Source organism: Peromyscus maniculatus, chromosome 5 (assembly GCF_049852395.1).
Source record: "Peromyscus maniculatus bairdii isolate BWxNUB_F1_BW_parent chromosome 5, HU_Pman_BW_mat_3.1, whole genome shotgun sequence".
In the NCBI taxonomy this organism is placed as follows: domain Eukaryota; kingdom Metazoa; phylum Chordata; class Mammalia; order Rodentia; family Cricetidae; genus Peromyscus; species Peromyscus maniculatus.
In genome coordinates this window covers 53,281,898-53,412,375 of record NC_134856.1, presented here as the reverse complement: position 1 = coordinate 53,412,375, position 130,478 = coordinate 53,281,898, and the positions used below count along the sequence as shown (strand labels likewise).

General features: G+C 47.5%; 2 protein-coding genes across 4 annotated transcripts in view; both read right to left on the bottom strand.

The window, feature by feature from the left end:
* Positions 1 to 28,163: 28,163 nt before the first annotated feature.
* Usp10 (ubiquitin specific peptidase 10) lies at positions 28,164 to 89,141 on the bottom strand. 2 transcript variants are annotated; one of them, XM_006990163.4, is made up of 14 exons: positions 88,767 to 89,141; positions 66,709 to 66,777; positions 60,241 to 60,298; positions 54,401 to 55,429; positions 44,029 to 44,120; positions 43,393 to 43,502; positions 42,687 to 42,742; positions 42,364 to 42,467; positions 39,820 to 39,919; positions 37,890 to 38,067; positions 34,577 to 34,742; positions 31,394 to 31,538; positions 29,448 to 29,513; positions 28,164 to 29,158 (listed from the first exon to the last, which is right to left on the bottom strand). In XM_006990163.4, the coding sequence occupies exons 1-14, from the start codon at positions 89,043 to 89,045 to the stop codon at positions 28,971 to 28,973; spliced, it is 2,640 nt and encodes an 879-aa protein (XP_006990225.1). In that variant the 5' UTR covers positions 89,046 to 89,141; the 3' UTR covers positions 28,164 to 28,970. The 2 variants fall into 2 exon arrangements, with proteins under 2 accessions (XP_006990225.1, XP_006990226.2); XM_006990164.4 differs by having other exon boundaries at positions 54,401 to 55,426.
* A 34,441-nt stretch (positions 89,142 to 123,582) lies between these two features.
* The window catches only part of Klhl36 (kelch like family member 36), a 21,782-nt gene continuing 14,886 nt past the window's right edge, over positions 123,583 to 130,478 (bottom strand). For both annotated transcript variants that reach the window (XM_042277777.2, XM_006990165.4), the window contains exons 4-5: positions 126,468 to 126,625; positions 123,583 to 124,282 (exon numbers count right to left, since the gene is read on the bottom strand). In XM_042277777.2, coding sequence (XP_042133711.1) covers positions 123,730 to 124,282; positions 126,468 to 126,625 — 711 coding nt within the window. In that variant the 3' untranslated portion in view covers positions 123,583 to 123,729. The remainder of the gene's footprint in view (positions 124,283 to 126,467; positions 126,626 to 130,478) is intronic.

The window sequence follows — 130,478 nt, the reverse complement described above, 5'->3', positions numbered from 1 at the left end:
GGTGAAGAGGAAGAGGAGGTCTTTCTTATCCAACATGACTAACCCGGATAAACTTGTAAAAGTGAGAGTAGGCCAGGGTGTGGCTCAGTCTGGAAAGTGTCTGTCTAGTGTACATGAAATTGGGTTTGGTCTTCAGCAGACCAGTGGTGCTGCCAAACTCCTGTAACCTCAGCAGCTGAGAGGCTGAGGCAGGAGGATCACCATGACTCTGAAACCAGCATAGACTCCACAGTGAGTTCAAGGACAGCCTGGGCAACAAAGTGAGACTCTCTTCAAAAAAAAAAAAAAAAAGTGATAACTGGGGCTGGAGAGATGGCTCAACAGTTAAGATCACTGCTGCTCTTGCAGAGGACCCAGGTTTGGTTCCCAGCACCAACTGGCAGCTCACAGTCACCTGTAACCCCAGATTCAGAGGACTTGACACCCTTTTCTGGCTTCTGCGGCACCCACACACCTGGCATACACTTACCCACGTACATGCATAATAACACACATACATAAAAACTCTAAGTGTGTGTGTGTGTGTGTGTGTGTGTGTGTGTGTGTGTGTGTGTGTGTGTGTGTACTGGTTTTTTGAGACAGGGTTTCTCTGTGTAGCCCTAATTGTCCTGGAACTCACTCTGTAGACCAGGTTGGACTTGAACTCAGAAATCCACCTGCTTCTGCCTCCCGAGTGTTGGAATTAAAGGTTTGCTCCACCACCTCCCACAATTTATACATAATTTAAAAAACAAAAAAACTGTCTTGTGTTTGAACAATGTCTTTCTTTTCCTGTTTCTGTGTTTTCTCTTTGACTCCTCGGTCTGTGTTTCTGTCCCCAGGGGAAAATCACAAAGAGGAAATCTGATTGTATCTCCACAGAGAAGGATGGTGACTTGGGAAATCCCAATCTCCCAGCTCATGCTGCCTCTGGCCATTCACCTAGCACAGCTTTAACCCCTACAACAGATGCGCTTGGACGCACATCTTCCTGCAAGCTCCCCACCCCCGGCTCTTGAACCCCAGCACCTGTCAGGCTGTGTTATAGGCACAGAGTCCACTGGAAGGCAGGTCTCTCTGGCCAGCCAGCATGGTGGTTGCCGCCCTGCCTGGGACCAGCAGGAGGCTGTACTGGGGGAGGGTTGGTGCCTTGAGTTGCACAAGGAATTCTAGAAGATTATAGACCTGAACCTGTAACACTGCAGCTCTGCCTTCAACCCTAGGCCTTCTGACTGATCAGCCAGAGCACTTCCCGCCCGGGCTTAGGGTGGGAAGGAAACACCTTCAAGCTGCCAGCCAGATCAGTTCCCAGGTCCCTTAAGGCCTGGAGCGAGTTTGGCCACTCCCAGGCTTAAGACAATGACCAAGCCTTGTGCTTCCTCCTGCCATCCCCCCACCCCCACCTAGAAAATGGACGGAGTGTTAGTATGTGCTTCCCAGAAGCCAGGCAAGGTATACACTTTTTTCTTTCTTCCTTTCTTTCTTTCTTTCTTTCTTTCTTCCTTTCTTTCTTTCTTTCTTTCTTTCTTTCTTTCTTTCTTTCTTTCTTTCTTTTTTTTATTTTTTTCTTTTTTCTTTTTCAAGACAAGTTTTCTCTATGGCTGTCTCAGAACTCACTCTGTAGCCCAGGCTGGTCTCAGAGATCCGCCTGCCTCTGCCTCCAAAATGCTGGGATTAAAGGTGTGTGCACCACCACCCTGCTGGTGGTGCCCACTTCTAATCTCAGCCCTCCAGAGGTGGAAGCAGGCAAAGCTCTGAGTTTGAGGCCAGTCTGGTTGAGGCCAGTCTCAAACAGTCTACAGAGCAAGTTCCAGGCTAGCCATGGCTACATGGTGAGACACTGTCTCAACAAAACAAACAAAGAGATGCACCTCCCAAAGCCAGTGTGCTATATGAGTTACCGCTGAGGATTCTTCGTCTCCTCCCTCTCTGACGGCTGAGTGGTCAAAGCTCCAATACTAACTTTCAAGCACTATTTCTTCTTCTTCTTCTTCTTCTTCTTCTTCTTCTTCTTCTTCTTCTTCTTCTTCTTCTTCTTCTTCTTCTTCTTCTTCTTCTTCTTCTTCTTTTGGTTTTTCGAGACAGGGTTTCTCTGTGTAGCTTTGCGCCTTTTCCTGGAACTCATTTGGTAGCCCAGGCTGGCCTTGAACTCACAGAGATCTGCCTGGCTCTGCCTCCGGAGTGCTGTGATTAAAGGCGTGCGCCACCACCGCCTGGCTTTCTTCTCTTTCTTCTCCTCCTCCTCCTTCTCCTTCTCCTTCTTCTTCTTTTGGAGACAGGGTTTCTCTTTGTAGTTTTGGTGCCTGTCCTGGCTCTGCCTCCCGAGTGCTGGGATTAAAAGCATGTGCCACCATGGACCGGCTTCCAAGCACTACTTCTTGGGAACCACCCTGAGCATCCCACTGCAGAGAAAGGTATGACAAGCACAGCCTGTGGTCTGAGACCACCCCAGCCAGCTGACCAGCATCCACACTGGAGGACACTCCCCAGACCCAAAAGGCAGCACACTCATGCTTCCTCCCAGTTCTGGGACCAGGGGTCTGCTCTCAAGTTGTGGGTGGGGTCATGAGTGGGGTCTTTAGTGGGGTCTTACTGAGAGGGCTCTAAGGGCACATCTATATGAGTTTGAGGCCAGTTTGGTCTACATAGCGAGTTCTTCGTCAATAGAGCTACATAGATCCAGTTTCAAAAGCAACAATAAGCCAGGCAGCTGTGGTGCACACCTTTAATCCCAGCACTGAGGAGGCAGAGAGCCAAGTGGATCTCTGTGAGTTCGAGGCCAGCCTGGGCTACAGAGCGAGATCCAGGACAGGCTCCAAAACTACACAGAGAATCCCTGTATCGAAAAACAAACAAACAAACAAAAAGGCAACAATAAACAAAAGAGGGGTTACAGGCAGTTATGTGACTGGCCCCATGTGTCAGAAAAGGAGGGACTTGCCGGGCGGTGGTGGTGCACGCCTTTAATCCCAGCACTCGGGAGGCAGAGGCAGGCGGATCTCTGTGAGTTCCAGGCCAGCCTGGGCTACCAAGTGAGTTCCAGGAAAGGCACAAAGCTACACAGAGAAACCCTGTCTCGAAAAACCAAAAAAAAAAAAAAAAAAAAAAAAAGAAAGAAAGAAAAAGAAAAAAGAAAAGGAGGGACTCTCAAGCCCCGGGATATATATTAGATAAGGCTTTGCATCCTGAACCAATAGGATGGGAAGTTGGGGGAGGGGAGATCTAGACACAGGGAAGATTGTACCTCCTGAACTAAAAGGAGGTGGAGACATGCAATTAGGGTTCCAGCTTTTTTTTTTTTTTGCCTGTTGCCCAGACTGACACCAGCTTCTGCAGAACCAAAAAGAAAGCTCTGTTTCACAACTTGAAGTCTCTTAAATTTGTTATTACACAGAACGAGAGTCTTGTTTCTCCTGTCACTTTGCAAGGACATCTGTCATCCCCCCCACCCCCAACCCCCATCAACTCTAACCCACACTCAGCCTGAATGCATTTACCTCACCCCTGTCCACCTGTGAAGATGGTGTCTGGACAAGGCCACACTCTGAACAGGGTACCAGAGGGCATGGTTATCGGGGGATGGATGGAGTAGTGCCTGTACCACCTAACAAGGGGCCTGGCAGAGGGGAGCTGTTGTGACTACAGTCTCAGGAGGGTTAACTGTCACAGATCCTAACCATCTGGAATAGGACGTGGGTGGCCTTCATGTTCCCCTGGCTTGGAACTCCATGGGGGGGGTGGTAAGAATTGAGCCCCAGGGCTGGGTTGCCTGGGCAGGAGGACAGAGTTCCTGCACCCACACCCGCAGGCAGCTCCTTCCAGCACAGAGGCAGAAGGGCTGACCCAGCAGGGATCCCACCAGGACAGGATGGAGCCCAGGGGCCGGGTAGTACAGTGGGGAGGGGACTCCCACTGCAGAAGCAGACGTGAGGAGAGTATCAGGGCCTCACACCCAGAGTCCAGGGCTCACACCGTCCTCAGCCTCCTTCCATTGTGTGGGAATATTCAGACAGTTTGGCTAGCTCACCTATGAAAGCCTTTGTTCTGGTTTTTAAAATGGCCAGAGGGACTAGGGAGATGGATCAGACATCTAGAGCACTAGCTGCTCTTGCAGAGGACTAGGGTTCGATTCCCAGCACCCACATGGTGGCTCACAACCTTCTGCAACTGCATGCAGTTCCAGGAGACCCAATGTCCTCTTCTGACCTCTGCAAGCATTGCACACACGTAATACACAGGCATGCAATGCATGCAGGTGAAGCACCTGTACACATAAAATGATAATTTTAAATTAAATAAAAAATGTCCACAGGATGTAAACTGGTACAGCCACTACAGAAATCAGTGTGGAGATTCCAAAAGAAAACAACTAAAAATAGAACCACCCCTGACCCAGCTACCAATGCTGGCGTGTACCCAAAGGGCCCAAGTCAACGCAACACAAGGTACCTTTTACCTCCTGCATGGTCCACTGCTGCTGTACGTAGGGTATTTGGGAAACAGAACCAGCCTAGACGGCTATCAACAGGTGACTTATTCAAGAAAAATCCTGTCATTTCCAGGGATATGGATGGAACCAGAAATCACCAAGTTAAGAAAGAGAAATAAGCCAGACTCGGAAGGGCAAATGCTCATTTCCTTTTGTAAGAAATGTTTGCAGAGCCAGGGAGATGGCTCACACAGCCGTGAATATTTACTGCCAACCCTGAGGACCTGAGTTCGATCCCCTAGAACAGTGGTTCTCAACCTTCCTAACGCTGAGACCCTTTAATACAGTGCCTTGTGTTGTGGCGACTCCAACTATAAAACTATTTTTCGTTGCTCCTTCGTAACTGTAATTTTGCTACTGGTGTGTATCGTAATGTAGACATCCAATATGCAAACCCCCGTGAAAGGGTCATTCTGCCCCAAAGGGGTTACAACCCACAGGCTGAGAACCACTGCCCTAGACCCACAGAATGGAAGGGGAGAACCAGTTTCCAGAGTTGTCCCCTGACCTTCACACAAGCTTCCCTCCTGTCTCAGCCAAAGCTAACTAACACAGTGCAGCTTTGGGGAAACAGAGTGATTAAATGACCTGCGGCCACCGGCCTGGCCATGGACAATATAGGATGACATCACCTGACGCATCCTGTGTTCACTACAGATTGTCACCATCAGTCATGTAGCCCACGGCTGGCTCTGTGTTCACTGTGCCTGGCGATGGCTCTCCCAGAGAGCAGTGATCACATGGTCCATCAGAGCGCTAGCCCTGGGTGATTCTGCCTTTACTCCCTTGATCCTTTGCTGTGACACCCCCCTCCCTGTGCCCACAAAGGCCGTGTGACTTTGGCCTACGGAATGCAATGGGACTAACCATGCGTCAGTTCCCAGCTTGAAGCAGGAGACTCGAGCCTTGGCTTTAGTTCCCAAGGGACCTCTGTGACCATCTAGCCAACCCAGAGCCTGAACTGACAGCCAGAGCCAACTCCTGGGTGCAGCAAGTCACCTTGGGCCCTCCCACCCCAGCTGAGACGTCAGCTAACTAGCAGCAGCATGAAGGAGCCCTGATGAGACCCACAGAGGGACCACCAGGTTGCCAGTCTCAGAGCATGAGGACTTGTTGAGGTTTCAGTATCTGCAATCTGGGAACTGAGACCATAGCATGTCACCACAAACCACACTGAGGACGGAATGCTCTCGGAGCTCCATGTCCCTTCTAACACAGCGAGTTCTGAATGTTAAAACTCTGTGAAACATTTTCAACTACACTGATCTTGTGACCCCATGATGTATACCTACCCCTTTGCCTTGCTAAACTCCTGTATCTGTGATATGATTACCCTTTTGCCTTATGAAGATTTGTCTTCATGACCCCCTTCCACACGATGGATTCTTGCACTTGTCTACCCTACAGACTGCAGCTTGGAGCCCTGAGTCCCCCGCTCTTTTGTCCAGGCGCTGACAGCCAACTATCCTGACAGCTGTTTTCTGTCAGCCCTAACCCTTCCCCATACAAGGGATCTCAAAAGCCAGTGAGGGGGCTGCTCTCGGAAACCCTGACTTTGGAGGCCAGTTCTAAATACAGTGTGCTTTAATCAGACATCCATCTCATAAGTATAGACTTTAGTCTCTAATAGTAAAACTATATGTGTGTGTGTATACACCGTGTATATATACGATATACCTGTATAACAATGAGTTGTTTTATTGTTTCAGTTTCTAATTTTATTAATTATCAGTGTGTGAAGGTGGGAGGGGGCTGTGCCACAGTCACAGGACAGCTCTGTGGAGCTGGTTCTCTGTCCTCTGTCTTCACGTGGGCTCCAAGAATTAGACCCAGGTGGCAGGGCTCACATGGCCAGTGCTCTCCCTGCTGAACCACCCTGCTGCCCCCTATAAAAACGTGTTTCAGAGAGGCTGGAGAGATGGCTCAGTGGTTAGAGCACTGGCTGCTCTTCCAGAGGACTCAGGTTCAGTTCCCAGTACCTACATGGCAGTTCACAACTGTTTCTAACTCCAGTGCCAGTGGTGTCTGATACCCTCACACAGACATACATGCAGGCAAAACACCAATGCACATGAAATAAAAAGATAATTTAAGAAACTGTTTCAAGTCTGCGTGTCCTGCATAATGGGCATTAACAGCTTAGAGGCAAGATTGTAAAACATCAGTAGTGAACTTCTGCCCTCCGGGGTTCTCCCATTGTGCTGTAAGCCTGTATTTAAGACCTCTTCCCTCCTTCAATAAACAGCATTCGGCATTAAAAAAAAAAAAAGAATTCAAAGAAAAAAAGAAAAGAAAAAAAGAAAAGAAAAGAAATTGTTTCAAAATGATTCTTTATGATCTTTCATCAGTATATTTTATTTGTAAGCCTATAATATATACATAGGTATGAAAGTTGAAGAAAATGTGTTAGGGCCGGTGAGATGATTCACCGAATAGAACTCCAGATGTAGACTTACAAGCCTCATGACCTGCGTTTGACCCTGGATCTCACACATCTGTAAACCCAGCAGTCCGATGGAAAGATGGGAGGTGGAGACGAGAGAGTCATCCAGAGGCTTGGAGTATGGCAACAGAAACAAGAGAGACACCCCACCACACCCCCGCCTCCATGCCAAGGTGTCCTTTGACCTCCACATGTGCACTGTGCTACAATAGCATGCGTGCACACACTCACAGAGGCACTCACACTTGTGTAGACACACACACAAAGTCTCTTCACTAAGGAGCCCTTTGCTGGCTGGATGCAGACAGCATTCAGTCACTGTGAACAGGCCTTTACAGATGTGATTCTGCTAAGGAGTGTAAGGACAGTGTCCTGAAGGACATGGTGGGCCAGACGAAGTCATATACATCACCTCTAAAAGGGGAGTGTGAGGGAAGAGTCAGGGGAGAAAGATGTGATGGCAGGAGCAGGGGCTTGAGGGAAACACTCTGAGGATGCAGAATGAGATATAGGTGGACTCCAGAAGCTGGGAAAGGAAGAGAAATGGACTAGTTCCTGAGTTTCCAGGAGCCAGCCTCGCTACACCTAGACCTTCCCCACTAAGACAGACCTGAGACTGGGACTAAGGCAGTACGTTTATATTGTTTAAAGCAACTCAGCTTGTGGTCATTTGTTATAGCAACCACAGGGAACTCATACAGACCGACAGCTAGCTGTGTCTGTGAAAGGGTGGCAGAGAGGCCGCAGACTGGGGCCTCGGGCTCCACAGGAAACCACCATAAATCAGCCCACGGCACTGCCAACAGTTTCTGGGCAGAGTCGCACAAGGGCAAGGTAGCCAGAGGCTCCCAGACCACACACCACTAGGCGTGGCCCCAGTCATCTGGCTCCAGAAGGGTACCTATTCAAGCCTCTTTACCAGAAATGCCCCACGATTACCCTACTTATTTTTCTAGACATCAATTAACACATCCCAGATGTATAAATTTCCTGGTGACCAGTCTCAGGCCGCCAGGTAGGGGCAGCCCACACAGGAGACTTGGGGATGATCAGAGGGGCTGCGGATGCCTGCAAAAGCCCCGTAGGACTGACAAGTGGCTTAGGCCACAGACAATAGGCACTTGGAGCCACTGAAGCTTCTGTTCTAAGTCCTTCGATCAGGAAGAACATTCATTCCAGCCCTAAAATAATCAACGCTTACTCTGCCAGCTTGTCGGAGGAGGCCGTCAGACTATGAAGTGTCCTTTCCTCGGCACCAGAGATGGGACCTAGGGCTCCCTCAGGCTACACAGCGCCTAAGACTAAGCCACAGCCATGGCATTTCTGTGTGTATACGTGGGTGTGGGTGGTGGTTGTAGGTGTGTGTGGAGAGTGTGCATACCCACAGATGTGCATCAAAGGAAGCCAGGACAGGAACTCAAACCAAGGCAGGAACCTGGAGGCAGGAGCTGATGCATAGGCCGTGGAGGGGTGCTGCCTCCTGGCTTGCTCCTCACGGCTTGCTCAGTGTCCTGACTAGTTTTGTCAGTTTGACACAAACTAGAGTTATCTCAAAGGAGAAAACTCCAATGAGAAAATGCCTCCATAAGAGCCGGCTGTAGGGCCTTTTCTTAATTAGTGGTTGAAGATGAACAATACTGCGGAAGTGTAAGCCAAATAAACCCTTTCCTCCCCAACTTGCTCTTTGGTCACAGTGTTTCATTGCAGCAATAGAAACTGTAACTAAGGCAAGTTGGTACCAGGATAGTGCCGCATTGTGACAGACCTGACCATGGAAGGGCTTTGGAACTTTGGATTAGAAGAGCCACTGAGTGTTGAGATCTCAGTGGTCTGTTCCGTGGGAACTTGGAAGATAAAAATGTTGAGGACAATGCAGAAGATGGAGGCCTGGCTTGTGACATTTCAGAGGGTAGTTTAAAGACTATTGGAGCCATTTGTTATTTTTGAATTAAGTTAGCTGGGGCTGAAGAACCAGCTACGGTTAACAAGATACCAGAACTACTAAAGTGAAACCTTTGCTTTGCTGGGATACATGATACTGGTCGCTGGAGCTGAGAAATTAGCAAAGAGACCAGCATTATAGAGGTGAAATCTCCTGGGAAGTATTTCCTGAGAGCACAGAGAAACTGTGTTCCAGAGGCAGCCAAGGTTGTACCTCGTGCTGGCAGCTGAACTTGGTAATATGTAAGAGCCTCCCCGCCAGGTGGTGGCGCACACCTGTAATCCCAGCACTCGGGAGGCAGAGGCAGGTGGATCTCTGTGAGTTCGAGGCCAGCCTGGTCTACAGAGCTAGTCCAGGATAGGCTCCAAAGCTACAGAGAGACCCTGTCTCGAAAAAGCAAAAAAAAAAAAAAAAAAAGAGTCTACCAGGTGGAACTGGTCTTGGAGGCATGAAGGGGTCATGGAGAGCAGCTGAGGCTTGGCACTGTGAGAGGCCAGGAGAAACCACTGGTGAAGATCAGCATAGTGGCAGCCCCAGGATTACAAGGGTCATGAGGAAAAGTTGAGGCTTGGCACCACGAAGAGAACGCATGAGAGGCGGCTGGTGAAAGTGCAGCCCAGCTGCAGCAGGAGACCCCAGTGTTTTGGCGATTCCAGCCATGGGATGACCACTAAAAACAGCAGCAGCTGTGGACTGGAACCAGCCCGGGCCTAGAAGCTTCACGTGCTGCGGAGCCAGGAAAGCGGCGCCAGCCCTTTGGAGGAGCCCAGAAAGTCGTAAGTGAATCCCAGATACTGGACATTGAGTTATTTACACTGTTGGAGTTTGGCTTTGCTTTGTTCAGATGTGACTGGCTCTCTCTTGAAGAAAGTACTCAGCTTAATTTTGATTTCTGCAGGAGCCCAGAGCTGAAAGACTTTGAACTTTTAAACAAGATGTTGGATGTTTAGAGACTGGAGTTTTAATGTGTTTGAATTTGTAAGGGCTGTGGGACTTGTAAAGTTATTTTGTGTTGTTAATGTGAGGCCCTGGGGGTGAATGAGAAAGGAAGGTGTGGCCTAATGTGTGTGTCTGTGTGTCAAGTTGACAAGGGGTCAAATGCGCTGAGTTGTTTTGTGTCAGCTTGACACAAGTCATCGGAGAGGAGGGAACCTCAGTTAGGGAAATGCCTCCAAAGACGGGGCTGGAGGCAGGCCTGTAGGGCATTTTCTTAATTAGTGATTGATGGGCTGGGGAGGGTGCAGCCCACTGTGGGTGGTGCCACCCCTGGGCTGGTGGTCCTGGGTTCTATAAGAAAACATGGAGGAGCAAGCCAGCAAGAAGCACCCCTCCATGGCCTCTGTATCAGCTCCTGCTTCCAGGTTCCTGCCCTGCTTGCGTTCCTGTCCTGGCTTCAGTGATGAACAGTGATGTGGAACTGTGAGTGAAATAAACCCTTTCCTCCCCAAGTTGCTTCGGTCACGGCATTGGACGAAGCAAAGAAATCCTAAGACACCACCCGTCAGTCCAGCCTGTCAAAGACCCCATGGGGTCTCTGGGGTCACCTCCCTCCTCGGACTCACTGCACCTGCTCTCGGGAGAACTCCTTCATCATGCAGATTCCTTCACTTACTGCTAACAGGCTGGCTTTTTCCTGCTATCTGTGGCAAGGTCACCCCAGAAGGCCTTGGGGGAAAAACCGCTCACCAATTGCAGAAAGTCCGCAATGACAGGCCTCCCTGAGATTGCTTAGGGGCCCAGACAGTTGTACTAATAGATAGACTGTGTTGGAATTCCAGCAACGGTCTTCAGGACACTGAACTTCCGTCTTGAGCCACAGAAGGGGCTGACAATGGCTGGTCTTGGGGACACCTGTTGGGAAGACTTGGAAATAAAGCAAGGCAAGGCTTCCTGCAGCCCACAGGTCAGCCCCCACTCTGAACAGCACACTAGATGGACCACACGGGCCAATCAAGTATGGCCTCAGGCCCCAGCAGCAGACCGGGAAGTGCTTGCTGGAGAGAGGCCAGGGAAGTTTGCAGTGTCAACACTCAGCTCCAGAGAGGGAACAGCAAGAGAGAGGGAAGGCTGGGCCCTGTGAGCCGGACTCCCCGCCTGGCTCCTCTCATGACTCAGAACAGGAAAAGACATTTGCCATCAGTCCAGCTTCCATTCTGTTGCCCTGTGATGCCCACAGGTCAATCCAGATGTTTGTCTGCATGACTGACAGCTTCAGGTTCACTGAGAGATGCTGTCTGTCTCCCCTGACACTGGGCTCAGATTTTAGGAGAAGCTTCTTTTCCATGTCTCTCTAGTGAAACTTCAGCCTTCAAGAAACTGGACAATTGCCGGGTGGTGGTGGCGCAAACCTTTAAACCTGGTGCCCAGGAGGCAGAGAGGCAGGTGGATCTCTGTGAGTTCAAGGCCAGCGTGGTCTACAGGACAGCTAGGACTACACTGAGAAAAACTCCATCTCCAAAACAGATAGATAGATAGATAGATAGATAGATAGATAGATAGATAGATAGATAGATAGATAGATAGATAGACAGGCAGACAGATAGACAGGTAGGTAAGTAGGTAGGAAGGTAGGTAGGTAGGTAGGTAGGTAGGTAGGTAGGTAGGTAGGTAGTGTTGGTTACGCTGTGGCGCTGCTCCTCATGGCTGGCTGCCGCCATGTGGGCGGAGGACAGTGCTGATTGGAAGAATCACAGCCATGATTACCTTTTTAGAGCTTTATTGGGAGAGGGGGGTGGAGAGAGAGGAAGAGAGGGAGCAGAAAGAGAAGAAGGGGGGAGAGAGAACAGATAGGAGCAGAAAGGAAAGAGAGAGGAGAACAGAGGGCCCACCCGCTTTTTAGGCTGGGACGCCGTCGAAGGCTGATGACGTAATTAAGGACTGAATCCTTACAGATAGATAGATAGAAAGGTAAGTAGATAGATAGATAGATAGATAGATAGATAGATAGATAGATAGATAGATAGATAGATAGACAGACAGAGCAAAAAAAGGAAAAAGAAAGAAAAGAAACTAGACAACGCTCTATGATGAGTTCAAGGCCAGCCTGATGAGTTCAAAGCCAGCCTGGCTGTTGGGTTAGGCATTAAGGTTAGGGTAAATGTTAGGGTTCCCTCCCCCAAAACCAACCCTAAATTTAAAAATTCTAGCTAGGCGTGGTAGTGCACACTTTTAGTCCCAGCACTCAGGAGGCAGAGGCAGATGGGTAACTGAGTTCAAGGCCAGCCTGGTCTACCTAGAGAGTGTTAGGACCACCAGGGCTACACAGAGAAACCCTATCTCGAAAAAAAAAAAAAAAAAACTTTTAAATCTAGGTAGGTTAAGTCAGACAAAGGAGACTTTGCCAGGTTTGGCAGTGAACACGGTGATACATCAGACTTCATCAGGCATGGTGGTGAACACCACGATACAGCAGACTCTCAGCCCTAAGGCCTGTCCTGGCCACACTGTAAGACTTGGTCCCAAAATAAACCCAGAAAGAGGGGTAGGTAGGGAGACAAGTTAGTCTGTACAGCACTTGCCACATAAACACGAGGGCCTGGGTTCGATCTCCAGAAGCCACGCAAAGAGCTGGGCCTGTGCAGACAGGCAGACTCGGGGGCTCCAGCCAGAGAGACCTTGCTTCAAAACAGGAGGTGCTTGAGGAATGACATGGGAGAGTCACACACACACACACACACACACACACACACACACACACACACACACACACACTAAGCCTCAGGGCCTGGAGACACACAGCGCAGTGGGTAAAGCCCTTCACCATAGTCTGGATCCCTAGAAGCCACATAAAAGCCGAGGTCTGCTGGTGACCTGTGACCCCGGTCCTCAGGGAAGAGACAGAAAATCCTTTGGGGCAGCTGGCTGACTAGACTACAAATGTATGACATGTATTCACTCAGACACGAGCCCCACACATATACCAAACAAAAATTAGACCTTAGTGTAAAATGGGAAACTACAAAAGGCTGAGTGTCATGGGGAATGCCTTTATTCCCAACACTCGGGAGGTGGGTGGGCGGTGTGGGGGAATGGGTTGCTTCTTGCCTACTTCTGTGGAGGGAGACCTTCCCAGAAGAGAGGACTGCTGGCCAAGGCTGTGCGAGTAGCTGACTCTCTGCTAGAAAATCCAAACAAACGGAAGAGAGTCCTCTTAGAGTCGGCTGTAAAACCCCAGCCCACCCAAGAAGAATCGGCTCCGTAGTTAACAGCACAGGCCGACACTGGGGTGGGGATCTACCTTATGTGGAACACTAAGGAATGCAGAGCATTAGCGTCTGGGCACCTGCTTCATCCAATGCTCATTCAACACCACTAGCTCTTACTAGGCTATGAGGATCTACAGGCGCCCACTGCGGTCCTAAGGCAACACCCACACGTGCTCCAGGGGCCCAAGAGAGACTTATTAAGCAGATTGAGCAAAATCAGGCTCCAACAGCATGGAATCACCAGTACAGTACCGAACACACAAGAAAAGCAGGGGCCCTACAAAGTCCGCAAGCCCAGAGGGCAAGGAGGCGACAGGTGGCCTGTTTTCCCCGCTCTGTCCGAACAGATGTCTTCATGAGCATATGAGAGACAGGAACAGGAAAGTGTGAAACTGGGGGGGGGGGCGTTAGAGGGAGAGTATGGAGTCCTGAAGTGTGTATGCGGCCAGAGGCTGAGTGTAGCCAGCAGCTTTCCCCGGCCCTGTCAGGCCCTGGACGGCTGCATGACAAACAGCAAGACGTGTGTGTGGTGCGGGACAGACAGTCCACACTGTGGCAGCCTGCTGTGTGCTCTTTAGGAATGCATGGCGTGGGGAGGTGCGGTGTCACCTGCCTGGGAGCTGTCAGCAGTGACCACGGTGGCTGACATCACTGCATGGCCTCTACAGGGAAGATGACGGCGACTGAGGTCTCTGCAGGGAGGACGGCTGTGACAGTCACTGCAGCTGAGGGGTCCCGTGACAAGCAACTGAAACTTACACCTCCTGCCAGTGCTGGGGAAGGGCTGTGAGTCAGGCCTGCTTCCTGCAGGCTGCAGAATTCCCACGGGCAGGAGGGAGCCAGAACCCTCGGAGCGGGGACAGCAGCTCAGAAGGAACTCGGGCTTCCCAGAACTCTTAACCAAACAGAATGCTCCAACACTGTGGATTCTGAGGGAAACCGCTCTCATTAGCATTTCCCACCAGCCAAACCCCCGTCACTGAGACCCCTGTGGCTCAGTGGCTCCCAGGCGGTCCTGGACCCACTGAAGCTGGCCTGGGTTTGAATCCTGCTGGGCACCCTGCTGTCTGCCCCTCCTCTTGGCCTCTGCTCTGTAAATGAAGACCGTCAATCCCCTGGCTGTGGGGCTGCTGTGGAGGGGATGTGCTAGGTGCCTGCAGCTGGTACTCAGGGCCCTTGTTCATCAACGGCAGCTTGTAATCTTTTAAAATACAGACTCCGGTGGTGTTCTGGAGACAGTTGTATCTCTCAGCCCTAACAGAGAGGATTCTATTTGCGGTAAATGGTGATTAACACAGATTAACTGGTCAAGGTGCAGAGAACAAGATACTGTGGGGCGCTCAGCCCTAACTGGGACATCTGTTTCACGGACAACACCCCCCATGAGCCTCAGGGGCCTTGGGGGGGGGGGCGGCAGGAAGAGTGTAAGAGCCACAGGCCACGGATGACAACAAAGAAATTGTCCTCCAGACACAACAGAGCAGCCGCACGTGGGAGCCCTCAGCAGCTGTGACAGCGTGCACAAGACACGCTCAGGCCACCGAGTCCTACCCTAAGCAGAAGAGCCTGCTGGCAATGGACAGCAGCTCAGAGGGGAAAGGCACTCAAGTCAGCCCACACCCCAGTGGATGCCACACATCCAAGAATATATGGGTGGCACAAACTGGACTTGATGGGTGGGGGTGGGTGGGGTGGACATGCAGTGGGGTGGGAAGCAAAGGGGAGTGGATCAGGAAAGTCGGGGGGAGGGGTGCAGATGATCAAAACATGTTATTACAAAATTCTCAGAGGACCATTAAAAATATTTACAGGTCCAAGGAAGTGATGAAAAGAAATGAAATAAAATAGAGGTTCCTGGCTGTGTGTGCCTGACCCACGCCATCCACGCACTAGATGAGCTCTGGTGACTGAGGTCTCCAACCTTCCTGTTGAGGGCCGGACTGATAACCAAGGCTTTCCCTGCGGCCCTGATGTATGGAGATGGAACACAGCTCCTCTAAACCCAAGAACATGCTTGGCCAAGCCAGTAACAGGCAGGGGCCGGGGCCTTGGGAGCTTTTCCCTGAGGTCCTGATGGATGGAGAGGGCACACAACTCCTTTTAACCTGGGAACGCACTTGGCCTAAGACACAGCATGTGCAAGACTCTCGACCCCAGACTTTATCTTTATGTCCTGGTTCTCTCAGACCCTGTCACTGAAGAACGCAACCTGCTGGTCCAGGTCACCCTCCCTCCATCATCCTGAGGTGGTGCTCTCAGTGCCGCCATAGTTAAAGGCACACACATCTTTGTGTCCGCTGGCTCTGTGTGTGCTGTGGCTTGTATGATTGACCCCTAAAAATCCACGTGTTGAAGACTCGGTCCCCAGCCTGTGGTGTTATGGATGGTGGTGGAGCCATGCCCTTGGGTGGGTACTGGGCCCTAGTACCTTCCGGTTCCTCACACCCCTTCTGCTTCCAAGCCACCGAGAAGTGAACAGACCTCATCAGGCCATGTTCCACACCACAGGCCCACATAAACCTTCCCTCTTTATAAGGCGTTTATCTTTGGCATTTTGTCACAGTAGCAGGAAGTTGATTGACAATCTGGTACACGATCAGATGTGGTACGCTCCCAATCTTCACGTTCCTACTGAGAAGACAGAATTCATTTAGCAAGCAAAATGCAGGATGAGGTGTCGCTAGAGTTTTCCGCCTTGCCCACAGTCAGGACAAATCTCTGTCACCCGCCAGTCCCACAGCCGCTCAGACCCAACCAAGTAAACACAGAGACTTATATTGCTTACAAACTGTATGGCCATGGCAGGCTTCTTGTTAACAGTTCTTATATCTTAAAGTAACGCATTTCTACAAATCTATACCTTGCCACATGGCTCGTGGCTTACTGGCATCTTCACATGCTGCTTGTCCTGGCAGTGGCTGGCAGCGTCTCCTTCTGCCTTCCTGTTCTTTTATTTCTCCTCTGTTAGTCCCGCCTATACTTCCTGCCTAGCCACGACCAATCAGGTTTTATTTATTGACCAATCAGAGCAACTTGACATACAGACCATCCCCCAGTACAGCCAAGTGCAGACCATCTCAGACACCTGCACTCAGGCCCATGGTCCTAATCATCCTCTATGCAAACCTGCTGGGTAACGCCACAAGGAACCCAAGAAGGGCTCCCACAGGACATACATTAACATCCCACAGCAATGAGGAACACAAGCAACTGGAAAAGCCGATGCCTCAGGTGAAACCCTTGGCTGCTGTAAGGAGGACAGCTGGGTCCTTTGCACATTATTGCTATGGAAAAAGTAAATGGTAGCTGGGTATAGTGGTCTATACCTGCAATCCTAGCATTCGGGAACAGAGGCAGTGAGCTCCTGGTCTGCCTGGGCTACAGAGTGAGACTCTGTCTCAAAACAAGAAAAACAAAAAACTCTGGAAATGCACAAAGAAGAAACACTCCTCAGATCTGGCAAAGGACATAAGTCGGCATCACACTCTGGGAAAAGTCAAATACCACCTCAAAGGTCCAGAAAAGGTGAATCTCACACCTGAACTCCCCAGTCTCCTTGTCATCAAGAGGCCTAGCCAGGGGAGGACAGAAGAAAAGGAAACCAGGCTGAAGACAGCTCAGTGGTTAGGTCACTGGCCGCTCTTGCCGGAAGACCAGGTTTCCATTCTCAGCACCACGTGGCAGCTCACAGCCCTCTGTGACTCTAGTTTCAGGGAATCTGCTGCCCTCCGCTGGTCTCCTCAGGCACTGCATGCCCACACTCCACTGGCTAATTTTATGTCAACTTGACACAAGCTTGAGTCATCTGAGGAGGGAACCTCAATTAAGAAAATGCCTCCATAACACTGGGCTGTAGGCAAACCTGTAGGGCATTTTCTTAGTTAGTGGCTGATGGGGGAGGGCCCAGACCATTGTGGGTGGGGCACACCTGGGTTGGTGGTCCTGAATTCTAAGAAAGCAAGGTGAGCAAGCCGGAAGAGCAAACCAGTAAACAGCGCCCCTCCATGGCCTCTGCATCGGCTCCTGCCTCCAGGTTCCTGCCCTGCTAGAGTTACTGACCTCAATGCTTTTGATGATGAACTGTTATTTGGAACTGTAACTGAAATAAACCCTTTCCTCTCCAAGTCGCTTTTAGTCATGGTGTTTATCACAGTAATAGACACCCTAACACACTAACACACACACACACACACACACACACTACAATAAATCTTTAAAAAAGGAAAGGAAACCAAAGGTATACAGATAGGACAGGGAGGAAGCCAACTCCCCAGGCCCATAAGCCACATATGGCCTCTACAAACTAAAATCCAAATGATAATGATCATAAAGAATTCACTGAGAGGTGGTTCAGTGGTTAGAGCAATGGCTGCTCTTCCAGAGAACCCGGGTTCCTTCCGTTCATAGCACCCACATGGCGGCTCACAACTATAACTCCAATTCCACAGGATCTGGCGCCCTCTTCTGGCCTCTGAGGGCACCAGGCACACACTTGGTGCACAGACATGTGTGCAGGCGAAACATCCATACACACAATGTAAAAATAATTAAAGGGGCCACTGACAATGCAGACTCCCCATGGAAACACGTCTGGCTTGTCCATGAGGAGTGTCTGGCCTGGGTTAACAGAAGGGGAAGACCCACCTTGCATGTGAGTGGCACTGTGGGTTAGGCTGCTGGACTAAGTAAAAAGGAGACCATGAGCTGAACACAGGCACTCATCTCTCTGCTTTCTGACTGGGGATGCCATGTGACCAGCTGCCCCCTGCTCCTGCCGCATGCCTCCCCGACCGTGAGCTGCATCCTCAGACTCTGTGCCAAAAGGAAACCTTTCTTCCTAAACCTGCTTCTGTCGGTTTGGTCACAACAATTAGGTAAGTAACTAAGACAGACACTGGTACCAAGAAGTGCGGTCACTGCTAGACAGACCTGACCAGGTGGCTCTGAGGCCTTGCAGGAGCGAGCAAGAGCTTGCAGCATGTGCCGGAGAAGCCCTGCAATGCTACAAGCAAAGTTCAGTGGGTCTTTCTGGTGGGAGCTTGAAAGGAAAGGTGACATTCCTCATAGTCCTCAGTCCCTGGGCCTCCCCGACCCCCTACCCACTGTGAGCTTTTCAAAATAGTAGCGCACAGTGGTGGCTCAGGCCATCATCCCAGCTATTTGGGAGGCTGAGGCAGGAGGATCAAGTTCAAGGTCACCACGGGATACAGGGTGAGTTCAAGGCATTCCTAGGCAACTTAATAAGACTGTGTCTAAAAGAAAGACACAGAGAAAGATCTCGAGACAGCTCGGTGACAGAGCACTTGCCTCACTTGCCAAGGCCCTGGGTTCAATCCCTCAGTGCTGGGGGAAACAAGAAAAGGAGAAAGGGGGGAGGGGAAGGGCAAAGAGGAGCATGGTGTAGTCAGAATTCTCACCTCCTGAGTTTCCTCACAACTACAAGCAAGGCAGAGAGCAACTCAGTCCGCGCTGGATGACTGAATAAAGGTGTCATTTGAAAATGAGCCACCACCTGATTCTAACATCAGATTTGGGGCAGCCATTTCTGAAAGCTCGAGTGTGTGCTGGAGCCTGCCAGATGGACCACAGGGGTCCTCAAGTCCACTCATCCCACCTTGAACTCTCAGGAAAGCCATCTCCTCAGCCAGTCAGTCATAATAATAATAGCACGATGAAGTCCCAGTAGCTATGGTTATTAAAAACCAACTAGGATTCGGGCTGGGACCACGGAGGGTTTAGAAATATGTTTTCAGATTCTTTTCCAAGTGTTTGATGAAATCCCAAGACAGCATTCCCAGGCAAACCTCCCCCTGAAGTTCAAAACCCACAAGTATTTAAGGGAGAACTTAATCCTCAGGGTTAGGATCTGTTTGTGCTTAGGTCACCCGAACGGAATGGCACTCGGCGCCCAAGAAGTCTCTATGCCCTGTGCTTTCCACGTGGAATTAGACCCTTGTGTCTTATGGGCCCAAGACTGCCATGCTAACTTTCAAACCTGAACTTAGTGCTTCCCTTCCCAGAGGGCACAGACTTGGTCAGTGGGCTTCCCAGTTAAGTCTCCTGGGTTTGTGGCACAGAGAAATCTCAGGCCTCGGAGAAGGGTGACTGATCTCCTGCAGGGAGGAGGGTGAGCAGGAGGGTACACCAGCTCCCCTGGGCATGGAAACCAGGGAGATGAGCTTTGCGGATCAAAAAGTGAAAAATGGCTGGGTGTGGTAGCACATGCCCAGAACTTGGAAAGCAGAAAAGCCAAGATCATCCTTAGCTTTATCCAAGTTCAAGGCCAGCCTGGGTTACTTGCAACCCTGTCTCAAAAAAGTAACAATAAGTGAGAAGTGCCCACCATGGAAAACCTGTTTCGTAGACAGAGTGAAACACAGTCACCCTGGCATGGCTCACACTGACACTCCACTTTTGTGGTTGGATTGTTCTTTGGGCCACCATCCAGCACCCAAATAAAGACGTGGAGACGTATTATTAATTATGAATGCTCAGCCTTAGCTTAGGCTTGTCCCACTAGCTCTTTTCATTTAATTTAACCTGTTTATATTTATCTACATTTTTCCTCGGGGCTTTTTACTTTTCTTTCATTCTGTATGCCCTGCTTTCCTGCTTCCTCTGTGTCCAGCTGGCTGGCCCCTGGCTCTCCTTGGCTTTTTTTCTTTCTCCCTTCTCCACCACCTTCAGCCTAAATTCCTCCTCCTACTTACTCTCCTTGTCCGGAAGTCCCACCTATACCTCCTCCCTCGCTATTGGCCATTCAGCTTTTTGTTAATCAGGTGCCTTAGGCAGGCAAGGCAAAACAGCATCACATCTTCACATAATTAAACAAATGCAACACATCTTTACACAGTTAAACAAATATTCCGCAACACAACATCTTCCTCTGCACCCTGAGAAGTGGCTCTGGAGCTGCCAGACATGAAGCTGACGGGAAAGTGGGTCTCTGGTGTGTCACCCACTGGTCCTCCTGGTAAAACTTACAGGGCACAGGGAGGGGCTGGGTGGCCCAAGCCAGAGGGGAGGCCCACAGGAACCAGCACCCACACGCCAACTGCACCTCTGCTCACAGACGCCCTCCTCCACAAACACACCTGAGGTCTCTGCTTTTCTTGCAGAGGTGGCAGTTCACCAGAGACAAATCGGGGAGGGCAGTGAGGGACAAGGGACAGTGACTTTGAAATCTACCGTTGCTGCAAGTGATGCCTGCCCCTATGCTGTGCAGGTTCAGATGCCCAGCCTGGCACCGGAGTGCTAGGTGACTGTCAGTGAGTGGCAGCCAGCAAGAAGGGACAATACAGTTCAGAACCAAGATACTGCCGCCAAACTGGCAGACTTGGGACCTGTCCAGTAGCTAGACCTGACAGTCAAACCGACCGTGTGTGGTACGTGATGGTGGTTTTTGTTTAGTTTTGCTGTGCTTTTGCCTCCAAGGAAAAGTCACGACACATGGCAAAATCCACTAACGAGTTTCATCAAGACAAAGAGAAAGGGATAGATGTGATCAGGCCTGTGGAAGGGCACGTGTGAGAAAGAGACTGGGGGAACATGGCACCATCTTATAAAGGCCAGGACCCACCTGCACACATAGGCCCACGTGGTCACGTCCTACCTTAGCTAGAAAATCCCTTCCCATTAGAGAGACAGGGCAGGTTGGCACCACTAAGAATGTGTGTGTGAGAGGGATGCCTCTGAAAATACAATTAAGTGGTGGGGTCTGGTGAGGTAGATAAGGCTCTCCTCCTACCCTGACAATAGGGAAATGAGAAGAAGTAGGCCCTCAAAACTCTCTCAGGACAGAATAGCTCTGGTGTCCAGAAGGAAGGAGATGGGGTGCCCAGCTATTATTATCACTACCCTGGGTTCCCTGTGTGAGATGGGAGTGGCCGGGGCAGGACCTGGGCAGGACCTGGGCAGCTTCAGTCATCACTGAAAGCCAAGCCTACAAAGTCAGCCGGACTGGTCTTCATCTGGTGTTCCTATGCCGCTGGGTGCATTAGGACAGGCAGCTGACCAGTGACCCTTTTGGCAACATTTTGGGCAAGGCCCTATGGGTGCCTCTCGTGGGGCGGTGGTGCAAGCCTGGGCCCAATGACAGTCTTTTCCGCATTTGAAACAGGGACCCGCCAGCTTTTGGGGAGCTGGTCGGACAGCATGTGCCAGCATCTGGCAGTTCCTTTTTTGGGCTCTCTCATCTCTCCCATGATAAACCTTGAATGCTAGCGATTCTGCCTGTGGGGTCAGAGGGCCATTCTCTAAGGGGCTAAGTCTTGCCCTTATGTCGGGGAAGCTCTGAGAGACAAAGTGGGTCATTAGGAGCTGCCTGCCCTCCAGGCTTTCAGGATCTAAGCTAGTGTACTGAAGGAGGGCCTTAGTGAACCGTTCTAAGAAGTGAGGCGGATTTTCGTTTTTAGGTTTCATAGTTTACTGGTTTTAGGGCAGCCTTACGGAGGCCTGTCAGGAGACAGGTAATAAACCTATCCCTGGCTAGAGACCATCCCTGGGTGTTATAATCCCAATGTGGGTCCTGATCAGGAACCACCTCATCCCCTGGAGGGTGTGCGGGGTTAGTTTGGTGAACCTCATCGGCATGCATCCCAGCCTGCTCCCAAACCTGCCTGTGCTCCTCAGGAAGTAAGTTATTAGCAAGTATCTTATGTACATCATGAAAAGTGAGACTATGAGATTGAGTTATATACTGAAATTGTTTAATAAAGGAAACAGAATCAGAGGTATAAGAACCCAGTTTCTCTTCTATCTGAGAGAGTTCTGTGAGAGAGAATGGGACATGGACCTTAATCAGTCCACTGACTCCGGCCACTTCTCGTAAAGGGAGAACGGTTGGCAGGTTTGAATGGCTGGAGTCAGGCCCTTTAGCAGTCCAAGAGCAGGTAGCAGGAGGAGTAAAGGTTGGAGCCTGAGCCGTGCCTTTGAAAATGGCTGCTGCTGCTGAAGAGGAGGGGGAAGCCAGAGGAGAAGGTACCGGCTCCCTGGGGGCAGGTTTGGGAGCGGAAAGCCGGATAGGTGGAGGTTCGTTTGCAGGATGTAGGGCCAGAGATTCCGGTGTCAGGGAACTGTCCGGTTCAGGCATAGCTAAGGGCATATGGGCAGGAGAGAAGGAATCCAGAAGAGATGGTTTAGCACTTAGAAGAAAGCTATGATATAGGGCAACTCTTTCCATTTGCCTGTTCGCTGGCAGAAGTTAGATCAAAATATCGGGATCTAAGGAACCACTCGGTGGCCATTTTCTGTTATTATCTAAGGCATATTTGGGCCATCGCTTAGTACAGTCGGACAAGCTTAGAAGTCTTTAATCAAGGCATTAAGGTGAGAGATTTTAAAGCTTCAAGAAGGCATCCTAGGGGAGAGGTGGGGCTGATGGGGTTGGAAGCCTTATTTCCCATGTCTGCAGCAGAGGCAAAAATAAAAAAAAATTAAAAAACAAATGTGATCCCAAACCAAGGCCCCCAGGAGTCCCTAAGGCCAAGGATGGATCTGTACCAGGCACAAGCTGCCAGATGACCCGTCAGCCATAAGGCAGGGGCCTAAGGCCTGTGAGGCAAGAACTCCCCGGAAGCCCATACAGCATTTACTGCTTTGTCAAGCCAGAAAAATGTATCGGCCTAACAGCCTGAGGATGCACCCGAAGACGGGGATCTGACTGGGATAAATATATCTCCAACTGCAGACGTGGGAGATGGCTAGGAATTTTAGCCTGCGATAGGGACCGACTGTAGCCAGTGAAGGCTGTGGTCGGGGTTCCCCCAGTTTCAAGAATACCAGGGGGATACCGTATGCTCAACTGTCATTCCCACGGATCCAGGAAACCGATGGCGCTGGCTGTGGGGGACTCATCAATTGAAGTTGCCGGTGTTGTGTGTAGGATCCTGCAGCCAGGCAAACGGACAGTGGGCTGTTGTGGACAGAGCAGACTCCCCGGTTTCCAGGTTTCCAGGTGCAAGGTGCCTGGGAGTGCCCATTGAGTCACAGCACCATATGATGGGGTTTGTTTTTTTGTGGCACTCTTGCCCCAAAGGAAAAGTCATGACAAACGCCAAAATCCACTAACGAGTTTTATCAAGACAAAGAGAAAGGGATAGAAGTGATCCGGCCTGTGGAAGGACATGTGGGAGAAAGGGGGGGGGGGACGGCAACTCGACGACATGGCACCACCTTGTAGAGGCCAGGATGCACCTATGCACACAGGCCCATGCACAGAGATCACGAGGTCACATCCATGCGACTACGTGACTGCTCATAATATGGGGCATGGGTCACGCAGGACGTAGGACCTGGAAATGACTAGGCGGAGATGACTAAGTGTCCCACCGGGCATGCACGACCATGGGGTGTGGTTGGAGGTCCTATCAGTTTGCCCTACCCTGCAGCCGGTTTCAATTCCTGACCAGAGTCCCCCATTGCAGATATAAGCTAGAAGAGGTAACCAAGCATCGTCGGCTCCTGCTGAGCTGCAAGCCCCAGGTGCTGCGGGTCCACTCCTGAGCATGCCTGATATGGTGGTATTGTGTTCCCCAAAATATTGTGCACCCTAATAAACTTATTTGGGGTCAGAGAACAGAACAGCCACTAGATATAGAGGCCAGAAAATAGTGGCACACACACCTTTAATCCTAGCATTCCAGAGGCAGAGATCCGCCTGGATCTCTGAGTTCAAGGCCACACTGGAAACAGCCAGGCATGGTGCTCACACGCCTTTAATCCCAGGAAGTGAGCTTTAATCCCAGGGAGTGATGGCAGAAAGCAGAAAGATACATAAGGCGTGAAGACCAGAAACTAGAAGCATTTGGCTGGTTAAGCATTTGGCTGGTTAAGCTTTTAGGCTTTTGAGCAACAGTTCAGATGAGACCCATTCGGAAGAGGACTCAGAGGCTTCCAGCTGAGGAAACAGAATCAGCTGAGGAATTGGCAAGGTGAGGTGGCTGTGGCTTGTTCTGCTTCTCTGATCTTCCAGCATTCACCCCAATACCTGGCTTCAGGTTTGATTTTATTAATAAGACCTTCTAAGATTCCTGCTACAGCCTGAAAACATGCTGTGTGCACCTTAAAGAACTCAAGAACATCAGGAGCAGCCATCACTGGAAGCAAGTCCATCACACACAGGAAACACAGGTGTGGGGACATTCCTCGGCAGCCAAAAGGAACGCTATGAATGTCTAAGGAATGGTAGGTGTGCTGGCTGTGGATGCTGCTGATGGAAGCTCAAATCCAACCCCACCAGTGGCTAAACTGCGAGAAAAAAGCCCTGGAGAAACATCTGTAATGGTTACCCTACAAGGTGTGGGGGATGGGTACACAGGAGAGTGATCCTAAAGCCAGCAGCACCTAGACTGAGCGCTCAGGGGTCAGGCAGCCAGGCCTGGACTTGGGCAAGGCTTCGGGGTCCTGCAGCCTGTTGAGTAGGACTGGACATCTGAGCCAACTTGTTGCATTTACTACATAAAATGGAGCTTCAGACTCTGGTTTTCCAAGGTAAACGGGAATATGAACATGTGGAGTCAGGGCAGTTGCTTTGGTCTTCAGTGTTTCCTAAATCACTTCCTTCCAGTCAGCAGGCACACACCACCACCCTGGCAACAAACCTTCCAGGGTTCGGCCTTTCCATAAAAAAGGTGCCACTCCCTCTCAGGAGTGTCAACAACTGCTTAACGATCAAAGACCACATAGGTCATCTGCTTAGTGCAGCTTATGCCCACCTTTGTAGCTCAGGGCAAAATGGGTGATGGGAGGCCCTGGTGAGACCTGGCAAGGAATTCCATGAAGAGCAAGCTTAGCTTTCTACCCAAGTAGGGAGAAGCATCTATCCACTGACTTTGTGGTTTCCAGTAGGGCCTGTTTCCTCCTTGGTTGGCATTAAAGATCATTACCATCAGAACCAAGATCAAGAGCCAGGTATGGTAGTAAGCACCTGAACTGGCACACGAGGCTGAGGCTGGAGGATCATGAGTTCAAGTTCAACCTGGGCTACACAAAGAGACCTTCAATTCAAAACAGGAGTGCTGTGCCCCTAGACATGAGAAGTCTCTAATGCACAGAGGCCTGAGTATTGAGGACCCGCTATGCTCACAATGATACCACAAGAGGTGGGAGGGAGGGTGCTGCTTCTGGCTGTTTAGATGAAACCAAGTAGTGCACCCAAGCTCACCAGGCGGGCTCCACACCCATCTTCAGTCCCCAGCCACTGCTGTATGTGGGACTGTCGCAGCTCTGGGAATTGTGGCCCACATCTTGTTTCTCTGCTACACCAGCTTCTGAACACCCTCTGAGTCGTAGCCCTGTCAGTGACTAGCTCCCTTAACAGTCTGAGGTCATAAAGGGTGTGAGTACCTGCCCTCAGCACTGCAGGGTGGCTGGCACAGGCAGGCTAGTGCCAAGTCTCAAGCAGATGCTACGTGTGCTAACGGCCTCAGGGCAGGACTGGTCCCAGGTCACAAGCCTCAAGCCTGCTTCAAGAACAAGCATCACAGAGCTTTTATGCCAGGCAGCAGCGGTGTCCTGGAGTGGGAGGGAGGCAGGAAAGCTGGAGGTACCTGTTAGACACATGCGGCAGGTGACCACAGGGGAGGCTAGCCGTTGTAGCGCTCTGACCCAGCTTGCCAGCATGGAGGCGGTGTCCCGGGACTGACCTGAGGATGGCAGCTGTCAGTGGGCTGCACCACCCCAGGGGGTCCCATTCAAGCGCATCACTGGCAGCACAGGGTCAGAAAACGCCACGGGAGAGCTGAGAGGTGGCATCCTCTCTCTGCAGAGCGCAGGAGCAGATGGCTACAGACCACACAGGAGAATGTGAGCCGAGGATGTGGAAGCCTTCCAGCCTCGCAGTAGCAGACAGGCTCAAGGAGCAAGAAATGCTCACCCACAGGAACAGCCGTGCGGTGCTGCCAAGTCCAGAGGTGCTGCCTGCCTCGGGCAAGAATCCAGGCACTCCGCTCCACTTCTCATGCAATTTATTTTAGCAGAAAAAGTTTATCTTAAATGTAAAAAATATCGAAATATTGGGGGGAAGCTATGAGTTGCTGCTTTATTTGACATATAGTTAGGGGGGAGCTGAAGGGCAGGCTCGGCTCCGTTAGGGAACTGGCTGCTCTTACAGGTTTGATTCCCAGAACCCATGTGGCAGTTTACAACCATCTGTAACTCCACTCCCAAGAGAGCTGATGCCCTCTTTTGGCCTCTGTAGGCACCAGGCATTCATGTGGTGCAGACATACATACAAGCAAAACACCCATACACATAAAAAGTGTTTCTTTAAAGCACGGGCTAGGAACCCAAGGTCAGATTTACAGAGACCCTGATGTAGAACTCCAGGGAGCATCCTAGAGAGCCCCTGCCATCTGGCCCACACACTCCTTTGGGGCTTTGGGGCTTCCAATCTTGAATGCCAGTCCCAGAGAGACTGGTATCACCTCAGCATTCACCTTGACTTAAAGACATCGACACACTGAGAACGAAGGAAAACGTCGACATCCAAAGTCCTGACAGCAAAGTGTGCAGGAAGTTCTGATATGACTGACCAGGAGCCAGGGAAGCCCACCGGGAAGCTAACAACTAACACTGAGGCAGGATTACAGACTACAGTAAACAGCATCGGAGTTCTCGACCCATGGACAAAACGCTGACCAGTCTTCATTCCCGGACCATACGGTATGCCTCATCTAGACAATAGAAAACTGGGGTGAAGTCAAAAACCCATCTGGGGTGGAGAGATGGCTCAGAAAAGAGCTTGCTGCTCCTGCAGAGGACCTGGGTTCGGTTCCCAGCACCCACATGGTGGCTCACAACCATCTCTAACTCCAGTTCCAGACTGATTCAGTCTTCTGAAGTACATCAAGTACCAGGTGTGGATTTGGTACACATAAACGCACACAGGCAATACATTAACATGCGTAAAATCTGAAAAGACTCTCGAGTTAAGCAATGCTTTGGTCCACCCCTACGTTCTCCTCTCCAAATGCTGACATGCCAGAACCTTAAACCCCGGAGGAACCATTAGGGGCTTGGTAAGAGAAAGCTGGAGTTCACACTGACTCGGGAGGATGACTGAAGTGTCTACAAGCCAGGAAGCGGGTCTTTAGACAACGAATCGGCCCCTCCGCCTTGGACTCGGCCTACGGCTGCTGTCTGAAAACACTCTATGGTATCTGTTACAGCAGCGCCATCAGGAGTGGGTTAAATTAAGCCCAGTGCCCTTCAAAGCCAGAGTTTTTCCTAACAAACAACACTGGCCACATAAAAGGGACACCACACAGGGACAGCCCCGAGAAGGGAGACCACCACATGCCCCTAGCTGGTCAAGATACCAAGTGCCCTACCCCGCTGGACTCACGCCATCTCTGCTCACTGCTCAAAGGTCTTCAGATGGAGTCCCAAAGTTCAGTCATTTCTAAACTTTTGTGCTAAAGAAAACATACACTACTAACTCGGACAACACAACACAACAGTGACGCTGAGGGGAAAATGTCTCCTGTACACACACAGGACATTTATACACTTGGAAGTCACCTAGGGCACCTATGACTGACTCCATGAGCCTCTTGCCGAGACAGAGCAAGCACCGGCTGGGGAACACATGTGCGCTGTGGCCAGATTTGTCAGGAGTACAGCAGAGGACACAATCCTCCCAGCCACACCACACAGAGAACAAGCTGCTTGCATCCCTCTGGCTGCTGACTGATTTCCAGAATGCCTAGGAGCCACAGTTCCACGTCCTGATGGGAAGCTGAGTAGGACCTGAGCGGGCAGCTAGTGGCTAATGAAAACCTTCACAAAAGGAGCTTGAGAAAACAGGTTTCATCCCACGGCGAGCCCTGCCCTGAAGAGCCCAGTGCACAGGGCCACAAGAACAGCAGACTTCCTACTGCCGGCGGCCTCTTCTCCATGTCTGGAGCTGGTGTAAGACTGCCCTTGACCTAAGCCACAGGATCAGAGGGAGCAAAAGGGAAAGCCAGGCCCTCTCACACTAATCAACACAGCATTAGCCCAGCACAGCCAGAGTCCCAGCTGAGTTCCCAGAGGCTGACGAGCAGGCTTGCAGGACTGGAGGCCTCTTCTAGAGAAGGTGTTTTCACACCAAGAACCACACATAGCTTTAAACCAACTCTGTGATCTTTATTGACGGGTGACACTTTATACTCCTAGGAATCACTACACTGTGTACAATTAGGGACACGGCGTCAGAGGCGCGACATGAGGTTACACAGCAGACATTGGGAAATGCCAATCTTCATTATTTCGCCCACTTTTCTTCATGTGTACACAGAGCATGAATGCGATTTGAAATTTTTTCATGGTAATCAAGTTACAATCACCCACCTCTGCAGCCTGATGTCTGCACTCCAAATGTCTGACCCGCAGTGTGTACGTCAGCAGTTTTCACCTCACAATTGTTAAAATGTGTTTCCTTCTAGGAACCAGCGACATGTTTTGTGTGTTTATTTCCTTTTGAAGTAAGAACTCTCTCATCTCTGATAACTGGCTCATTTTTATCGTTTATCAAAAACTAAAGGGCAAGGGAGGAAAGTGTGATGAATTAAAAAAATTATTTTTTAAGGAAAGATAAAATTCATTTTCACAAATTTACAAGAGCGGCTGGTGCGGGACTTACTCCACTATGCAATCAGACTGGACAGTGCAAGCCACCGCCTCCGCTCAGGAGCCAGCAGTTCTCAGAAGCCCCGCCCGCGTCTTGTTTTCCCTCAATCAAGCGACAGTCTCTGAAGTTAAGTCAACGTGAGCTGCACTAAGCACACCCTCCCCCACAAGACACCCCTTTCGTTCAAGCCCACTGTGCAGAGGGAGAGCTTCTCTCTAAAGAGCCACTAGAGAGGTGGGAGAGTGAGTGAGCTGGGGTTGTAGGAAGCAGCGTCAGGCACACACACAGGCACACGGACAGGGCTACAGCAGGTCCACACGGCGGTAATACAGGAGGTAGGCTGTGCGGTCAGCAGTCGGCTTCACCACCTGGTACTGGTTAATCACCTTGACCGTCTGGTCATCGATGCGCAGCCAGCCATTGAGGCCGATCTGGAAGACGTCCGTGGTGTAGTGGCCGCCCGTGGCGCTGTTGCCGTGATGGTAGACCACTGGAAGACAATGCCCAGCGGGCAACCATGAGGAAAGGCCCTCACCCCCACTGCCACAGAGTCCCACCTAATCCCTCCAAAGGGAGTGTCTCCACTGGAACCCACAGGCCACTGACTCGGGGACACCAATCCTTGAGAACCCTCCCTCACGTCAGACCCAATTGCTTTCTAGACGCTCCAGCTCTCCCAGGATCCACTTTCCACGAGAGTACTCCAGCTGAATTTTGCCTAGTACCATGCAGGCTCACTGCCCGCTGTGTTTAAGGGAGCAGTGGCCAAGTATTCTCACCTGCGAACAGCCTATAGGTCCTGTGGCATTTAAAATTCTTATTTTTGACTCCTGGAGAAAGTAGTTCTGAAAAACAAAACAGCAATACTTCAACAAGGTTTCTGCAGAACCGCTGCGCTGACTGGTGAGTTCTGCCTAACAACACCCACCTACTAAGAGGGTCAGGCAGGGATGGATGGGTCCTGGCCCAGAGCTGTGCCAGGACTGAACCTAAAGGTGCCATCACAGCCAAAGGGGGTTGGAGGTAACTGCACACCCAGCTCGTGGATCAGGACACAGGAGTCAGGTATGCAGTTCTGGGGACAGAGGACTAGACTAAGGAGGATCTCTTCAAGACGGGGATGGAGGACACCACTGTCTTTCTGCTCTCCACACCCATGTATTCTGTGGACCGCCTTGGCTCTCCACATTCCCAGTCACATTCTGGCAGTAAGATGCTTGTCACAACTATAAAGCCCTCAGGGGCAGTTGTTCTGTGCTGGTACCTGCCACCTAGAGTCCAGACTCCAGGACCCACATGGTGGACAGAGAGAACTGCCTCCTACAAGAGGTCTTCTCCCACATAATGCCAGGGCATGTGCACAGGGACACATAAATCCTTTAAATGCAGGGAGAGAACAATGGAGGGAGCAGTGAGGTAGCTGGCCCACCAGGTAGAGGTTCCTGCTCTGAAGACAGGTGACCCGAGTTCAATAGCACGATCCCAGAGAAAAGGTGAGATCTGACCTCCTGAGCCTGTCCTCTGACTGACTTACCTGTGCTCTGGCATGCATGCCTACCCACACGTACAAAAAGGTTAAAAGCAGGTGGTTTCCTGCAGATTTACAGTAGGGCACCTTTCTGTGGAGCTCTTTAAAACATGCTGTCAGAGCTAGATAGAGACAGCTCAGCGGTTAGAGCACTGGCTGCTCTTTCAGAGGACCTAGGATGGTTCCCAGCACCCACATGGTGGCTCACAACCATTGTAACTCCACTGCTGGGGGAACTGACAAGCTCTTCTAATCTGTGGGGGCACCAGGTTGCTGTGTGTTCCAAATACATACAGATAAAAACCCTAATACATATAAAATAAAATAAATCTACAATGAAACAAAACAATGTGCTGTCGTCATCTAGTCGCAAAGGCCTATGGGAAGCAATGGCCAATATATCGCTGCACAGACACCATGTCACTGTCTAGAGGCAGAGGGCAGAAACTTCCAGCACCACCTGGTCCTCACAGCTGCCCTTCTCCTACTTTTCTGATCTAGTTGAATTATGTTTTGCTTCAGTTTTGTCTCTATCTTTGAAAAAGCTACTCTAAACCAGGGGTGGGCACATATCTTTAATCCCAGCGCTCAGGAGGCTGAGGCAGGCAGATCTTTGTGAGAGTTCATGGACAGGCTGATCTATATAGTGAGCTCTAGGCCAGCCAGCACTATACAGTGAGACCCTGCCTTTAAAAAAGAAAAAGAGCGGGATGGTGGTGGCACACATCTTTAATCCCAGCACTCAGGAAACAGAGACAGGAGGATCTCTGTGAGTTCGAGGCCAGCCTGGTCTACAGAGTAGGTTTCAGGACAGGCTCCAAAGCTACACAGAGAAACCCTGTCTTGAAAAACCAAAGAAAGAAAGAAAAGGAAAAAGAAAAAGAGGTGGGCTGGAGAGAGGGCTCAGTGGTTAAGACTACTGGCTGTTTCAGAAAACCTGGGTTTGATTCCCAGCACCAATACGGCAGCTGACAGCCACTTGCAACTCCAACCCCAGGGGATCCAGGGCTCTCTTCTGGCCTCCACCAGCACCAGGCAAGTGCATGGTACACAATCATCCGTGCAGGCAAAACACTCGTAAATCAGATTTAAAAAATTAAAAAACTAATGAGAGTTTTAGTATAAAAATGCACAAATGTCAATAAATTTCAAGCAAAAAGAGCTCTGACTTGGTGCAAGCACAGGGCTGGGCATTACCTTTGCTGATCTCCAAGTCCACAGGGTAGTCAATGTTCTTGACCAGCTTCTGACAGCCGCCAGTCTTCTCGTAGACAAAGCGTTTCAGATGTAACACAAGGACAGGAGGGAGCTTCTCCAGAGTCACTCTCCGACTGACTTCAACCTGTGATACGGTGTGCCAGGGCTCACAGGCCTGCCTGGCTGCAGCAGCACCCTCTGGGGGGCTCCACAGCTGCGTCCCAACCCTAGCCACACCTGCACCCCTATAGACACACTTGCAAGGGAGCCCTCAGGTCTGAAGCCCATCCGTGGCCTCCACATGAAGACTAAAAGACTGAGAACACAAGCAAACTGAGGAGAGGCTGGAAGTGGTAGGCACTAGACTGTCTTTTCACTTTCGTTCATAGAGCTATCTAGTATCTTTCTTCAGACAAACACTGAGTGATCCTACAGTCATCTGTCCTTGTCACTGACTCGCTGGTTCTGTCAATATGCCCTTTAGTGCTTTCACGGGTCTCTTGAATGCCTTTAAAAATCCTTAAGAAGCATTAGCTCTAAGACTTAATGGAGTGAAATTCCTAGGTGAGCGTGGCAAGCCCTGCTGACCCAACAATGTACCCATGGTACACAATCATACGTGTAGACAAAACACGGGTGCCACACTGTTTTGCCTGCCCTGCCTGCCCAGTACTGTTCCCAGCCTATGCCTGGTGCAGGGTTTATTTTCCATTAAATGCACCTTCAGTTGGTCACTCCTTTCCTTAAATTTCCATTATTAACTTGAAGACAGAGAGAACTGTAAGTAGTAATCTAAAAGACAGCAAGTCACTGAAGCAAGCAGTCCACTAGGAGCGGGATCTGGCAGGACCTAGGGGAAGGGAGCTGGACGCTTGTCTCTCCCCAGGTGAGAAACCTAGCAAACACCTCACACAGACCTGTGAGCTAACAAAGGGCTGGGAAGCTGAGAGGGGCACAAACCAACAGTTTAATCTACAGATGACAAATTCCAGACTCATTCCAGGTACATGATGCCATGGTTTTAACCTTTTAACTTCCAGTCCACTGGCCAGGCTGTGGTGGCGAACACCTTTCATCCCAGCACTCAGGAGGCAGAGTCAGGAGGATCTCTGAGTTAAAGACCAGCCTGGGCTACAGACTGAGTTCCACACAACCAGGGCAACACACATGAACCCTGTCTCAAAGAACAAAAATCAAACAACAAAACAAAACAAAAGCCAAAAACTTTCAAAGAAACATGGTTACTAAAATTCTCGGTTCTGGAGTTTCAACAAACTAAGGAATAATTTCTTTCTTTTTCTTTAGATAGATAGATAGATAGCTTTATTCTTCTCTCATACAATGCATCCTGACCAGAGCCTCCCCTCCTTCCACTCCCGGCCCCCAGCTCCCCTTGTCTCCCCTCAGAAAAGAGCAGGCTTCCCAGAGACACCAACTGAACACGATACAAGATAAAATAAGACCAGGCATACACACCCGCATCAAGGTTGGGCGAGGCAACCCAGCAGGAGAAAAGGGTCCCAAAAGCAGGCAAGAGTCAGAGACACCCACTGTCACTGTCAGGTGTTACAGAGTATTTGTTTAACTATGTAAAGATGTGCTGCATTTGTCTATGTTGTGGAATATTTTGTTTGTGTAAAGATGTGTTGCATTTGTTTAATTATGTAAAGATGTATTGCATCTGTTTACCTTGCCTGCCTAAGGCACCTGATTGGTCTAATAAAAAGCTGAATGGCCGCCGGGCATTGGTGGCGCACGCCTTTAATCCCAGCACTCGGGAGGCAGAGCCAGGCGGATCTCTGTGAGTTCGAGGCCAGCCTGGGCTACCAAGTGAGCTCCAGGAAAGGCGCAAAGCTACACAGAGAAACCCTGTCTCGAAAAACCAAAAAAAAAAAAAAAAAAAAAAAAAAAGCTGAATGGCCAATAGCAAGAGAGGAGGTATAGGTGGGACTTCTGGGCAGGGAGAGAAAGTAGGAGGAATTTCGGATGCCAAGTTTTCAATTGCAGCAGAAATGAAAAAGTAAGAAAAGCCACAGAGGAGTCTTTTCTGGTTGGCCTAGGGAGGGCTGGGAAACCTCCCAACAGGACATAGGCAGAAGACCATGTCCCCTCAGCAGCCAGGGACAGCAATCCATCTTTGCAGAGTCACAGCTGATATAGGCTGAGCCTAGCTGGCATTCACCCATAGCCAGACACAAACTTAACCACCAGCCTCCTCAACATGATGTCTCTACTGCCCTCTCCTGCGTGAAGGTCCTCAGCCAGGCACTTCTTACTCAAGCCAGCTACCAGGTTTCCTGGTACTTAAACTTTAAACAAAACCAATCACCAGAAACAAGTCAGACATGGTGGGACCCTAGATCTTTCTTCTGCAGATCCCCAGAATGTGGCATTGCTGACTAGAGCAGGAGACCTCAGAGGGTCTCTTTGTGCTTCTCTACTCAGTGTACTAGTCACACGGACATTTCTGCAGGGCCACACACAAAGACAGGATTTGTGCTGGGACCTCTCACTTAACAATGTAACTTCTACACTCCACTAGGTGCTTACAGCTTTCCAATCGCAGGAATTCTTCAGAAAAGTGACACCCTAACTAGCCAGCTGAATCCTAACCTTGCCACGACAGCCTTGTGACCTCAATGCCACAGACTATAAAAGACATGATAGAGAAGATGGCCTCCACTGCAGACCAAAAGAACAGGCACACCAAGAGCCAAATAACAGCTTCCTCTGACCAAAGTACAACCCCAGCTCATGGCTGTTGAGAACAGAAAGACTCAAGACTTTATCCTTGTTGAATCACATCAAAGAGCAGCATCTGTCAGTGTTCCTAGTGATCTATGATAAATGCAACACAGATGTGCCCAGAAGCCCCTTTACATCCTAACCCAGCCTCCGCTGGAGGTAGGCTGACTTCAGGATACCAGGATTAGACTGCCAGAATATGAAATGCAGAGCAAGGTCAAGGACAGAAAGGAGATGTTTGCTCAGGCCACAAGAGTAAGTGAAGGAACTGTGGGACTATCTGTTTCCACCACTCCATTCTGAAATTCTGGGACTTCTCAGTAAAGTTAACTCACTGGTGTGGGAGGTGGATTCCAATCAGCTTCCTGCTACCCTATTCTGTTCTGTTCAAGCACCTAGAGGGCCTCCATACAGACTTCTGGCCAACGGGGAACATACCTCCTGCTTGGTTTTGGTGGTATAACCTTGAACAGACTCTCTTGCCACCAAGCTTTCCAATGCATCCTGGACTGTGCGTATCTTGTCAGACTGGATATCCAACTGCAGTGTGAAAAACGGCTGCAAAGTGGCAGATTCTTTGGAACTCTGCTGGTAAACCACAGACCTAAGAATTGCAATGGAAAACAAAAAAGATGTAAGAGGCCACCCTTTGTCACTTTTTCTTAAGATTAACCAACAGAGAAGGAATAAACATTCAAAATAAGTTTATTCAATATCAGTCCCAGAAGACCAGAGACAACAAAAAAGCAAAAAGCACTCTTAGTTTAAGAAGAACTCTGATGACTACCACCTTCTGTTATTAGCAACTGATCAGTAATGTTCCCAAGCTCCACTCAGATGTTTCAACTTCCAAATTCTTATCTTGCACCTCTAAATACAATGCAGCACCAGTTAACCAATGTGACCCCCCAAAGGGCTTTAACAAAGTGTTGCCACAGCCTGTTCTAATGAAATGGAGGAAATCTCCAGGGAAACAGGACTTTTAATACTGCTTTTGTTCTAAAAACAACATGAGGAGGAAGAGGAGCAAGCTAAGGATAATAAAAAAACAGGTTAGCAATCCAGGAAGGGAGGCAACCAGCCTTGTGGGTAGGACGCCAACTCAACCATGTTTTCTTAGGTGGTTTTTCTTTTTTCTTTTTCTAAGTTCTTCAGAGTAATAACTGCAAGTTCATCTCATCTCTCATTTAACCTCATCCAGGAAACATTCCGAGAGTCAAGAAAGGATCTTGTTTGTGCAGCCTGGTGTCCTAGTTTATGAGCAGAGTAAAGCTGGTGGGAGGAGACTTGGACTTTCACGGCCCAGATACCATGAGAACCAGCAGAAAGCCTTTCTGTCAAGGCCTAATGCTCCAACCTTCCTTCTGAGTGTGGAGGCAACAACTGATGCTCCTTGTGTTCCCAAAAAGTTGAAAAGCATTAATGGAAGTAAAAGCTGGGTGGCAATGTGCATGCCTTTAATCCCAGCAATTGGGAGGCAGAGGCAGGCGAATGTGAGGTTGAGGCCAGCCTGGTCTACAGAGTGAGTTCCAGGACAGCCAGGGTCACACAGAGAAACCCTGTCTTGGCAAAACCAAAAGAAAATAAGTGCAGAAATCAAGATCCCCTTTACTCCAAAGTCCTGCATGATCAGAAAAGGACAAAAAAGAAGTGTTTTCTCTAGGGAAACTGAAAACCCACAAGTGTGAGTGAGTAAGAGGAGGGTCTCTAGTCAGAATATTCTTTACTCGAATATTATTCTATTTAAACGCACTTCTGTCATCAGAAATCCTCATCAGCCAGGCACTTGTAAGGCTCAAGCAGAGGACTGCCATGAGTTTGAGGCCAACATGGGCAAGTACAGAGGTCTCGTCTTAAACAAACAAAACATAAAACAAAACCAGAAAAGAATTCCTTGTTTAGGCCTAGGGATGTGGCAAGAGACAGAGAGTACTTGCTGGTCTACATGATGTCCTGGGTTCTATCCTTGGTACCTCATAGGCCAGGTTAGACTGTACATCCCTGTAATCCCAGCACTTGGGAGGTGGAGGAGTGAGGAGCAGAAACTTGGTCATCCTTAGCTATGGTTACACCTACATGGTGAGTTCAAGACCGGCCCAGCATACATGAAACCCTGACTATAATAAAATTAATAACAACAGTAATTCCTTATCTCTGCTTTATTGTTTTTGAAGAAACAGTGAACTTCGGCATAAAAACCTCCGCCCAACCACTGAGGCCAGGGACCCCCAGAGTCTGAGGCGAGCAGCCATGATGCAATCTCTTCAAAGGGAACCTGGGTTTCCCCACTGTCACTCTTAGACACTTTCGAGATCTGTCATGATGGCTGTGGCCCTACAGCTTAACACTGTTCCTAGTGCAAAGGATGCGCTCGCTATGGCTGCCTGTACTCCCACTGTGCCCTCACCGCCCTGAGGCATGTTCAACAGTGCTAACTCCAGCCGCAGCAAAGGGCACAGTCATCTTTCGCTGTCCCTGCCACCGAGGCTCATCTCAGGGGCAGGGACATGTCTGCCAAGACAAGTCAGTGACAATGAGCAGGGCCTGGCACTGCCCAGACCACACCTGATGGCCTGGCTACACAAAGACTCCAGAACCCTAGAGAAGGGGCCTGGGCAATGTCACAGGGCAGCTCAACTGGCTCCTCAGCCCTCCTCATGGGGGCCACAGAAGCACAAGGCAGCTTCTGAGGCATGGAGCACAGACTCTCTGCGTAAAGCTGCTCAGTCTGCTGCTGAGCAGGCAGAGTTGGCTCTGGATACCTGAGAAATGAGCCATCTTTCAAATACAGCACCCAGGAGATGCCTGCTACACACTGAAGTCCACTAAATCATCCTTTGGAGTTATGTTTGGAGCTTTTGAAGAAACCCTGAGTACTGAAATGTTCTAATGTAAAGTCTTTCAGAAGGATGATGTGAACAAGCAGAAAACTGATTGAAGAACTGGTACAGACCAGGGGTTGTATCCTCCTGCCTGCCAATGTCTCCCTCTATTCACTTTACTTTCTAACTCACAAGGTTCTGCTATCTAAATTCATCTAGTCCATTCATAATTATTTCCTAGATAAACAACCTATGTGTCCACCTAAAAGCAAATGGAAAAAGTCTATATTATACTCAAGGAGTATTACTCAGCCTTGGAAAAGGAGATCGTGACATCTGCCAGAACATGGATAGACTTGGAAAACATCATACTAAATGAACTGAGCTGGACACAGAAGAAAAACCCTATGTGATCATTCTGCTATAGATTAAACAGTCAATCACAAATACCCATCACCAATGCAACATGGCGGAAGAAAACAGGAAGGGGTAAAGGTCAGAGGGCACGAAGCCTGAGACCTGTAGGGTGCACAGGTCTAGGAGCTGGTGATAGGTGACTGCAGCTGCTAACAGTTCATGTGATGGACTTACACTAAATGAGTAGGGCACAGTTGCTCTTGTCTAAAAGGGGTAGAGGAACCAAGGAAGGTGGCAGGATGTGCTGACCGCCACTCCACTGTTTTGCTCATAGCCTCATGCTATAGACTTTAAACACAAGCAATCCATTTATTACAATACAGTAATACAATGCCTCCAATCAGACATGAGTTTCTTTCACCAGAACAAAGTCAACTGGCTTTCTATCAACACTGAGGCACACAGCCGCTGGGGGCAGGACAGTAGGAAGAGCAACTGAAAAGCAGGCAAAGCGGATGTCCAGAAGCTTCCAGACCCCCACCCCGCCCCAGCAACATGGAAAAAGCATAAACCTGATGTGTCCACCAAAAATGCCGGTGATAGGTGTCTGAACGAAATCAGCCTGCCGAGTGACGGACGTCTTATTCCTGGGGCCCACTTGCTCCCACTCATCCTCACTCCCTTCGCCTGTGTCTTCCTGCTCTTCGTCCTCTATCAAGTGGCTTCTGGGCCCATTGGAAACGCTGAGTTCTGAAAGGAAAGGGTGTCTGCTTAGGCTACCATTTTCAAGAGCAAAAAATCCAAGCAAATGCAGATTTTGCAAGAACTGTCTAAACCAGTGGATCTCAACCTTCCTAATGCTGTGACCCTTTAACACAGTTTTTCATGTTGTGGGACCCCCACACACACCATAAAATAATTGTCTGCTATTTCATAACTGCAATGCTACTGTTAGGAATTGTAATGTAAATATCTGTGTTTTGTAATGGTCTTAGGGTGAAGCCTGTCAAAGAGTAGTCCAAACCCCAAAGGGGTCACGACCCACAGGTGTGAAGATTTGTCAGAGCTCATCAGGTGAAGTCACATGCCCTAGGCCTGACTGACAACATGAGTTTGATTCCTGGTACCACATGATGAAGAAGACTAACTCCTACAAATTATCCTGACCTCCACTTTGCCATGGAATCCTTGTGTACATACACAACTGCACATGCACAAACTCACACCCACCCCTCCACACACATACACAATAAATAAATATAAAGAACCAAAACAACAACAGCAAAAAACCAAGCCTGTCAACTACTTAAAAAAAAAAAAAAAAAAAAAAAAGCCTAGGGCTGTGGCGCACACCTTTAATCCCAGCACTTGGGAGGCAGAGGCAGGTGGATCTCTGAGAATTTGAGACCAGCCTGGTCTACAGAGTGAGTCCCAGGACAGCCAGGACTGTTACAGAGGAAAAATTGTGTGTGTATGGGGAAGGGAGGAAGGGGCAAAACAAAAAAACAAACTAGGGGTATTCTTTGGAAAACTGGAGAAATTTGAAGACACTCTGGAAAGTGGCTTTAATCATGCAATTATAGCAGGTTTGGCTAATTAGTGCTGTAGTTATGGGGGGCGGGGCTTCTTCCTCAGAGGATGCTTTTAGCACCAAACAGCAACTCGACTATGCCCTCCACCTCTGCATCACTAAGGAGAAAGGTGTGCCGGGCAGTGGTGGCGCACGCCTTTAATCCCAGCACTCGGGAGGCAGATGCAGGTGGATCTCTGTGAGTTGGAGGCCAGCCTGGTCTACAAAGCGAGTTCCAGCAAAAGGCGCAAAGCTACACAGAGAAACCCTGTCTCGAAAAACCAAAAAAAAAAAAGAGAGAGAGAGAAAGGTGCATACACACACAGAGAGAGCCCACTCCTGCAGGTGCTCCCGCTACTTGTTCTGCTTTTCTGTATTTCAGATGCCATGTGAATAGGAAATGTACCCCACAGGCTCATGGAGCTAAATAAACACTTAGTTCTTGGCTGGTGACATTGTTTGGAAGGATCTGGAACCTTTAGGCAGTAGAGCCTTGTTGGAGGAAGTCAGGCTTTGAGGGTCTACAGCCTGGCTCTATGTTCTGCTTCCTGTGTGTAAATGAAATGCAGTTGTCTGGCTTGCCATCATGCTTCTCCACTGTGATGGACTCCATCTATCCCTCTAGAACTGTAAGCCAAGTAAACCCTTTAGACCCTCGGCTCTGGACCCATATTTTACACAGCAAGAGAACAGTAACCGAGGCCTCAATCTCTTTGGAGTAAAAGATAAGCAAAACAGCATGGAGCTGGATAAATTCCAGTTATCCAAACCTAACTTTCTCATTGCTACACTAAAGGTAATGAAAAACACTCGTTATTAACATACTCCAAGCACTGTTCACAGACGTGACTTCTGACAGGTGTGTGAGAGAGAACATGGACACGCAATCTTCCTTTTTGCTGTTGGGCAAACCAGTCTCACACAGAACTTACTTTCGTGAGCAGGGGAGAGGAGCTTCTTCAGGCTCAGCATTTCCTCATGAAGCCCATTGAGAATGAAACCTAAGTACTCCTCGGCATCTTCCTGTCGGCCCTGAGGAGGTCAGACATGGTCACATTAATTCTAACTCACCGCAGTGAGGCCCACAGGACTCAGCACCTGGATCACACCACACCTCTGATGAGACATTCCGGACTTGGCAGGCAAGTACCAAGAGCTGCCATGAGGTCTGTTCTGTGCTTTTCTTGTTTGTGTAACTGAATTCCTAGACATACATATTACTTTAAAATGTTAAAAATAACATAACAACAGCCAGGCTTGGTGGTGCACACCTTTAATCCCAGCATTCAGGAGGCAGAGGCAAGGGGATCTGAGATTGGGGCCAGCCTGATCTACAGAGCAAGTTCCAGGTCAGCCAGGACTACACAGTGAAACCCTCCCTTGGGAAAAAAACAAAACAACAACAACAACAACAAAAATCCCAGCCCAGGAACAAGACATGAGGGCCACTTCACAACATAAGCCCTGAGTTACATTCACTCAGCAGTGACTGGTAGCCCCCATCTCCATCTACACTGAGAGGACTCGAGGCATAAGTAAAAAACTACAGTTCCAAGCAATCAGCTGACTGTTAGGAAATTCTACCAACAAAATCATTCAGAGACAGCAGTCACCAGTCACACACCACACAGCTCTGGTGGTTCTATCCAGTCAGGACTCACACAGCAAGTCAGTGCCTAGCGTTTCTGAGCAAGGCAAACAAGTTTACTACACACTCTCCAAATGGGTCCACGAGCATGGCAGCACGACTGTGGCACACTATGCACACGTGCAGCAAGAGGTACAACCCACCAAGCATGGGGGACACAAGCTACTCAGGAGGCAGAAACAGGAGTGTCATGAGCTCAAAGCCAGCCTGGGCAACTCAGTGAGACTGGGACTTGGAGTGGGGTGGAGCTCAGGTGCTACTGCTTGCATACACTTATTTAGCATAGCCGATACCCAAACTAACACACCAAACACAATAACACACACACACACACGTTGCAGCTGAGTTTACACAGTAGGCATAGGGCTGCACTCCCAGGAAAGGCCTGGGCTGGCCCTTGGCTGGTATCTGAGAACCTGGACTTCAGAAAGAGTTCCATCACTCCATGAATGGATAAGGAACTGTGTCTAACACTATACAAAGCAAAGCAGTTTTTTGTACTGAAGTGCTATTTCCTCCTTGGCATTTGTAATTTCCTGAGCCTGTGACACAGTTCCTGAGGCACTCCCCAAGAGTCTCTACAACCACATAAGCCACCACGCAATACTGGAGGAATCCATGAGCAGCAGCATGCCTGGGCATTGGGGTGGCACAAATAGGGGTGCCTGAGGTTTTTCTCTGCATCTGTCTGCTGCAGTACTATGCCCACACCACCAGATGCCCCAGCTCCTGCTAGGAAGTCATCAAGCTTGAGGTTGGTCTTAAAAGTGTCAACTCCAATGTAACTTCCAAAGTGCTTTATTCATAAACATTCTTTTGGAACACAAACTTAGAGGGGCTCTGCTTCATGAAGCCGCCCCTGAGCACCCCTCTACCTCTGCTCCACTGGCACCTGGTCTCATCCATGTTCTATAGCATCTGCATGTTGTCATCCTCACACTTCTCTTTCTGTTGCCTAGGCTGTTTCTAATCCCAACCCTTGGTAGGGTATCCCTAACACCCTGAATCCCAAGTAGTGGGAAATGTAAGTCCAAGCCAACAAGAAAAGCTGTGACATAGGCATTTAAAAAGTTAAAGCTGTGCAGCTGGGGTCTCTCCTGTATACCTGGACGCTCACTCTATTTAAAGCAATGTAGCTTCCATACCACTTCATTTAAATGGCATTTTCCTAACTATTTTTCCTGAGTAAGTTTGCTTTAACAGCATCTGAAGTGTTCATGCTAATGTATTACAGACTTGGAACTGAAAAGACCAGCTGACTGCTCTAGACAAATGCCTTGGTCACTCTCGATGGTTCTCAGGGCCATCTGTAAGGCTTCCTGACTCCTTTGCTCACTTGCCTTTAGTAACACAATATGCAATATTTAGGAAAAAGCAAGAGGCAAGTTGATGCAATAGCTGCTGTAGCCTGAGCATGAATACATGGAGGCTGGGCACTCACCCCAGGACCAGGAGTCTCCACTCTACCCAAGTGCAGTGCAGCAATAAGGGACAGACTCAAAAGCCAGGCTCTGCCCATTACCAGCTTGAACTCACAGGGTTGGCCGAGCTAGTGAGATTCAATCCTTGGTACCTGGTGCCATTAAATGTGGGTAACTGGGACACACGCCTTCAGCGACTCCACTCTAAAGCTCAGCACCAAGTTACAGCATGGGGCGTGTGACACACATTCACAGGAGCAACAACCAACCACTGACGGTGGCTGCGGCTCTTCTGCAACTTGCTCTGTAGCCCAGGCTAGGCTTCAATTCCCAAAGGTCCTCTTGGCCTCCACACGCTACAACTACAGGCATGGGCCCCCTCCCAGCTGCCACAGAACACCCCAGACCTTTTCAGACAGGCTCGACTTGATAACTGTCAGGAGTCTGTAAATGTATGTGGGTTCAAAAGCGGCTCCTGGGCGGATATCTCTCACCATCTTATCCCCAAGAGCTGCAAGAGAAACAGACATTCTGGTAACTAAAAGGACAGCATAAAGGACAGAAAGCAAAGCCACCCAAACTCCCACCACCACCCAGGCAGGAAGTGAGACTGGCACAGGGCAAACACCTCGATTTAAAAGGGCATTTTCTTTCCAACAAGACCACATTTACCACATTTGCTCCCGGGCTCCGTGTTCCCAATGACAAGGTATCACAGCTGCTCACTCACCTTGGCGGGGTTTGGGAGGTACTGGCATATTAGTAAACTCGTTCATTAGCCGAACACTACACAGAGAAAAGTGAAGCAGAGCACATGTTAGGAACAGGCCTTGGCACAACAGCACGTTAACCAGCAGCTGTGCAGCCCATGTCAGCTGATGTGACAGTACTCAGTGGGTTCTTAACATTAATCTACACATACTTTGGGACCATTTTTAAGTGATATTTTAAGCTGGCAAACAATACAAGGTTTTCTGCTGAATCTGAAGGGCAGAGAAACACAATGTTCAGTTATACTTCAGATTAACTTCCATATAAAATCCCAACAGTATCTTCCTTTAAAAGAGACTTCCAGAGGCTGGCGAGGTAGCTAGGTGGTCCAGAGTACTTGCTGCTCTTGCTGGGAACCAGGGCTCAGTTCTCAGCACCCATGTGGCAGCTCACAACTGGTTGTAACTCCAGTTCCAGGGGATCCAAAGTCCTCTTCTGACCTCCATGGGCATTGCATACATGTGGTACACTTACATACATGCAGGTAAGACACTCATACACATAAATTAAAAGGGGGCAGGGGACTATGCCAGCACTTATCTGTAGAAAATCAAGAGCAGAGGGCTGGACTCAGCTCAGGGAGCACCTCCTTTACCAAACTGTTCAAGTTCCCATCACCACGAGAATACCCCCCAACCACTGGCACATGTGAGCACTTTACTTACAAGCTATCTATCATGGGCGTTGATGTGCAAGGCCTTTGCACTTTTGAGTACAGAGGAATGAACTTCATCAGGTGATACATCGGAGGGCAAGCCACCAATGCCTGCAGGGTCTAAATGTCGCAGTAAGGAAGTGTAAAGGAAATGAAACAGACACAGCAAACTTCCTAAAGGCATATAAAAACGAGATAAGCCAAGGACACTCAACTACTTCGATACGTAAACACAAAGGAATAAACCAAATAAGAAGACAGCTGCCTTGTAATGGCCATGTAAGGATCTGCTGTGGGCCAGGGTGACATTCAAGAACCTAGCTGAGAAAGATGCTCCCACCAGTTAGAGCAAAGCTTCCAGTTCTGAGTGGTCGTTCTATCCTACTATCTACAACCACTCCAATGAGAATAGAGCATGCCTGATTTTCTGTCCCTCACAGGTCACCAGATCAACCCTCTTCCGGAGGGTGGAGAAGCAGGGCTCAAGAGTCTGACTGACTATGAGGTAGGCAGACCAGGTGATGGCCCAGTCTGTGTTCCGAGTCCAGGCCAGCCGCCCTGTGGCAGCTTCACTAAGTCAGATGCACCCAGAGAGAAGGTGAGCACCATGGTGGCCAGTCCTGGGGATGGCATCCAGGAAGGATACGGCATTAATGTAGCACCAGTTTCCTTTATTGATCAGCCCGCGCGGTTGCAATGACACTGGCTTATGTATTAGGGTTACAGTCTCCAGGAACTCTGCAAGAGTCAAGAAGCAAATGAAGGCATTAACAACACTCCAGCAGCAGCAGCAGCAGCAGCAGCATCCATGCCAAGGCATGTCTGAAGTGCTGAGAAAGCTCGTCAGGAGAGCGTGTGTCCTCAGAAAGCCCATGTTATTAAAGCCTCACTTAGTTCAACATCAACTTTGTTACTAAATGAGGAATTGTTTCTTCCAATTAATATTTTCCTCCAAACATCAGCATTTACTTATCTTCCTGTGAGAATATACTAGGAAGCACAAGTGACAGAAACTCACACAATCATTAGCAGCAAAGAGCAGATGTGGATGACGCTGGCCTCCCCGACCAAGGCAGACAGTGTGCCTCACTAGCAGCAAGGTGTCCTGGATACTTCAAAGGAACTTAGGAGTAAAAGTGTGTCTTCTGAACTCACATAAAACCTGGCATGTCACAGTGGGTGCTTGATGGCCACACATTAAGTGATAATTGCTCCTGCTAGTCAGTTTCCATCAGAAGTCAAATCAGCAATCCATTCATTCTGCACTCTATTCCACACTCCATTCAGAAGCAGGTTTCTCTATTCAGATTCACCCCTGAAACCACTTTTTCCAGTCTTAAGAAAACTATGAAGCCAGGCATGGTGGTGCACAGCTAGAGACTGGCAGATCTGTGTGAGGCCACCCAAGGCTACAAAGACCCTGTCTCAAAAAGAAAAGGAAAAAGAAACTGTGACTGCCATTTTCTACAACTACCCATCTTCACCACCACTGGATTTTTCTGTAGCTTTGACTGGCCTGATACTATGCAGCCCAGACTAACCTCAAAGTCACAGCAATCCTTCTGCCTCAGCACTGGGATTACAAGTACATGCCATCAGGCCTATCTAGAAATGCATTTTTAAAACAAAGACAAGGAAGTCATGAATGGTGGCACATCCTTGCAGTTGTAGCACTTGGGAGACAGATACAGAAGGATCAGGAGTTTAAAGTCAGCCTCAGCCTATACAGTAGGTTCTAGACCAGTGTGGACTTCACGAGACTGTCTCAAAGACAAAAACAAAAGCAAACCTAGCCTTACAAGGCGTTGCACCTTCTAATCCAAGCACTCAAGAGGCAGTGGCAGGCGACCTCTGTGAGTCTAAGGCTAGCCTCATCTACATAGAAGGCCCAGGCTCTTCCCACATCCCATAATGAATCCTGTAACAGTAATGGCTACAGTGAACATACTCCCTCATACTCAGTCTGTTGTTTACAACACATAAGTGTTAACTGGGGGGACCTAGTTTTCAGTCATCTAGGAGCACCCTGTCTGCTTTGCTACAGAAACAGCATGCTTATGATCAACACACAATCTAGGCTCCAATTCAGGGTCATGCCATGATGCCTCCTTGACTTTTAAACCATTTCACAGGAATGAAACACTAATGGGCACATGTGATATTCACTCCCATGCATGACAACAAACAAGAACCAAAACAGTTGTACTGGCAGGTCCTAGACTAGTGTCCAAAAGTCAAATGACAAAGTTAATTTGCATTGTTTAAATGTATATGTGCACATGTGCAATACACACAAACACAGCAGGAGCACAGTAATTTTACATGGCTCATCTTTTTGAGAAAGTAAACTACTATAGGCTCCAGAGAAGCAGCAGGATGCATCCAGTGAAACAAGCGTGTAAAGCTTGCCACCTCTTAGTAAAAGTCATAGGCTAGGACTTGAAGACACATGCTGACACCTCCCACCAGTGCCTGGAGCTGCCCATTGACATTCAAAGTGACAGCAACTTTGCCAAAGAGGCATCTGACACCCCATCTTAAAGATGAGAAAACTGAGTCATAGAACTGAACTAGATCAAACTGTGGATCTACCTACCTGGCTTTCCTCTCGACTAAGATGAGTTCTACTGAAAATTCTTTCTATGGACTAGTGAGGTGGTTCAGCAGTTACAGGCACTTGCTGCCAAACCTGATGTTACTAACCCTAGTACCCGCATGGTGTAAAGAGGATTGATTCCTACAATCTGACTTCACAAACACACTTGGATTTGCACACAAACATGCTCACAAGCACAAAAGGAGTTTTTAAATATCTGTACTGTAAGGCATCACTCACTTTCCTCTTCCATCCTGTTCCCAATTGACCCTGGGCTGTACCACAAGGATTCACACCTTCCACTATGTGCCACAGTACAGGGGTGATCACAGTAACCTCCAAACCTGTGCATGCTCAACAACCACACCCCAACACAATGGCACAGGATTTCAAAGCAGCAATCAATGGGAAGATTTTACAAAATTAGAAGGTTTGGTCTTCCTGCTGTGGCTGACCTCTGGACGAACAGCTAATTTGTCCTGTGTGGCACCAAAGACTACAGTTGGCCCCGCTCTAGGCCAGCAATGAGCAGGACTCACTGTCCCTGCTGAGAGCATTACACACTGCAAGTTTAGCTGAGGAGATCTGAGAGGTGTGCTTCATCCAATCTAGGTCTGCAGATACACCAAGGGAGCAGCTGGAGGCTAAGGAAGCACAGACATCGGACAGCAGGAAGGAGCATCTACTAGGAGTAACAGAAAGCACACTGTCATATTGTTTGCACAGTGATGCAATAGTGAGCCTAACCTTGGCTCAGCGGGAGGTGTTAACACTGTGAATGGTGACTTACATTCAGGAATCAGTGTGCCATAGTCCCAATACTCCCACAATAACACACATCTCAAATTCAGAGTGCAAAGTGCATACTAATGGCCTTAACAGGGAGGAGCCAGGTCTGGGTAAGAGTGGAGAGCCACTGTGAACTTCTCAATGGGATGCTTGGCCAAGAAGTTAGACAGCGACATGATGGGGGGAACTAAGAACTAGGAAGTGGCCAAACACTCAGGTTTCTGAATGGGAGAAAATTCTGTTTTCCTGGTGGTGAGAGGCAAAGTCTTCTTGGGCTGGTTGAAGGTGAAGAAGAGATGGGGTACACTGACATTTACACCTGTTTGGACACAGGCACTGGAGAAAGTAGAAAAGACCAACAAGGGACAGGCACAGAGACCACAGAACCTTCTCCCCTCTCACGCCCACTGTTCTGAGCAGCCTCAACTATGAACTGCAGGGGCAGGGAGAAGGCGCAAGTCCAGTGGCCTGAGTTCAAATCCCCAGAACCCACATTTTAGAAAAGTGAAGCAGGAAATCCACTTTTTTAAAAAGTAGGAGATGGGGATGGGGACATTTGCCTTTAATCCAAGCACTTTGGAGAACGAGGTCAGTGGGCCTCTGGGAGTTCAGGATAGCTACCCAGCAAGTTCCGAGACTACATAAAGAGGCTCTACCTCAAACAAACTAAAACAAAACAAATCCCAGCATTCCTATGGAGAGACCACAGGCTGAGAGGAGAATTACCCCAAAGCCATAGGCCACCTAACCTGGATATAGTATGCAGTGAAGTGTCAGAAGCAAGACTGCTCTAAAAACAAAACAGGTGAAGGTAAGAACTAACTTGCTGGCCGGGCGGTGGTGGCGCACGCCTTTAATCCCAGCACTTGGGAGGCAGAGCCAGGCGGATCTCTGTGAGTTCGAGGCCAGCCTGGGCTACCAAGTGAGCTCCAGGAAAGGCGCAAAGCTACACAGAGAAACCCTGTCTTGAAAAACCAAAAAAAAAAAAAAAAAAAAAAAAAAGAACTAACTTGCTAAAGTTGTCCTCTGAGCCCACGATGCTTTAGTAGGCATGCACACCCATCCACACATACCATACATGAAAACACACTATAAGACTAGAGCCAGTGCTCTAAGTGCACTGCATCAGTTAAAAACAACCCAGCATCTATGACAAAGCTGATTCCTTTTCAAAAGGGGATGAGACAAGCTGCTTGCACTAAGCCCTGGGAACAAGCTTCTTTCGCTTTCCCAAGAAAGAGCACCATGGGCCACAGTGACTTCAACAGCCTGGGGGCTTCTACATATAGTCGAGCTCTGTGGACGTGAGAACACATCCAACCTGAAGCCAACTATAATGACTCCTTTTGGACATTTACTCAGAAACCACATGCTCGGGTTGGTTTCTACACTGCCCTTCCCTGAAGAGCCAGCCAGTCAAAAAGCAGTTTCCGTTTTCCTTCCAAGACAGTAAGCTTATCTCTTAGCACCATCCAGTGGCTTGTTTGAGAACTGCAAGCATACAGACAGGAACTACAAAGCAAGATGTGGAGCAGATAGGACGAAGGAGTGTTCAAACCTTCTCTGCCCTCTGGTGCAACGTTCAGGTGCTCCTTACAGACAAATAGAGAAGACATACCTAGACTTTTCCCTAGATTATTCTACTGTTCTCTTGGGGCTGGAGAGATAGCTCAGTGCCTTGGAGCATTTCTTGCTCTCAGAGAGGACCAGGGTTTGGTTCCAAGCACTCACATCACCATCTCACATCCATTATTGCCAGGCTCTCAACCATCCATACCTCCAGTTCCTGGGAATACGATGACCTCTCCTGACCTCCGCCCACACCACACAAACTGTAATAAAACAAGCAAGCAAAACACCCATACACATAAAATATAAATAAAAATAACTGGGACTGGAGAGATGGCTCAGTGGTTAAGAGCACTGGCTACTCTGCTCTTCCGGCGGTCCTGAGTTCAGTTTCTGGCAACCACATGGTGGCTCACAACCATCTATAATGAGATCTAGTGCCCTCTTCTGGCCTGCAGGCATGCATGCAGGCAGAACACTAGATACATAATAAATCTTTAAAATAAATAAATAAAATGAAAATGAAAATAATTATTCTCTTTTTCCAGAAAAGGTTTCTCTAGCACCAATCTGTTACTCAGGTCTCCAGCCACCCTAAGTCCTGCTCTCTGAGACTGACTGAAGTCCCACAGCAGGTAATACTATCTATCTGCCTTTATCACTACTGGTAAATTTCTTCCTGGATTCAAAGTTCTTTGAAAACAAGACCCTAATGCTGATAATTCTCAACAGAATTCTCCATGCCCTTTGTCCCCAGACTGCAGCCCCAACCCTGCTGGCTGCCTGAAGTCTTCCCTCCTGGCTAATGAGTTGCTGCCTATTCCTTTCTTATCTCATCCCTTAAACAAGGGATGGCCAATCTGCTCTCCCTGCCCTACCCAGTACATACTGGCTAGACCACCACGCAGATTTGGTATAGCCACCCAAATCCATTCCAGATCATCAGAAATGGCCCAATGATCTAAAACAAAAATCTCACAGTTAACAAAGCTCAGGCTGCTGCCACTAGGCCTGCTTACCTAAGATGTATATCTGGAATCACATGGTGGAAGGAGAGCTGACTCCTGAAACTTGTCCTCTGGCCTCTACACATGTGCTGTGGCATGTGTGCACGCAGGTACACATACCCTCCAATAACCACACACAAACAGAAAGGACAGATGACCTAGGAGCTGGACTGACACCTGGCACTGCCACTTCCTTCATTTTGATATCGGAAGCGGTCGGTGCCTTTAATTCCTCCTTCACCAGGTACAATGAGCAAGGACAGTGACAATACAGAGAAATGCACACTAGCCCCTGATATGGTCAGCCCCTTCTAGATATCCCATAAGCCTCCTTAGAAAGAGGCAGAGCAGAACCTGGGTGGTGGGTGGCTCACACTTTTAATCCCAGCACTAGGAAGGAAGAGACAGGAGGATCTCATGAGTTTGAGGCCATTCTGGCCTACAGAGCGAGTTCCAGGATAGCCAGGGCTATAAAAAGAAACCCAGTCTCGAAAAACCAAAAAAAAAAGGGGGGGGGGAGGCAAAGCAGGGCCAGCAGGTAGCTCACCTGCCATCAAGTCTTAGTTCATCCTCAGGACCCACATGGCAGAGCAGAAAACCAACTCCCAAGCGGTCCTCTGACCATGACATGACATTGAGTTTGGGTGCTCATAACCATGGATGTGTGCACAAACACAGAAAAATAAATAATGAGGTGTAACTTCTTTAAAGAGGCACCTGCGGTCTAGAGAGATGGCTCAGTGGTTAAGAACACTTGCTGCTGTTGCAGAGGACCCAGGTTCAGTTCCCGACCACACACACCTAACATCTACAACTCCAGTTCCAGAGGGTTCCACACCCTCTTCTGGCCTCCTTGGTCACTGCACACATGTGTACAGATACTCATGGAGGCAAAACACCCATACACATAAAATAAAAACTTGTCAATTGAGTACACACTGCTAATGCCAACTCACAAGGTAGAGGCAGATGGATCTCTGAGTTCAATGCCAGTCTGGTTTACAAAGTGAGTTCCCAGACAACCAGGGTTATACAGTGAGCCCCTTTCTCAAACAAAAAAAAAATAAAATAAAATAAAAAAATAAAAAAAAACCCACCTTGAAAAAAAGGCAATCTAAGTGGGAGGAAAAGTAAAGACAAAGGTTTGAGAAAACACCTCATCATTGCAAAAACCAGAACTTCTGAACATTTTGTGACTATATACCAGTAAGTTCCATTTCAAAAGAAATGAGCAGCTGTAAAACTGATTCTAGTTGAAAATCTTAAGGTTAAGATCAAAGCCTCCATACCCACTGCTCCTGCTCTGTAATTCATGCCCTGCACAGGAAACCTGCTCCTTCAGTGACTGCCACACAGCCAAAGGTAAAGCCCCACCCTTCTCAGATCACAGAGAGGGGATTGCTGGAGCCCTTGACTTCCTCCTGCTCAGTTCCTTTACTGGGGACTGCACTCACTCTAGCCTGATCCACAAGCCTACAATTATGGAGAGGGGGGTTGAGCACTGCTGACTTGTGCTCAAGTCATCACTGCTAGCTTTTAAAGCTTTATCTTCCCTTAGAGCCAAATACTAGAAACTGGCTGCAACACCAAATTCTCCAGAAACTTTTTATTCAAGTCAAATTTTGGGAACGTGGCTCCAATGCATCTTTCTCATAGAAGTTGGTAGAACTATCCAAACAATGCATATGGAATGGTAGTGCCAAATGACTCATAAACTAAAACCAGCGTCTCCACTTTGGTGAAACTGCAGGCATTAAACGGTTGAGCAGACTCAAGCTTTCTTATGCAATCTGTTGACACAAGAAAAACTAAATCACTAATATTCTTTTTAAATATCAAGAAATACAGACCTCCCATACTATAAATGATTCAACACAGACCACCTACAAATGGATAATAGTTAGCACTGAGTTTTTAAGGCAGCTCAAGCTTATGTCTTAAGGGTTTTCCTATATGGCTTGTTTTCACAAGATCTAAGGGTAGAAGTCATACTTGCACTGGTTCTGGAACCCCAACAGCTGCCTAGCCATCCAGGACCTGCTGCACCCCAGTGCCTAACCACCCAGTATGTAACTATACTCCGGTACCTAGTCTAACCATTAATGCCTAGTCACTGTCACATTTCTAGGCCTTCCTTTCCTCACTCTTACCTCTTGGGAAGAACTTGTTTCGTTTCCAGGTACAACAGCAAAGTGACCTAAACTACCAGTAGTACAAGGTCTCAAGTCAGTTCTAAGCCACCGAAACAATAATCTTAGACTGTATTGTCATTCGCACTTAAAATACAGGGAGACACATTCATCCCTCTGGGCAGCCTCAGCTTACAATGGCTGTTCAGCATCCATGAATGAAGCAGCTAGGTACCTACCCCAAATAGCTGGACAGACTTCAAGGCCTCAGCTTACCAAGTTCTCTTCCACTGGATTTAATGTGGGCACTTGGAGAGTTTGTCTTTGCCTGGAGTTATTTATATTCCTTGAAAGCTGACACATAGTTTTAAAGATCGAATATGAAATTGGGCTCGGAAGCCTTTCCTAGCTGGGATCTAAAATATGATTAAAGCAAGGGTGCAGTGACAAGCAGCACACAGCAGCTTCCCAGGCCTGGCTCACAAACAAGGGAATCACAACAGTCAGCCCTCATAACCTTGCTGTCCCGCTTACTCCTGACGGTGGTGTGCAGACACTGCTCTCCAGCCAGCAAACACCAGCTCCATGGATTATCAACTTTCCTTTCACTGTTTTCTTGATTCAGTTACTCCTACTAAAAATATCCAATAGGGCTGGGCGGTGGTGGTGCACGCCTTTAATTCCAGCACTCAGGAGGCAGAGGCAGGTGGATCTCTGAGTTCGAGCCAGCCTGGTCTACAGAGCAAGATCCAGGACAGCCAGGACTGCTTACACAGAGAAACCCTGTCTTAAAAAAAAACAAAAACAAGGCCGGGCGGTGGTGGCGCACGCCTTTAATCCCAGCACTCGGGAGGCAGAGCCAGGCGGATCTCTGTGAGTTCGAGGCCAGCCTGGGCTACCGAGTGAGTAGGCACAAAGCTACACAAGAGAAACCCTGTCTCAAAAAACAAAAACAAAAAAACAAAACAAAACAAAAAAAACAACCCCCCTCAAAAAGGGGAGGGGGGCAATATGCATTTAGAATGACATAAATGGAAGCCTGTCTCTCCATCCCTCAGACTGTCTGATTAGAACTGGTAGTCTTTTGGTGTAAAGATTTATGCTGGCTGGCCTAGAAGTCATAGGGATCCACCTGGTAGACTAGGTTGCTGGCAACAGGTCCCAGAATAGACCTGTCTCGACCCCCAATGTTGGAGTTACAGGTACACAGTCCACATCTGGCTTTTTTTACATGGATGCTGGAAATTCAAACCCAGATCTTCATGACTGCAAAGCAAGTGCTCTTACCTACTGAGGCACCTCCCCAGTCCTGCAATGAATACATTCTAGGAGAAACACACCCAATATGTATTAAAGAAATCAGGCAGGGCATACAGGTGTGCAGCTAGAACCCAGCACTTGGGAGACTGGCAAGGAGACTAATCTGTGAAAAGCTTTGTGCTACAAAGTGAAGCTGAAAAGAACAATGGGCTGGAGAGACGGCTCAGAGGTTCAGTGCACTTGTTGCTCTTAAGAAGATATGGGTTCAATTCCCAGCACCCACACATGGCGCACATGCAGGCAAAACACACATAAAATAAAATGAGTAAGCCTTTTAAAATTTTTTTAATTAAAATAAAAAGAAAAGAAGAAAAAAGCACGGAGGGAGTGGTTGCAAAGAAGAAAGTCACTTTTCTTTAAAACTATGATCCCTAAGGCTGGAGCAGTGGCTCAGCGGCTTAGGAGCCCTGACCGCCAGTCCAAAGGACCTGGATTTCATTCCCAGCACTCACATAAGGGTTTACAACCAACTGTACTCTAGTTCCAAGTTTGATGCTGTCTTCTGGCATCTGCTGGCACTAATACACAAGTGATGCCTAGACATACAAGAAGGCAAAAGACCCACAAACATAAAACTTAAAAATTTTAAAAAGTAATAATAAATTATTCCAGTGGCGTGTAGTGGCACTCGTAATCCCAGCACTCAGGAGGTGGAAGCAGAGGAAGAACCACTTTGAAGATAGCCTGGGCTAAAATGCACCTTCAAAACCAGCCTGTGCTATAATATGAAGCCCAAAACAATAAAAATAAAAAGATTCTATCCATTTTCTCACTTGAAGAGACTTCAGAACACAAAGAATACTCAGAATAACATATCTCTATAAACAGGGACTAAAATGTTCCCTCTGTTTTGGCTTTTTTGGAGACAAGGTCTTGCTACTGAAGCCAGGCTGGCCTCCAACTGCCACTCCTCCTGCCTCAGCCTCCTGAGAGCTGGAATTACAGGTATGTGTTTCCACACACAGCCATAATTGTGATATTTCAAAGCCAAGACTTGCAGTCACCCCCAGCCATCAGGAGGATACACCTTAATATCTGTTGGGACTCTGAGCACTCCAAGGACACACTGCAGCAGTCTCGGGAGCTGAAGACCTGTTTTTTGCACCTAAGCACCCAGCTCCTGTGTCTCTTGACTTCCTACCTTCAGCTTGGTGCTGAATAAAATCCACTCAAACCAAAGTCACTAAGGGAAGGGAGGGGGGCTGCATTATTTTTTTAATGCCTTTTTTCTATACTGATAGAGAAAAAGAACAAATTATACAAAAAGTATACCCTAATTACAGCACAGGACACATCTGTCACACATTCCAACACTAAAGCACCACAAAATGGAAATGAAATTTGTCAATAAGAACTCATTTTTAAAAAAGCAAGCAAACAAACAAACAAAAAACCATGAGGTTTTCCCGCTTACATAAAGGTATGGCACCTTTTCCTTCCATCTTTCTTCTTGTGTATATTGTTTTACAACTGGATGTTAATGCATATGTGCCCTTTACTTCCTGTTACTACACAGGTCAGCTACCACTGTTGTGGGTACCACTGCACTACACAGTGTGTCCCTAAGACCTGAGCCCATCTCCATTTAGCCTGTCTGTTTAACTGTACCTGCAATCTTTATGGCTACGGGATCCTCTGAAACTGGAACAAGCCCTTCTTTGACTTCCACCTGCTTTTCAGAGGCCAGGGGAGATGGGACAGGGGGGGAACACTTAGTTTCCACAAATGCCATGGGTGAGGAGGAAGAGGGCTTAGAATCATGAAAGAGGCTAGCCCAGGACTTTGTGGGCTGGCTAATGGGAATGGCCCCAGATGCAGAGAGCACACTATCAGCAGGAAGTGACTGGCTCTCAGGCTTTGCAGGGTCCAAGTCTGTGCTTTCCTCAGTGTGCAACTCTACCCCATTGGCAGCAGTGTCCTCGCCCAAGGATTCAAGTATTTTTCCATTAGCAACTGCAAGATTCTCAGTAGTTTCGGTGCCAGCGTAGGGCTGAGTCACAGCTGTCCTTAGAAGGCTGTCTGCAGGGAGGCAGGGTTGCTCCAAGTCAGTTCCATGGCAGCCCTCGAGCAGCCCTGCAGTCCTGCCATCACCACCTAGTGTTCTGGGGAAAGGACTGTCAGGCACAGGGTCACTGATAAAGTCCATGGGATTCTGAGGGCTGCCACAAGTCCTGGGCATAACTGAAGGAAGCATATCGACCATGAACTCAGCATCCTCCACACCCACGCTGTTCGTGACTGAACTGGCATGGCCGTTGACCAGGGCAGCTGGGGAAACACCCTCATCACCACCATCTTTCAGGTAACTGTAGTATCCAGGGGGGCGCTTCTTCTTCTTTTTACGCTCCCTTTGACCAAGACCACCAGCACCACCATCATTCTCCAAGGTTTCTGCCTCCACAGTAGAGCTGTTTTCCAGAGCCAGGGCCGAGCCTGGGTACTGGTCAATGGAGCTGTAGTTCTCATCTTTTTCTATGCCCTCGGGGATCTTTTTGGAAGTTGTGCAACCAAGAATAAACTCAGGTGCCTGAGGGTTCAAGGTGCTTGAAATACTGTAGCTAGGGGTTCTCGGCAAACCATCACTTGGTTTGATGACTTCGTCAACACCGAACTCAATCCTCTGATGTTCTTGTCCTGCTGAGAAGAAATAATCAGTCAATGTGCATCCATTCCAAGCACAGGGTGCAAGCTAAATAGTATCAAAATCATTCATCCTCTTTGAGAGGTGACACCTTGTATTCTTTTCTGAAACAGTATATGCCTATTTTAATAATCTGTTGAAAATGACATCTATAAAACAAGAGTAAATCGGGGGTATGAAAAATAGAGGTTTATCCTTACCTGTGGTTATCTAGGTAACTAAGAAAGACTTTCAAAAGACAAAAAAAAAAAGTAGAAATTAAATTAAATTTCTAATTAAAAAATTAGTGGGACATGTGATTCCAGTACTGGAGTGGTAGAGGTAGGATTAGGAATCCAAGATCACACACCATTACATGGCAGCCGTACTATATAAACAAAAAAGTATCTCATTGCTTAAAAATATTCCTCAGACATACAGTTCAGTGGTAGATAGCATCCTTACTCGGCTTTAATCACACCTTGTTTAAAGAAAAAACAAAAACAAAAGCATATTGGCTCACATCTGTAATCCCAGCAAGCAGAACCGAGGCATGCGAAGTCCAAGTTCCAGGCAGGACTAGCCGGTGAGACCGTGGGCCTCCCTGCGAATGGACTTCCTCGTGCTTGCTTTATGCCCAGGCTGAGAAAGTGTGGGCTCTGAGAGCACAACCTGAGACACTTGTGCATCAGCTTCTCCCTAGAAGCTGCAGAACCATGAGCTCTGAGGCAGAGCCCTGAGGCAGTCTGTGTGCAAAGTCAGGCCCTTCCAGTGCCCTTCTCTTGGCTCTCTTGGATCCCTCCAATGAACACCATAACTGAGGTCTAGATGTGGCCCTTGCCTCAACAGCAGCTAACTAGTAACTAAATTCACCCTGGATTGACCCCAGAAGTGGTAAAGACACTTTCAGGCCTACAAAAACAAGTTAGGAGTGAAGTGAACTTTGGGGGAATCTGAGACAGGATTAACTATGTGGCCCAAGGATCACAGGTATGCAACAATGTACCATTGCAAGTTCCAATATTCATTGTTTTTAGTTAACCTCACCCTGAACCTCCCATACATGTCAAGGTGAACAGTGTATCTTAGTCCGTGAAAGAAGACTACTAGAATCAACTATGTCCTTTCACATGGAAAACCACTGTTGTTTGATATTTTGGTGAAATGGTCATGTATATTAAATTAATGAAAGGAAACAAGACTTCAAGTCTGGTATAGGTTAGCAATAGTTTTCAAGTCCTGCATTTCAAGGACAGAATTATAACCCCAAAATTGTGTTCTAAGTATGTTTTGTTCTAGAGGGCTTAAAAGACTTTTCACAGGAAGGGAAAAAAAAACCCCGCAGATTCATCAAGAAGGCAATGACACGCTAATTAGATAAAGGAGGAAGAGGATGTCCATAGCTGGGATGGGAAGAAAGGCTATCCTGTACCAAACAGTGACTGTAAGACCACAGCAGGTTTGCCTCTGTTTGCAGCTGACCAATGAGCAGTTTTGTTTCCTCACTTTGAAATGGATTACCAAAGAGTAAAGACTTCTATTACATCTGGAGGCAGAGGTCTATTCCACGATGCTTCCAGGTACATCTAATCCACAATGCTTGGAGGTACCAGGCACAAACACTGAAGTGTGTGTGTTTGAAGGAAGACTACCCTTTGAGACATGTATACTGTGAAGTCATTCAGAATTACTGTGCTCTGTGCTATGAAGCTTACAGAAGATTGACTGTTCCCAACAGAAATTGCCTTCCACATCCATTCTTAATCTCATCAGGGAACACTATTCTAGGATGTGACACGGTATCAGAGAAACACTCTAGCATCTACCCACCATGGTACTTCAGGATAGTTCTTATTCTCACAAGGGTACTGACAGCAGAAAGCTCAGACTAAGACCCGTCTTCAGGTGAAGAAAGGAGAGGCCTGCAAACATGCCTCTGAAGAGGAGTCAACCCCTTGGCGTGTGGGCAGTATGTCTGCCAGGGAAGGAGAACAGCTAGAAAAATAAGGGCGTTCCAGGCTGGGGATGGATTGGTAGTTAAGAGCACTGGCTGCTCTTCCAGAAGACCCATGTTCCGTTCCCAGCACCCACATGGCAGCTCATGTCCTCTTCTGGCTTTTGTGGGCACCAGGAATATACTTAAAAGGTATGCCACACACATAATTTTCTTTAAAAAACAAAAAACAAAACAAAACAAAACAAAACAAAAAAAAACAAGGGCATCTTAAGACAACATTTCTCAAAGTGAGTTTCATCAAGGACATATACCTCCATGGTGTGTTAGAAATTTCCCAAGCAGGGAAGACAAAGTTCCTGCTTAGGGAGTTTACATTTGCTGACAAGACCAACGTGAATTATCAAAGATTAACAGTGCAAAAGAAAGGCAAGAGGACCAGGCGGTGGTGGTGGCGCACACCTTTAATCCCAGCACTCAGGAGGCAGAGCCAGGCGGATCTCTGTGAGTTTGAGGTAAGCCTGGTCTACAGAGCGAGATCCAGGACAGGCACCAAAATGAAAATGAAAATGAAAATGAAAATGAAAATGAAAAGGAGAAGGAAGGAAGGAAGGAAGGAAGGAAGGAAGGAAGGAAGGAAGGAAGGAAGGAAGGAAGGAAGGAAGGAAGGAAGGAAGGAAGGAAGGAAAGAGAGAAAGAGAGAGAGAAAGAGAAAGAAAGAAAGAGAGAGAGAGAGGGAGGGAGGGAGGGAGGGAGGGAGGGAGGGAGGGAGGGAAGGAAGGAAGGAAGGAAGGAAGGAAGGAAGGAAGGAAGGAAGGAAGGAAGGAAGGAAGGAAGGAAGGAAGGAAGGAAGGAAGGAAGGAAGGAAGGATAAATGAATGAATAGCCCCCTGCCACCCCCAAAGAAAGGCAAGAGGGATTGCAGATGTGACTCAGTGGGAGGCTGACTGGTCAATACAAGAAAAGACTGAGAAAAGTTTATGAGCATACTGTTGCAGTGGGGTATGGTGACACCCTTTAACCACAGCATTCCCACGGAATCTATGCAGAGAGCAGCAGAACTTCAACAGTTAACTTGATGGACAGCAAGGACACGCTGATTCAAAGTTCAGTAACTGCCTAGAAAGAGTGGCAGATAAAGGGCAAGGCACAAGGTGCCCTGAGGTCACCTGCTGTGACTGCCGATGCTGGGAGGCAGAGGAGAAGGAAGCACTTATGTCATGCATTCTCACACATACTGAAGGGTCACAGCATTTTAAACAGACACTAGGCAATGACAGACATTCAGAAATGAATGTGGTCCCCGTCACCTACTGCTGGACAGTCTTAAAGGGAGGCAGACTCATTATGGTGGTATGGAAGACTCTGTGGCAGTAGTTCTCAACATTCTAATGCTGCGACCATTTGATACAGTTCTTCATGCTGTGGTGACCCCATCCATAAAATTATTTCACTGACACTTCATAACTAATTTTGCTACTGTTATGAATTACAACATAAATATCTGATATGCCAGATATCTGATGTGACTCCAAAGGGGTTATGACCCACAGGTTGAGAACCACTGCTCTATGGTGAGAGAACTAAACAGGCTTTAGAGAAAAGAGCCTTTGAGTGGTCCTAACAACTAACTGTGCAAGCAGGCATTAAGACTCTAGAAGCAGCCAGGCTGCTGAGGCGCATGCCCTTAATCCCAGCACTTGGGAAGCAGAGCCAGGTGGAGCTCTGTGAATTCAAGGCCAGCCTGGTCTACAGAGTGAGATTCAGGACAGGCACCAAAGCTATACGGAGAAACCCTGTCTCAAAAAAAAAAGGGGGGGGGGGCTCAGCGGTTAAGAGCACCTGCTGCTCTTCCAGAGGTTCTGAGTTCAATTTCCAGCAACCACATGGTGGCTCATAATCCTCTGTAATGAGATCTGGCACCCTTCTTTGGCCTGCAGGGACACATGCAGGCAGAACACTGTATATACAATAAATAAATAAATAAATAAATAAATAAATAAATAAATAAATACTCTCGAAGCATTTTCAGCAAAATTAAAGCCAGACTTAGGAAGAGAGAGCAGAGACTGGAGACAAGGAGCCGGTTAACAATAAGTGGGAGGAGATGCATACAACCCAACACCAAGGCAGGGGACAAGGCCATTGACAAGCGAGAAGAGTTAACACACGGGAAGGAACAGACCACTGCAGGTACAAACGTGTAGATACTCACTACACGCAAAGCAGAGACAGATGCTCCAAGGGACCCAGACTCCTGGAGTTGGACACCAGCAGATTAAAGAGCAGGTCGCTTCTAGAGCTCTATTCGATTTGCTAATTGTACTAAGCTATTTGTTACTAAACCTGCCCGTTCCCTTCAGATCTCCTATTACAGCTCACTGAAGAACTGTTAACATTTCTATTAGTCACTTGCTGAGATGTTACTGTAGAAAAGGCCAGCTAAGTATTTTCAAGCTTATACGTCAACCTAATTAACACACTATCATGAATCTGACATGCTAACTAAACATGGAATCCAATCCCTGGCTCTTAAAAAAGTGATTTTCTTTTAGATCCTTGGAAGCCACCAGGAACCTTATCTGGTCTGGTTGAGTTTGGGCCTGTGATGACTGCACAGCCAAGATGTGTTCAACACCAGTGCTATTCAGAGTCACATATGCAGGCCTCTCCTTTCTTCATCTGAAAGACGGGTCTCAGTCTGAGCTTTCTGCTGTCAGTGTGCCTCTTGGGAGAATAAGAACTATCCTGAAGTACCATAGCCCACCCTCAAATAAATGAATCAACTTTTAAGTGGGGGAAAAAAAAGATATGAACCAATGGAGGACATGTCTGCAGGTTTCATGCCCACCTAGCACACGTGATCCAGCTTACCATCTGGTAGTTCATCTTCAGCCTGTATGCCACACAGAGTCCCACTGTATGGAGGGAGCTGTGTAAGAAATCAGAAAGCAAATCTTAACAGAGGATTAAAACCCAACATAAATCATTGCATTAATTCAATATTTCCTGTAAGTTCCATCTCATGACATCACTTTCCCAGAAAGACACACATAAAATCTGGTAAAATCTGAATCCAACAGTTTAGGAGTGCTTTCAATTATTTACCATTACTAAATACACTGAAATGAGGCTGGAAAACTGAAAACAGACTCCTGATGTGTACAGGCTACACCGAAACCCTTCCAACACATCCTGCCTGCCTTTCTTCCTTCCACAGGATGTATTACGTCAGTGGTGAGCCCAGATCCTGTGCTGTCCACCCACTGGTGGAAATGGCCGTTCTTGGTTGTTCAGTGGCGAACAGCAACACAGCCGGCAGATGTAGAGCCCGGGCTTTGAACAGATGGCAGAAAGAAGCCCATAGGAAGAAAGGGCCTGGAAACTGTGGCTCCCTTCTTATACAGTGTCCCGTGCAACTAAATTAATAGTTTGAAATCACCTTTCTTGTTTGGAAGAAAGAAAGCATATGCCTGGCTACGTCATGAAAACCACAGAAATTTTATGAACCTCTCAAATACTTCTCCCTGCCAACTCCACATTTATGTAAGAGCTGGGGATGTTTGAGAGGTGAGTAGACAGAACAAAACAACACTTGCTGCAGCATTTCCGTCTGGTCACTAACATCCAGACACAGCCCAATAGTCTGTGGAGCCTGGGGTGTGCAGCTTAAGGTCTCTAGCTGGTGCTCATGCCAATCACTATCTGCTGTTTTAGTGGTCTCCAATGGACTCTTTTTTTTTTTTTTTTTTTTTGGTTTTTCGAGACAGGGTTTCTCTGTGTAGCTTTGCGCCTTTCCTGGAGCTCACTTGGTAGCCCAGGCTGGCCTCGAACTCACATAGATCCGCCTGCCTCTGCCTCCCAAGTGCTGGGATTAAAGGCGTGCGCCACCACCGCCCGGCTTCCAATGGACTCTTAGGTAGCCAACGCAACAGTTATAAAAGGTGAGCTTACTCCCCCCCATGGTAATGACAAATAACAAGAAAACACAGTGACTAGAAAGGAACCCAACCACTCAGAACTTGGCGCCAAGAGGCAGCCCAGTACTGAACACCTTGACACACAAGCAAATCTCTCCACATGTCATCACTGACAGCACACAGAAGCAGTGTGCTGCAGCAATCTCAAGGAAGCTTCTATGTGGGGGAATGTCTTTCTGTATGCTGTGAATATGTTATTCCCACTGGTTAATAAATAAGCTGCTTTGGCCCATGGCAAGGCAGCTTAGAGGCAGGTGGAAAATCCAAGGAAAGAGAAAGGCAGTGTCTATGGAGAGACGCCAGCCTGTGGCCCAAGGAACAACATTGCCAGCAGACTGGTAAGCCACAGAACAAGTAGCAAAGCATAGATTAATAGAAATGGGTTAATTTAAGTTATAAGAGCTAGTTAGCAAGAGGTCTGCCATAGACCATACAGTTTGTAAATAATATTAAGCCTCTGAGTGATTATTATATAAGAGGCTGCGGGACCTTGGGACTAGGTGGGACCAGAGAAACTTCTGGCTACACTTCTAAGCCAAGTCCTTTCTCTCTACAATCACAGAAGAAAGACCAGACACCCTTACATAGAAAGTCTGCTGTCAGTGGCACTAGAATGGCTCCCTGGAGACAGAAATCTGTGAGGCACAGAAAGGTGTTAAGAATCAATCCATTCACACAAAAATCACTGTGACACTGGGAAACCTTTTGAATCCAACTCTGGGGAGGGAGGACCAGTCAGTGGTGGTGCATGTGCCTACTGGGAGGGTGGAACACCCCAGGAGTTCACACAGCAACTTCACTTGTAGTGTGCAGAGATGGGGTCTCTGGAAAGTAGTAAGGTAAGAGCGGATAAGTCAGTAGGGTAGAACCTCCATTACTAACCCCTTTTATTATAAGAGGGACAGACAGTAAACTACCCGGACTATGCATCAGATCAGCACAACACAAGCCACCAACTCCTACACCCCCAGACCTTGTAAGGCCAGAACTCTTAAGCTAGTTATTCTCAAAACAGCTACCCCACATGGGGCAAGACATGTTAATGGCACTAGCATCATCAATAATATGGCTGAGAAGGACAGTGACAGTGAAAACAATGAACAAAGGTTCCTAATACTCCTGTTCTCAAAGACCCCAGGAGGGACTTCTGGGACAGCAGACAAATAGGGAAGGCAGGCTAACTGTTCTTAACAGATCACCACCATCAAACTCTGGGGCAATACTGTAATTTCATGTAAGCTTCTTTATAAAATTCCATTTATTATTTACTGGGATAGTGGTGGTGGTGTCAGTTCTCTCATGACACAATATGGATCCTAGGGACTGAACTCAAGTCATCAAGCTTGGCAGCAAGGGCCTCTCTACCCACTGAACCATCTCTCCGGTCCTACTATCATTTTCAGTCAAGTGTATTTAAAGCATTTTACTTTAAGGACTGGTTGCTGAACAAGTCTAGCAACCTGAGTTTAATACTGTTTGACCTCCACAACTGGACTCATGTCCCATCCACCCCCATACACAATCACAGAGAGTCACCTACCTGCCTCTGCTTCCTGAGTGCTGGGAATAAAAGTGTGTACCACCACATCCAGCAAAAAATGGGTTTAATTACTTTAGACTGGCTAGATTGCTGCCATCCCTGGGACCCACATGGTAAAAGGAGAAAACCAACTCCCACAAGTTGTCTTCTATGTCCACAGAGCTCTATGGCACACACACTCAGAGACATGTGCATACACAAATTAATTTTTAAAAAATTAATAGGCATGATGATGCACACCTATAAACCCAGTACTCAAGAAGCTAAGGCAGGAGAATTGTTATGAGTTTGAGGCTGGCTTGTACTATAGAGTAGTAAGACTGCTGTGGGATGTTCTGTATGGCAAATGTGTTGCTCTGATTGGTCAATAAATAAAACACTGATTGGCCAGTGGCTAGGTAGGAAGTATAGGCGGGACTAACAGAGAGGAGAAATAAAGAACAGGAAGGCAGGAGACACTGCCAGCCGCCACCATGACAAGCAGCATGTGAAGATGCCGGTAAGCCACGAGCCACATGGCAAGGCATAGATTTATAGAAATGGGTTAATTTAAGATATAAGAACAGTTAGCAAGAAGCCTGCCACAACCATACAGTTTGTAAGCAATATAAGTCTCTGTGTTTACTTGGTTGGGTCTGAGCGGCTATGGGACTAGCGGGTGAGAAAGATTTGTCCTGACTGTGGGCCAGGCAGGAAAACTCTAGCTACGTAAGACTTTAAAAAGAAAATCATATATATATTTATATATACTGACTTTGACTGCTGGTCTGAGGAAATCGTAACTGTGTAATGATTGCAGCCAGGATATGTTCCAGCATGGCAAAAAAATGTGATTACTTTTGCGTCCATGTGTGTGGCATCTTTCACCCAATGAACTACTGCCACCAAGTTAAGACCTTCTCTTGTGGCAGCAGATATAGTAAGCAAAATGGGACAGAACTATCCAAATGAACCAAAGCTTTCCAATTCGGCAGGGTGGTGGCGGCGCACTCCTTTAATCCCGGCACTCGGGAGGCAGAGGCGGGCAGATCTCAAGGCCAGCCTGGCTACAGAGTGAGTTCCAGGACAGGGTCCAAAAAGTGTCAAGTTTGGTGGCTCACACCTGGAATCCCAGCAGTCAAGAGGCTGAGGCAGGAGGATCACCATGAGTTCAAGACCAATTTGAGATACATAGTAAGTTTCAAGCCAGCCTGCACTACGAAGTAAAATTCTGTCTCTTATACATCAAACTAAAAATTTAACTCCCCACACAAATGTTAGAAACTGGAGACAAAGCAGGATCAGCTTCTTCTGTGAACCGTGTGAGCCTGGGGCCCTGCACAGGGTAATGTTTCTAGCTTCTTCAAACATTCTCAAACTTCCTCAGTCAAAAGGCCTCAGGAAACACAAACCCCTAATCTGAAAGCCAGCCAATTAAGGGGGCTGAAGACATGTCTCAGCAGCTAAGGGTGCTTACCTCTTTTGTTGTTGTTGTTGTTGGTTTTGTTGTTGTTGGTGGTGGTGGTGGTTTTTTTGTTGTTGTTGTTTTTGTCCTGGATCTCAATCTGTAGACCAGGCTGGCCTTGAACTCACAAAGATCCGACTGGCTCTGCCTCTGAGTGCTGGGATTAAAGGCGTGCACCACCACCGCAGCCCGGCCCTTACTCCTCTTGAAGAGGACCCATTGTCAATCAGTTCACAACAGCCTATAACTCTAGCTCCAGGAAATCCAACACCATGGGCATTGTACACTCAAGTACACAAACCATATGCAGACACACACATACATATAATTAAATAAAAAAAAAACAAAAAAACAATCTAGCCGGGCGGTGGTGGTGCATGCCATTGATCCTGGCACTTGGGAGGGACAGAGAGGTGGATCTCTGTGAGTTTGAGGCCAGACTGGTCTACAGAGTGGGTTCCAGGACAGGCTCCGAAGCTACAGAGAAACCCTGTCTCAAAAAATTAATCTAAGGCGGAGCTTAGTGGTGCACACCTTTAATCCCAGCATTTGGGAGGCAGAGGCAGATCTTTTTGAGTTCAAGGTCAGCCTGGTCTACATAGTGAGTTCTAGGACAACCAGAGGTAGATAGGGAGATGCTATGCCAAAAACAAAAACAAAAACAAAACCTTAAATGACAACTAACAGCCTCATCTGTACCTACACACACACACACACACACACACACACACACACACACACACACACACTCCCACCTGTGCCTACAGTCTGAGCTATGGTGCTGGGTGATCTGTTCGGTAACACTTGATGTGTGTGTTGCTTCTGATACTAAGATCTGAGCATCTCCTGGAATAAACACTTTTTATGCACCAGTAATAAGATAATGACTGGGGTTCACACATCGACTAAAATACCTAACTATTCTCTACTAGGGAGATCTACTTGCAAGTCACTGCCCATAAACCAGAGCATAGCTCTGGAAATACCAGCAATCCTTATAAACAACATCAATATTTAAGATCTCACACACAGGGGGCTGGAGAGATGGCTCAAAGGTTAAGAGCACCGACTGCTCTTCCAGAGGTCCTGAGTTCAATTCCCAGCAACCACATGGTGGCTCACAACCATCTGTAATGAGATCTGGCGCCCTCCTCTGTATACATAATAAATAAATAAATCTTTAAAAAAAAAAAAAAAGATCTCACACACACACACACACACAGAACTCGCCTGTTTGTTTCTCCCTGGCACCCTATCTTATGGGGCAAGTTTTTAAACAAGCACCTAAGATAAGCACAAAAGCTCTTGGCTGTGATGGTTTACACTTTAACTCTCCCCGTCCCTGTGCCCGTGCCCCCATGCCCGTCGTGTGTCTCCCCCCCCATCCCAGTTCTTGACCTGAGATACAGAAGAAAGTGCTTCACTAAATGTTTATAGCCCTCAACATATGGAGAATAGAGCCAGATCCTAAGCTATACCACAGTCATAGGCAGGAACATGAACATATACCATTTTACTTGCTAGAGTATACAGTGGCCCATGTCTTTAATCTCACCACTTGGGGACAGACACAAGTTGATCTCTGTGAATTCAAGGCCAGCCTGATCTACTTAGCAAGTTCCAGGCCACAGTGAGACCCTGTCTCAAAAAAAAAAAAAAGTGTATAGGGGGGAATCTATGGGACAGAAGGCCACAGAAGTGAGACACCATCACATACTCCCTTAGGAACCCATTAACTCAAACAAGCAGCCCTACACTAAACTAATATAGTGTAATAAATAAATTACAATGTGTGTGAGGAACCTACTGAGCAATTAAAATCAGAAAGCAGGTGAAGAGGTGGCTCAGCACTTACACAGAGTTCAGTGCTCAGCATCAACAACATGGCTCACAACCATCCATAACTCCAGTTCCAGGGTATCTGATACTCTGTTCTGATCTCCATGGGCAGCCAAGCATGCAAGTGGTACATATAGATACAGGCAAAACACTCAGACACATAAAACAATCTTTAAACAAACAAACAGTAACAACAACAAAAGAACAAATGTATAATCCTAAACTTGGCGTAAAGTGAACTGTAAAGGGACAATCTTAAAGCATACAGCCCTCAACACTTCCTGTGGACACAGAGTGTATACTGCCCACCCCAGCAGTCACTACCTCTGGGAAAGGTAGGCAGGAAGAAATAGGGGTTCAACTGTGTGTGCAAATATACTCGCATCTTCAAAATTTAGAGCAAATACAAGAGCTAACAAGTGGGTCCAGCACACTCCTGGTGTAGTCTCTACTCATCTACGCATTAGGACTCTCGATTAAAGAGAAAGTGAACTGTCAAACATTTCTACACACATGTGCATGAAAACAATTTTTCTTACCTCAACTGAAGAGCGAGGAGTCACAAAAAACTGATTGAATTCATCAGGGCTGAAATCGCCAAAAATATACTGAAAACAGTAAGAATACTTGATTAGATTCAATATACACATTACTTATCTTTGAAAAGCCACATATTTTTACAGTGTTTGTCCTATGAAACATTTGGTCTAGAATCCCCCAAATCCTTTTCAATAAGTAATGAGGAGCTTCAAGCTGAAAGCTAAAGTTCCTAAGGGTGGTATTTCCCCACGACATGCAAAAAAAGGCCACCTAACCTCTTCTATAAACTGTCAAAGAACAAGGCTGAAAAGCTTATTTTGAGTCAAGTCAAGTGTGGTCACAGAGCATGGTTCACCTTTTCACCTCCATTTAGCTTTTAGCTGAGTCACATCATTACCCACCTTCATTTCATTTTTCCCTGACAAAGGACAGCAAAATTCATAGAAAAGTGTCAGTGATCCTGACTAACAATCTTTAAAGACATGTTATTTATTCTAAACATGAACTAGAATAGGACTCAGATATGTATTGTTAGAATTCCTAGCACTCCCCCAGCTATATTAATGCACATGCGCAGTCCAGCAGTCAGGCAAGATGCTTAGTCATCCTAGGGCCTTGCGTCCTACATAATCCGTGCACTGTGTGATCACGTAATTTACTAACAGCATGATCTGTAATCTATGCTCATGCGTGGCATAGCTATGTAAGCCCATATGAGCGTGGGGGTGTGGGGGATCTATAAAAGAGGGTTCCACATTTTTCTCCCCTCTCTTCCTGCACGGTCATTCCATGGGCCTATGCACATCTTTCCTGTTCCCTTTCCTTAATAAACTCTTACAGTGGGTTTTGTTGTACCTCATGGCTTTTCTCATACAGTAAACAGCACCACTTATAATAAATGATACATATGGTAGATAAAACCCTCTAGCTTCATAGAGTTCTGGGTGTGATCTTCCCTGACAGGATCTGACATAGCTGAGTCTGCCAGGTGGCCACCAGCTCCTAGGAGCTTCAAGAAGTCTACCACTAACAAGTATCATCATGGGATTTACACAGCATTCATTTATTCATTCATTCAGCCAGTAACCTGCTATGTGTAAAACTCAGGACTGAGGGTCAAAGCAGAGGTGAGTCTAGAAATGACTTACAGGGAAGTTTATAAACCTGTGTTCTGTAAACTAAGTATTACAGTAAACAATACTCATTATTATGCAAAAAGCCACTGTTGGGAAGAGCATTTCCTGAGGCCATTTGGCTCTGTCTACCAAAGCCATAACAAACACTGAAAACAAAGCTGTCCTCACATAATACTCACATACCCTTGACCAAGTCTACAAGGGAACTGGACTGATGGCAATGGTGGAAACATTGAGATTCGACACAGTTTGGAGTCTTCTTATGAAATGCTTTGGGACTCGGCCTCTTACCAATCACTTACAACATGGGAAAGCTTATATTAACATCACTCCTGGTATGGCCAGTGAAAAGCAACAGAAGAAACACAGTAAGAAAGGAACTATCCTATCAGAGAACAGAAGGGTGTGAAAACCAGACTAAGTTCAAAATACTAATTCAAAAACTCAACTTGTTTTTAGTGGCAGAAGCAGTGTATACAGCAACAGGGCAGTTTTGAAAACTCAAGAAGTACTTTTCCCTAGAATGCTATGATATTTATTTTCATAGAATTCCATCCTATAAATATTTTACACAAAGTATGTAAAACTTTCTCTGCCAGGCGGTGGTGGTGCACGCCTTAATCCCAGCACTGGGGAGACAGCGGCAGGCGGGTCTTTGTGAGTTCGAGGCCAGCCTGGTCTACAGAGTGAGATCCAGGAAAGGTGCAAAGCTACACAGAGGAACCCTGTCTCGAAAAACCAAAAAAAACAAAAAAAAAAAAACTTTCTCAAAGACCAGGGATGTGGTGGCTGAGTGGCAAAGCACATGAAAGACCTGGGTTCAACGTCATCACCGCTAACATCCGAACACCTGCGTGCAGTTTGTAGATCCCACTAAATGAACTATGGTAACAAACAGGGATGGATACAGAAGTAGGATCCACGGAACTCAGAGCCACTAGTGAGAACTACAGCTCCATCTCAGGGGGAGGAGCAATGCGCAGAAAGCCATCCCCTTTGGAGCCTCTTAGGAATAAGAAAGACTGCAGACTTACAATGTAGGGAAGAGGTGTATGGGTGAGAAATCTGACATGTTGGATCTTCTGGAGTTAGAAGTTATGGGTGGCTGCAAGCTGCCTGATGTGGGTGGGTGCTGGGAGCTGAACCACTGAACCATCTCTCCAGCCCGGAAATGTTCATTTAAATTACACTTCTAAACACACTTCCTAATGTGTTCATACGCAGGAAGTTTTTTTTAAAGAGGTGGCTTTAATCCATTACAGGCTAAAATCTAAATCTTAGAAATGTACAAGTAGACAGAGAGGAACCAAGATCACATGCCTTCCAGGCTGGACTGCAGAATCCAGGCTCCTTCACTGGAGAAGGAACTAAGTGCTTAGAAGACCCCAGTGGAAATCTCTCCTGGTACTTTCATTTAGTTCATTATTTGTCCAGTATCACTTGAAAAAGTCTGCTCTAGTGTTTTTCTTACAGATTCAGACCTGGGCATAGTGTCATATGCCTTTAATTTTAGCACTAGAGAGGCAGACAGGCTCTATCAGATCTCTGTTAGTTCAAGGCCAACCAAGACAGCATGTTACAGACAGACAAACAACAGACAGAAAGCTTCAATATATGACTGAACAAAGAAGCCTCCAGCACCCTCGCCGTGTGAGGAGAAATAAAAATGCACATTTTTGTTTCCAGAGGCTCTGGACCTATAACCCAGTCTGACAGAGATCTATGGCTGTGTACAGTTGCATGTTGGGGGGGAGGGGGTTATTTTAGAATTTTTGTTGTTAAATCATGTTTTATTCAAGAAACTTCTTAGGGGCTAAAGAGATGGCTCAGTGGCTGTTCTTGCAGAGAACCTAGGTTCAATTCCCAACATCCAATGATGATACACAACTGTATCCCAAGTTCCAGGGGATCCAATACATTCTTCTGGCCTCCATGGGCACCAGGCATGCACATGGTGCACAGAAATACATTCAGGCAAAAAAGAAACTAATTAAGATGTCAGTATAGCACTCAGGAGGCAGAGGCAGGTGGATCTCTGTAAGTCTGAGGTCAGCCTAGCCTACAAGGTGAGTTCCCCGACAGCCAGGGCTGTGTAGAGAATCCATCTCAAAAAAAACAAAATATGAAAAGAAAGGAAAAGATGTGTTGGTATAAATAACAGAATTCACTTCCAGACATGCTCAAATCTACCCCTGCAAAGGCATTAACTGTGCATGAGTGAAAACTTCATCAGACGACACTCGGCTGAAAACACTCAATCCATCTAAGGATACCATGAGAACTGTTAACTAGAAGGTATGTGACACCAAATACCATTTAGTGAATGACAAATGGATAGCCAGGGCTGTCTGAAACTCCATCCTGACTCTCTTCCCACTGGTTCATGTACATCAATTGGTAACTCCATCAAGACACATGAAGCACATCCTCCTGCTGTAATGAAATCTATTTTCATGAGTTTTTGTAAGTAAGCCATCATACCACTAATATAAAAGGTTTATTTCAGTTTTGCTGAAGCCAGAAAATGATGTTCTGCCATCTGGAGCATCCACTTCAGAGGAGCCTGGGTCAGGGTCTCCACCTATTGTGAATACATCCACATAGGCCTTTTCTATGCACCAGCTTTGCTCACACAAAAATCATTTTGATGGGACACAGTAATGATATGTGTAATAGAAGCCCTGATGCTTGAGGAAGTCATTGTCAAAGGTCAGAAAGATGAAGACACTGAGATCTGAGGCCAGGGGACTCATTTAAAAATGGGGGGGGGGGGCTACAGCTGTACTGGATACACAAATACATCTGTCTAACCAAAGTGACTCATACGTAAGTGGTAACCAGTTAAACATCCCCTTGGAAGCTGCATAGACAGCCCAGGAGTTAAGAGCACTTGAGTTTCATTCCCAGCACCCACATGGTAGTTCACAAGCATCTGTAACTGCATTTCCAGGGAATTCTTCTACTTCTTCTGACCTCTGAAGAGCACATGGTACATAGAAACATGGGCAGGTAAAATATCCACATACATAAAATAAATGAAAAAAATTAGGAGTGACTCTGAAAAGCATTTATATCACTATCACTATTGTAGAGTGTTGCTTAGAGAACAAGCCTTAAAAACAGTTTACACTTATAGGAAGGAGAAAAAGGAAATTACAATATGCTGATAAAACTGCAAAAAGCAGAGGCCAAGCTCCAGGGAGTGGCACACACGAATAATATAAGAAAAGAACTGGAAGAAAGAAAAGAAAAAACATCTGCTCAGAAATAGTCTCTTCCCAGGGAAGGTCGAGAAGATGCTCCAGGTTCACCAGCAGAAGCATAAATGAGAATATAGGAAACTAGTGTCTGCCAGCAAGGGAAACTTGAGGGCTGCCATTACTGCATGGCACTAGGGGGCACTAGAGAACAGCATTCTCGGCCCCTAAACTAAAGACTTCGCCTCTAGAAATTCAATTGAATATGTCCACTGCCCTCAAATTAATAATGTCCTTTGCCTTTTGAAAAGGTTCCTGGTAATTTGAGGGGCAGCTCTGAGACAAATAATCAGCTGACACTTTGCTCTCTTCAGTACTTCTCAGTTTCCAAGGGAGATGGGCAGCCACCACAAGCTCTTAGCACAGTCTCCCTCCCACTGCAGTGTACAACTATGTAGGCAGGCTGAAGGCTGCCACAGCCAACAAAGGGGTCCTGGTCAGTCTTCCTGCTATCTGGGAGGTTTGGGCCATCCTTCGAAGCAACAGATACTGTGAGGGGGCAAAGCCTTCATTCCCTCTGCAGAAGATAAGCCAGGTCAGGTAGCTCCAGACTTCTCGCCAACTGACAGAGCTCATAGGTGGGGTGGGGTGAGGCTCTGACCCGTGTCCCAAGCATGGTAAACACAAAACAAAACAAGCAAAAACAAGAAAGAAGGGGAAACATGGACCTGGAAACAGCACACCAATACCTGCTCAACAGGACCTTAACTAGAAAAAGGCCACCACTGAAAAGGGGAAGTGAGCCGGTGTGGCGGTGCACGCCTGTGAACCCAGTGCTCAGGAGGCAGAGGCAGGTGGAATCCCGTGAGTTTAAGGCCAGCCTGGTCTACAGAGCTAGACAGCCAGGGCTACACAGAGAAACTGCCTATAAAAAGAGGCCCACTCTGGAGTGGTGTGGTGGCTTGGGAAACACCTGAAGGCGACCCTGCTGAGTCCATGCAAACCAGGAGTCTCACTGACATAACAGTATTTATTTTACTAAGCACCACCTACGCCAGGTGAACTGTGTGAGGCTGGGGATAATCTGAGCAGATGCCAAGGACTCAGGACATCACAATATTCACAGGCTGTCACAATACAAGTGAACTGCAGGCTGATGAGTGTTACAAATAGCAGGGGAAACGCTGTTCATTTCTCCCCTGACTGAGCTGCATTCATCCTGCTTTGCTTTCTGGGAAGAGGGTCCTGGGCAGAATGGAACAAAGCCATTAGCATTACAAAGCCATTCTCCCAGACAGCAACACCCAGCTTTGGAGAGCAGTGTTTCAGTTTGGTGTTAAAGTAAAGTAGCTTTGTATGCATATTTTATTCCAACTACTAAAATTCTGTCAGGCTTTAAATGGGCTAGCTGCATATTCTTGGTACTCCCATTGAAAATTTGAGCTAAACTGTTGCTACAGACGCAATCTCAAAATTAGAAAGCATGATTCATGTAACAAAACCCCACTGTTAGCAGCTTCCCAGTCCTTTCTATAGAACAGCAATGGCTGCTCACAAAACACACTCACTATGCTAAAACTGCTAAGAAATACAACAGTGGACTAACTGGGAAGCGAGTTCCAACTATTTTCCTAACCACTACACTTACCTTGGAGCCAATCTTAAGAGAAAGGGAAATGGAAAAGAGGTAGATAAATAAAGGACAAAACAGTTACAAGTCATCTTCCTGGGACAGGGCTGAGGAATGAGCTCGGACCAGCAGACACCAGTTCCCTGGAAGGGTGAGAACTTTGGGGGGCATGGAAATACTCTGTAACTATATGTGTACATGTTCACTGTGGTGGCCTGCTCCCCTTGAAATCTCTACCCCAGCCCTTGGCCAAGACCTCACCAACTACTGACAAATGCTGAGCAAAACCATGGTGTTAATTACAGTCGGCTACACAAGCAGAAACTTGTAGGCGTCCTGTGTTCTACAGGATTCCCCACTGAATGACATAGCTAGAACCAAACCAACAGACTCAACAACTGAAGGTCAGCTACCAGGAGGTCACATCAATAAACTTTCACTCGAAAGGCAGAGGCCATAAGTGACCTAGCTTGCTGGCTTTCCCAATAGTCTGCTCAAACACCCTGAGAATCTAGAGCACATAGTGAACTGTAAGCACCTCTCCCCACTTTAAGATGGAAGTGATAAAGAATCTCCCCTAGGCTCAGCAGGTGCTTACTGCCAAGCCTCAGTTCAATCATCCTAATCTTCCCAGTAGAGGAAGAACCAGCTCCCAGAGTTGTTCTTTGACCACCGTGGTACCAATAAATAAATGCCCCCCCCAAAAAAAAAAAAGATGTTTTCTATGGCCAGGGTTACACAGCTTCACAGAAAAACCCTGTCTCAAAAAAAAACAAAAACAAAAACCTAACCAAAAAAAAAGTTTTTAGGGGCTACAGTGATGGCTCAGGTTAGGATCACTGGCTGCTCTTACAAGAACCCAGGCTGAATTCCCAGTACCTACAGGATGCCTCAAAACCAACACCTATGACTCCAGTTCCAGGGGACTGAATGCCTTCTTCTGACCTTAAGAGTACCAGGTACACATATGTGCAAATAAAACAAGTATTTTTTTAGTAGAAACTGTAACCTGAGACCTCAGAAATTCTCTACAGGAATATGTGGGCCCCAGGATCTGGGCATCCATAAGGAAAGAGCCAACTGGCCATCAGTGCTGCTTCCTGCCCAGAAGCAGGAAACCAGCCCATCTTAAGAGTTGAGCACACAAGGGCCATGCCTGTAACAACTGATTAGTGGCTGGGGTGGAGTCCAAACCTCACCCCAGCTTTTAAACACAGAAGGCTGATGATGGATTCTGACTTGCTTGAGTTCAGAATATCTGAATGGGGGCAATTCCAGGGCCTAAGAGAATGCTCTTCCACTGTCAGTTCTTGAGTAAGAATGGGGGAAACAAAATAGAAAACATGAAGGTAAGGAGTTATTTCTTTGTGTAGTTATATGGCCCGTTTATTCAATGAATGGATGGACTGACAGACGGAATCTTTGAGCCATACCAATCATTAGCAAAGAAAAAAATAAATCACTTTTAAAGCCAGGTATACTGGCTCATGTCCTTTAGCCTACTTGTAGAAGAGTAAGGTAAAAGGATTGCCAAGTTTCAGGCCAGCTTGGACTATATAATTGAGTTTAAGGCCAGCCTGGGCCAACAGTGTGAGACCCTATCATTAATTAATTAAAAAAATAATGCCTTTATTCTCAGTGCTCAAGAGGCAGAGGCAGGCAAATTTCTGAGTTTGGGGCTAACCTAGACTAACTACAGAGTTATAGGACAACCAAAACTATGTAGAGACCCTGTCTCTAATAATGACAACAAAGGGGCTGAAGAGATGGTTCAGCAGTGAAGAGCATTGCTGGACTTCAGTTCTCAGAGCTTACACAAGGTGGCTCACAACCAACCATCCATCCATAACACCAGTTCCAAGGAATCCAGCATCCTCTTCTGGCCTTCACAATCACTGGGCATGCATGCAATGTATGCAACATACACGCAGGCAGTGGGAGTTTGAAGCAGAGTGGCCCCCATAGTCTTATATATTGGAGTCCTTAGTCCCCAGCTGGTAGAATTACAAGTTGTGTCACTGGGGGTGGGCTTGCAGGTTTCAAAAGCCCACACCATTCCCAGTAATCAACCAACACTCTCACTCTCTCTCCCTCCCTCCCCCTTTTCCTCTGCCTCGCACCTGTAAGTCAGGATATTCTCTCCTAGCTACTGCCCCAGCACCATGCCCGCCTGCTTGCTCCTTGACAAGATGATGGAACCATGAGCCCCAATAAATGTTTTCTTTTATAAGTCACCTTGACCATGGTGTCTTAACACAGAAACAGAGAAGACACAGACAAAACATTAACTAAGACTCTTTAAAATCTTAAGAATCTTAAGAAATTTCACTTCCTGTCCACAATTTTTAAAAACAAACCAAAAGGTAGTGATTCCCAATTAATTAAGAAAGAAAAAGTGGACCGGGTAGTGGCGGCACACACCTTTAATCCCAGCACTTGGGAGGCAGAGGCAGGCGAGTCTCTGTGAGTTTGAGGCCAGCCTGGTCTACAGAGTGAGTTTCAGGAAAAAGGCACAAAGCTACACAGAAAAACCCTGTCTCAAAACGGAGGGAGGGAGGGAGGGAGGGAGGGAGGGAGGGAGAGAGAGGGAGGGAGGGAGGGAGGGAGGGAAGGAAGGAAGGAAGGAAGGAAGGAAGGAAGGAAGGAAGGAAGGAAGGAAGGAAGGAAGGAAGGAAGGAAAGAAAGAAAGAAAGAAAGAAAGAAAGAAAGAAAGAAAGAAAGAAAGAAAGAAAGAAAGAAAGAAAGAAAGAACTAATTCCTCTTATTTTCTTTTTTTTTTTTTTTTTTTTTGGTTTTTCGAGACAGGGTTTCTCTGTGTAGCTTTGCGCCTTTCCTGGAACTCACTTGGTAGCCCAGGCTGGCCTCGAACTCACAAAGATCCACCTGCCTCTGCCTCCCGAGTGCTGGGATTAAAGGCGTGCGCCACCATCGCCCGGCAAATTCCTCTTATTTTCAATCCAATGGTTACAATCCATTTCAGCTCTCATAATCTCACTTGTTATCTAGACATAGCAGATTAGCTGGCAGTCTCTTACTAACCAAAATGCCCGGCCCCTTAACAGACTCAAGTGTTGGCAGATGGATGATGGACCTGAACAGTTTATCACCAACTCTGTTGGCTCCAAAGACATTTAAAAAAAAAAATGGGGAGCCGGGCAGTGGTGGCACACACCTTTAATCCCAGCACTTGGGAGGCAGAGCCAGGCGGATCTCTGTGAGTTCGAGGCCAGCCTGGTCTACAGAGTGAGTCCCAGGAAAGGCGCAAAGCTACACAGAGAAACCCTGTCTCGAAAAACAAAAAAAAATGGGGAATGTGGACTTTTGTTGTTATTTGTGTTTTGTCTTCCGTGTGTGCACAAGTTCTTGTGTATGTACAGGCCAGAGGTTGACATCGACTGTCTTCTTCTATCCTTCTGCTCCTTACTTTTTGAGACAGAGACTCTCACTGAACTTACAGCTTGCTGTTCTGGCTAGACTGGATGGCCAGTGAGCCTCCTGTCCACCTCCCACCCAAGAGCTGAGATTACAGGCAATTGCTGCTACATCCAGCTTTTTTTTTTTTTTAAAGATGTATTTATTATGTATCCAGTGTTCTGCCTGCATGTATGCCTGCACTCCAGAAGAGGGCACCAGATCTCATTATAGATGGTTGTGAGCCACCATGTGGTTGCTGGGAATTGAACTCATGACCTCTGGAAGAACAGCCAGTGCTCTTAACCTCTGAGCCACCTCTCCAGCCCTACATCCAGCTTTTTTGTACTCAGCTGCTGGGGACTGACCATGGGCCCTTATGCCTGCATGGCAAGTACAATTCAGTGACTGAACCATGGTTCCCACTCACTAGAATATACAGACATCAGGTCCACTACCTGAAGAATACACATACACACAACATTTGGCATATGATTTCAAGAACTGTGCAGACCCTCTATTGTTCCCATAGTTCTACCTGACCACAGCTACTCAAGGGTACACTCATAGGCCAGCAGTGTTGGCATCACCCAAAAACGTATGCGGCCCTGTGGCCCAAGCCAGACTTACTGAATCCAAGCACATACCCTAACAGGCATTTACCTTTTTTAGATGAAGCCCTGTTGAGCTATGCCTGTGTAACTCCGTGGCCCTAATATAAAGGAGTGTTACCTTGCACTCTGCTACAGAGAACTGTCTCCAATTCCACTAAACTATTTGAGTGACCACTGATTATCTTAGTCAAAGGTGCATTTCAAAGCAAAAGGAAGGTTCACTATTAATTGTAGTAGACAGTTGTAAACCAGGGCATAAAACCACTCCTAACTGTGGATAGACAGAAATTAGCTTGGTGCAATGAGCTGTCCCTGTACCTACCTACCCAGCCTTGTGTCTCAGAAACCTCTTCTGCTTTTGTCCCTCAAATAAACAGCTCTCCCACCCCTTGCTCTGATGAATTCCCACTTGTATAAGATGCAGGAAGCCCTGGGTTCCATCCTCAGCACTATAGAACAGGACATGGCCACCCACACCCGTGATCCCAGCACTATAGAAGTGGAGGGAGGACAAGGTCATTCTCAGGCACAGTTCAAAGCCACCTGGGCTACTAGAGTTCCTGCCTAAAAAAACTTAGGTGTCCAACACAGAAGGAACAGAGAAAATGTGTACACACACAACAGACATCCTCCGGCCCAAGGAAGAACAAATCTATGTCATTTGCAAAAAAATGGACACTGCTGGAGATCATGTAAAGCCAGTCTCAGAAACATCCCACGTTCTCGCTCATCCATGGATCCTTGGCATTAGAGATATATGAACCAAGGATGTGAAGGAAGGAAGAAGGGAAACTAGGAAACAAGGAACCTAGTGGGAAGGCAAGGGGGAAGGGGAGGCTTCAGGGGACATCTATGATTATAACAAATGAACCCCAACAAAGGCAGAGGAAAGAAAACAAAAGCTGGGTAAATGTTTGGTGAAGGATATTAGTTACACAAAACAACTCACAAATAAGACTGACTAAGATTCCTGCTCTGAAGACAGTGGCAAGACTGCAGGTTCCTCAGGGCCACAGTTCCACCTATGGCTAAGTAAACACTAGCACTGAAGGGACAAGGCTGTGTTTTTATTGACATTCACACCTACCCTAGACTGGAGGCATTAAAACATATTTTGTGACAGGGCATGGTGGCACAAGCCTTTAATCCGAGCACATGAGGCAGAGGCAAATGCATTTCTGTGAGGTGTGAGGTTTTTTGTTTTGTTTTGTTTTTTGAGACAGGGTTTCCTCTGCCCTGTTTGTGAGTTTCCTCTCCCCTCCCCTCCACTATATAGCCCTGGCTGTCCTGGAACTCAATCTGTAGACCAGGCTGGCCTGCTGGACTTAAATGCATGCTCCATCGCCACTGGTTTTGCATCTCTGAGTTCACAGCCAGCTTAGTCTACACAATGAGTTCTAGGACAGCCAGAGCTATATAGTGGATCGGAGGGGAGAGGAAACTCACAAACTACTACAGAAGCGCTAGTTTTGCATTTTATTAGAGTCAGAAGTAAATGTGCTGGTCTAAAAAAAAGTCAAAGGAATGGTTTGTTTGTTTGTTTTTGTTTTTTCTAGACAGGGTTTCTAGAACTGTGTAGATTGCGCCTTTCCTGAAACTCGCTTTGCAGACCAGGCTGGCCTTGAACTCACAGAGATCGGCTTGGCTCTGCCTCCCGAGTGCTGGGATTAAAGGCGTGCACCACCACTGCCTGGCTGGAATGTTTTATTTATCTAGCCTCTGCAGCACACTGATAAAGAGAAGAAGAGATGACAGTGGAGAAGACAGAAAACACTTCAAGTTAAAGGGCTGGAGAGATGGATCAGCAGTTAAGAACAATGGCTGCTCTTCCAAAGTACTGGGGTTTGATTCCCAGGACCCACATGGCGGCTCACCACCACCCACATGGTAACTCAGTCCCATGGTATCACCCTCTTCGGTGATACACATACATGCAAGCAAAAAGACCCATACATATAAAGTAAAAATAAAAGGAAATATGTTTAAAAGAAAAAGGAAAAGAAACATATCATGTTAATTAGCAGATTCCTCTCTAGCCACTCAGACAGATAACCTACCACTCTCTCCAAAGAATGATCTGTCCTTTAGTCCCCCTAGCAGAGGTAATGGACCAAACAAGAACCTAACTGAGAATCACCTCTTTTTACAGTATCAAGCTAGAGCATGAGACTACAGTGAAGAGTGTAATGTGGGGCTGCAGAGGTGGCTTAGCTGTGAAGATCACTGGCTACTTTTCTGGAAGACCCAGCTTCAATTCCACATGGTGGTTCACAATCATCTGTAACTCCAGTTCCAAGGTATGCCCTCTCTTGCCTCTGTGGGCACCAGGCACATGTGTAGTACACCATCCATACACATAAATAATAATAAAAAAAATGTGCTGAATGTTTTCAGAATAGTTTCTAAGCATATGGCACACTACAATCGTAAGGTGCGGCCCCAGGATGGGGAGGTGGGGTAAGATACAGACTACAGAGACCCTGCCTTTAAAATACACACACAGTGTGGCAGCTCCAGTCCCTGACCTCAGTAGTTGGGCAACAAAGAGCATTCTAAATCCAGTGAGTTGCCCAGACTACCAACTCAGAAAGACTCTGTCCCTAAAACAAAACAAAAAGGTCTAACCAAAAACACAGAAAAGACAAACAAACTGAAGATCAAGGCTCAGTGAAGAAAACTTGTATCTTTTACTTTAAATGTCCCCTATTCCTTGCAGGGGTTAAGTAGCTCACAAAAGGCATCTTTGTTTTATAAGTAAAAGTAAAATCCCAAAGGGCTGTTATCAAAGTGTAACCCACACATTAACTAGCACAGTAACACCTGCAAGCATGCCCCACTTTATCTCATCCATTCCTTCATCCTACCTTTCATTTGAGAATCACTGTAAAAGTCCCTCTGTGGACAGCAGGCCCTGGCCTAGTGTCCTCTATAAAAGCAATTCTACAAAGTAGGAAAATACAGCCTAGAAGGCCAAAGACCTGCTTTTAAGTCTCCTGAACCACTGACTTATCTGACTTATCGGCCTCCTGACCTAGAGCCCTGCCTCTCTTCTGTGGTGTGTGTGAATAGTGATAACAGTGTCTAACAGCTGACACGGGCCATATAGACCCACATAGGACCACACAAACCTCAGTGCCCAGCTGCTGCAATACCCCTTCAAAGCTCCGTGTTGTGCTGTATACTCCTTCCTACCAAATGATCACACCTACCCAGGAAGCCTAATTTGGATCTTAAATAGAGATGGCCTTGGCAGCCACCTAAAGGAAAACACTACTTAAAATACCAAAAGAAGGGTTATGTGGGAGATGTCTTTATCATCTCAGTTTTGTTGTGATTCTAAAACTACGCTTTAAAAAAAAAGTCAGCCAGGCAGCGGTGGTGCACGCCTTTAATCCCAGCACTCAAGAGAAGCAGGCGGACCTCTGAGTTTGATGTCAGCCTGGTCTAGAGTTCCAGGACAGCCAGAGCTACAGAAAATCCTGTCTCAAAAAACAAAAAAAAAATTTAAATATGTCAAGATATGGGCTAGGATGATAGCTTAGTTCAGGGGTACAACACTTGCTCCATCACAGAAAAAAAATACATTAAAAATTTCAATGGGGGGAGGTTGACACAGGGTTTCTTTGTATAATAGCTAAGGTTAGAAGGGGGCATGTATGGTGATATTTTATTTGTACTGAAATGTGATTTTATTTGTACGTTAATAAATAAAGTTGCCTGGGGGTCAGAGCTAATAGCAAGCCATAGCAGAAGCCGGGTGGTGGTGGTGGTGGTGGTACAGCACACCTTTAATCCAGATCACATGACAGATCTTTATGTGTTCAAGGATACAGCCAGCATGGAGACACACGCCTTTAATCTCAATACCAACCATAGAAGACCTGGAGGTCTGAATAGACAGGCAGTGACGAGGTCATGTGGTTGGGTTTACAACCAATGAGAAGACAGAACATAAAGTCAATAAAAAGACAGATACACAGAAAGTAGGTCTCTTGCTGAGGGGAAGGACAGCAGCAGCAGGAAGGGTAAGAAGTTTTAAGTCTCGGCTCTCAGCTACTGCTCTGACCTCTTGGGCTTTTAACTCTGCATTTGGCTCTGTGTTTCTTATTTAATAAGACTGTTCATCTACAGGCATGGGGGGGGGGGGCGGGGGCGGACGGGACTGGGAAGATGGCTCAGTGGTTAAGAACACTAGGTGCTCTTCCAGAGGACCTGGGTCTGATTCCCAGCACCCACATGGCAGATCACACCTGTCTATAACTCCAGTTCCAGGGTATCCCAAGATCCTCACATAGACATACATTCAGGCAAAACACCAATCCACATAAAATAAATTATTTTTAAAAGGGGTGGGGGTTGCCGGGCGGTGGTGGCGCACGCCTTTAATCCCAGCACTTGGGAGGCAGAGGCAGGCGGATCTCAGTGAGTTCGAGGCCAGCCTGGGCTACCAAGTGAGTTCCAGGAAAGGCGCAAAGCTACACAGGGAAACCCTGTCTTGAAAAACCAAAAAAAAAAAAAGGGGGGGTCATGGCTCAGTGGTTAAAGGGACCAGCTGCTCCAGCAAAGGACCCAAGATTCCAGGACCCACATGATGGCTCATAGCCATATCTGTCCAACTCCAGTTCCAGAGGATCCAATATGGTTTTTCTGGCCTCCAGAGGTCCACAAACACATGCAGGAAAATGCTCATATACATGGGGGAGAAACAGACTACTGGACAGAAATCACAGAACCTGGAATTAAGCTTCATTTTCAAACTCTCCTGCTTACCCCAGAGCTTTGATGGGTCTATCATAAGGAAAAGACGTTGCATCTTTTTGCATCTTGGCCTTGTATACAATTAGTGGAAGGTAAAGAATGCAGAAGCATGTATTTTAATATTAAGTCCTGGGCCAGCAAGATGGCTCAGCAGGGAAAGGCAGCTGCTGTACAAGCCAAGACTTGGAATCCACCTCTGAAACCCACATATGGTTGAATTCCATCTCTAGAACCCACACAAAAGTGGAAGGAAAGAACTGAACCTACAGAGCTGTCCTCTGGTTTCCACATATGCAACACACACATCACATCACACATATAAAAGATGACCTGGCTTTATTTTTCTGATAAGCTGCCTAATAAAGGCAAAATGAAAAGGCGAAAAGTAAGAAATGCTAGAAAGCATCTTGACAGTTGCTAGAATTTCAATAAATTCATAAGCTAATGGGTCCTGACAACACTTAGATAAAAGCAATGGTGTCAAGGTGGACAGCTTCCATCCCAACAAGGGCACACTGTTAGTGTGAGAGCCCCAGCGGTGTATCCTCGGACCCTTTATGAAGAAAGGCGATTGCAAGTTTTCTAATAGATTCCATTAAGTGCTCTTTGGCAGTCTAGATGACAAGGTCCACACCTTGCAAAATGCAATTCATATTACTTCAGCCTTACTCTGTATTTTAAGACATAAAAATGAATTTTGCAGGGCATAGTGTACATACATCTCTAATCACAACACTCAGTAGACCAAGACATGATTGCTACAAGTTCCCAGCCAGCAGGTGTGACACAGCAAGATCTCACTCTTCCAAATTCTGTCTCTGTGAACACAGCTGTATCAACCATGTCCCACCCAGCCAAAACACCCAATTAAGGATTCAGGGTATATCTTCACAATGGATATGTCACAGTAAATCTTTTGGATCCTCAGCATCACATAAACCCGCACTGGTAGCACACTCCTGTGACCCCTCACCTCCCAGCACTGGGGAGGTAGAAATAAGAGGTTCAAATGTCATCCGTGACTATGTGGCTAAATAGCAAGTCTGAAGGCAGCCTTAGCTACATTTAAAGTCTGTCTGTCTCTCTCTCTCTCTCTCTCTCTCTCTCTCTCTCTCTCTCTCTCTCTCTCACACACACACACACACACAATCACTCACAAACACATACACACTTTGCCAGAAAAAAGAAGCAAGGGCCTACTAATATGTATGCACACACACAAAAAAAATTTTTGTTTTTGAGACAGGGTTTATCTTTGTAGCCCTAGCTGTCCTGGAACTCTCTGTAGACCAGACTGGCCTCATATTCAAAGAGATCCACCTGACTCTGCCTCCTGAGAGCTAGGATTAAAGAAAGGTGTTTGCCACCACTGCCTGGCAAAGTTTGAAAACACATTTTGAGCCTAGCAAAATGTCTCAGCAGGTAAAGCCTGATGACTTGTGTTCCATCCTCATAACCCACATACTGGAGAGAAATGACTCCACAAAATTACCCTATAACCTCCACATGTGCATCAACACACAGAGAAATACAGAAGAATTATTTTAAAGGAGCTGGGGCTGGAGAGCTGACTCAGCAGTTAAGTATGTGGTACATGCACATGAATGTGTGGGTATGCATGCCCATGTGGATCTCTGCTCTTGCAAAGGAAAAATTCAGTGTCAGTACCCACAATGGATGGCTCACAATCAATCACCTATAGCTTTCTTCTGGCCTGCACAAGCACCTGCACACATGTGCACATACTCCCACATACAGATCTCTGTAATGTAAAAACAAAAATTAAAATTATTTTAAAAAAGGGCCATTTCTTCATAAAGAGCAATGGTGCAGCTGCTGTTAACTAGGCAGCAAATGAATGAAGGTAAGGCTTTCATTTAAGTCACTGCTTGTGAGACTCTTAGATCAGAGTAGACTAGAAGATGGTCCTCAAGATGCCTGCCAGCAACACAGCCTCCTAAAACAGGGTCCTAAGGATCCTAAAAAGTCAACCCCAGCACTGGGGAGACAAGCAGATCCCAGAGCCTGCTAGTTAGCTAGCTTACCAGCCAGCCTAGCTGGGACAAAAGCTTTGGCTTCAGTAAGAGACCCTGCCTCAGGGCACTAAGGTAGAGAAGCACCCAGGTGTCTGGTCTCCACATGCACATGGGCATGCACCCACACACAGAAAGCAGCCCTGTTCCCATGTGTTCTGTATATCCTCTCAACTCTCCTGTGAGCTTGAAAGAGAAGTTCCAGGAAGAGGTCCTGGAGTCTTCTGATACCAGTCCAAAATTCCTCTTCTATCCCAACAGCTCACCTGCCCTGTACCCAGGACAGAGTAATTGAGATAACAATAGGTGTTGAGATGGGAGGAACAGGAGTGGGCAGCTTCTGATTTTCTAGGTCTTCCAATGAAAACTGGATCACTGCCAAAGAGTTTCTCAATACTAAGAAAATAACCAGCTCATGAACATCTATAATCTGAAGAGCCACACTCAGACTTACTATAAATCATACATTTTCTGATCTTTGAAACAAACAAACATGCCATGTGGGCTACCTTTATGTTCCAATTTATGTTCATTCTTTTTTATTTTTTTCAGACAGGATTTTGCTATGTAGCCTATACTGGCTTCAAATTCCCAACCATGCTCAGCCCCCATGTCCTGGGGTAACTTGTGCACCACCAAGCTTTATCCATTTACTTTTTTTTTCTTTCAATTTTATGAATATGGGTGTTTTGCTTGCATGTATGTCTGGATATTGTGTGCATTCAGTGCCTGAGAATGCCAGAAAGGGTGTCAAATATCCAGGGACTGGAGTTACAGGCAACACTGTGAGCCACCATTCAAGATTAAACCCAGGTCCTCTGCAAGAGCAAGAAATGCTCTTAACCACAGAGCCATCTCTCCAATCCCCAACACTAGTTCTTAATCCAGCCTGTCGCGACAGGATGGTCACACAAGGCCTTTTAGGAGATCACTTCCACAGAAAGAAAAACTGCAGTCCAAGCACATGCAAGTCTTAGAAATGAATAGTACCCTGCTGAAGTGGCACTAAGAGACAAATGACACTAATCCAACATCCCATGGCCAACAAATTCCACTGCAGACGCATGTGTCTGCTCTGCAACAGTGATTCTTCATGTGTACCAGTTGACTGCAATGCACTAGCCTAATTATAAATTGAAAAGCAAGCTCTGCTAACCATTTCCCATACTTTGGTAAGTTATCAGTGAGAAGTGTTCCCCAGTCACATCTAGTATACCTTGAAAACTTGATTCATTGCTCAGAAGTACTTACACACCTATAATTTGCAAAACTAAAAATGACTTGATTGTACCTCATCCAAGTGAAGTAACAATTGTTCCCCATTCTTGACAATCTAGCCTGCAGGAGGCAGTTACCAAATTATGGCATCTTTCTCCTTTCAATTTTCCTGTGTGCGCCACTGTTCAAATCATTCTACTTCCACATAACATAAACTGAAATACTTATCCTAATGTTAGCCCTAGAGAAGAATCCAGAATGCAGTCTGCACACTTACCATCCACTGACTTTCTGTGCTGAGTTCCCAACAGAGTGAACTGAAAGGACAAGAGGCCCTAAACATAGCAATATGCACTCAGCAGACTACCAGCTCCTGGACTTCTCACTGCATACACAGTCTCAAGATTGACTGATATGTTTACTGCTGTTATGCAAAAAAAAGTTCCTCAAATACTCTGTGATCACTTCAAAACTGTTATTTATGCCGGGCGTTGGTGGCGCACACCTTTAATCCCAGCACTCGGGAGGCAGAGCCAGGCGGATCTCTGTGAGTTCAAGGCTTGCCTGGGCTACCAAGTGAGTTCCAGGAATGGCGCAAAGCTACACAGAGAAACCCTGTCTCGAAAAACCAAAAACAAAAAAAAACAAAAAAACAAAACAAACAAACAAAAAAAACTGTTATTTATTTCAGTTGCATACGCCCTGTAAGATTCTGATTCTGATCTCATAGCCAAGGAGGTAGCTCAGGAGACTGAAGTAGGAGTTCTACAAGTCTGAAGTCTGCAACTACCACTGCTACATAATAAGTTCCAGAGGATTACAGGCTACATAATGCAACATTGTATTTAAAAAAAGTAAAAATATCCTTTTAAAAATTACCCTAATCTAGCCATCAGTTACAAATGACATCCATGACAGTTTAACATTCTGTCATGTGCTATAAACTACATCCAAGAAATTCCAACATGAAAGATGTGGGGGTCTGTGTAAAGGAGAACAGAAACCAACAGCAAGCTCACCAGCCTGGGTACAGAAACAACACTGGAATCAACATGGACTTTTCTTCCAAAACAAAGCATATTGGTAGCTTCAACTTAATCCCCTCAGCTCACTGAGCCAGTTCTGACAGCATGCATGCCAGATTCACTTCCTCCTCCAGGTGAGAGCTCCTCCTCTGAACTGGTTCAGCTGGGGAACAGGAACACTTCCTGCAGTGTTTCCAAGTTCTTCACTGTTGCCCTTCAATCCACAGAACAGGGTTCAAACACACTGTTCAAAACATGGCTACAATCTATATGAAAGAGTTAACCTGTAACAGCTGCAAATCCACTGAAAACTGACCCTTAAATGAACCTGTGGAAGCTTCTTCAACAAAAACCTAGAGTATTAGAATATGGAGGCTCCCCGCTAAAATCCCAGTCCCTGAGAAGCTGGGGCAGGAAAACTGAGTGTCTAAGGCTAACCTGGACTATATAGTGATTCCAAAAACATCTAAACAAAAACCACCCAGTTTACATATCATGGAGGCCAGCACATGGTAAACTGCCAGTATTTCATGAATGAACTAATTTAATTAATTGTTAAAATACTCAAAACAAGACAGATCCAAGAGTGAAATCCTGCTTTGTTTTGTGTGTGTGTGTGTGTGTGTGTGTGTGTGTGTGTGTGTGTGTGTGAGAGAGAGAGAGAGAGAGAGAGAGAGAGAGAGAGAGAGAGAGAGAGGGGGGACTCTCATAGCCCAGCTGGCCTGAAACTTGCTAAGTAACCCAACCTTGTTCGCCTGATCCTCCTGCCTCCACTTCTACCATTTCTACCATCCTGGGGTTACAGGCGTGCTCAACCTTACACAACTATTCCTCTACTATTCTTTTACAACTAAAACAGGACTCAAACTATCACCTTTCCCCCTCTCTGCCACTAGACGACCCTAACGCTAACATTATGTTTAGCGAGATCTGCCCGTCTGACTCCTGAAGATGTGCAAATGCTGTCCTCCTGCAAAACTAAATGCCAGGACAATGAACCCAAGACAAATTCCAAGTTTACAAAACACCACTGGCACTTCCATCAACTTGACATTGGACTGGTGACCGAAAAAGTGAATTATGCTTAAACATGTTCAGTTCATCTCAAAATCCAAAAAAGCATTACATTATAGCTAAGTTCAGAATGAACCCTACAGGCTAATTCCAAAGTAAAAAACAAGGCAGTCAACCAGGATTTTTTGTTTGTTTGTTTGTTTGGAGACAAGGTCTCACTATGCAGCCCTCGATGTCCTGGACACACACTATGTAGAACAGGCTGGCCTCGAACTCATAGAGCTCTGCCTGCGTCTACCACCCTAGTGCTGAGACTAAAGGGGTGTGTATCTGAGTTGAGCAAGAGGCTGAAATTTCTTAAAACCTCTGAGGAGAGGCTGGACAGATGACTCCAGGGTTTAAAGCCGTTAGTTGCTCTAGCAGAGGACTCTCACACACAGAGCCTAACAACCATTCTAATACCAGTTCCAGGAGCTCCAAAGTCCTCTTTCTCATTTCAGTTGGCACCAGAAAGGCACATTCATTCACACAAAATTTTAAAAAATTAAAAAAATTTTTTGGCCAGGCGGTGGTGGCACACGCCTTTAATCCCAGCACCTGGGAGGCGGAGGCAGAGCCAGGCAGATCGCTGTGAGTTCGAGGCCAGCCTTGGCTACAGAGTTCCAGGACAGGCTCCAAAGCTACACAGAGAAAGCCTGACTGGGGGTGTTGGGGAAGGGATTTAAGGTCGGAATAGAGCCAGGTGTGGCCAGGAATGCCAGAACCTCCAGGACCTTGGAGGCAGAGGCAGGCAGTTGAGTGAAATTCAAGTCAGTCAAGGGCTGTGTAGTGAAGATCTGTCTACAGCTTAAAAACTAATAAAAACTCTGAATGGCATATTTGCCAAAAAATATTATCCAACAATTGCGAATTCCCTTTCTATTGAAAAGAACGACACCAAATACAAAGGTAAATTTACAAAAGGAGGGAAAAGGTCAAACAGGCAAAGTTCTGGTTTGATCTAGGAAACACCACATATTTAACAGAAATGCAGTTTCTCCGAGGGTCTAACCTTTCATTTTAAAAGGTTTCGAGGTTCAAATCCCACATCATACCTTCATTGAAACCGTTATTAAAATAACCTTCCAAAAGCACGTGGTGACTCGGGTCTGCAACCCCACCAGGCTGAGGCAGAAGAATCTCGTTTAAGACCAGCCTGGACTACAGACGGAGACCCTGCCCCCCCCCCCCCAAATAAAAAGACAATCGTGTTTCAAAAGGGGTCTAACCAGATCGACCTCGCCTGCCTGTACACAGACCCATCCACTAGCCTTGGAAAGGTTGAGATTTGACTCCCCATCAGTATCCCAAGAGTCACTCTATTTCTCAGTCTGGCAGAAAAAAAAAAAAATCACTCAAAGATGATTATAAAAGGAGACAATTTCTAGCCTAGGTCTGAGACCTCAACAAACGCCGGGCCCAAAGCAGCCCTGAGAAGCAGCACCACGTGCCGCCTGCTCATTTCTCCGAAGTGCGTCTTATCAGGGGGATCTGAAGGAGCAGCTCCCGCACCGAGAGCTAGGCGCAGCAGGCGCTCCGGCCTGCGGGGGCCCCAGCCCAGCCCCGGCTCCATGCAAAAGGTGTCATCAGGCCCGGGCGAGACAGTGCGCCACCCCAGTGGTTCCCAGTTTTCTTTGCAACAGAATCCGGGAGGCGAGGGCCGGGTCCTCGCGCCGCGTAGCGCACCAGGCAGCCACCTGAGCCGCTTGGGCCAGACCGTCGCCCCGGACTCCGCGGCTGTCGGCGGGGCACGCGGAGGCCTTCCCCGCGGCCTCGGGCGCTCTCGGGGTGGCTCGGGCGCTCTCGGGGCAGTTCGGACGGCCTCGAGCGCTGGGGCGCGCGGCGCTAAGGGGCGCGGCGCGGGCCTAGGCCGGCAGCGTGCCGGCGCCTCCCCCACCGCCGGCTCGCCGCGCACCTCGCGCTCGCCGCCCCGAGGCCTTCCCGAGGCCCAGACCCCCCGCCCTGGACGCGGCCCGCGCTACCTGCGGATTGTGGAGGGCCATGGCGGCCCGTCTCAATGAGGCTCGGCGCTGCTCCGGCTCCTCACGCCGCTTCCCCCGTCGCCGCCATCTTCTCGCCGCACAGACACACTCGCATCGGCCGCGGCGCCTGCGCACTGACCGCGCCGCGGGAGAGCAGGCGGCGTTCTGCGCCTGCGCGCGACAGGTGGGCGTGCGCCCCAGCCTGCGACCCTTCCGCCCGCGGCGCGTGGAGGGGCGGCCGCTCCCGGCGAGGGCGTGCGGATGGAGGTGGCCACGCATCCCCCAGGCTGCAACGTGGGGCCCCAGCGTGAGCTGCGCAGCAGCCGCGTCAAGTCGGCCCTGAGAAATCTCCACTGGAAATTCCCCACGGCTCCTTTACCTTATGGAGCGCGCTCTTCTGACGGTTCATTCATTTCTTCACTCTTCATTCCCTGCACAAGCTTTGCCTGGCATTGGCGGGGAGGGGAATGTTTTTGTTTGTAAAGCTTAGGAATAAACGTTGAAGGAGCCGGTGAAATGACTCAGCGGGTAATGGAGCCTGCCTCCTTTACCCTTGACGACCTGAGTTCCATCCTTGGGATTCACATGGCAGAAAGGGAAAACTGAGTTGTCCTCTGACATACACAAGGGCGCACACAAAATAAACTAGTTAATTCATTTAAAAAAGATGTCTCTGATCGGGATTGTTCTCCTGTGATCTCAGTAGCAGAGGCAGGAGGGTCATCCATGAATTGCAGACTAGTCTACACACCAAGTTCCAGGCCACACTGAGCTATATAAGGTGACTCTGTCTCAAAATAAATGAATGAATGAATGAATGAATGAATGAATGAATAAACAAATAAATAAATAAATACTCGTGTTGAGGTTCTAGCACATTCTGCAGTAGATGTTACCTATAGCACAAACACACGGGTGCATACAGGCAGAACGGCTGTTGACTTATCACAAAAGCAAGAAACCCTTGCTGAGCACTCTACCTGACTGCACCCTCTCAGCTCATGGGTCCACCGTCCCCATTCTGTGTGGCTTCAGACAAATTACTGCCCTTTCCCTCAGTCTCTGCACCTGTGACTGAATGAACAAAGCATCTTAACTCGAGGTCTTATTTCTTGATATTTTGCCCAGCTCAAGCGCACTTCTCTGCACTTAATGTGTTTCACGGCATCCCATTTCTCCCACCCACCTTTTTTTTTTTTATGGTTTTTCGAGACAGGGTTTCTCTGTGTAGCTTTGTGCCTTTCCTGGATCTCACTCTGTAGACCAGGCTGGCCTCGAACTCACAAAGATCCACCTGGCTCTGGGATTAAAGGCGTGTGCCACCACCACCTGGCTATTAGTCAAACATGATACTGCTTAGCTTCAGAGATGAGGCATGTCCAGGTAGAATGTCCATAGACTCTTGGCATCTCATTTCTGAGAAGCCAGGCTCACTGTTTTATGGACTGTGGGAATATTGTGTCTGACTGTTAATACGCCCTACTTAGCCCAGCGCCTGACACTAGCAGGCTCTCTGTAGATGCTTGTTGGACAAATGGAATCAGTCATGACAGTTATCAAAAATCATCCCAGCACCTGGTTTTTCCAGAGAGTTGTCTTGACCAGTGTGTTCCCACAGGTAAGAGGGGTTGGAGGCATAGTTCAGTAGGAGTGGTAGGTTCTAATGCCGGCACCACGCACAAAGATGATTAGTAAACAGACATTGTATTTGCTGAACAAATTTGTGTTTGCCTGTAAATCCTAGCACTCAAGACTCAAGAGGCTGAGGCAGGAGGGTCAGGGCAAGCTCAAGTACAGAGCAATAATAAGTCTCAGGCCAGCCAAGGTTAAAAGTAAAACCCTTTGAGGTTGGGAATGTAACTCAGTTAACAGAGTTCTTGCTTAGCACACATACATGAAGCCCTGGGTTCCACCCCAAGCACCAAATAATCTGGATGTGTTGGCACACTTTTGCAATCCAAGAACTGAAGAGGAAGAGGCAGGAGGATCACCCTCAGCAATGTAGCAAGTTTGAGGCCATCCTAGGCTACATAAGACCCTGTCTCAAAAACAAACAAAACAATAATAACATTATGGACATGGCTCAACAAGCTGGCTCACCTGTTGCAAGCCGGACAACCTGAGTTCCATTCCTGGGACATTCATGATAGAAGACAACCAACTTCACAAAAATTGTCCTCTGACTTCCACACCCACACAGGTACAATAGAAAATAAACATTGTTTATGTATTTTATGTTAGGTGTATGGGTGTTTTATCTGCATTTATGTCTGTGCAGTGTGTGTATGCAGTGTCTGCAGAATTCAGAAGAAGGCATCAGATCCCCTGAAACTAGGATTATAGATAGTTGTAAGCTGCCATGAGGCTGAATCAGGGTCCTATGGATGAGCAACCCGTGCTCTTAATCACCAACCCATCTCTTAGCCCCTAAAATAAACATTTTAAAAATAAATGAATGAGCTTAAAAAAAAAAAACAAACCAACAACAACAAGAACACACACACATACACAAATATAGGGCCTGGACAGATAGCTGAGCAAGTAACAAAATGTACTACTCTTGGGGAAGACCCAGGTTCAGTGCCCAGCACCCACATGGAGCAGCTCCTGTAACTCCCGTTCCAGCTCGGGTACAGAGTAATAAGTCTCAGAACAGCCTATGGTAAAAGTTAAACCCTTTGAGGTTGGGAATGTAACTCAGTTAACAGAGTTCTTGTCTAGCACACATACACAAAGCCCTGGGTTCCACCATCTTCTGGTCTCCTTGGGCACATATACTCACATTCAGATACCAGCACAGATGCACAGATATACACATAATTGAAAATAAAATAATGAAAGGAAAATTTAAAAATAAAGCACGTAACAGTCAATATAATGCGTCAGCCTTGATGGGGTGGTCGTGTGCTTTGAGTTAGCTTTCCTTTTTTTCTTGTTCTCAGAAGGGAGCCATTGTGCTGCCTGGGCTGCTCTCAAACCCCAGAGGTCAAGTGCTTCCCCCACCTACCCAGCGCTAGAATATAAGCAGGCGCAACAAGCCGCGTTTACTTTACTGTTTCTTTTCTGACAACTGGAGATATTCAGATATGGATGGACCCCGTGGGTGGTTGGTGTCTTGCTAATTTTAGAATGCAGAAGTGGTACTGAGCTGTCAGCCCAGCACTCCTAAGATTGAGGCAGGGAGATCATGAGTTCAAGGGCACCCTGAACCACAGAGCCAGATCCTGCCACAAAAGAAAAGAAGAGGAAGAAGAAGAAGGAGCAGAAGCAGGAGGCATGGTGGTGTGCACCTTCTATCTCAGCACACAGGAGACAGAGGCAGGTAGATTTCTGTGAGTTTGAAGCCAGCCTGAGTATACTAAGGGAATTCCAAGCCAGGCAGGGCTCTGCGATGCATGGTGAAGCCTGTCTCAAAATAAATAAATACATGTAAAGAGAAGATTATGCTCATTGCTTTATTGTTGGAAGACACATCCTGAAAAGTTTCAGAGTAACTTATCAGTGTCTGCCAAAAGTTTTCAGTGGTTCAGAATGCAAAAAAAGTGAAAAATATATTTGCAAGCAAACAGGGAACTAAAATGTAGCAAAGTGTTAACTGTAATGGGATTTAAGTGATACTATATTTCAATTTTTCTCTACAAAACATTTTACAACAACAACAACAAAAAAAAAATTACGCCGGGCGGTGGTGGCGCACGCCTTTAATCCCAGCACTCGGGAGGCAGAGCCAGGCGGATCTCTGTGAGTTCGAGGCCAGCCTGGTAGGCGCAAAGCTACACAGAGAAACCCTGTCTCGAAAAACCAAAAAAAAAAAAAAAAAAAAATACAAAAAAAAAAATTACATTAGCTGGGGGGGTGGGGGGGGGGGTACACGCCTTTAATCACTCAGGAGACAGAGGCAGGTGGATCTCTGTGAGTTCGAGGACAGCCTGGTCTACAGAGTGTGTTCCAGGACAGGCACCAAAGCTACACAGAGAAACCCTGTCTCAAAAAACAAAAACAAACAAACAAAACATTATATTACAATGGCTATAATATTGTTATTATTGTGTTATTGTATCTATGCTATGATGGTGACAGAAAAGCTAGATCTCCACAGGGACAGATACTTAAATACACAGAAAACCTTATAGGCAGATGCTGGAAACATGGTTTAGTAGCTCTGTTCCCAGCACACACATGGTGGCTACAACCATCTGTAATGCCAGTTTCAGGGGATCTGACGCCCTCTCCTGGCCTTTGCGTGCACCTGCACTCACATGTAGGTATTCTGGTAGACATACACATAAGTAAAGATAGTCGTTTAAAAAAAAAAAAAAAAAAAAAGCCGGGCGGTGGTGGTGGCGCACGCCTTTAATCCCAGCACTAGGGAGGCAGAGCCAGGCGGATCTCTGTGAGTTCGAGGCCAGCCTGGGCTACCAAGTGAGTCCCAGGAAAGGCGCAAAGCTGCACAGAGAAACCCTGTCTCAAAAAACCAAAAAAAAAAAAAAAAAAAAAAAAAAAACCCACGGCCAATTCACATAGTAGTGTCTGTTTGACTTCTAATCAACACTGCATGAACACGAAATGGAAATATGATAGTAAACAAGATCTAAACATAGTTTTCTTTTCTTTCTTTCTTCTTTATTTTTGGACAGGGTCTGTCTACATAGTCCTGGCTGTCCTGGAACTCACTATGTTATGTAGACCAGGCTGGCCTTGAACTCACAGAGATCCTCCTGCCTCTGGCAGAGTGGTTTGCTGGGATCAAAGGTGTGAGCCAGGGGAGCTGGGGATATAGTTCAGTGGTTAAGAGCACTGGCTACTCTTCCAGAGGACCTAGGTTTGATTCCCAACACACCTATGGCAGCTCACAACTGTCTGTGACTTCAGTTCCAGGAATCTGATGTCCTCTTCTGGCCTCTGTGGGCACCAGGTACACATACATGTAGGCAAAATACCAAGAAACAGGAAAATATATTAATTTTTCAAAAAGGCATGAGTGAGTCACCACACCTAGCCAGCTTTAATTTTCAAATAATTCTCAGAGATGTTAACACAAGACTTCAAAAACAAATAGATAAACATTAAAAGAGATTGTGGAGAGGAGGAGAGATGCCTCAGAGATTTAGGAGACCTGGCTGCTCTTCCAGAGAGCTGGCTGGGTTTAGTTTCTAGAATGCACATGGTAGCTCATAACTTCTGTTGACTCCATTGTTGGAAGATCCCAGGGAATCTGATACTCTGTCTCAGCAGACACAGGGCACACCTGGTACGCAGACATACATTGAGGCAAAACACCATTACCCGGAAAACACTTTTTTTTTTCTTTTGGTTTCAGGTTGTTTGTTTGTTTGATTGTTTAAGACCGCGTTTGCCTCCCAAGTGCTAGGATTAAAGGCGTACACCACCACACCTGGGTAATTTTATAATACTTTTTTTAATTCAAGAGAAGGCTAGGGTTGGTGGCTCACACCTTTAATCCCAGTACTTTAAAGGAAGAGGTAAATGGATCTTAGTGAGTTCAAGGCCAGTCTAGTCTACATAGTGAATTCCAAGACAGCCAGAGCTACAGAGAGAAACCCCATCTCATTTTTTTTTCAAGACAGAGACAGGGGGCAGGAGGAAGGAAAAGAAGGGGACCTGTGGTTGGTATGTAAAATGAATAAACAATTTCTTAATTAAAAAAAAATAACAACAAGAAAGAGAGAGACAGGTCTTGTGAGCCGCAAGAATATATCATACAGATTCAGCTGTGTATTAAAGCTGAACTTTGACCGGCCAAGGGTCTATCAAAAGGCAAAGCCATTTATTATGAATATTTGGTGCTACCCAGCCTTTAATATTCCAGCTGTCCTCTGCTATGAAATCCTTGCGTGCCCAGACCGATTGGTAAACAGTTAGCTCCCCAGACCTGCTGAACTACTAAATTACTAACTCCCCTGCTGAGTTTAGGAGACAGGCTTGTGGGAGACATATAGCTTTGTTTCCTGTGCTAATGAAGCTCAGACCATACCCTGGGCTTGAGGAGGCCCAGTGGTTCTCCAGAGCAATTGACTGAGAACAAAAGAGGATTTTACATATCAAGGTGAGAGGTAGAATAACATTCCTGAGGAGGCAGAGAACCTCATGGCCAGGGAAAGAAAGGGCAGGCATTTTTCTATAGACAGGGACAGAACAGCTTGGCGAGAGGGAAGAGAAGACCACAGAGGTTCCATAGAGGGTAAGCAGATCTCCGTTAGAGTTTTCTGAGTGCCAGGAGTAGAGAGTAGCAGAGATGGAGAGAGGATACAGAGGATGAAGATGAGGCTGAAAGCATCGGAGTTAGTTGTTAGCAGCGCTATGAGCTAGGGAACTGGACGGAACTGTAGTTATGGAAAGAGGATTTCATCTCAGAGAAATAAAGTAAACAGATAAAGAGCTTGGTATGTCTAGAGTTACTCCTGCCTTGAATGCCTAGTGGAGCTAAGGCTGTATTGATGTAATTTTGTCTTAGAGGAATGAAGTTAACAGGCATAAGAACACAGTGTACATAGATTTTTTTCCCCCCTCAGATCCCACGCCGGACTTAGCTGAGCCCCTGGACCCTGGGTGCTCACTCAATAGACCGGGTTTCTCTGTGTAGCCCTGGCTGTCCTAGATCTCGCTCTGTAGACCAGGCTGGCATCGAACTCACAGAGATCTCCCTGGCTCTCTCTCCCGAGTGCTGGGATTAAAGGTGTGTGCCACCACCGCCTGTCGTAGGCAAGAATTTTAAGTGTGAGGCAAAGTTGGCAAATTGATTAAGTAGAGGGGGGCTAGTACACAGGTTTAGGATTTAGAGGGAGACAAGGAGGGGAAGGGTGATATATGAGTATGGACACAGCTGCTTCAGTGAGTTTTTCTTAGGTGTCTTGGGTTTTGTTTTCCTTTGCTTTGGCACAAGCTCTCATGTAGCCCAGGCTGGCCTCAAATTGTTTATAGAGCCGAAGATGACCTTGAACTCCTGATCCTCCTGCCTCTGCCTCCCTAGGCCAAGACTACAGTTCTTACTACTACCTCTGGCTCACCAAAACCAAACAAAGCAAAACTGTAAGAGTTGGGGCTGGGCGGTGGTGGCGCACGCCTTTAATCCCAGCACTCGGGAGGCAGAGCCAGGTGGATCTCTGTGAGTTCAAGGCCAGCCTGGACTACCAAGTGAGTTCCAGGAAAGGAGTAAAGCTACACAGAGAAACCCTGTCTCGAAAAACAAAACAAACAAAAAACTGTAAGAGTTGGTCTGATGGTTTCTTCTAAGAATTTCCTTTTGGCCCTGCTTGGCTGTGTACGCCTTTAACCCCAGCCCTAGGGAGGCAGAGGCAGGTGGTTCTCTTGTGAATTCCAAGCCAGAATTGAAAGGGTAACAGTACTGGCTGTTCGGCAGAAGAGTCACGAGACATGGTTACCAGAGTTAGAATGGGCTTTACTAGGAAGAAGAGGGGATAGGACAGGAGAAGCCAGGCCTGGCAGAAAGAGAGGTGCAGAGAGAGGCGCGCGGGGGGGGGGGGGGGGGGGGGGGGGGGGATGGCACCACCCTATAAAGGCCAGGACGCGTGAGCGCACACAGGCCCATGCGCAGAGATCACAGGACATATGACCGGAAATGACTAGGTGGAGATGACTAAGAGTCCTGCCTGGCATGCACGACCATGGGGCGTGGTTGGAATTCCTATCAAGAATGGCTTATGTAGACAGACCTTGTCTCAAAAAAGGATAGTTTTCTTGTTGTACAATATTATTTTAAGATGTGTTATATTTGTTTACGCTGTAAAACATTTGTTTAATGATGCAAAGATGTGTTGCTTTCTTTTATGTTGCATTTGTTTAACTCTGTGAAGCTGTGCTATTTTGCCTGCCTAAAACATCTGACAGTCTAATAAAGAGCTGAATGGCCAACAGCAAGACAGGAGAAAGGATAGGTGGGGGCTGGCAGGCAGAGAGAACAAAAAGAGAAGGAGAAATACAGGAAAGGAGATAGAAGAGCAAGGAGCAAGAAGAGGAGAGAGGACATGAGGGGCCAGCCACACAGCCAGCCACAGAGTAAGAGTGAAAGTAGAATATACAGAAGTAAGAAAAGGAAAATGCCCAGAGTCAAAAGATAGCCGGGCTAATTTACGTTAAGAAAAACTGCCAAGAAATAAACCAAGCTAAGGCGGGGCATTTATAAGTAGTAATAAGCATCCGCGTGTTTATTTGGGAGCTGAGTGGCAGACTCCAGAAGACTAAAATTTAGAGCAAAAAGCCAAGAGTAAAGAGTTAACAAACAAAAACAAAAACAACCAATTTCTTTCTTCTTTTATTTTTCCCCAGAGCTGAGGACCAAACGTAGGGCCTTGCGCTTCCTAGGCAAGCGCTCTACCACTGAGCTAAATCCCCAGCCCCGACATTTTCTTTTCTAAATGAAACTAAGTCAGCTGGTTTTATAAAATTGGTTATTTAGAATAAAAGATGTTGGGCCAGGTTTGGTGGCACACACCTTTAATCCCAGCACTCAGGAGGCAGAGGCAGGCGGATCTCTGAGGACAGCCAGAGCTATACATGTTATGATTTTGCATTGGGGGGACCCTGGCTGGCTGGATCAGGGTATCCCACATGTGCTGGGAAACATGCCCGGCAGATGCAGCAGCAGATGGTGGTGAACAGTCTGAAGTTTATTATCATAGAGAGATAAAGAGAAAGACAGGGAAAGAAGGGGGGCAGAAAGAAAGGGAGGGCAGAAGGTTCGAGGGTGCACACCTTGTGGGAATGGAGGGAAGGGAAGGGGCAGTTCTCTCTCTCTCTCTCTTTTTTTCTCCCGGTTTTTTGAGACAGGGTTTCTCTCTGTAGCTTTGCACCTTTCCTGGATCTCACTCTGTAGCCCAGAAAGGCCTTGAACTCACAGAGATCCACCTGCCTCTGCCTCCCTAGTGCTGGGATTAAAGGCATGCAAAGGTGTGCACCACCACCACCTGGCTGGCAGTTCTCTTTTTAATTAATTAATTTATTTTTTTAGTTCTCTTTTTTAAAGGGGACTTTACGTCAGGACACTGGGCGGGTCTCCAAGGGGCGAGTGTCCAGGGGGTGGTCCAGAATACCAGCAGTCCTCTGTTTTGATTATTATAAAAAGGTGAGTTATGGATAGCCAGTGGCACTGAATTCTCGAGGCTGCTTCCTGCTGACACGGGGTGAAGTGGGGAGGGGAAAACCGGGAGTCATGCACTGAGGGAGATGTCAGGCATCTGTTCCTTGAGGGAGAGGAGAAGGCAGGTTGCAGCGGTGATGTTACAGGAGTTCGTGGGGAATGGCACACCAAATCAGGAGTACAGAAGCCGTGGCGTCTGCTGTTTCTCTGGAGGTCAGGCGAGAGGAGTGAATCTGCAAAGCATGCTTGAAAAATGGGTGAGGTCAAAAACGGGCTCTGGAGATGAAGTCTTCATCAGACCAGATTTCCTGATACAGTAGCAGAACTTTTCCCAGGACCCTGCAGGTATCTATAAAATAGCTGAAATAGCTGGGCGGTGGTGGCGCATGCCTTTAATCCCAGCACTCCGGGAAGCAGAGCCAGGCAGATCTCTGTGAGTTCAAGGCCAGCCTGGTCTACAGAGCAAGATCCAGGACAGGTACCAAAACTACACAGAGAAACCCTGTCTCGAAACCACCCCCCCCCAAAAAAAAAAAGAAAAGAAAAAGACGCCGGGCAGTGGTGGTGCACGCTTTTAATCCAAGCACTCAGGAGGCAGAGGCAGGCGGATCTCTGTGAGTTCGAAGCCAGCCTGGTCTTCAAAGCGAGTTCCAGGAAAGGCGCAAAGCTGCACAGAGAAACCCTAAAGAAAGAAAAAAAAAGAAAAGAAAGAAAAAGACAGCTGAAATAGATTTAGATGCAGACCAGATTTCTTGATATAGTAGTATTTATAAGATAGCTGGAATAGGTTTATATCATAACAAGAGTTAAAAATCCATAGAAATTTAAGGACTCTTAAAATGTTGGACCCCAAATCTGGGTTCTTGGGCGCCCCAAGAACCCAGACTCCAGTCCAGTTGATGCAACAGAACGAGGTTTATTAGCGACTGTACAGACGGGCAAACTCTGCTCCTAAGAGCAGGAGCCGCATCTTACTGCAGCCCCATGGGGGCTTTTAAAGGAAAAACCCACAAAAGCCATAAGATTACAATTCCCATCAGTTTGTTTCACAAGATCATGGTCTGATCACAGAGTGGGTACAGTCATGTCCACATGTACATTCTTCCTGAAACCTCAAGGGGGGAATCAGGGCGGGAGTGGAGTTTACACAAAGGTCACAGTGGTCCTTCCTGGAACACCTGCAACTATCCCAGTCACAGTTGAGCACATCTCTTAACAGAAATCTTTTTACATTGTTACATTGTGGCAGGGGTGGTTGAATAATGGCTGAGTCAGGTGGCCCTTGGAACTAGTTTTCTTTTTAGTTCCTTATTCTCCTGAGGCTTGGGGGTGTAAGCCTGAAGGGTTAGGGTCTTCACTGCATGTGGTTTTGCTAACACCCTGGAAGGGAGTGCATAGGTCTCCAGGTATAACACAAATTGCTAAACAGTCTTATTAATTTAAAAAAAAAAAACAAAAACAGAGCTAGATATTGGGGTGAAAGCTGACAGATTAGAGAAACAGGGCAAGCCAGCCACAAGTTCTTACTTCTACCAAATCGTTAGTCTCAAGAGAGTGAATTTCTGCTTCCTCGCTACTTATATACCTTTCTCTGCCCAGACATCACTTCCTGGGATTAAAGGTGTTTGTGCTTTCCAAGCAAAAGCATGCGATCTCAAGTGTTGGGATTAAAGATGTGTGCCACCACTGCCTGGCTCTGTTTCCAGTGTGACCTTGAACTCACAGTGATCCAGAGGGATCTCTGCCTCCCAAGTGATAGGATTAAGAGTGTGTTCCATCACTGTCTGGCCTCTATGTCTAATCTAGTGGCTGGCTCTGTCTGCTGATCCTCAAGGCAAGCTTTATTGGTGTACACAATTTATCACCACATCTGGGCCCCTCCTACATGCACAGCCTAGGAAGAATGAACGCCAGGCCTTGACTGGACCTCCACCCTGCCCAGATGGCTGGAATGCCAGGCACCCCGCCCATGCTCGAGCTACTGACAGGAAGTGGCTTTTTGCTTCCTTTAATAAAGATAGTGGTAAAGTCCTATGACCTGCCAGTCTTGACCTTAGTAAAGATGGCTTTTGCCTGACCATGTGGTTATGTGGTTTTGTTTTTCTTGCCCAAAATAAACTGAGCAGATAAGGAACATATAAACTGAAACATTTAAAAGTCAGTCAGAAAGAAATATAGGTAGCCACATCAATCATACATTTCCATTCACACATAGGAAATAGAGTTTTTGAAAGAAAGATAGAGAAAAATTTTTCTGGGAGACTTTGACAGTTAGTGAATTGGAGCTCAGAGGCAGTGCTGTGGAGGGGACTGGGAAGTGGAGTAGAAGTGCAGCTGGGTGGGAGAGAGGGACCCCGAGGCTGTGGCATGGTGTGAGCAGCCACAAAGGAACAAACCCAAGCCATGGATCGAAGTGATCAGACATTTCTGCAGCAAGTCTGCCACCCCTTTGGCTCAGCGGCCAGTTGGGCGGAGCTCAGGGCTGCACACCAAGGTCCCACGGGGTGCAACAGGTAGATGAGGTCCTGGCAACAGAGTTAAGCTACGGAGAGAAGAGATTTAAGAGATACAATTCCAGACAAGGAGAGGAATTAGAGGCAAGGGGCAGGCAAAGAGAATGAACTTTGCCTGGTGGGCAATTTTACACGTTGCGGAAAGGAACCTGGCGACAGGTGATGATGTATTTGCTTAGCGGAGAGTGGAGGAACATGGGGGAGGGGCAATAAGGGAGGACCTGGGATAGAGGGAAGGCACATTTTCCATAGTGAGGTATAAGGTCCAGCAGACTGACCTCCAGCATCCCTGAGGGTCAGCGAGGACCAATAATGGCGCAAGATAGCCAGTGGGCCGTGGTACCAAGGGCTATGGGACATGGAATTGAGTGGGCATATGCTATCTCCACATGCTGTTGCATAGGGACACGGGCTGAAGGGCTGAGAGCCTGAAAGCCATGTGGTGCCCGCACCAGACTTCGGGAGACCACAGTCAGAGGAGAGGGAATGCTCATTTGTGGGGAAATGGCCAAAAGGGAAGAGAGAAATCTTACCAATTGGGTGCCGAGTCCCAGCAGTCCTCCAGTGGGAAAAAAATGGTGGGCAGTGCAGGGTCCCAGAACTCCTCCAACCACCGGCGGGCAGGAGAAAGCAGAGCGATAGCCTACCGATGTCATGGCAACAATGTTATGATATTGTGCGCTGGGGGCGGGGTGTGTGTGTGGGGCGGTGAGGTGATGGGGGGAAACACCCACCTGGCTGGGCCAGGGTATCCCACTTGTGCAGGGGAAGCATGCCAGGCAGATGCTGTGGCGGGCACGGCAGCGCATGAACAGTCAGTCACTCCCTCCCTGGCACTGCATCCATGTGGAGATAAGTTTATTGTAATAGAGAGATAATGAGAAAGATAGGGAAAGAGGGAGGCAGAGAGAGGGAGGGGGAGGAGAGGGGTCAAGGGTGCACACCTTGAGGGAGAGAGAGAGAGAGAGAAGATGGGAGGGGCAGTTCTCTTTTTTAAAGGGGACTTTACATCAGGACGCTGGGCAGGTTTCCAAAGGGTGAGTTTCCAGGGGGCAGGTCAGAATACTAACAATACAGAGAAACCTTGCCTGGAAAAAACAAAAGAGACGGAGAGGGAGGGAGAGATGGGGGGATGCTAATAGGGTTAGGCTCAGGGCCACAGACTTCCTGAGTAGGAGTGGTTCATTGCACTTAACATTAATCTGTGAAGTCCTAAGGAAAGGCAGCTTTATCTCTGTAGGTAACCTTGACTTTATCAGTCCCAGTTTCAGTACTCTCAGGGACAGGAAGCATAATGATATCCCCCCCACCCTGTTGGACTTCATCCCTTCCCAGTCACCTTAAGCTTGGGACAGGTTCCCTAACCTTTCTGGGGGATCTCTCAGAAGTGGTTAACCTCTCCTAAAGATCCGAAGACAGTAAAGCTGTCCTAGTCCCTGCATAGGTGGAGATGTGACTTGGCCAATGGAATCTATGCAGATGGAATGATACGGAGGAAATCAAGATCAGAATGTAAACTGGAGTCATTAAGTTGGTTCCGTGGGATCACAAGGGTCCCTAGAAGTGGACGTGGTAGAAGACAAGAGAGACAGCAGACGAGGGGGTGTGGAAACAGAGGGAGGGAGAAGGAGACAGAGTGGGGCCGGAGTTCCATTGGTAGAGCACTCGCCCAGGGTGTATGAGGCACCACACACATGAGGCATTGTGGTGCCCATGCAGTCATCCCAGTACTCCAGAGGTAGAGGCAGGAGGATCAGGAGTTCAAAGTTATCCTTAACCACATATTGAATGAGGCCAGCTCAGAGACATGGACAAAAGCCAGAAGCAGAGGCATGCAGCTTGTCTGCCTACACCTTGATTTGAGTTCTATCCCTCTTTTAATTTGAAGAGCTTTAAAGGGAATAATTTGTGTTTTTCTTTCTTTCTTTCTTTGGTTTGTTTTTTGTTTTTTGAGACAGGGTTTCTCTGTGTAGTTTTGCGACTTCCCTGGATCTCGCTTTGTAGACCAGGCTGGCCTCGAACTCACAGAGATCCGTCTGCCTCTGCCTCCCGAGTGCTGGGATTAAAGGCCGCCGCCGCCACCCAGCTCTTGTGTTTTTCTAAGCTAGTCAATTATGTGCAATCCACTAGTTGTGAAAAACTAACCCAGGACAAAATGCCTACGAAGGAGCTAATGAACATCCCAGCGAGGGTGTGGCCTCTGGTGTTTTTAACTCCACCCCACCTCCTGCCATTCAATATGCCCAGGGGCTTTTCACTATTGTACAAAGAGAGCATGAGGCTTTCTGGAATCCCCTTGAGCTGGGTCCCCCTTCAGCAGATGTTTTCTAGAGGGTCATAAGAAACCATGCTTCCTATGTAGACAGGGTCACATAGCCTAGCACATGGTTAATTCTGTGCTTGGGGGACAGAGCATTCCTCCAAGCCTGTCATATCTGAGGAAATCATTTTTGGAATCTGATCACATACAGGTGCACCACAGTGGTGTGACCTTCTAAGCTCTTGTCCTCAGTTTCCTCCATCTGTAGAATGGGAACAATAATACCTCCCAGGGCTGTGGTAAAGGTGAATGACAGAATCTGGAGACATGACTTAGTGGTTAAAAGCACTGATCACATCTGGCTGTTGGTGGCGCATGCCTTTAATCCCAGCACTCAGGAGGCAGAAGCAGGCAGATCTCTATGAGTTTGAGGTCACCCTGGTTTACAGAGCAAGTTCCAAACAGCCAGGGATTACAGAGAGGAACCTTTTCTTCAAAAACCAAAACCAGAAAAAAAAAAAAAAAAAAAAAAAAAGCACTGACTGCTTTTGTAGAGGATTCAAGTTTGAGTTCCAGCACCCACATGGGCTTCACAACCACCTGTAACTCCAGTTCCAGGGAATCTGATGCCCTCTTCTGACTACCAATGGCACTAGGCAAGCACACAGAGCAAACATGCAGGCAAAATACACATATACATAAAATAAAATTTAAGTAAAACTAGAATAAAACATGTCTTTATTTATTCATTCATTCATTCATTCATTTATTTATTTATTTATTTATTGAGACAGGGTGTTTTGATTTGTTATTATGATGTGCCCCCACACATGCAGGGAACCATGCTGGCATGCTGGGCAGATGCAGCAGTGGGCTGACGGGCAACCAACTCCATGCGGGCATGGCAGCGTGGTGGTGGATGGACATTCACACCCCAGATGCTGCATCCTAATGGAGAGTTTATTATAAAAGAGAGATAAAGGGGCAGAGAGACAGAAAGAGGGAGGGAGAGAGAGAGAGAGAAATGGGCGGAGTTTTTCCTTAAAAAGAGACTTTTACGTGCAGGACACAGGATGGTGCCAAGGGGCAGGATCAGAATATTAACACAGGGTTCCTCTGTGTAGCCCTGGTCGTCCTGGAACCTATGCTGGAGACCAGACTGGATCTGGATTCTGCCTCTGCTTCTACCTCTTCCTGCTGGGATTAAAGGTGTGTGCCACCACTGCCCCCATAAATGTTTTAAATGAATAACAAGATAAAATATGTGAATGGCTCAGCCTGCATACACTAGGAGCTTAGTAATTGCTGGAAATTATCATCTGAGGACTGCCGGAGTCCTCAGACAGGAAGGTAACATTGTCCCCGGAAGAGCTTGATGCCTTTGACATTTGCTGTCAATGATAAAATTCAATCTTTCAAAAGAAAATTGGAATTATGAGAAATAGGTGTCTACCAGGTGGACACCAGTCCTTGAGGACTTTCCGGGCACAGTGGCAGTAGAGACAGATGTGACAGAGGAAAACATGGTGAACAGTGGGAAGTCTGACCATCTGGGAGGCGCCATGTCATCCAGTGCATCCGTATGCAAAAAGTGACGAATGCAGGGTGTTATCACATCACAAGCGTGGGCCTTTGAGTGGGCTCAGCAGGCAAGTGTGCTTTGCGACCGAGACTGGTGACCAGAGTTCCATCTCTGGAAGAAGACAGGTGACAAGTTGATCAGTTGCCTTCTGACCTCCATACTCATGCCACAGCATGAGCACATAACACTCAATAAATCATACATAAATGTATGTATTTGTTTTTAAATCATGCATGTAGTGTGGGCATGGTGGCACAGGCCTTTAATCCCAGCATTAGGGAGGCAGAGGCAGAAGGGTACCTGTGAGTTCAAGGCCAGCCAAGAGTCACCTAGTGAGGTCTTGTCTCAAAACATAAACAACAAACAAACAAACAAACAAATAAATAAATAAATATATGTATCTCTAGGAATCCTAGCACTGGATCCTAGCACTTAGGAGGTTGAGGCAGGAGAATGGGGAGGCATTCAAAGCCAGTTTAGTTACATAGTAAGTTTGAGGCTAGCCTGGACTTGAGACCTTATCTACAAACAAAGGCAAAAAGCCTCCAGAATAAAAAAAATATATATCACAAGGGTGGTGGTGGCCCACACCTTTAATCCCAGCATTTTGGAGGCAGAGGCAGGTGAATCTCTGTGAGATCCTAGTCTACACAGGGAGTTTCAAGACAGCCAGGGCTACCCAGAGAAACCGTCTAGGGGGGAAAAACAAAAACAAACAAATAAATAAATATCACATTTTATATATTTGTGTTCACTCTGTGTGTGTGTGCATGTGTGCACGCGTGCGCGTGCTCCCAGAACCCAGAAAAAGGTGAGAGGGTACTGGATTCTTGGAAGCTGGAGTTACCCAGGGTTATAAGCCTCTTGAGTGGCTCCTGGGAACTAAACGCAGGTCCTCTGAAAGTGCAGCATGTGCTCTTTCTTACCTGTTGAGTCAGCTTTCCAGTCCCCCTTACTCTTTTCATTTTCAATACAGAAAACAGAAATGGGTATAACTCACAAAACCAAAGCATTTAGGAGTCAGCAAATGAGCATGTCTATGTCCGTGCATGATTTTGTAGCTCGGGAGATGAGATTTAAGCTCAAGGCCTCGGGCAGTGCCAGGCAGGCTTTCTGGTATCAACTCCATCTCTAGTTCTTCCGTCCTAGGTCTGAACATAGAAAGAAACTTTAATCTCAACATCTCAGAAGCAGGGGCAAAGGGATCTCTGTGAGTTCGAGGCCAGCCCGGTCTACACAACCAGTTCCAGGCGTGTTCCCTTGGTGGCCTGGGACTATGTTTCTCCCAGGGCCTCGGCACTTATCCCACATTGAGGTTTCTCCTTCCCAGGACCTGGCCACTCCCCGGTAATGGTTGCCCCTCTGTGGTCCTTCCTATTATTCTGCTGGATCGTTCCAGGTCGCACTTGTCCTGAGCTGGCACCCTGGTCTGTGTGCATTTGACATGTGGATTTTCTGCTCCTGCCTTGGAATCAGGTTCCCAGAAGCCAGCTACATAATCTTGTGTCCCAGATGTCCCCAGTGCCTAGAGCAGCTCCAGGCACTTGGCAGCTCCTCAGTAAACATTTGTTGAATGAACGAGTGACTTCACTGAGCTCTCACAAACCCCAGGGAAGTGGATGCTACTGTTCCCTCTACTCAAGGACATGCTGCCTGCTTCTCAGATTCTGAGTTTGCAAAACATTGGTTAGGCCGGGGTGTAAAGCGCTTGCTGCCCAAGCCTGATGACCTGAATTGGATCCTCAGAATTCATGTACAAGTCGGATTCTGTGGCTCAAGTCTGTAGTGCTACCTACCCCCCACCCACTTCCCTTTTTTTTTTTTTTTCTTGAGACAGGGTTTCTCTGTGTAGCTTTGGTGCCTGTCCTGGATCTCGCTCTGTAGACCAGGCTGGCCTTGAAGTCACAAAGATCCACCTGGCTGTGCCTCCCGAGTGCCACCGCCGCTGGTTCACTGGCTGCTCTTGCAGAGGATCTGAGTTGAATTCTCCGCACCCAAATGGTGACTCACAACCTTCTGTAACTCCAGGTTCAGGAGATCTGACGCCATCTTCTGGCCTCTGTGGGCACTGCATGCATGAAGTGCACAGACATGTATCAAAACACCCATACACATAAAATAAAATAATTTAAGAAATAATAAAGGGCACTGATCATATTAAATTCCTGTCCTCTTCTCCAACAGGCTAGCACTTGTCCCCTTTGCAAATTCTTCATCTCATTGGTTTATGACAGTCTTATCTAATGAACAGTTAGTTTGGGGCTTGAGACTGCCCCCTTTTCTTACCATGGCTCAGTCACAGAGTGGAAGACTTTTAATATTCTAACTTGCAGAGTTCTGAGACAAGCAGGCACTAGGAGAAAGGATCCTCACATCTCCTGCTTATCTGTAACTCTAGTGAACTCTACATGCATCTCATACTGAAAATGGACCACAGCAATCTACTTCTTACAGTAGTATGCAACAAGAATTTGGTCTGTCATAGTTTTGGAGACAGGAAATGCAAAATCCAGGGCCGTGCTCCCCCTGGAGGCTTTGAAGGGCATCCTGTCCACTCTCTGGTGTTCCTAAAGCATACCTGAGACAGGCAATCCTGTCCATAAGTGCTGTTCCTGTAGCTTACAAATCTGGAGACTAAGGTCCAGGAGACAGCACCTCCATGTCTCCTGAGGCCTCCTGGTGGCAGTAGGAAGGGATGGTGTGCCAGCGTGGGTCTCTCTTCCTCTTCCATAAAGTGACCAGCTCCCAGACTCACCTCCAAATACCCTCAGCAGAGGAGTTGGGGACTTTCATCCCAAGAAAAGAAGTCACGTTCAGGTCACAGCAGCGGGAAGCCCCATTCCTCGCCTTTCCTACAGTTTCCATGGTCGTGAACAATCCTTCCTAGGTTGCAGGCAGGCCTTGGTGTATCTCATCCTGTCACACCGTCACTCCAGCCTCTGTGCCTGTCACCCCACGACTTGTTCCTGTTTGACTCTGAGTCAGTGTCACTGAAATGAACACAGACCATTTTCTATCCAGAGCTGCGTCGAGGCTCAAGCTGCCGTTTCATCTGTTGGCACATGCTGTTTGAACTGTGTGCGAGCTGTTGTTTCTCATTACTGAGACAGGGTCATTTGATCACCATGAATTTTGTTTTTGTGGGTTTTTTGTTTGTTTGTTTGTTTTTGTTTTTTGAGACAGGGTTTCTCTGGGTAGCTTTGGAGCCTTTCCTGGAACTCACTCTGTAGCCCAGGCTAGCCTCGATCTCACAGAGATCCACCTGTCTCTGTTTCCCAAGTGCTGGGATTAAAGGAATGAGATTGGAGAGATGGCTTAGGGGTTACAAGTACATTCTGCTTTTCCAGAGCACCTTGGTTTGATTCCCAGCACCCACATAGGGTAGATCACAATTGTCTGTAACTCCAGATCCGGAGATCTGATACCTCTGGTCTCTTCAGGCACTGGTACTGGTATGGTACTCATGTGCACATACCTACATACAGATATATACATAATTAAACATAATAATAACAATAAATCTTTTTAAAAAAAGACACTACTCCACCATGCCCAGACCACTCAGCACTTTCTTTTCTTTCTTTCTTTCTTTCTTTCTCTCTCTCTCTCTCTCTCTCTCTCTCTCTCTCTCTCTCTCTCCCTTCCTTCCTTCCTTCCTTCCTTCCTTCCTTCCTTCCTTCCTTCCTTCCTTCCTTCCTTCCTTCCTTCCTTTCTTTCTTTCTTTCCTTTCCTTTCCTTCTCCTCCTCCTCCTCTTCTTCCTTTTCTTCAAAAGGTTTATTTATTGTATATATAGTGTTCTGCCTGCAGGCCAGAAGAGGGCACCAGATCCCATTATAGATGGTTGGGAGCCATCATGTGGTTTCTGGGAATTGAACTCAGGACCTCTGGAAGAGCAGTCAGTGCTCTTAACTCAGATGCTCTGAGCCATGTCTCCAGCCCTTCTTTCTTCTTAATAATGTTGTTTTCTTACACTGGGAATTGAACCTAGGTTCCTCATGCATGCTCAGGACCTCATGCATGGTTGACAAGTGTTTACCACTGGGTACATCTCATCAACCTTCTTTTTACTGTTTGTTTGGAAACAGGGTCTCATTAAGTTGCCCAGGCTGACCTCAAACTCACACTACAGCCTAGGCTGACCTTCAACTCAAGATCTTCCTGCCGTGGCCTCCGGAGTTGTAGGGAGCCGCCATTCTAAGATGGCGCTGGCTTCCTGGTAGCCTAGCTGTAAACAACTCCATATTTGGCTATGATGCACGAGTATGGTAATTGGCCTTATGTCCTCAGCCTATCCTGTGGCTCCCCGTGCTAGCATTCTGGCGGGACCCAATCACAGTACGGCACGTTTGCCTGATTCCCTATATAAGCAGCTGCAGTTTAGTCCTCGGGGCCCCTCACCTCCTGCTCTCCCTTAATCAAGAGGCGCTCCAATAAAGTGTGTTTTGAGAAGGATCCTCGCATGGTGGTCGTTCTTCCTCGCTGGCCGAGGAGCGCGCCGCAACTGGTGCCGAAACCCGGGAAGGAAACTTCGGACACCAACTGGTGCCGAAACCTGGGACAAAATACAAAGTGGCACTTTTTCCCACCATGGGGAAAGGTACCCAAAGATGCTCCTCTCCTAAGCACTCCCTGGAGGAGACTCCCAAAATCAAATGGTCACCTCTGAGGTGGCCCCAAATGGCTCTGGACTAGGGGGTCCCTTGCCCAAATGAGGGAATGAGACGTCTCTCTTTCCCTCCCAGGATCACTGTCCGGACACGTCTGTCCCAGTGAGAGCCTGCAAAGTACAAATTGAGCCTGCAAAGTACAAATCCTGCAAAGTACAAATCAGTCGACCGGCGCAAAACATAACGAGACAAGACAGAGACAGAGACAAGACAAAGAGCGCTCTTACCGGTAGATGTCAATAAACCTCTGGACCCTTGAGGGTCCCGGTGGGGTCTCTGGGGTTTCCCGGCCAACGCACCAAATGTTATGCCCAGATTGTGACCCCCCAAAGAGACCACCAGGGATCTTGGGTGTCCAGAATGCAACAGCAAGGTTTATTCTGCAGATACAAGTCTAGACAGGGACTCATTCCTACACCCAATACAGTGAGGCAGGGAGGAGTGTCTCTTTCTTGGGGAAGTTAGTTTTTATAGGCAAAACCCATAAAATTTCTTAGAGGGGAGGGGGTTAGTACGGGTCCATCCTTGATTGGTCAAGTTTTTCCCGGGCCTGGACTTTATCTTATTTTAGCTTGTCTGTTTGCCTTGTCAGGAGTTTTACAACTTCTCTCCGGGGTCAGGTCTTGTTATCTCTGGAGAGGGGCATCTCGTGGTTAATTGGTTACCATCAGACATCCTGCCACAGGCCCTGTGGCACACTTCACCTGAAATATTGTGGTGCCAAGAAAACTGTCTGACTAACACTCATCGTGACATCAGATGCATGGTGCTTTCTGAGCTTTGCTGGCGCCTGGTGCGTGCTGAGTGGTTAATCAGATGGGGGCTGTGACAATCTTTCTGAGGCCTCCAAACAGACAAACGTCTTTTAAATAACTGGTTTGTGACATGGATTGTTTCATCCCAATTTAAGATGTTTTTCTTAATGGAAGTTTAAAAAATAATAAAAGCATAATTACCACTTGATGAGTAATTACTGTGCTGTGCCTGATCTGCAATTAAATAAAGGCAATTTGCATGCGAGGTAATGCTGCTGTTAGTGCTGTTGATGCTTTGGTTATACAAGAGGCTAAGATTCCAGGCAGATTTTTCCCTGGGGGGGGGGGGCACTTGCCACCTGCCACTAGCTACTGGCTGGATGAGGGTCAAGGCGGGGCACTCCATCCTACCTAAAACATCCAGTTACATTAACTTCCGTTCTTGCTCTTGTTATTTTGAGACAAGGTAGCCCAGACTAACCTGAAACTATGTAGACTAGGCTGGCCTCAAATGCACTGAGATCCACCGGCCTCTGTCTTTTGAGTGCTGGGATTCCAGCCACCAATAGAGCGGACTTATTCACTGCTGAGTGCTCATGGAGATTAAGGAGCATCTTCCTGCCCCAGGCCTCCTCTGGGAACAGATGGAGCCATATGGGCGTTGCTCTGTGTTAATGACAGCAGCAGCAGTGGAGGGGTGGGGGGTGTGGAGCATGGTGAGGTACCTACGCTGCTGAGCCCCACACCACCTCTTTCCCTGCACTGACCACAGGGGCTGGCTGGCATCTGTGAGCAAAGCATTTCTGTATACTAGATACCCAGCACAAATACAAGTCACCATGGGACACAGGACACTACTCCCTGCCCACAGATGGAAGCTAATCCCAGGCCTCATCTCTCTTCCTTCTGAGACCCAGTTTAACTTCCTCTGGACCTAACCAGCCATTCAAGCCATTTGAATCTATGGGCATGTATGTCCATGCATAGAGTCACACAAATCATACTCATCATCTGTGAGGGCACGATCCAAGACTCCAGTGAACAGCTAAAATCTCCAGAGTCACCAAATTCTACATATGCTTTGATTTTGCTTATACCAGAGACCTATGAAAATGTCTAATTGATAAATTAGGCATGGGAAAAGATCAACAACAATAACTAATTGTGGCAGTTTGGATGTAATTGGCTCCCATAATCTCATAGGGAATGGCACTATTAGGAGGTGTGGTTTTGTTGGAGTGGGTATGGCTTTGTTCGAGGAAGTGTGTCACTGTGGAGGTGGGCTTTGAGGTTTCCTATGCTCAGGATACCTCCCAGTGAGTCAGTCCACTTCCTGTTGCCTGCAAGCCAAGATGTAGCCAGCATGATCTGCCTGCACACTGTCATGCTCTCCACCATGATGATAATGGACTGAATTTCTGAAACTGTATGTAAGCCACATCAATTAAATGTGTTCTTTATAAGAGTTGCCATTGTCATGGTGTCTTCACAGCAATAGAAAGCCCTAAGACACTAATAGTAGCCAGGGCGGTGGTGGTGGTGCATGCCTTTAATCCCAGCCCTTGGGAGGCAGAGCCAGGCGGATCTCTGTGAGTTCAAGGACAGCCTGGATTACCAAGTGAGTTCCAGGAAAGGTGCAAAGCTACACAGAGAAACCCTGTCTTGAAAAACAAACAAACAAACAAACAAACAAACAAACAAACAAAAAGACACTAATAGTAAAGTAAAACAATTATAAAATACACTATAATAAAAGTTATTTGAAATTTGCAAAGATGAGTGTGGGCTTGGGGCTATGGCCCTACCAAGTGGACCCATAAAATTAACCATCACAGATGCATCAAGTTGATCAGGAAGCTAAATCTGCAAAATCAAAAGCTTGACCTTGAAACTGTGACAGTCTGAAGCTACTATACTCCAGGGATTGATTCTGAGCTGACTAACCTCTTCAGTCTCTTTGTGGCAGCTTTCTAGTTAGGTGATAACTACTGAGTTTTGGGGACACACACACACACACACACACACACACACACACACACACACACGCAGTTACATGTGGCCATGAGTGTAATACACACAGAGTCCAACAAGGACATCAGATGATCCCCTAGACCTAGAGTTAGAGGCAGTTGAGTTACCTGATATGAGTGTTGGGAACCCAAGTTGGGTCTTCTGCAGAACTGTAGAGGCAGGAGTCTCCTGGCTTCCCATCTTCCTGATGGCATGGAATAATATCTCTTGGTACTAAGAAACCGAAAGAGGGGATTGTGGTAGGAGCCAGGCCCAAAGGAGCATGAGGAATCCCAATAAAAACTAGACATGGGGCTGGAGAGATAGTTCAGTGGTTAACAACACTTGTTGCTCTTCCAAAATACTTAAGTTCCCAGGTTCTCAGCACCTACTCCAGGGGAATCTGATGCCCTCCTCTGGCCTCCACAGGCACTACACTTAAGTGCATACATATATAGAAACACATAAAATTAAAAAAAAAAAATCTTAAAAAGAAAAAAATGCCAGGCGTGGTAGTCCACACATGTAATTCCAGCACTTGGGGAACTGAGGCAGAAGAATCATGAGTCTAAGTTCATCCTGAGTGATACAGTGACTTCCAGGCCATCCTGGTTACATATAAACAAGGAGATTTGAGGCCCGCTTGATCTACAGAGTGAGTTCCAGAAACCTTGCCCAGAGTAACAAACAAGGAAAGAGAAAGACAGAGAGACACAGAGAGAGTTGAATGGGCTTCTTTGATTTTTTTTTTTGAGACAGAGTATCTCTGTGTGAACAGTCCTGGCTGTCCTGGAACTCTTTGTAGACTAGCCTGGCCTCTGACTCAGAGATCTACCTGCCTCTGCCTCCTGAACACTGGGATTAAAAGTGTGCGCCACAGGCTGGAGGGATGGCTCAGTGGTTAAGAGCACCGACCGCTCTTCCAGAGGTCCTGAGTTCAATTCCCAGCAACCACATGGTGACTCACAACCACTTGTAATGAGATCTGGTACCCTCTTCTGGCCTGCAGGGACACATGCAGGCAAAATACTGTATACATAATAAATAAATCTTATTTTTTTTTAAAAAAAAGTGTGCGCCACCACCATGCCTGGCTTGATTGAGTTTTTTTTTTTTTTTTTTTTAAAGCTGGATGTGATGCGAAACATCCCTCATCCCAGCACTCAGGAGACCGAGCCAGAAATGCTGGGAGTTTGAGGTCCATGTAGATAGATACTGAGTTCTAGTTCATCCTGGGCTACAGTGTGAGATTGTCTCACAAAATCAAAATATGGGGCTGGAGAGAAGGTTCAGTGGTTAAGAGTACTGACTTTTTCCAGAGGACCTGGATTCAGGCCCCAGCTCCCACGTGGCAGCTCAGAGCCATCTGTTACTCTAGTTCCAGGGATCTGACACCCTTCTCTGGCCTCCACAGCCATCAGGCATGCACATGATGTATAGACATACATGCAGGCAAAACATCCATACACATCAGATTTAAATTAAAACAAAACAAACAAACAAACAAAACTGGTGAGACATGGTGGTACCAGCAGTTGGGAGGCAGATGCAGAAGGATCTCTGAGTTCCAGGACAGCCAGAGCTACATAGAGAGACCCTGTCTCAAAGCAAACAGAAAACAGCAATATCAGAACCTCCCAAATTATAAAAAAAAAAAAAAAAAAAAAAAAAAAAAAAAAATCAAAGTAATAAAATTAATAATAAGTAGGTGTGTTTTATGGGACTCTTGCGGGCTTTAATATACAAATATGTCCCCTCTTTCCAAGTGGGGACCATTGCCTCTAATGTTCCCTCAAACATTTCCTAACTACAAATTCCCTCCTAAGCAGCCGCCTGGTGGAAAGGGCTTTGTAGGCCACACCATAGTGGGAGGACTGAAATTCCAGATGAGCTCTTCTGCCCAGGAGGCATTCACAGAGCCAGTGATGAACCAGCCTGCCTCCATCAAAGGCTGGAAAGCCATCTTATAGTAAAGACAAACTAGGTTTATTCTTGTTCATGATTAAACCTGTTTCTCAAGAAGTGGGCTACACCCCACCTGTACCCTTAACTACAAATGTTTCTGTACTTCCTGTTCCAGGAAACAGCTACCATGCCTTAGTTTCAAAAGGTTATTATGACCACCTGTTGTTATGACCACTTTGCAATTGTGCCTTTTTTTTTTTTTCTTTTTGAGACAGGGTTTCTCTTGTGTAGCTTTGTGCCTTTCCTGGAATTCACTCTGTAGCCCAGGCTGGCCTCAAACTCACAGAGATCCGCCTGGCTCTGCCTCCCGAGTGCTGGGATTAAAGGTGTGCGCAACCACCGCCCGGCATGCAATTATGTCTTTGTTTCAAGTTGTGATGACAACTTGTTATGCTTTATCTTCTGCTTCTGGAACCCCACCCATTTGCCTGCCAGATCCTCCACTTGGAAACCCCCTACTCCTGAACTATAAAAACCCTTACTTTCCTCATGTCCAGTGCTGATCTCTTGGACCCCTCCTGTAGGGAGAGAGAGCCTGTGTGCACAAATTTTAAAAAACTTGCTGTCAGTAATTGTTTGCTTTAATTAATTTGGCCACGATTTCTCCTCACATCTGTGGAATTAACCCCAGCTGCTGCAGAGAGTAATTCAGAGTCCTGTGCTCTGTGCACATGGGGGAGATGTGGCCAGTCCCCACTCTAAGACAGGAGATGCCAGCGAGGCTGTGGGCTGTGAGCAGGAGTGATGAACTGAGTCTGGTTAGTTCTGCTAACTGCAGGGAGCACAAAAGGCTCAGAAGTCAGAACTGTATTTTTAGCCCCTTGCATGACTGAATAGCCAGAGGCCCCGGGGGCTGAATCATTGTCAGAGCCAGCCTGGTAAACCCATCTATGGAACTTAGCCAGCGGATGCTGAAGGTCAGCTCAAAGGGCCCCAGCCAGACCTCAGGGCTTCCTGCTGCGTCAACAGGAAGGGCAGTAGAGAGAGTCATCCTCCTTGTGGGCAGCAGGTGCGAGCTCCTGCTGAGGTCACTCCAGCCTCATGCCCGGACTCCCAGGCGATCACAGCAGCCTGTGCTTACCTGGGAGAAGGACCATGCCCTGGGTCTTGACTAGAACAAACCAGGCAAAGCTGTTGTTGGCTGTTCACCGGAGATCCAGAAAGGACTGTGGGTACAGAAAGGTTTCAGGGAGCTGAGCTAGCAGAGACATGGATCTGTACCAGAAAGGCCTGAGCATATCTCCAGCACAAGCTGGTCCAGATCTGCTGCTCCACAGCGCCACCTGGAGGGCACCCTCAGGCAACCACACAAGCTTCCTTTTAAAAATTTTATTTATTTATTGCGAGGGAAGGGGCACATACCACCAGGTGCCTGTGGAGTTCTGAGGACAACCTCCATGAGTCAGTTCGCCATGAGGGTTCTGGGATCAAATTTAGATCATTAGGCTTGGCAACAAGTGCCCTTTCCCTGAGCCATTTCCTTGGCCTCCAACCTTACTATTTTAACCTCACGTTAGAAATACATCTTTAAAAATTAAGTCCTGGCCAGACAGTGGTGGCAAGCACCTTTAATTCCAGCATTCAGGAGGCAGAGGCAGGTAGATCTCTGTGAGTTTGAGGTCAGCCTGGAACAGAGAGAGTTCCACGATAGCCAGAGCTACATAGGGAAAGCCTGTCTCAAAAAACAAAACAAAACAAAAAGCCCAAAATAAGCAAATAAACACGTGAATAAAGCCCTGGCTTGCAATCTGTAACTCCTTGGAGCCAACAGGTCAAGAACAATGAGGTGCAACTTTGCTTTATTTAGCTTAATTCTGTAAATGGCTTTATTGAGATATAATTCATGTGCTATCTAATGGACTCTAAGTGCATAAAATTAGTTGTGTGTGTGTGTGTGTGTGTGTGTGTGTGTGTGTGTGTGTGTGTGTGTGTGTGTGTGTGGCCATGCAGTGCAGTTCCCACAGAGGCCAGAGGAGGACTGCAGATAATCTCTTAGAGCTGGAGGCAGAGGGAATTGACTTACCCGATATGGGTGCCAGAAATCCAACTTGGGTCTTCTGCAAGAACTGTTAACCACCGAGCTCTCTTTCCAGCCCTTAAGTGTGCAACCTAATGATTCTCATACACTTGAGGGCGTGTAGAGCTGTGCCAGTTAGCTGTTCCTGCTTCCCGCTCACCATCCCCCCTCCAGGCAGGCATCAAGGTGCTTCCTGTCTCCATGGATCTGCTCACAGCCTAGGCTGGCTTGGAATTTGCCATCCTCCTGCCTCAGTTTCCTGAGTGCTGGGATCACAGGCATGAACTACCTGCCTGACCCACTTTGTATAACCACCAGCGTCCAGTTCTTTCCTGTGGAGACCTGAGTTGGACACAGGCCTCGTCTATTCCACATGCTCTTCCATCCACCCCATGTCCCATTGCTTGCCCCTTCTCGGAGTGCTTCGTTTTTTGTTTTGAGACAGGATCTCTCTCTCTGAAGCTTGGACTGTCCTAGAACTTACTATGTAGACCGGGCTGGCCTTGAATTCACAGAGGTCTGCCTGCCTGTCTCCTGAATAGAGTGCTGGGATTAAAGACATGTGCTACCATGATTTTGGAGTCTTGATATGAGCTCTAGGGTCTCCTCCTTTGAGCTTTCAGACTTAGGTGCCAGCTTTTTATGGGGGCAGGGTCTCATGTAGTTAAGGCTGGTCTTGAACTCACTATGCCGCGATTACTCTTGCATCTACCTTCCAAGTGATGGCAAATGGCATTACTTCCCCCACCCGCAGTGGTGTGCTCTGTCATTAACCCACACATCACTTCTTTCTGCCACACAGCTTCTCAGGGCCTGGGAGCGAGTTCCTGCATGAACAGCCAAAAGCAGAGTTGTATCAAGCATCTGGAACAGTCCCTGCTGAAGCGCAAACACGTGTGTGGCATTGTCTGCTCCTACATCCGGCTGCCTTGGGCAGTGACCTGGGGACATAGTTTCTGCAGGACTTGGGGACAGGTCCACAATGTCACTGACATTCCTTTCAGCAGGAAGAACTGTGACGGCCCCTAGGAGTGGTACACAACAGTGACAATGCATGATTCTCAGGCTGGGACCAGAAGTCGTGAAATCTCCGCCCATTCCATGAGGGACCTTCACTCTGGTGAGCTCTGGCATCCATGTAAGATGTGTACATCAGGCCCCCATGTGGAGAGATCAAGAGACCAGGCTACCAAAGACAAGAGGAAGGATGAGGGAAAGTGTGTGAGGGGAAACCCAAGCTGTTGAGTTTTCCTAACCTGAAGGAGGCACAGAGGTCCTTGTCCTCACAGATAAGCACTAGGGGAACCTGGAATGTTAAACATACAGGGTCATCCCTTCAAGAGAAGAAATGCCTAGCCTGTTATCTGCCCAGAAGACTGGGAGTGGATGTGGTTAATAGCTTGGTAACCTTTTCACTGTCTGTGTGGCTGAGACCACATTGGACCCTCCCCAGATCCTTATCACAAGCATGCTTTTCTCAGTCCGTCTATAGAACCCATCTCTATGGAAGGTGTCACGTGTACTTCACAAAGAGTTTCTATGAAGTCCCGTCTGATCTTTATTTAGCCTACTTTGTTCCTCAGGGAGATTTATGCATGCTTTATTGTGCACCTGGGATTGAGTTAATTATCACCGGGAAAGTCTTCACCAAATTGTGCTGTGCTTAAATATGCCTAAAACAAACTACTCCAGGTCAGACTCCTGAAGTCTGAACCAACACCGGCTGCTGAATTACCTTCTTGCCTCCCACAGATCAATACTCCGCTAGCCATGGAGGCTGGAGAGACCCCCACACTAACTAGCCTTTTGGATTTCCCGCACCCCATGGAATGGGTGACTCCATGACTGTGTGAGCCTCAGGTAAGAGCAGCTTCGAGTTGCCGATGCTCACATCCCTCCATGTCACAAATGATCACCCTGCTCGGCTGTGACTGACTTGTCACTCCATGAAAGGCAAAGCCCCTTCTTCCCATCTCATCACCCTGGAAGCTCCCAAGCCCAGACAACTGACCACTGGCGGCCGAGTGCCAAGGCAGTTACATTCAGCAGGGTCACTGGGATTTGGACCATTGACCTGGGAACACTAAGGGGAGGAATATATGACAGGCAGCCATGTCCTCCCTGGGGCGGCTTGAGGCTTCCAGGTGTGAGGTGTGCAGGTGCCTCCCTGCGCTCTCTGGATTTGAATTAACTGGAGGCACCCAAGGGTGACTGGGTTGTGGACAGGTGACCTCATTAAAACTTGCAGTCAGAGAGCCAAACTCAGCCCCATAGGTCCCCAGGAGAGAGGAGTCTGTGTCTTCACACACAGCTTCTGGTCTTTTCCTTTTTGATTCTTTGAGACAGAGTCTCACTCTGCAACCCAAGGTGGTCTGGAACTCGTGGCTCTGGAGTCTGTTTTTATTTCTGGTTTGTAGTGTGATCGATAGAAGCTAGAGTTTCATGCATGCTAGTGAAGGGCTGTACTTGTGAGCTATACCTCCAGCCATGGTCTTTTTGATCAAGGGGACCCATTGCATGCCCTAGCCTGGATGTCTCTCCATTTCTAGCTTTTTTCTTTCTAACCAAACTACTCCAACTGACACACATTTCAGGTCGCAGGGATTCCGTGTGGCAATCAAGGAGCTGCATAATACTCCTGGGTGAACACAGTCGTTAGAAGCACAGCTGAGATGGCACTGAACCGCCCCAGCCTCTCACAATGTTCAAAGGAAGCCCGGCTCATTTCCAGATTATCCATGCTCCACACACAGGGGGCTCATCCTCACAGAGCAGAGCAGATAAAAACACAACCATGTAATAACCACAAAGCACACCTGGCAGGCAAGTTGTTTTAATGTATTTCAGGAACTGAGAGCTCTGTATGGAATTCAAAACAAAAGCAACATGCAGAAAGTTAACTAAGGAGGCAAGACAGGAAAACTTTGAAGACCATAAAATTGCAGACACAAAAGCTGCAAATTAAAAAGCATATACAGTTACAGATTTCTGTGACATTAGGAGCCCGAAGGCACCATATGCGTCCATCATCGTCAACCTTAACTGGTTTTGACTGGGGCCAGCCGTTGATGGCTATTCAATATCAAACCTAAGGACCTTTCTTCTTGGGTCAATACAAGTTCACAATTTTATGTTCATCCAATGCTTTCATTTATTTATTTATAAATATTTATTTATTATTATGTATACAGTGTTCTGCCTGCACACTAGAAGAGGGCACCAGATCTCATTATAGATGGTTGTGAGCCACCATGTGGTTGCTGGGAATTGAACTCAGGACCTCTGGAAGAGCAGCCAGTGCTCTTAACCTCTGAGCCATCTCTCCAGCCCCCAATGCTTTTATTTTTACTTATTAATGTATTATTATTTCACCAATTAACTTGAGACAGGGCTCCTGTAGCCAAGGCTGGCCTCAAACTTGTTGTTTAGTCAATGATGACCTTGAACTTCTGATCCTCCTGTGTCCACCTCCCAAGTGCTGAGATTACAGGCTTGGGCCACCACGCTCAGTTTATGTGGTGCTCAGGATGGAAGCCATGGACTTCCTACATGCTAGGCAATCACTTTACCAACTGAGCCCTGGCCCCAACCCCATTCATTCCATGCTGTTAATAGACACAGCTTGTTAAGGCACTCAGCTCCCCTTAGAAGCCACCAATTCTATTCACATTAAACACACACACACACACACACACACACACACACACACACACACACCCCTGAAAGTCAGAGGTCAGAGAATATAAAGTGCAAAAATGGCATGCTGTATTAATGGCTGCTGAGGTCAAGTTAGGAATTCTTTACTGATTGGGGTAGACAGGAAGAGACCAGGACCTCAGCCATACATGTGTTAGAGAAATGACCGGTATGAAACAGATTCCATGTGGACCAGCTTCAGGGAATGCTCCTATTCTGTATTCCACTGAGCAGGAGCTCCAGCAGAAAGACAGATTCTCTGAAGGGCAGGAACTGCCCTCCTGGCACATCAGTGCCCTCTTGTTCACTCAGGGGCCTCAGATGGTCCTGCCCAACACCACGTGTGAACTCACAAAACTCGAATTATGTTGGATTGGTCACATAGAAGGGCAAGAGGGTAGACAAAGCCACACCGAGCAAGACGCACAGTGACAGAAGAGCATCCGTTGTCTAGACAAACCAAGGTGCTGGAGGTAAGGGAAGAGCTGGGGAGCCCAGCAGGCATTCTACAAAACGGTGATTAGCAAATTGTATGAAAGGGTATCAAAACAGTTTTAAAAAACTCTAAAAAGTCAGTTTGTCAGGCTCAAGTCAAGGTCTCCTACGAAGCTGCCCTGAACTCTGCAGGTTTGTCCTGGAGGCCCAGGGACCACTACAGAGTGCAGCAGCAGCAGCTGCCCTGCAGGATGGACACCCCAGGCTAAGGGTGCATCCCACCACCACACCACGGGGACCAGGGTAAGGAAGGACAAATGGTGACTCTCTAAAAGGGTGGAAGGGTGACAGGCACCTTTTACTTCTGCCACTAGAAGGTTTCTCTGGGCTTACGTGCTTAGACAGAGGTCAGGACATCCAAACTTGCACACAGGGCACTGGTTGTTGGAGTAGGGACTCTTGTTCAGCTGAAGGCCTAAAATGCCACCTGAGTTAGCTGCCAGGGCCTCATCTAAGGCTGTCTGGGTCACCTCACAATTAGGGACAGTCACATTGCCCAGAACAAGGAGCCCGACCTAACCAGGGACTACTGTGTGTGAAAAAGAATAAACTGTGCCAGACAATCGTGTCTTTTTGGGGGCGGGGACAACATAGGGTCTCACCGTGTTGCCCCGGCTGGCCTGGGACTCCCTGGCTTAGGGACTCCTCTGATCTCAGCCTCTCCAGTGACTGGGTGGCAGGCATGTGCCTCAGCAGGGAGCTGCTCTATGCAGATGCCAGACACCAAGAGGACCCTGAGCTTCCTGCTCCCCTCCCATCTCTTATGTCATTTTTGCCTTACTCAAACAGGGTTCCAAACCAAAAAACCTACAACAAATACTAGGTGAAACTCAAATTCTTTATAAAGGAGAAGATGCAAAGTCCAATTCAAAGCTTGCCATAGTTATTCCCACAGCCACATGCTCGGAGTCAGCTCGAGGCTGTTCTAGTGGAAAACTGTTTCCTTTCATTCTTGCATAGAACTTTCCATTAAGGGCTGGAGAGATGGCTCAGAGGTTAAGAGCACCGACTGCTCTTCCAGAGGTCCTGAGTTCAATTCCCAGCACCCACATGGTGGCTCACAACCACCTGTAATGAGATCTGGCACCCTCTTCTGTGTACATAATAAATAAATAAATCTTTAAAAAAAAATAAAATAAATGTTTAAAAAAAAAAAAAAAGAACTTTCCATTAAAGCCACAGGTAACACAACCCTGGCCCAGGGGCCTGCTGGGCTCCGGGCCTTTCCATGGATCCTACCAAGCTCAAAACCATGTCTCAGCAGAAGGCAGCTGCCCTCAACTATGAGAAAAAGCAGTCCACAGTGAAACGTACAGTCCCGCCTCCTTGTAAAGGAAGGCTCTCAGCTGTCATGTAGCAGATTCCAAACCTGAGTTACTAACCGCATTAACAAGGCTGGAGGGACATTGTGGCCAACCCACAAGGCATCAAGTGGGACGGAGGCCACGTCCTGCCTTATCTGGGGCAAACACCGGCAGTGAGCAATGGGAGAGCTGGCTTGGGCTCAGCTCAGTGGCTTTCCTCTCCCCAGGGTCAAGGCTGTCCTGCTCTGCAAGCCATGCATGGAGCCTTACGGTGCGCTTTCCCCAGACTGTCCAGTTCTGGCTGAGCCCCCCTCCTGTGTGTTCATGATCTGTGGAGAAGAGGTCACACTTCCATCGTGCCTTCTGAAAGGTTTTCAAGTCATAAAGTTTTTCTTGGAATAGGGGTGGGTACACTATCCTGGAGTTCAGTCCTGGGGAGGGGAGAAGAGGTGGAGTTTCAAAGCCACAGTTTGGAAATGGTGGGATGATGGAAGTGTACGGTTAGTGCAAGACTTTCCAGAGCCTTTAATACACAGAAGGGCACGAAGCGCCCTGGTCATGTGTCTGCATGCTGGGCAGAAGCTTTCAACTGTGTCTGAGTCCTTAGGGACTTCTGCACGCCATCACTGACTAGATATGCAGACTGCTTTATGATTGCTATGGAGGCCAGTGACTCTGAAGCCTTCAGTCCTCAGGCCAGTCTCCCCTCTCCCAGATTACTGCAGAAGCAGACTGACCAGAACCAGAGTGAACCCCAGACTGGGACGTAAGGAAGTAAACTGATAATCTCGTCATGGTAGCTGTTTTAGTTAGGGTTGCTATTGCTATGAAGACACACCATGACCGTGGCTACTCTTATAAAGGAAAACACTTAATTGGGACTGGCTTACAGTTCAGAGAGGTTCAATCCATTATCATCATGGTGGGACATGGTGGCGAGCAGGCAGATGTGGTGCTGGAGAGGTAGCTGAGAGTTCTACATCTTGGACAGGCAACAAGAAGTGGGTTGAGACACTGGGCCATATCTTGAGCATCTGTGAGACCTCAAAGCCTACCTCCACAGTGACACACTTCCTCCAACGAGACCACACCCACTCCAACAAGGCCACACCCCCTAATAGTGCCACTTCCTTTGAGTGCCAATCAAACCACCACAGTAGCAAATCCTTAAAACCCCAGCACTTGGGAGGTAGAGGCAGGGGGATCAATGTTTAAGGCCAGCCTAGGCTACAAGGGACCTTGTCACAAAAAAATCAAACTAGTGCACTGAGGTTTTGCTTCTGACACAGTGTTAACAGTGTCTGAAGCTTTCTCACCTGAGGTACAGATCACTAATGTCTGCCTGGGCTCGAGAGTCTAGTGCTCCCAGGAATGGCGTTTCTTGGAAATCACCACAGGGCAGCAGACTTTGATGTTTCAGCAACTCACCAAGACCGAGAGAAGGGGCTAACCTTTGGGCTGGAGAGGCATCCCCCTGACCCTGTCCAGTAAGAAATGAGGTGTGGACAGATGGAAGCACCAAAGAGTCTGACTGCGGATGGTGGCCATGCCTATGATCCCAGCACTCAGGAGGCTGAGGCAGGAGGAGCTCTGTGAGTTTGATGATAGCCTGGGCTACAGTGCGTGACCCTGTTTCAAAGAAAGAAGGAAAGAAATTGAGAAAGAGAATCTTCCCAGCATGGTAAAACCACTTAGCAGCAGCCAATGGGGCCAGGACAGTTGCTGGAGCCGGGGAAGGAACTCGGCCCCCTTCCTGGGGACCAATGCACTCATTCGTGCAGCGTTCCCGATGGCTGCACCAGCCCAGGGCAATGACCGCAAGTGCTGCGGGCTGCGTTTTCATTTCTGAGGAGACAAAGGTAGATTTGGGGAGCTCACCCCAACAGCGACAGGAGGCGGGCAGCTCGCATTACAGAACACTGTACATAAACACCTCGGCACCATTCACCCCTCCCTCCTCTCGTAATGACACACAGGACTCATAAAGATTACCAGCCAGGGAAGACGACACTATTCAGAGAAAGAACTGCTGCCATGGAACCTTCAGCGAGAAAATCAAGAGTCCCTGGGTCTCGTCTGCCTGTCCAGGAAGCTTGGGGTCCCCATGTCTTTAAATGCTCAACAGACATGCGTGCTCTTGCCTGAGACAACTGAACGCAGAATGCAAGCGATGCGTAGAACACAAGTCTCTGGACAGGCCTCCTCCAGCAAGCACCTCAGCACGGCTTGGGTGTCCGTACAAAAGCTTCAGCTAGGTTTGGGGAGGCCCAAAACGTAGAGACACTGAATTTCACTACGTAATTTTCCATATAACCTGTGAACCAGCTACTGCTGGTGCAAACAGTCATGGGGACTTTCTGGGGTGTGTGGCCCGGGAAGAAGGCCTGTGCAGACATGAGGGCCCAAGTGTAAGTATTCAAACAAGATAATGTGTAAAGTTGTGAAGAATATTTAATTATTATTTACTGTGATAGCATAGAAATACCCAGGATCAAAAAAGTACAAAAAGCTGCTAGGGAGTAACTGCCGTGGACGTGGTCGCCTCTGCCAGAGCCTCGGTGTCCCTGACCTCCGTGGGTGTCACTGACCTCGGTCCTGGCGCTTGTCCTTGCTCCTCTTCTTCTTTTCTTCCAGCCTTGGGTTGAGGGCACACACGCAGGCCGACACGCCTGCTATGGCGTTGGGGAGGTCTGGACCCCTGCTCCACCTGTTGGCCTCATGGTCATACACCTGCACGGCCCTGGAGAAGGCCGTGTTCTCCCAGCTGTAGCCACCCAGGATGTAGATGCGGCCCTGCCACACGGCCACGCCCGACTCACTGTTGGCCTGCAGCAGCGGTGCCACGCGGGTCCACTGGTTGCATTGTGGGCTGTAGGCCTCCACGCCCAGCACATCAAAGCGCTCCATGGACTCCATGTGGTCGTCGCTGCCCCCAATGGAGTAGATGCTGTCACCCAGGCTGCACATGCTGTGCCAGCCTCGGGCCGTGGTCATGGGCCGTCTCTCCTCCCACACATCTGTCCGGTGGTCATAGCACAGCAGGTTCTTGCGGTACGGGCCAATCTGGTAGTCGTGGCCCCCCGAGATGTACACGAAGTCTTTGTAGATGGTGCCTGCGTGGCCATAGGTGAACCTGCAGAGAAGGGGGAGGACAGAAGAGCTCAGGGAAGAGCCCGGCCCCATGTTTGGGAGTAAGGGACTTGGGCTCTCTGCCAGTGGGGTACAGCCTGCTTCTCAGGAGGCCATGAGGGTCAGAGGAGCCAACTCAGAGCAGACAAACCACGGCCACCTCATGGACCTCGGCTGTCAATGGGCAAGGGGCACAGAACGCAGGTGAACAAGTGCTCCCTGCCCCGGGGAGGGTGCATGGAGCACTCTACTTTCTGTGTGGTGTTCGGTAAGCCTGGCTCCTCCAAACATCAAAGTGGAAAAAAAGAGACAAAAGGGATGCTTAACTGGGCCTGTGATGCACGCCTTTAATATTAGCTCTTATCTGGGAGATCTCTGTGAGTTCCAGACCAGCCAGGGCTACAAAATGAGACCTATAAATAAGGGTTCCAAATAATGCCAGAGAGGGCCGGCAAGAAGGCCCAGTGGGTAAAGGTGCTTGCTGCCAAGCCTGACGACCTGAGTTCGATCCCTAGAGCCTGCATGGTGGAAGAAGAGATCAACTCCTGTAAGTTGTCTTCTGTCCACCCTGTGTGTGCTGTGGGACCTGCATGCGCGCGCACACACACACACACACACACACACACACACACACACACACACACACAAAGTGAATGTGAAAAACAAAAAAAACCCACGAACCCCAAAATAAAGCCCAGGAGCAAAGACATGAAGCCTTGTGTCCTGTGGTTTAGTCTGCAGTCAGACCTGGAGAAGGCTGGGGGATGGCATTTACAGGAAGAGCCCAGGGCAGGCAGAAGAGATGGGGCAGGCCTAGCTCCTGGTTCAGGTGGAGTATGTGCAGGCTTGCTATGAGGTGAGGCAATGACTGAGCAAGACTGGACAGGAAACTCATAAATGTGGGTTGTGCACACACTGCTGCTGACATCATAGACTGTGTTCACACCAACCGAGAGCACAGGAGGTCTCCTCAGAAATAACCCCACCCCCACCCCCACGTTGTCCCATGACAGTGGTGGTGATGGCACCTGCTCTTAGCATGACCACCAGCTTCGTTTTGTCCCATAAATGTCAATATGGTGCTCCTCAGGGAGCCCATCGACAGGCAATCACTTACAACATGGACCACCTGCTCCCTGTCACTCTCTGGCTACCTCTCCACTCACCAGGTTGCTATGAATGCCCAGGGCCTAGTCATAGTGATACAGAGTGTCGCCTGCTCACCAACAGTGTCCAGGAATTGCCCCCTGGCTTCTGGAATCCATATTTATTCGAGACAAAGTCTCACTATGTAGCCTAGCCTGGCCTCAAATTCAATTCCCTGCCTCAGCTTCCTGGATGCTGGGACTATAGGCATGAGCCCCATGCCAGGCTCAAGTGTGACTTTAAAACACAGATTCACTCCAACCCCACATACCCTGCTAACTCTGGGAGACCACATCTCCAAGATACCTAGTGTATCCCACAGCCAGGAAGGTTCAGAGTCTGGATTTCGGTATAGCATAGGAGTGGTAGACAGATGGTGTGCAGGTTGGGCAGACCCACGACACAACCCACACTTAGTGACCCAAGACTCAGCTGAAGGCCTAAGGAGGGTGGGGTGCGCTCCATCTCTGGGGCATTCCCGGCCTGCTGGAAGCCACATGAGAATTTCACAGAGAGATGGTGTCTAACTTTCCCCAGGCTGTGCTGTGGTACCCATTCTGCAGGGGAGCAAATGAAACATGGGTAGGGTGAGGTCCACGCCCCTCTGACCTCCTGTCTACACCCAGCTGGGCCTTCTAGAAAGGGACTTAATATCCCAACTCAGCACTCACTCTCAGAAACCCAAGGACCCAGTCAACTTGGAAACTGGAGGATGCTTGTCTTGAGTTACAATTACCCTCAAGCCCCTCATGGCCTGCCCCATTAAGCAGAAGCCAGGACATTATAAAAACAGAAAGCAAGGCTTGAGAGATGGCTCAGAGGTGAAGAGCACTGGCTGCTCTTCCAGAGGTCCTGAGTTCAATTCCCAGCAACCACATGGTAGCTCACAACCATCTGGAATGAGGTCTGGTGCCTTCTTCTGCATGCAGAATACATCTGTATACATAATAAAGCTTAAAACAAAACAAAAAACAGAAAGCGAGACTAAACTTTATCCTTTGACAATATCACCTTCCAGCAGTCGGCCTCAAGCCCTTCATCACCTTGGCAAGCCAGCCACATAAGTCCAGGAGTTGGTCTTGGGGCTGTAGGTCTCGACGGAAGACAGCGCTCCATTCTCGTTCCGGCCACCGACAGCCACCAGCATGTCTTCAATGGAGGCCAGGTAGAAATCCACACGGCGCTGGTTCATGGATGCCACCTGCGAGGGCAAGACACCTGAAGCTTCTTCTCCCAAGCCCTAGCTCCATGTTCCTCAACAGTGTCCACAGAGCAGTGGCCCAGGAGGGCCAGACGGTGGCCAGATGAGCTGGGGAGAAGGGCCTGGACTGGAGGAAAATGGGGCGCTCCTGGTGGGAATTCTGAGAATCCTGATGCTTCCACCAGACCTCACATCCTCCAGAAGTGCATAAGGGCACCTGCTCAAACTGGTTTGGCCACATGGTCAACTTTGTGGACTGGCATTATGCAAGAAATTAATGACTTTTTAAAATTAATTAAAAAGAAAAAAAATCAGTCTCCTGCACTCTTCTGACCTCCTCAGACACCAGGCATGCATATGGTGCTCAGACATTCGTGCAAGCATAAACATACCCACACACATAAAACCAAAAATATAAATCTATATACAATTTAAAAATTTCAACAAAACTCAGGTTTCCCTTCTTCCCCATCAGGGATTCCAGCATGCTGAGCACTGTCCTACCACTGAAGCACAGTTTGGCTGACATTTTTTTTTTGAAATCAACACTGATCCACTGGTCACCATCCATGTTAACAGAGCAGAATGACTGTGGTGGTCTGAAAGAAAATGGCCCCCAAAGGGAGTGGCACTATTAGGAGGTGTGGCTTTGTTAGAGTAGGTGTGGCCTTGTGGAGCAAGCGAGGCTCCGTGGAGGCGGGCTCTGTGGTCTTTTGCTTAAACTTTGCTCAGTGTCACAATCTCTTTCTTGTTGCCTACAAGATGAAGGACTTTCAGCTACTACTCCAGGTCCACATTCGCCTGCACACCCTCCCCCCATAAGATAAGGGACTGAACCTCTGAAACTGTATGCAAGCCACCCCAACTAAATGTTTTCTTTTTGAGAGTTGCCATGGTCGGGGTGTCTCTTCACAGCAATAGAAACACTACCTAAGACAGAAGTTGGTACCACTGCTGTGACAGGCCTGACTATGTCTTTGGAGTAATATGGACTTTGGGACTGCGGATTAGAAAAGCAGTTGACCATTTTAACTGCTGCTTAATGGGCCATACTAGCGGGAGCATGAGATGGTGTTGAGTGTGATTTGATGAACTGTGGGGGGCTCACTCCAGAGGTTTCAGAGAAGAATTTTAGTGTGTGGCCTAGAGACCATTCTTGTGATATTCTGGGGAAGAAAGTGGCTGCCTTTTGCCCTTGTCTGAAGAGTCTGCCTGAGACTAAAGCAAGAATTTTGGATTAATTCAGTTGGCAGAGGAAATCTCAAAACAGCCTAGTATAGCCTCTGTTGTGTGGGTATTAGTGATAACTCACCTGGCTCTGCATCCCGAGTGCTGGGATTATAGGCATGTGCCACCACCACACGGGGTTTAGTGGTAACTCTAATGAAGCTTTATAATGAAAAGGAGCAAGCTGAGCAGGGTAAATTACAAAATGTAAACTTTGAGGAGAAAAAGAGCACCAGGAAGTGGAATGGAGCTAAATCCTGTGTTCAAGGTGATAAACAGATTAAGAAATGGAATAAAGGAGTGGGGACCTCAGGGCAAGATCCAACCCAGCTAAATTTCCAACTTGTGAAAAGGAACTACAGAAAAGCTGTGTGTGGTGGTGCATCCCTTTAATCCCAGCACTCAGAGGCAGAGGCTGGCAGGTCTCTGAGTTTGAGGCCAGTCTGGTTTACAGTACAAATTTCAGGACAGCCAAACTTAGGCAGTGAAAAACAGAAAGCTGGTGAAAATGTAATTGAACAAGGTGACCATGTTCCAGCCTCAGCCAGCAGCAGAACTTGGCAGCTTCAGCCACGTGGTTCTGCCTTTAGAGTTAAGGACAGAAGGAGTTATGGAATAAAGCTGCTGAAGCCAGGCATGTGTCAGGGTTGTCCCTGAAAGGAGGCTTAGAGGCCATTGTATGAAGCTGTGAAGTTATTTTGTCCTTTTTTTCCCCCCAGAGCTGAGGACCGAACCCAGGGCCTTGCGCTTACCTATAAGCGCTCTACCACTGAGCTAAATCCCCAACCCCGAAGCTGTGAAGTTGAAGCCTGGATTGCCTTGGAGATGTTGAAGATGGTAGAGCCGTGGGATACCTGCTGAGGAGAGAGGCTAACAGGGAGTGGAGCCAGCCCAAGAGAAAGAAGTCTGTTGCAGACAACAAACTGAATGGAGTTGGAGATCTGAAGAGCGTTTTGACATCAGACATGGAGATGTCGAGTTCGGAGTTTGCCCAGCTGGTTTTCGGTCTTGCTTTGGTCCGGTATTTCCTCAGTGTGCTCCCTTCCCTAGTTTTGGAACAGTTAGTATATATCCTGTGCCATATTTTGGAAATATGTGATGTGCTTTTGGATTTAATTTTACAAGGGATTACAGTTAAGAGATTGCCATGAGTCTCCAAAGAGACTTTGAAACGAATTTGAGACTATTAGACTGTGGGGACTTTTGAAGTTGGACTGAATGCATTTTTGCATTATGATATGGCTACAAGCCTTTGAGGGCCAGGGAGGGAATATGGTGGTTTAAAGGAAAATGGCCCCCAAAGAGAGTGGCACTATTAGGAGGTGTGGCTTACTGGAGGAGGTGTGGTCTTATTAGAGGAAGTGTGTCACTGTGGGGGCAGGCTTTGAGGTCTCATATATGCTCAAGATACTGCCCAATGTCTCAGTTCACTTCCTGTTGCCTTTAAGACTCTCAGATACTACTCCAGCACCACATCTGCCTGCATGCCTCCAGTCTCCCCATCATGATAATGGGCTGAACCTCTGAAACTGTAAGCTGCCTTCCCAATGGTGTCATGGTCATGGTGTCTCTTCACAGCAATGGAAGCCCTCAGACAGTGATACCATACAGGCAGTTGGGAAGTAGAAGCTTCAACCTTCATAATTAGGAGACCACAGGCCCAGCCCCTGCCACCAGCTTTTCAGAAGGCACTCCAATGTTGGGCTTCCTAGAGGCCTTACTTTTAGGGCTCAAGGTTTGTTTGTTTTGTTTTTGAGGCAGGATTTTTTTTCTGTGTAGCCCTGGCTATCCCGGAACTCACTATGTAGACCACACTGGCCTCCAACTCCGAGATCTACCTGCCTCTGCCTCCTGAGTGCCAGGACTAAAGGTGTGAGTTGTCCCCCACTGCCACTTAGATTTTTGGTTTTTTTAAAAAAAATTTAATGTGTTATTATTGTGTGTATGTGTGTGTGTGGGGGGGAACATGCCATGACATGTATAGAGGTCAGAGGAGTTGATTCTCTCCTTTGCCATCCTGCTGGCCCAGGTTAGAGGTTTTTTTTTTTTTTTTGTTTTTTTTTAATTATTATTATTTTCTGTGTAGTCTTGGCTGTCCTAGAACTCGATCTGTAGACCAGACTGGCCTTGAACTCATAGATATCCACCTGCCTCTGCCTTACAAGTGCTGGGATTAAGCGAGTGTGCTACCACTGCCTGGCCAGGTTAGAGTTCTGATCATAGAATTGAAAGGCCAACTGGAATCCATATTGGTTTTGGTTTTGCAACAAGGTCTCAATCTATGGCCCAGGCTGACCTGGAATCACCATGTAGCCCAAATTGGCTTCAGACTTGTGGCAATCCTCCTGCTTCAGCCTCCTGAAAAACTACTGGTGTGAGCTGCCGCACCTGGAGGTGTTAAATTCAGCAAACACTGAGGCAATTAGTCACACAGAGGTGTGAGCATAGGAGACGGATTTCAGTTGGTGGCAGTCTGGAGAGGCGATGGCAGAAGGGGACACTTCACTTCAGCCATCTGTATGCCAATCAACTCAGGCTACCACCCTCTTAGGCCTACAAGGCCACACGCATATCCAGAGGTGGAATGTGAAACCTGGGAAGGACAGGAGGCAGCTTGAAACTCCTG

Bases quoted from the DNA above. Each gene is read 5' to 3' on its own strand.
- Usp10 (XM_006990163.4), bottom strand. From the start codon at position 89,045: ATGCGTGGCCACCTCCATCCGCACGCCCTCGCCGGGAGCGGCCGCCCC. The intron at 42,468-42,686 runs GTGAGTGAGCAG...TTTCTCTTGCAG, and splicing joins ACCTCCCAAACCCCGCCAAG to CTCTTGGGGATAAGATGGTG. The intron at 38,068-39,819 runs GTAAGTTCTGTG...CTTTCCTTTCAG, and splicing joins CCTCTCCCCTGCTCACGAAA to AACTCAGCGTTTCCAATGGG.